The sequence below is a fragment of the Erythrolamprus reginae genome, chromosome 2 (assembly GCF_031021105.1).
Source record: "Erythrolamprus reginae isolate rEryReg1 chromosome 2, rEryReg1.hap1, whole genome shotgun sequence".
In the NCBI taxonomy this organism is placed as follows: domain Eukaryota; kingdom Metazoa; phylum Chordata; class Lepidosauria; order Squamata; family Dipsadidae; genus Erythrolamprus; species Erythrolamprus reginae.
The window spans coordinates 117,661,190-117,805,368 of NC_091951.1; the positions used below are offsets into that span (position 1 = coordinate 117,661,190).

General features: G+C 40.4%; 1 protein-coding gene across 8 annotated transcripts; it reads right to left on the reverse strand.

Annotated features, from left to right (window-relative positions):
* Positions 1-45,187: 45,187 nt before the first annotated feature.
* Positions 45,188-120,211, reverse strand: P4HA2 (prolyl 4-hydroxylase subunit alpha 2). Of its 8 annotated transcripts, none has more exons than XR_011558029.1 (16): positions 120,069-120,154; positions 119,412-119,451; positions 102,082-102,172; positions 93,952-94,048; positions 88,151-88,302; positions 76,410-76,547; positions 74,414-74,653; positions 72,030-72,232; positions 70,127-70,303; positions 60,281-60,351; positions 59,375-59,474; positions 56,379-56,432; positions 52,640-52,831; positions 48,594-48,662; positions 46,922-47,018; positions 45,188-45,589 (listed from the first exon to the last, which is right to left on the reverse strand). XR_011558029.1 is itself a non-coding variant. In XM_070739289.1 (16 exons), the coding sequence occupies exons 3-16, from the start codon at positions 102,152-102,154 to the stop codon at positions 45,519-45,521; spliced, it is 1,608 nt and encodes a 535-aa protein (XP_070595390.1). In that variant the 5' UTR covers positions 102,155-102,172; positions 119,412-119,451; positions 120,069-120,211; the 3' UTR covers positions 45,188-45,518. The 8 variants fall into 8 exon arrangements, 7 of the variants coding, with proteins under 7 accessions (XP_070595390.1, XP_070595394.1, XP_070595395.1 ...); XM_070739289.1 differs by having other exon boundaries at positions 52,640-52,705; positions 120,069-120,211; XM_070739293.1 differs by having other exon boundaries at positions 52,772-52,831; positions 120,069-120,211.
* Between the last annotated feature and the right edge of the window lie 23,968 nt (positions 120,212-144,179).

Sequence of the window (144,179 nt, forward strand, 5' to 3'; positions counted from 1 at the left end):
TTCAGTGATTCATAAAAGTACATCTATAGTATGCAGGTAATAAAGTTGAAAAAAGCTGAACAACATTTTTACAGATCTATAGATAACTTGAGGCTGGGTGTGGCAAGGAATGGCTGGAAGGGGAGGGGTCAAGCGAGGCACCCCTTGACATGAGTGAGAATGGGTTGGCCACACCTACCCAGTCACATGACCATGAAGCCACTCCCACCTGGTCACATGACCATCAAACCACATCACCTGGTCCATGACTGCCAAGCTACTCCCACCTGGTCACATGACTGTCAAGCCACTCCCACCCGGTCACATGACTGTCAAGCTACTTCCACAAAATTAAACAATGTGCAAAAAAATTAGCTATGCCCACAGAGTAGTAGTAAAAACATTTGGAACCCACCCCGTCCAGGTCCCTCCTTTTTCAGATTTTTGAATCCCAAGCTTTTTATAGCTTAAAACGTTACTACAGAAATAGGGCTAGAAACAAAAAGAACATGTATTGGCTTGTTGAATTTTTGTAACCTAGATATTGAGAGATCCGGGAGAAGTTTACAGAGTTCAGGTTGCAGCACGTCTAAAGGGGAATCAACCCTTTCTTCCCCAGTTAATCCTGAGGAAAATCCCACCTTTGAAGTTGATTATTTGCAGTTGAAGGAAGTGTTACAGTTGGTACCATTAAGGGACTTTCCACACAAAGCTTTTGTATTTACAAATGAGCAGACAAGAGGAAAAAAGAAAAAAAACCTGTTCACACCATTCTGTGCATATTAAATTTTAAGACGCATATAATGTTACATTGTTGTGATATGGAAGGAACTTTTAATCATATGTGATGGCCCTGTAAATCATTCAAAAGAACTAGAAATTCTTCTTTTCAAAAATTAAAAAGAAAACTTAAATTGAAATGTCAGTTTTTTTCAACTGTGAATCTTTCCAGAATAAATAAATTAAAATATTATCTGCTAAAATATATGCTGATAATTGGGAAGACATGTTTGACCCAATACTAGAAAAGTTCTATTTTATACCAAAGAATACCAAACGGGACTATGAAATGGCAAAATTAACAATACAGATTCAAAATAGAAGTTTGAATAAAATTAAGGAAGAATGATTTCTATATATATTACATGTCAGACAACAGGGAAAACTCAAATACTTAGGAATACAATTTTAATAGAAACATTTGATGTAAAGAAAATAACCAGAAGCAATTTTAATGGTTGTAAATAATTGGATGTAATCAACACTCAGACACAATGGGAAGGAATTTGGTACTTAATATTGTTTTTATTATTGCTGATCAAATTTCAAGATGGGAGCATCTGACAGTAGATTCAGAGGTAACCACAGAATCAAAATGCATGCACAAGAAGGGAACATATAGATCATTTAATCGAGTGTAAGAATTCACTAAATTATCATCATTTCCTGGCTATTCATCCCTGTTTGAAAACCACTAGCAAAGAGGATCTATTTCAAGCAGTCTGTTCTTCTATTTAACAGCTCTCACTAAATTCTTCCTAATGTTCAGGCTGAACTTCCTTTCTCTAACTACCGCTTGATTGTGAATATCTCAGAGTCCAGTTCTACAGAACTCAGATCTCCCTCCCCTTCGTGTTGGTTTTCTAAATTAAACCAATGGGACGGAAACATCCCATTTCTAGGGAAGGAGGCACACCTGTGTCAGTGAAGCAAAGGAAACAAATGATAATTTCCTTTCATAATTTTTCAAAGTGCCCTTTATTTTTATGATGCCTTTCTGCCTTTCCCACGGTGAATAACATATTTAGAAATAATATAAACTAAATGGGAACAAAATGCTCCTGTTGGGACTCCATGCTCAAACATGTCTTCAGAACCATCCCTTTTTCAGTGAACATGTCAGATCAAAAGGTCAACTTTGAATAATTACAGAAATAACTTTTTTTAACTTGGTTGAGAAATGCTCCCAAAATAACAACTACAATAATATAATACAACAACAGCAACAACAAAATTACAATAATGATGTAACAAAAAACAACAATAATTACAATAATGATGAAACCCTTGGTTTCTAGTGTGTTTAGTTTTTTTCAGATCATCTTCAAACATAATGTTTGTAACCTTCTTTAATATGTTTGTGAGTGACATAGGGGAAGGTTTGGTAGGGAAGGTTTGCCTATTTGCCGATGACTCTAAATTGTGCAATAGGGTTGATATTCCAGGAGGGGTCTGTAATATGGTAAATGATTTAGCTTTACTAGATAAATGGTCAAAGCAATGGAAACTTCAGTTTAATGTTTCCAAATGTAAAATAATGCACTTGGGGAAAAGGAATCCTCAATCTGAGTATTGCATTGGCAGTTCTGTGTTAGCAAAAACTTCAGAAGAGAAGGATTTAGGAGTAGTGATTTCTGACAGTCTCAAAAGGGGTGAGCAGTGTGGTCGGGCAGTAGGAAAAGCAAGTAGGATGCTTGCTGCATAGCTAGAGGGAGATTGTGATCCCCTTATATAGAGCGCTGGTGAAACCACATTTGGAATACTGTGTTCAGTTCTGGAGACCTCACCTACCAAAAGATATTGACAAAATTGAACGGGTCCAAAGACGGGCTACAAGAATGGTGGAAGGTCTTAAGCATAAAACGTATCAGGAAAGACTTCATGAACTCAATCTGTATAGTCTGGAGGACAGAAGGAAAAGGGGGGACATGATCGAAACATTTAAATATGTTAAAGGGTTAAATAAGATTCAGGAGGGAAGTGTTTTTAATACGAAAGTGAACACAAGAACAAGGGGACACAATCTGAAGTTAGTTGGGGGAAAGATCAAAAGCAACGTGAGGAAATATTATTTCACTGAAAGAGTAGTAGATCCTTGGAACAAACTTCCAGCAGACGTGGTTGGTAAATCCACAGTAACTGAATTTAAACATGCCTGGGATAAACATAATTTAAACATGCCTAAGATATGCCTAAAAAGAAACACAGGAAATAGTATAAGGGCAGACTAGATGGATCATGAGGTCTTTTTCTGCCGTCAGTCTTCTATGTTTCTATGTTTCTATAATACATTTTCCACCATAGTAAGAAAACATGGACTATGTGGGAAAAAATACATTTTTCTTTTGAGGGAATGAATGAACTAGGAGAAGGCAATATGTATACTTCAAAATATTTAAGTCCCTACTGAGATATTTGTAACCTTCTTGTAATAAACTTCTGTTGTTCCATAGTAGGCTCTCAGGATTGGACTGTAGAAATCAAGATTTCAGCAGGCATTCCTTTTCAGTTGAACCCTAGGTAAGATTGGAAGCTGCAAGAAAATTGCTTCGAGGCAGAGAACACCTGTAAAGAGCATCCCCTGATGCCAATAGAACTACTTCTCAGATCCCTTGGAGGCTCCTTCAAGCATCCTCTGAAATTCTTCAGATCCATCAGACAAATGGGAAAGACCATTCTAATAAATATCCCAGCGCTACAGAGCTCTTGGGTAGCAATTGCTCTTAACAGGACTAGGAAATGATCTGACCATGACAATAGGTGAGAAGTGATGCTATACATGTCCAGATCACATAGAACTGCTCTAAGGCATAGGCAAGAGCCAACATTCACGTGTTGAGCAAAGATTACCCCTAGCCACCATGAAAAGTGAATACTTCCAGAACATGGAGGCTGAGGATACTTCACATTGTGAAATGAGGGAATTCAATCCCAACCCAGAAACTCACTTAGAGAACCCAGAAAACAATTCAACTGGGTAGCAGTGTAGCCAGCAGTGTTCCCTCTAATTTTTTGGGGTGGGTGGGCGGAAAAGTATAGTGTCTGAGCGGCAGTCCCTTCGGGACTGGGCGGCACAGAAATAATAAACAAACAAACAAACAAACAAACAAACAAACAAACAAACAAATAAAAAACCCACCCTGTTTTGCCTCAGAGAATTTCAAAATAAAATACTGTACTGTGTGTCTATAACAGTGAGCTCATAATAGGGCAACTCTATCAATATCAAAATGCCACTTAAATAGTTGAGCTAGTTTCAAACTAGATTTTGATTTTCTTTCTCTCTTCCTTACTCCCATTCTTTTTCTTTCTCTTTTCCTTCCTCTCTTTTTTCTCTCTGTTTCTCTCTTCCTCTCTTCCTCTCTCTCTCCTTCCCTCTCACTCTTTCCCTCTTGGCTTCTGGGCAGGTTTGGAAAACTCTGAGTTGATGATGATTTTTAAGTGAGCGATTGCTCACTGCTCAGCTTAGAGGGAACTATGGTAGCCAGTAGAGGAACATTCCATTCCTATTGGTCTATTTTAAACAGAGCTTCACTCCTCATTGCTTTCAAAACAAATGTTTGGTCAAAAGTAAGATGCATCCTAAGGTAACCCCTGCCCCTGACTCTGATAGATCTCCCAAAGGACAATATCACTTCCCTTATCTAGACAGTTTTCACTAATATACAGTATACCAGGTTGTTACAACCAAATCTTGGGTGAAGGTGATCTAATTCCAGATAGGCTTGGTATTTACCAGCAGAAACCTGAGACCAAGATCACTAGCTGCCTGTAAAGCAAAGGAAACAGCTTTTCAATACTAGTCACTGAGACATTTTCTATTTTTTTAAAAAAAAAATCTTCTCTATCACCAATTGCCTTGTCCAGCTTTTTGGGCATTGTGGTAGATTGAGATCCATAATATCGTAAAATATTTATACTTGAATATATATATTTATCCTGCCCAATTGTGATGCTTTTGGTTTCCTCCTTATATTGGAATTTAGGATTTCAGGACAAAGTACAGCTTTTTCCATTATTTTCATCATTATTATTGCTTTTATCAGTTGGCCATATTAATAAATAAACATAAATATGCAAGTAAAGGGAATCATGTAAGCAATACATGTTGGTTCTATGGCACAACACTATAAACAATTATTTATTTAACCATGGCTGGATGAATAATAGAATTCTTTATTGGCCAAGTGTGATTGGATACACAAGGAATTTGTTTCTCATTCATAAGCTCTCAACATACATAGAAACAACAAGGGATTGGTCATGATCATAATCATAAAATATGATCATTATAAATCATGATATAATACTCCAAAAAGTAGATCTCATAACCCCACACCCACTGTGAAAGATTTGCAGAGAATTCAATGGTAAGTTGGGAAAAGAAAGAAGTGCTAAGTTATTTTTCTCAAATACTCTTCTGCCAATGTCTGCAATATGTCTTCCAAAATCAGATTAATGAAATATCAGTTCTCCAAATTACATAACTGAATTTATCCCAGAACTCCTACTACTTGGAATATTCAAAAACCAATACACTAAAAATATTAAATATTTGACCTTACATATCACTACAGCAGCAAGACTCGCATATGCACAATGTTGGAAGGACCCTAACTCACCTGCTGAAAGTTTAATGATTAAAAAAAATCTATGATTGCGCAGAAATGGATAAATTAACTAAGAGGACAAAAAGACTCAGATTATTATGAGATATGGAAAAATTACTATCAATGATTGATGATAGCAAACGAAACAAGGAAAATGAAACAAGGACATAGACTATTGTAAATACTGTAAATATTGTAATGTATTAATATGAAATTAATGTAAATTAATTAATGCTAAATACGATGGTGTAGAATTGCTCAAAGATTTACTGTGATTTTTTAAAAATTTGGAAAAATCAATAAAGTATTTATTAAAAAAAGAAAAAGAAGGAAAGATCAGTTCAGGTTGTAGAATACATCAGAATAGCAATCTTGCCATTTCTGGCACTAAATGCAATTCAGAAAAACCTGATTGTGGTTTCTTATATTGCTTGAATGAAAAAAAGAAGGCCATGAGTCATAGGATTCAGAAAATTACTTATATTTGGGGTTTAAAAAAACTTTTTGATGCTACCGATAGTTTTTAAAATTACTCTTTTTTTCAGCTTGAATGGAAGCAAGGTAGATTTCCCACTGCAAAAATGTTTATCCATATTCACAATCTGATTAATTCTTCCATTCTGTTACTCCTCAACTTTGAAATAAGGATTGGGGTTATAGCATTAGCACTTAGACTTGTATACCACTTCACTGTGCTTTTACAGCCCCCTCTAAGAGATTTACAGAGTCAGCATATTGCCCCAAACAATCTGGCCCCTCATTTTATCTACCTTGGAAGGATGGAAGGCTGAGTCAACCTTGGGCTGGTGAGATTTGAATTGCTGAACTGCAGGTAGCAATTGGCTGAAGTATCCTGTAGTGTTGTACTCTAACCATTGTACCACCTTGGCTCTATAGCAGGAAATAAAAGTGATTTGGGTAAATTTATCAGATGGAGGTCCAAACAAATTATTTCATTATTTGGATGGGAGAGGAATGCAGAACACATCAATGGAAAACAATTAGCATTGGTACAAATTGTTCTGTCACAACGATGAGCCCCTTAAGAAATAGATCCATACACATGGAGTTTCTCAGTTATTCTAATATTTTATAAAACAGAGAGGTTTTCAAAATGCAGCTACAAGCAAGTAATATATTTTCTGTGCCAGCTAATTATCGTCCAAGAACAGATATCAAGTTCATAGCTATTTCTCCTTTGATCACACAGCTACCATATTCACTGACTCACTTTGAGTTGGCAGGCAGCCCGGAGATAAGAAGGCCCTTCTTCTAGATAGGTAATTACTCCTAATAAACTCATTAGTTGCACACCCAACTCCGATCATCTATCATTCACATTATACAGTTGACTTCCACACTCACTCATCACAAGACTAACTCTTATATAGCTAGAAGGCATGGCTAATTGTTCCAAAGAGCTATTCACACATAGACCTCTCCCTGATCAGCCATTCATGTCTGCTAATATTTCTGCACACTCTTGCATCGAGAAGCGGCACTTCCTCTTCTCCTGAGTCATTCATGGGCACCTCTGGAGGTGCAACAAGCCCTGGTTGGCATTCAGCCTCTGACTCCATATCCTCTCCGATCTCCATGCTATCAGCTTCTGGTGTCAAGTATACTGGCCTAGGATAGCACAAAACACCCATCTCTTGATCCTCAGAATCCGTGATCAGCTGAGCGGGATGTGGATGGGCCACAACACAAATATCCATGCATACCAAAATAAACTTAGAAAGTAAGAGAGTACTCATTGGATCATTTCTCATTTGTATCTTCAAGATACAAATTGTCTGGCCTCAGCAATGCAAAACAAAAGCCCAGTTGTATATAAATTTCCTCCCTCCAATGAACTCTTACCTGAAAAAATTAGGAATGTGCAGAGGGCACCTGAAAATAGAATAGTTGAAAGGACTACAAGGTAAGAAAAGGATAAAAACAGACTTCCAACTGGAATTAAAAAAGGATGAATTAAGAGATGACTAAGCAAAAAGATCTCCAAGTTGAGAAAGAGAAGATAGGAAGAAGTGACATAGCAAACATTGTTCTATGTATTATTATAACATTATGGTATGGTATCATATGTCATATACATTATGTCATGTAACATCATACCCAGTGTGTGTCTATGTTTTTATGTCAAGTGAAAGAGAGATTAAGGGTTTATGGGCTAGAACAGTTCAACTCAATTTAGACTAGGAAAGGTCTAAGTCTCAAAATATCTATAGGATATTCCTCTGATTTTGTTTTCTCTTTAAATGGCCCCAATAATGGCTATGTTGGAGACTTTATAGGGACCTGTGTGAGTTTTGAGGCAGCTTGCATGAAGTCAGGAAGTTGAAGACATTACATCAATCGTTACCTTATTATCATGAGCTGCAGTGGTGCAGTGGTTAGAATACAGTATTGCATGCTACTTCCACTGCCTGCCGGCTGCCTGCAATTTAGTAGTTCAAATCTCACCAGGCTCAAGTCTGATTCAGCCTTCCATCCTTCCAAGGTGGGTAAAATGAGAACCCAAATTGTTAGGGACAATGTGCTGACTCTCTAAACCATTTAGAGAAGGCTGTAAAGCCCTGTAACTCAATATATACCAGTAAGTCTAAATGCTACTGCTATTGCTATTATTGCATTCCTGTGCCAACTATTTAGGTACAATTATAACTGAACTAACTATTACAATCTCCAGTTGGATGTTCTCTATTCTACATGAAAAATCGGGAGAAAACTTTATTTCTAGTATTCAGGCTTTGCAAATCTGCTCAAGCCAAGTGACAGTAGCCAATAGCCATAGGGCTGGCTATTCATATTTCAAAAACAATTCCATCCTAAGGGCCACAATTATTGACAAGCAAACCTGTAGGGGTGAATAAAAGAATGAATGAATGTACACACCAACACCCACTGAGAACTTTCTGGCTCTACAACTACACTGTTTCATCTAACTTCCCCCTCTCGTAGGGAATTCTTGTTTCCAGCTTGCTTTTAAAAAAATAATAATTCTGCAATATACTTTTCCATGGCAATATATTTCATGCATCACTTATATGTTCACTCTTTCTATGAATGTCTTCAGATTCTCAATTTCACCAACCACATCCTGCATAGATGAGAGATGATAACGATGATAATCTACTACATTTTTGTAGGTACAAAAGTATCACTTTTCAACCGAGTTCTTTCTTCTTTCTTATGGAAGAACATAATCACTTAGTAAAGAAAAGGACCTCTGACTACTTTTCAATCAGACTCCAGAATGTTTTCCCTACATTTTAATCCCTTTTCCCAAAATCAGGTTACAATAAGAACTGCATTGGTTTCTGGTTTGTTTCTAAGTGCAGTTTAAGATATTGGCAATTATTCAGTTTGGAACATGGATATCACTGAGACTTCTTGTCTCATTCTAAATTTGTCTATGCAAGGGATTTTAATGTCTTATAGCTGTGATGGCGAACCTATGGCACGGGTGCCACAGGTGGCACGTGGAGCCATATCTGAGGACACGTGAGGTGTTGCCCTATGTCAGCTCCAGCACATATGTTTGTACTGTCCAGCTGATTTTTGGCCTTCCGTAGGAGGGTAGGAAGTCATTTTCACCTTCTGTAAGTTTCAGAAAAGCCTCCTGAAGCCTATGGAAGGCGAAAAATGGTACAACGGGCCAAGAGCTCAATCAAATAAGAGACAGCATAGCCTGCAGCTGGATTATCTCAGGGACCGCCTTCTGCTGCACGAATCCCAGCAATCAGTTAGGTCACACAGAGTGGGCCTTCTCCAGGTCCCGTCAACTAAACAATGTCGTTTGGCAGGGCCCAGGGGAAGAGCCTTCTCTGTGGCGGCCCCGTCCCTCTGGAACCAACTCCCCCCGGAGATTAGAATTGCCCCCACCCTTCTTGCCTTTCGTAAGCTCCTTAAAACCCACCTCCGCCTTTACAATTTATGCATGGTATGTTTGTTTGTATGTATGATTGGTTTTAAAATAAAGGGTTTTTAGTTGTTTATTATTGGATTTACATGCTGTTTTTTATTATTGTGGTTAGCCACCCCAAGTCTACGGAGAGGGGCGGCATACAAATCCAATAAATAAGTAAGTAAGTAAGTCAGTCAGTCAGTCAATAAATAAATAAACAAATAAACAAACAAACAAACAAACAAACAAATAAATAGATAAACAAATAAATAAATAGCAGGCAGATCAAGGGTTCAGAAAGTAGCCTCCTTAGATTCTTGGGCTATAAAGAAGAAGAGGGTAGACCTGTACTTTCAGCATTTCAAGATTCTGTAGCTTTACAATAAAGAGAAATGAACTCATCTGGTTATGATTCCTATCTGGCTTACCTAGTGAGGCTGACAAAATGCAACAAGAAAGTCCCTGCTGAAGGTCATCTCTTATCAGGATGTTCTTCAAGGAGTATGAAAGTGACCCTTCTTTGTGAATTCATTTCTTCCAGAGGTGAGAGCTTCAAGGCCTTCTGAGGTAGGGTAAAGTACCAGGTGTTTTTGTGGTGTTTTTTTTAAAGACAAAATTTTTCTTTCTCAATTGGAAAGACTGACTTTTTGGCCACATGGGTCTACAACAGCATTCGCATTTCTGGCTCTTGGGTCCTGGAATCTATACACTTCCTACCACACAGCTTACCTCTGCTTGATTGTTTGAAACCTTCAATTGGTGAAACTGCATCATAAGACAATGTTTGAATCAACATACCTCAAAGGGGCTAACTTACAAAATGCATCCAAAATCTGGGATCCACGAGATCTTGAAAGGTGACCACTTCAATGCTGCCACACCGCTGCATTACTGCAATCGTGGCACCATCATTTATAAGATTCCCTGCCATCTTTGTACAAAGAGAATCAAGGGGGAAGTTGGGAGTCACTCTTGCTGCCCTGCTTTTTTTTTTTTTTTGCCCATTGGTGATCTTTCTGTTTCTTTGCTTAAGTACAGTAAGAAAATATCTCTGAAATGATGACCCAGTGGATCATGACCCAGTGAATGTAGGACCCAGATTCTAAAAATTCCTGGACTTCAACTTAATGCTAAGGTCCTTCTTATGGCCTTGCAGCCCTAGGAAATCCCAGGAACCAAACCACTAGAAGTCAAAAGAATTGACCTGCATCTATAACCTCAAAACATGTCAACCGGGAGCATTAGATGGCATAAGGCATTTAAGAGAAAATGTTGACTATTTAATTAACTTATTACTAGCATAAATACATTTATAATCTGATTCTTTTCTTAACATCCTGGCTCTCTGGAGATGCTATAATTAAGACGATATCCTTTTTTTAACCCAGATGGGGAAAAGGTCACAGGATGATTTCCTTAGAATAACGTTTATTTGGATCTAGATCCAGTTTGCTTTCACTTCTAGGGACTCTGTGGACCCCCCCTCCAAGAATGGATTAAAAAAGAATTATTTGTTTAGGATTGACACACACACAAGATACAATGGAATCTGTTCTTTCACTGTTCTCCCATAACTTAGCACTACCATTTAAGCAAAGGAAGCCTGTAGAAAATGATTTTTTTTATTAGCCTTTGTCTGACATACTGTATTCTCTAAAAGTGAAGACGAGGCAACAAATGATCTCTTCAACTTTCTGGGAAGAAATGACCAAAGTCCAGAAGATAGAATGCCGATGTGTCTACTTTAAGAAAGTCAGGAAGTGCAGTTCTCACCTTTATTTCAATTTATTTTATTTTATTTATTCATTTGTCCAATACACAAATACATAGGAAGAAAATAGACATGTGATAATCTAAAAGAGGGTGAAAGTGGGCTTAGAGGAGAGGATATATGAAAGGAAGAGAATATATAAGATAGGTGAAAGAAAGGGAAGACAATTGGACAGGGGACGAAAGGCACACCAGTGCACTTATGTACGCCCCTTACTGGCCTCTTAGGAATCTGGAGAGGTCAATCGTGGAGAGTCTAAGGGAGAAGTGTTGGGGGTTAGGGGTTGACACAATTGAATCCGGCAATGAGTTCCACGCTTCGATAACTCGATTGTTTAATGTTTAATTAATGCAGACACAGTACAAATACAAATAATATTTTGCTTTTTATATGAAATTCTGTTATATCAATAACCCAATGTATAAAATGTTGTATAAATCGCTTAGGTTTTGCAAAAAAATAATGTCCTTTTATTGTTGTCCTTCTAACATTGTGATGAGGGTCTTTCATCTTGTCCCCAGTTGAGATACTGACTGATTTTGGCTTAGTTTCATGAAATAGAATTAGGAATAAATAAATGTTCTGTCCTACACATTGGCAAAAAGAATCAAAACCCCAAATACAAGCTGAACAAACAAGACCTTAGCCCCACTCTGTGAAAGACCTTGGAATACTCATATCAAATGACCTAAGTGCCAAGCCCACTGCAACAACATCGCCAAAAAGGCTTCAAGAGTTGTTAATTTAATTCTACATAGCTTCTGCTCTGGTAATCTCACTCTACTAACTAGAGCATACAAAACTTTTGCCAGACTAATCCTCAAATACAGCTCATCTGTCTGGAACACACACCACATTTTGGACAAACACTCTAGAAAATGTCTAGAGATACTTTACTAGAAAAGTCCTTTGGTCCTCTACTCGCAACAGAATACATTACGCAACCAGGCTTGAAATCTTGGGCTTAGAAAGCTTAGAACTAGATTGCCTTCGGCACAACCTAAGCATAGTTCATAAAATTATCTGCTACAACATCCTTCCTGTCAACGAGTACTTCAGCTTCAATCACAACAACAAACAAGCACACAAAAGATACAAACTTAAAGTAAACCACTCTAAACTCAACTTGCAGGAAAAATGAGTTTAGTAACCGAGTAGTTGATGTAGTAGTAGTTGACTCACTACCTGACCCTGTAATATCATCACCTAGCCCCCCAAATTTTTCCCTTAGACTATCCACTGTTGACCTCTCCCGATTCCTAAGAGGTCAGTAAGGGGCGTGCAGAAGTGCACCAGCATGCTTTCCGTTCCCTGTCCTAATATTTCTCTCTTACTAGCATCACGTATATAAACATTGTTTTCTTTGTATACCACCAATATGTACTTAACAAAACAAATGAATAAATAAAATAATAAATAAATGAATGAATCTGTACTAAAATCACTGAGATGGCTCCCTGATTTATATTATCAGGCATCTTGCTGCTTTCTTAATCCTTTTTTTCATTTTTTCATTCTTTACAAGTGGTACATAAATCCTAGTTGTGTGTCCTGCTTTCTGTTGTCTGAGCCAACAAGGGACAGTCCTCTAATTAAAGTATCCTCTGTTTGAACTGTAGCTGAAGGACAATAATGTATGCTGCTGCTCCCCAGTGCCATCTACATCTTTGTCCAAGTTTCCATCCTATACTAGTGATGCCATTGGCAGCTAATCCGAGAGCATCGGTGGAGTGATCAATTAAAATAACTGGAGTGATTTTACCTACCGCACTATTCCCATATTCATTGGCATAACAGGAATTTTACTGCATTCTATAGCTTTGGATTCTGAAGTTTTAGATATCAGTCATGAAGTAAACCTTCTACGTACAAAGTCCACACGTGCCTTCTATAACTTTGTAAACAACCAACTCAAAGACTCAAGATCCATCCCCCCATTAAAGGACCGAATGGTAAAGACCATAATGATGAAACAGTTAAAGCCAAACTCTTTAACATATTCTTCAGTTCAGTCTTTGTAAACAGCAATGGGGCATGCCCAATATTTCCTAGTACCACAATCAACTTCTATGATCTAACACAAATTCATTTCACAGAAGATCATGTTGGAAAGGCATTACCCAACCTAAAACCATCTCTGTCTATTGGACCTGGTGGACTATGTGCATACTTCTTAAAAAAAAGCTCTCCACAAGACAGCTAAACCACTAAGCACATTTTTTTTAAAAAAAAAAACCCATCAGGATTAGCTCCTTACCCAACCTAGGGTCACTAGCCATAATCATCTATATCTTCAAAAAAGGAAATCCAAGTAATGTTGAAAATTACAGACCAATCTCTTTGGGTTGCATCACTTGCAAAGTCATGGAATCAATTATAAACCAATCCATTACACTCCACTTAGAAAATCATAAACCTACTCTCCAACAAACAATTTGCTCAATTTACTCAAGCACGTAATAGATTCAAACTAAATGTAAACCACTCCAAACATGACTGCAGGAAATATGGTTTCAACAATAGAGAGATCAATGCCTGGAATGCACTACCTGACTCTGTGGTTTCTTTCCCAAACCTCAACATCTTTAATCTTAGACCAGCAATGGCAACCCTTTTTTCGCTCAGGAGCCAAAAGCTTGTATGCGCGTGTTATCACACATGTGTTAGTACCCACACCCATGATTCAATGTCTGGGAAGGATGAAAATGTCTTCCCCGCATCCCCCCCCCACAAAAGCCCTCTGGAGGCCTAAAATGGCCCATCTCCTGACTTCCGGTGGGTCTTGTAGGCCTGTTTTTACTCTCCCAGGGCTCCAGAGGCTTCCTAGAGCCTGGAGAGAGTGAAAATGCCCCCCCCCCCGAAGTCCTCTGGAAGCCAAAAACATCTTCTCAGAGTCTCTGCACGAATCAAAAATCAGCTGGCCAGAATGCACATGCAGCTTGGAGCTAAGCTAGGGCAACAACTCGCGTGTTGGCAGTTATGGCACCGAGTGCTACTTGTGGCATGCGTGCCAAAGGTTTGCCATCACTGCCTTAGACTATCTATAGTCGACTTCTCCCCATTTCTAAGAGGTCTGTAAAGGGCCATGCATAAGCACACCACTGTGCCTACTGTCCCTGTTCTACTGTCCTATTGTCCTCTTTTATCATTATATTTTTTACTTATGTTAGGTTTATAGAAACTACTACTATCCTATACATATTTGACAAACAAACAAACAAACAAATAAATAAAAGATTTGAAACTTCATCTTTGCAATATGACTCAAGAAATCTGTTACCAGGAGGATTGAAGTTATTCTTAATGAACTAAACAGGTTCTACTGCTATTAAGAATGCCTCTTCCTTTAAAACATCAAAATCATTCCAGCTAATTCTAAAAAATTCTCTTTGCTTTTGTCGACTTCCAAACTACAGAATTGGAACTTGTCTGGGACGTTTCATTGTTCTTTATCTTTTCATTAAAAGCATCACCTCCCTAAATACTGATTCTCCCTAAAAAACCCAAGGCGGTAAAGACATAGCAGTGAAACAACATGACTGGTTTTTAACATTTCTGACATCTCAGTTGCCAATGTTTCTTTAAAACATAGTAATCTAATTACCAAAAGGCCAAAGGTATAATATAAAAATAACTTCAGGTTTATGGAATTATTTGGCTTTTTAGTAGAATATCAATTGAAGGGCATCATAGTGTAATAGAAAATAGTGCCCAGAACTAAGAAGCTGATTTCCAGGCTCAGAACTCATTTCACAATCCTTCAATAGGAAAAAGTATTTGTGCTTTCACTGCTCCAAGCTTGATCACAGCAGGCTATTTTAGAGATGTCCAAGACAGGGACATACATTCATGTACAAAGTCAAATCAACTGCTTCCAATCTGATGTTTCCATGGTACATTAGGAACTTTGTCAACTTGAAACAAAAGGAGGCCAGAAACTGAAACAATGATATGTACTGGAGGCAGCAGTGAGGTAGGAACTTAGGGAGGATGGAATATTAGATATGAACTGAAAAACCACCACTAAGGGGCACAGTGATAGAGACCTCCTCTGCTGCCATCTCATGGCCCTCTGGAGTCCAGGGACAGCCCAGATCCAGTGCTATACTTTGCTCTGAGTTTAGTGTTTTTTTGGAACTCATTTCATTACCCAACTAGGTAACATCATTATTCTGCTACCAGTAATATCTGCAAGCAATTTCCAAACTCAAAGAACATCAAGGATTCCACAGTTCAATCCTGAGCCAAAGATATTCTCTTCTATATGCTTATTCTTATTCTGTTGATAGATTTGCAATCCACTGAAAAGAGAATTTAGATGTGACGGTGCCTTTTTGGTGCTGCTAAACAAGTTAGATCTCTAGCTATTTTGAAAATATTTTACCTGTCTCTAGTTCCCAATCTACCTTTTGCCCACAGTTCAAATCTTCTGCCTCTGCAATGAATTTATTTTCAGAAAGTACTGCCTTTCACCTGTTTTATCTATTATTGGCCAAAGCCAATGTGTAGATGATATCAGCACTTAATTAATTTGAGTCAAAATTATACTAGCTTGAAGATGAAAAATAATCTTAAAAATCGTAACGTGTTAATATAAAAAGCAATCTATAGCAACACATCAGTTGTGGTTGACCAGCAAGATACAAAAACAAAGATACAGCCATCCTGATGAGAACTGTGGAAAATTTAGATAAGGATGCGGATGTGTCTCTTTATCTTGTCTTCCACCCAAGTAGTCCTAAGGAGTGAGTGGTTGGAAAAACTGGCTGGTAACTCATAGTTCCCCTTCCCGTTCTAGCCCTGACTACCTATTTCCTCCAAGTAGCTTATTCCAAATTCATCTTGGTAATTTCACAGAGGGAAGCCTTACCTGTATTGCAAAACTTAGGTTGTAATCCTGTACAGAGTCCTCGGAGAGGAGTGGCATAGAAATCCAATCAATCAACCAACCAACCAACCAACCAACCAACCAACCAACCAACCAACCAACCAACCAACCAACCAATAATGTTATCATTTTTAAAATCAATCCACACATTAAATGATTATATTTTATTCCAATCTCATTTTGAGTTGTATTTTATTCCAATTCTATTTTAAATTGTTTTTATCAGATTTTAGTAAAAAAATTGTGTTTGGAACTCTGCAAACACAGTGTTTGCCCATGGCCCATGGGCTAATCAATAAACTAAAATAAAATAAACAGTACAAAAACCATAATGGGCTCCTCTATACTGGGAATTGGGTAATATTATCAACTACATGTGGCAGATGACCTTTCTTTGAAGCCTTATTGATAGAATTTCAATAATCTTTCATCCAAATTGAACTGTTTCAATCTTTTGAGAATACCTTCTACAGTAAGACCTCACCTATCGCTGGTGTTACGTTCCAGACCCGGCCGCGATAGGTGAAATCCGTGATGGGGAATTTATCGACTGATAGTACTTATTTAAGTATTTATATTGTAATTGTTTGGTAAGTTTTCATTGTTTTAAGTGTTTATAAACCCTTCCCACACAGTATTTATTTTAGATACAGTATTTAGATACAGTATTTACAATTTTAGATATTTTTTTTTTGAAAAACCTGCCGATTGAGTTCCGCGGGCTGTTTAAATCTGCTGATCGACTTCCTCAGAAACCCGTGAACCAGCGAAGATCCGCGAATGATTTTTCTCATTAATATTTCTTGAAAACCCGCGATGAAGTGAAGCCGCTGTAGGTGAAGCGCGATATAGCGAGGGACTACTGTAGAGCAGTGGTTCTCAACCTGGGGGTTAGGACCCCTTTGGGGGTCGAACAATCATTTCACAGGGGTCGCCTAAGACTATGGGAAAATACAAATTTCACATGGTGTTAGGAACTGTAGCTTCTATTCTGGCGCCTTGGAACATATTTTTACAGGCATTTACAGTGGAGGTGCCCCTCTAACCTTCCTGCCAATCAGTTTAAAGCTCTGTTGGGAGAATTGGCTCTAGCCTTATGGTTGGAGATCACCAAAACATGAGGAACTGTATTAAGGGGTCATGGCATTAGAAAGTTTGAGAACCACTGTTCTAGAGCAAAATGTCCATGTGAACCTGGATAGCTGATTATAAGCATGTCAGGCCCAAGCCATCGTTTTGAGTTAGAGACTTTGGCCTGCCACAAGTAGAATAGTACTGTGTGAATTGGGGAGGGGAGGTTGCATGAGAGGGAAAAATACTAGCCACAAAAAAAAATCTTTCAAGAATATTCAAGGTCATCCTTCATTCAGCACCAGCTGGAAGTAGGATGGGAAGATTGTGGAGATTGAGGGAACCGGAGTGGTCCGTGTTATGAACTTGTGGGTATGGGGATGAGGGATGAACCTTAACCTGGATGGAGAACTGTATAGAAGTTAGCATTGGGATGACTACAGTCCGTAACCAACATGGTTCTGTTAATAAATTGGAACTTGGAAGAAGGCCAAGGTTTGGACTTTGATTTATTTCTTGGATGTTATTTGGAACACTGACAAAGGAAGGAGGTCCCACTCAGCCCACCTACTTATTTTGATACAATCAAACAGATATTTCTTGTTTTCTGGATTGTGCCCATGTTGGCATATGTGTATATATTTTGAAGTGACAATAATCATCATATCAAATTAGGTGTACCTCAGGGTGAGATAAGTGATTTGGAGATTCCATTATTCAAGGTAGTTTCCTACTCCCTCCACTCTGAACTTGTATGATATTAATCATTTCCTTTAGCATCATGTGTCTGTGTACATCTGCATATATATATATATATATCAAGATCAAACATTGCCAGAATCAGTACAAGAGAGTTTTCTGCTAATACTATAATGTTGTCTCACTGCTTGATTTTCCTCTGCATTGGAGTGTTTGTCGATTGCAAGCCTACAGTCGCACCCATCCTGGTGGAAGCAATAAAACTTTTAGCCAAAATAACGGAAGAGGTATGCTATAACTATTAAATGAAGCTGAATATTTTTGTCTAAATTCTGATATATATATATATATATATATATATATATATATATATATATATATATATATATATATATATATTGCATTTAAAAAAATGTCTATTTCAATTGTCAAACTTTATTGTGTCCTTTCCAGAGTAATGCAGTGATACCCAAGAATGAAAGCATGGTAAGATGATTATGTTTCACTTACTCAAGTTACATCCTCCTGAGTCCCTGAGCATTCAGTGGAATTTTTTTGATTTTGATTTATGAAATCTATATTTTATAACTTTGAATAAATGTATACAATGTTTATTAGTTTTTATCTTTTTGGAATCAATGTAGTATTGATTGGGAGAATGTATCTAAAAATTGTGGAAAATCAAATACATTATTCTCTTTAATGAACCGAAGTTCTGTCTAATCAATAATTAGTAATTACTAATAATAATTAGTAATTATTGATTAGACAGATTGAATAGTTCTACGTGAAAAGACAATAACTGATTACTATTACATTCTGACCTAAAAAGATAGGCTTTGAGAAATTGACAAGAACATTTAGGGAAATGAAGCTGACCGCAATCTCTCTCTCTCTCTCTCCCCCTCCCTCCCTCCCTCCCTCCCTCCCTCCCTTCCTTTCTTTTTTTCTTTCTTTCTACCCTGGAATATAATTTTATTATCTACATTTGTCAAAGATAATACTACATATCTTGCAGGCTATATATTATTATTATCCTTGGATCCCTTACTCTTTTTGTATTATCTAACCCTGTTTTGTTTTTGTTTTTTCATTTGTAGCAATCAGTGGAAATCCCAATCACATTAGAGGTAAGAAATAAAACAATCTATCCATGACTTCCCCACCCCAAAAAGTTAGACCATGGCAAGTTTGGAGCTGTTATGAGATTTATTTTTAATATCAAGAGTGATTAGTTGGAAAAATACTGTAAAAAACAGTGGGTGTAATGTCAAGGTATAACTAAAATAAGTAATACAACTTTAAGAATGTTGTTATTTTATTTAAAATGTAAGAGATATTCCTGGCAAAGTTAGGTACTCAGTTTAAAAACATTTTTGAGACCAAAATATCAAACTCATTATATTCATCCCAAAAGGTTTAACCTGAAATGTTGCAAATGACTTAGGGATGCAAATATCAGATATAATATCATGTATGGGAGGACCAAGCTCATGGTGTTCACAACAAATGGAAAACAAAAGTTTTGCTATTTTCATGGCATCTCTGAGGCGGCGGCCAGATGATGTCAAGATGATGGCTGGGAATCTATGATTGAAGCTCTGCTCACTGCTCAGGATCTATGTTAAAAGGGTGTGTGTGAGAGAGACTGTGATTGCAAAGTTAGGGGTGCCATCTTGAATTATGGCAAGGATGCTCCTGTTTATTTACAGAGCACAATATTCTTAAGAATGAGCTTATCCAAGCATGCTGAATTTGTGCTGTAGAGATAGAGCCAGTTTATGATTAAATAGTCCAAAATAAACTAAGTGTATTGTGTTGTCTTTTGCCCACCCATTCATAATTACTGAATGTTATTATTGCCCTCTGAAAGGCAGAAAAGAACAATTTTAAATGCAGTCTCATTAGAATGCATTCTTCATTAAAACTACACTTCACGTGTCACTTTAAACGTCACTTCAAAGACTTACACTTAATAGAAGTGTACACTAAAGAGAAACTTTAACTGAGATGTGAGTGATTATAGTGGCGAACCATTCACCACTTCCTAAGCTTTGTACTTGACAACTTTACCAGACTTATGGGATCTTTTTTTCAATCTGATATCTGCATTCCCATGTTGCTTCATTTTAGGATCCTCACCCTACAATTTTTTCCACAAAATAGGTGGAAAAGGTCAAGGATGAATTAATGAACATAGTGATCTCGCTGTACATGCAATATTTTTTCAATCGTTAATTTATGTGCACACAGCATAATGCTTTCAATATGTACTTAATATATGCATATTCATAGTAGAAATTCAAACCTGTGTGAGCAATAACACCAACCACATCCCTTTAATGTATATCGACAGGGTTCATGCCTCATGACAAACCATTGCCTGGTTTTATACAATACACTAAATCATAAGATCATATAATATGCTAAGCTGACATTAAGCAAACTGGGTTATGAAAAACATGTCAGGTGAATCCAATAAGAGATGTAAAGCCATGTAAACTGCTTTCTATGTAAAGCAACTAGCTGGAGAAATCGCTCTGTAGTGGTTTGCAAAACTTGACCTGGTTGATCTGTCAGTGGATGGAAGTCAATGCAAATATATAACTAAATTGATTGACATAAAAGCAAGCATCTCTTCAATGGGGATTTTAGACTCTGATGAAGTCAACAGGCACTGACAAAAGTTTAGTATATTAAAAAAAATTAAATGTTCCAGAGATGGTGATGTCTATCGTTTCTTCGTCTATAACTATACTTTGAACTCACATTTTAGGACAATTCATTATACAAAAAATATGTCACACACACACACACACACAGACAGTATGTGTGTATATATATACATACATACATACTCTGTGTGTGTGTGTGTGTGTGTAACATATTTTTGCTGATAATTGAAAAGAAAGGGAGACTAGTATAGATCTATTTCGAGCTTGTTATGCTCTCGCCAGCTAGACACACCCTTGCCGGGATTTGAACCAGTTGACTATATATATATAATACCTCACAAGGATACAGCACATGGCCTTGAAATGGAGAAGAGCATCATCCCCTAGAGTCAGCAATGACTAGTGGAATAGAATGCATAGGGATGCCTTTCTTTGCCTTTCTTTATTTATAAGGTGTAATTTTCTAGTCAATGCAAGAATACTGGGTGGTGCCATGTCTTAAAATACTGCAAATACATTTTATTGTACCATATTATTATAGCTTTTAATCTACATAGTTCACGGTGCTATACATTTACAGATGTGTTTTAACCTTTTTAAAATGTATGTTGTCATTGCAGAAAGAGTGTGCATCATACAATTTGGACAAATACATCCAGGCTCTGCATTTATTGACGATTAAAGAGAGTTTGGCTGATGTATATGCCAAATTGCACATTATTCTTAAGGAAATTGCTAAAACCAAGGATATCAAAAACTTAAAACCGAAAAATGTAAGTAGAGATGCTTTAATCTGTTTTTCTGAATAATAGCATAAACGCTTTTCAATATCCTTGCATGACTGTCACTGCTGTCAGCTTAAATTCTCTGGGGCAAAGGGATGTAAACTCAATTGCATCAGTTATGACTTTTTGCTGTGACAAAGCAGCAGTGGTGAAATCCATTTTTTTTTACTATCAGTTCTGTGGGCATTGCTTGGTGGGCATGGTGTGGCTTGGTGGGCATGGCTTGGTGGGCATGGCAGAGGAAGGATACTACAAAATACCCATTCCCTCCTCACTCTTGGGGGAAGGATATTGCAAAATTTCCACTCCTACCCCACTCTGGGCCCAGCCAGAGGTGGTAATTGCCCGTTCTTAAAACTATTCAAAATCTCCGATACCAGTTCTCCAGAACCTGTCAGAACCTGCAAAGCAGATGTTTGAGCAGCCACAATCTGTTCTGTGTCCTAAATATGGCAAATGAGTCAGTGCTAACTAATTCAGTTCTATTTATAAGGGAGCCTTGTTATTCTCTCTCTGACATCCCTTTTAGCAATAACCAGTCTTAACCTGCAGTTAATGTAGCAATGGAGACCTGGAGCCTTTCCAGAAACTGTCAGGAATCCCTGAAAATGCTACCAAATCACAATTCACATGCTATTCTGCAGTGAAAAAAGGAAGGGCATTCATGGGAGTAACTGAGCGGTGCTTACGTAGTATGTGCATGGAACTCATGCTTTTAATACTACTGCTGGACCAGGATGCAAAACTGCAGATGGATTTGGTCTTCAGTTTTGATCATTTTACAATTTAGATTCTAATCTTAGGGAATCTTAATCTTAATCTAATCTTAATCAAGGAAATTGAAAGCAGGAAAGCGTGATTAAAAAATAACCCTATAAATGTAAAAAATAATAAGGCTGTAATAATATTAGGTTGGTTATTATATCCACCCACTGACTGTTGAGGTTATTTGGTATGACATGAAGTTGGTTTGTATGTCAAATATACTCATACAAACTGGGTTTCCATATCACACTAATTCATGGTTGCTTAACTACAGTTGGGCATTTTGTACAATACACCAAGCCATAAATCATAATCTTCACCACAGATCAAAATATCCAAGTTTATACATTACATTGTACTAGTACAATAAGACAAACCAAATCAAATAAATAATTTTATTTGGTTCAGTCCAATAGAGTGAATCCAGTTTCACTGTAGGAATGTTTAAAAGCAAACCATGCAAGATACACAGCGGCTCCATAGCTAATAATTACAAAAGAAAATTATGGAGTGTGATATGACTCATAATGATTGACAAGCACTTTGCAAGATGCATCCCCAACCTCTTTTTTCATAGACTTTCGCTTAAGTATCATACACGCCATCAGCCTCAAAACTCCACAGTGAAAAGAACGCTGCTACATTCTTCCTTCTGAAAGGAAGGATACAGGAGACTGAAAATCATTTTTTAAAATCCAACTTTCTTTTTTTTATTAAAGGAAAATACGAATTGTGAAACACCAACTATAAGCATCAATGAATTCTTGGTGAGGCTTGCTGACTTCCTGGATGAACTGAACATTAGCTTTTGAGAAGCAAAAAAGGGACGCAGTAACCTAGACCATCCGGATCTCCACTTCCAAACTATTTCTGGATTATTGTGAATATAGCCAAGATGTTTGTGAATTTTCAGCGTAAAATATCTCAAAAAAGGAGGGAGGGGGAATCACATTCTTTGTAAATTCTGATATGAATTGAAGTGGCTTTAAATTCTGATATAAATGAAGTGGATTTAAAGAATATATGTAAGCAAAATTATGAAAACACATAGTGTACTTAGAAATAAGTCTTATGCAATTCTCTGAAATTTACTCCCAACTTAGTGTTTGGAGGAGTGAAGGATTAAAAGCTCAGTTACTACTGAATACTACTTAGGACATACTACTGACTAAAAGGGATTAACTACATGTTTTTCAAATATGTGCACAAATGAATATTTATCTATTTATTTATTTAAAGTAATATTTAATTATATATTTATATACCTTCTTAATTTTTATCTTTCCAACCAAATGAGTAAAGATGGCGCAGTGGTTAGGTGCAGCACTGCAGGCTACTTTAACTGCAGTGCGGCAGTTCAAACCTCATCGACTCAAGGTTGGATCAGCCTTCCATCCTTCCGAGATGGGTTAAATGAGTACCCAGATTGTTGGGGACAATATGCTTACTCTCTATAAACTGCTTAGAGAGGGCTGTAAAGCACTGTGAAGCTTTATATAAGTCTAAATGGTAGTGCTAGTGCTATTATCTGATTATTTTGAATAATAACATAAGTTTGAAAACTAATATTTGGCATAAAATCAGATGCTTGCAATATCTACATTGTAACCATGGAGAAACCTTGATATCATTTCTTCCAGTACTTCCTTTGGTTAAGAACCTTTTTTAAAAAAACTGCTTGTTATCTGCCATCCAAAGGAAGGAATTAGCCATATTTGTTAGGGACTTTGGAGTTCAAATACAACATATTTGGAAAAGATCATGTTGGAGACAATAAACTAAAGCAAAAAAAAAAAAGACTAAAGAATGGAAATACGGAGAGACAATTCATATGGAATAACATTGATTCATGTAGACATCTGGGATCCTATGTGTATGGGATACCTATCTAATATTTCATTTTCAAAATGAAAGTTATGAAGGAAAGTTAAGGAAACTTGAGGAAATATGGAAATTACGAGATGTACTTTCTCCTGAAAGACAGTTGTTACTACATCTCATTAAGGAAATAAAAGGCAACTGCCCCAGTTGCCAGCACTTTGGACAACTGAGTCCCATAGCATCACTGAATTGTACTAAAAATATTATTGTATTGGTGGATTGTGAAATGTGATTTAAGCAAATTTATTTATCTACTGAACTATATTTTTTGTGGGGAGGGGCTTTGTAATGGGAGTAAAACAGCTATTTTGTCCTTTTTAAAAAAAAAATTATATTTCAACTGTTGCCTCAGTTTGAGGATTATTTAAAACTGAACTTTAAAAAATGGTGTGATATTATTTATGTTGTATGCATTTATATACTTAATTATATTGTGATGTAAACAGAAGTTTAAACAGCAAATAAAGTTGCTTGGAAGTGTTGTATGTAACTAATGGAATGCAACTAGATTTAAATAAATTATTTTGTACACAGATGGAGCTTTATGTTTGGTTGGGAGACTTTGTTTTATAATACAAACACTGATATTTACTCTTTTCCATATTTTGTTCCTTAAAGCATTTTTGTATGGTATATACCTTAGGTAAGTAAAGAATAGTTTGAATTCAGGATATCTTGTAATGCATTAACCAGGACTAGATGAATGCAGATCTCCTAATTATTATGATTTTGTAAAATGTGAAAATTTTCCCAATCAGTTCTGTGGGCATGAGTTATTTAGTGGGTGTCGGTTGGTGGTCAGGTGACCGGGTGGGCATGGCCAAATGGCAACTCACTGAACAATGCTCTTACTTAGCAACCAAAATTTTGGACTCAATTGTATCACTCTCTATCTCTTTCTTCCTTCCTTCTTTTCTCTCTCTCTCTCTCTTTCTTCCTTGCTTTCCTTCTTTCTTTCTTGTTTCTCTCCTTTCTTTCTTTCTTTCTTTCTCTCTCTCTCTCTCTCCCTCCCTCCGTCCTTCCTTCCTTCCTTCTTTTCTTTCTTTCTCTCTCTCTCTTTCTTCCTTGCTTTCCTTCTTTCTTTCTTGTTTCTCTCTCCTTTCTTTCTTTCTTTCTTTCACTCTCTCTCTCTCCCTCCCTCCGTCTTCCTTCCTTCCTTCCTTCCTTCTTTTCTTTCTCTCTCTCTCTTTCTTCCTTGCTTTCCTTCTTTCTTTCTTGTTTCTCTCTCCTTCCTTTCTTTCTTTCTTTCTTTCTTTCTTCTCTCTCTCTCCTCCTCCCTCCCTCCTTCCTTCATTCCTATTGGCATCAAGAGAATGAAGAAAGTGCTCTGGGAAGTTTGGTGGATGGGCCCGGTAGCTGCCCGTATGTCCCCTGTCATGGGTTGGGTGAAGGGAGCGGGATCCGAGGCAGAGAGCAGCTTCCATCAGACCTGGTCTGGTGGAAAGAGCAGTCCCTTTTGGCACCTTCAGGGACACGAGGGAGCCTTTGCTGTCCATGGTGAAGACACACCAATGCTTCCTCCGCACTCACCAATCACAGGCATCCAAAAAGGAGGATGAGGAGACATTCAGCCACCATTTGGCAGTTTCTCAGACTTCAGTTCCCATCTGAGTGAAACTGGTGATGGATGTCCAATCAGCGAGTGTGGCGCAGGGCACCTGATGCCCCTCTCCTTCCCATCACCACAGCCACATCTAATGTCAGGCGGGAGATCCCCACAACCAACCCTCTACATGGCCCAGCATCCTCTTTCTTTCTCTCGGTAACAGGAGAAGGAAGAAAGTTCTCTGGTTGGTGCTTAGCTTACTTTCCTGGCAAGACTCAGAGACTGCCTGGCATGCCCATCCACTGGCTCTCCAGGCCCACACCAGCCTGCAGAACCCTGGTGCCAGTGGAGCTCCATAAGTGCATGCCCTGGTGCTTCCTGGCCTGTGAAGGTACCAGAGTTGGGAAGGTAAGAGAGGCAATGGTGGTGACAACCACACTCCAGTCCGGCAGCAATGCATCCCTTGTCATGTGCCTGTAGCTGCCTGGAGAGCCAGCAGATGACTGTGCCGAGTGGTCTCAGAGCCTCACCAGGAAGGAAAACCAAGCACCGGCTAGGCCCAAGTGCTCCTGCCCTCCCCTCGCTTTGGGAGACTCCCAGGAAGTTTGTGAGAAGTGGCAGTGGGTGGAGCTGGGCAAGGTGGAACTGCTGGTGAAGCAGCACCCGCCAAGCAAGGCTGGATGGGAAGATGTACCCAATTGTCTTGTTAATGGGGTGGATGGACTGGAAGAAGCCTTCTCTTGCCCCACTCTCCATCCTGGACAGCCACACATTCCCCTGAAAATTGTCCATACAAACTGCTCACCCCATTTCTGCAAAGGCAAAGCCTTTCACCCATGCCAGCTCTGCAGAACTTGGAGCTCTGAAGCAGCTCTCTGGCTTTCAACCCGGTGCTGTGGGTTGAGTTCCCAAAATAGCACCGGTGGTCAGCCAGGACGATCTATAAGGACAGCAGGCAGGTGGTCAGGTGAGAAGCCAGTGGGCTGTTTTGGAGCCCCAAGAGCTACGGAACTGGCAAGGGTGGAAGGTGGTCTTTTCTGTAGCATCCCCCTCCCCTCTTTGGATCGCCCTGCAAGAGGGGCTCTGCCTTTGAAAAAATGGGTGAGTGCATGTGCAGCAGACCCCAGACATCTGCTTGCCTTTCCACCACCCTCTCAACATTTGCATTTCCACCAATGGTTGCCCGCCCACCCACCCACTGGCTGGGCTGGGCTGGACACCAACCTTGGAAGGCACATGGGCATGGAGGACTACCAGGAAGGCCACATGGAAGACCCTCAAGCATGGCAAAACTGCAGGGAAGGGAGTAGGCTGCTACCTCCTTTCTCCACTGTCCCGACATGTTTTCTTGCTTTCCGTGTGGCCTTCTGCTTGCCTGCAGGTCATGGGAACACTGGGAAGGCCCCATGGAAGGCAGGAAAGCATATTGGGGCTACAGGCTGCAAGGAATGGAGTAGGAAAGCAGGCTGGGATGGTTGGGGGACAGAGGCAGCTAGGTAGACTGCAACTTCACTGGCTTATCGGGCAGGTAGATCAGGGCTGTGGTGCTGCAGGCAGGCAAGCTGCAGAGCAGAGATTGTGCAGAGCAGGGTGAATGAGTGAGTGGAGACCAGGGACTCAGGAAGCAGCATCAGGCCCACTAACAATCCCCAAAGGATGCAAAAACTAAGCAAGCTTGGGAATGGGGGAGGAGCCATGCTAGGCTGCAACTGGCAAAGTTTACCCTTATGAGTGAGCAGCTGTCGGCAAGGTATCTGGTTAAGGCAAGGTTTAAGCAAAACAAGTACCTGCGCCCATGTGGCAAATAGGAACAATTTAGGCCAGGGGTATGATGGGTGGGCTGGAAGTGTCGAGCTAAGTGTCAGGAAAAGGAAGTGAGAATGAAGGAAACACCAAGCCGAATGGCGGTAAGAGCAGCCATTAAAACAAGGAAAAGCAGCGAGCAGGCAAGTGGGTGATTGGGTGGACATGGGCAGTATGGGCATGGAGACCAGATTGGTTCAGGGGTGTGGCCAGCCAGCGCTACTGATAAAGCGGACCACCAGAACCAGCCCCTACTGGTATGCCTGAACTGGTCCAAACTGGGAACATTTCTCCCCTGGTTTTAATTCCTTATTAGGAGGCAGTAAACACAGGATACTTCCACAATTGGACTTGGTGGCAATTCAATGGGATAGATGAAAAACTAATAAAGAAAACGTATAGTTATCTATTAAGTATTTAAATGTAAGATGAACAACTAAAGGAGACAATGATAATATGGGCTAAAAACTTTAGATATACAATAGATTTAGATAAGTGACAGAAATTATGGGATAGGTATTATAAATTAATGATGTCAACTGCATATAAAGAAAACTGATATAAAATACTTTATCAATGGAACTTCTCACCCTCAAGGTTGGCAAAATAATTTAAGAATATGTCAGTTAAATCCAGGAAATGCCAGCAGACACCTGGTTCATACTATCACATGTGGTGGACATGCCCAAAAGCAAAAAAAATATTGGACAAAAATACATACATGGTTGAAAAAATGATAATGCAACATATTGATTTAAAACCAGAAATATTTTTGTTGGATATTCTTCCATATAACTATAAGCAGGGAATACATATTTGATCCTATATGTATTAAGTGCATCCAGAATTGTATTTACACAACAATGGAGAAGTGAAGAGATCCCTACAGATGAAAATGTGATTTAAAAAATATTAGAATGTGCAGAAATGAATAGATGAACACCTGCAATTAAGGAAAAGGAACAAACAGAATATTTTATGATATGGAATTTATTTTATCAATGGTTAGGTAACAAAAACAGAAGTTAAAAACATGGAAATATTTAAAAAGATTAATGAAACAAGGGAGATCTGCTAAAACAGAGATAAATATTATGATGATTTTTTATTATTATAGAATTAATATCAATGTAATGAATATTGTTGTAAACATTATGTCACTATCTTTGAAACTATACACAGACAACAACATTATTTGATTGAAAATGGAACGTTAATATGTTAAAAAAATTAAAAAATATATTTTAAAAAAAGAAAAAGAAAAAAAAAGAGAGCAACTCTGGATCCATGCATCTGATTTTACAATTTCAACTGCTTTGGGAAACAAACAAGCTGACAGCAGATGGAATTTTATTTTTATACTGGAGCATTTCCTTTTGTACGCCCCCTCCCTCTTCAGTTTAAAACTGGGAAACTTGTAGATTTTGGGGGGCAGAATTGTGTGGGAGAAAGCAAGCACAAGATAAGCATGAAGTCTAATTTATGCATATGGAAAAAGAGAGGTGTAACAAAATCTTTTATTATACATATCTATTATACATATTTCCTAGTGGGTATACTGGAAAATATGGCATAGTACAGTCCTTAAAGACCCACTTAACACATGCAACCACTTGTGTGGGTGCTGAAACGACAGTACTTGCAATGAAACCACAGGCTTCTTTATTTAATAAAATGTGTGTGCAGAGCAGCTCAATCACCTGCAGAAGGAACACAATAAACTCTCTATTTTAGGGGAAGACAGGTGTGGCAATCAGAGGTCTGGAATGACCTGCACAGCCCAGCCTCCTCTGTGAAAAGCTTTCCTTTTAGATTAAAGTCTGTCCAGGGTGTCCCTGAAAACAAAGTTGCATTGGGATCCTTGCAAGAATTAAACAGTGCTTTATTAAGAATTTTGCAAGGCAAAGGTTTTAAAAGGTTGTGCCTTCAATCTGAGATGGCCACATCCTTCCTCATTTTCAGAACATTTTCAGAAGCAGAGCAATATTATATTTATTTATTCATTGTATCCTGCCTTTTATTATTTTTACAAACAACTCAAAGTGGCGAACATACCTATCTTGATACGCCTTCCTCTTCCTATTTTCCCGACCACATCAGTGGGTGAGGTGAGTTGGACTGAGAGACAGTAACTGGCTCCAAACCACCAGCTAGCTTTGATGCCTAAGGTGTAACTCATAGTTTCCTGCTTTCTAGCTTGCACTTTAAATTACTAAACTGGCTCTAAATATAGTATCAACAATATAGACTTAAGGAAACTCATTAAATATTTTTCGAAAACACTACCATAGTATTATTTTCATGCATGAAGCTGCAATATACAGAGCATTTTATTTATTTTATTTATTGATTTTGTCCATTGCACAATGAGAGTTGTATTGGGTATACATATAGTAAATATATAATGAAGGTTATAGAGGATATACTCATAGTAAAATATATCTAAGAAAGAATAGAAGAGAAGAAATAGGAATAAAATATATCAGTGAAAGAATAGAATAAATATAGGAAAGAAGAATGGTATAGGAGATATAGGAGAGCAATAGGACAGGGGACGGAAGGCACTCTAGTGCACTTATGCACACCCTTTACTGACCTCTTAGGAATCTGGAGCGGTCAACCGTGGATAGTCAAAGGGTAAAGTGTTGGGGGTTTGGGGATGGCATTGATAGTCTTCACATAACATCATTATCTATGATTTACTTAATCATGGATACTTTACTCATGGCTTATTCATATATCTGAATGTTCTAGCCTAACACAGCATCCCGAACCACAAGCCACATGGTGGTTTATCGGTGGTTGAAAATTAATTTGTAGTTCTATGAATCTTGCAAAGTGTCAGCATTAACGTTGCCAGGACACTAACCTTAAAAGTAGTTGATCTTGTTGAGGTTTAGCCATTGTGGATTGTGGATTGTTGAATAAAGCATGGCTGAACAAGCACGGCTTATCTCAATTTGTAAACCCATTTCAGGTGAGATGTTTGTTTATGGTCCTACCAAGAGTTATTTACAGTCTTACCTGGCAGTAATGGGTTTATTTGAATCCAGGACGGTAATATGTTTATTTGTTTGAGTCCTGTTGAGCTCCTATTGCTTTCTACTATTCACTTGGATTGTCTCTACTACAAAACAGCTATGCAATGCTCTTGGAGTGCTTTGTAGTTTGTGAACAATCTTTCCACAATGTGCAAAAGCATCTATCAGGAAACAAGCTATTTTAGAAGAGGTATTTTTTTTCAGTGTGATTTTTATGCAGCTACTTTGTTTCATACCAGTGGTTTGATTTTATCTCAATATAAACATAGGAGCATAGAAGCAAAAAAGGAACAAGCTTGTTCAGAATGTTAGCAAATCTACACCTACTTGGACATAAGTTCCCACCCTAACTCCCATTCCAAAAAAGTCAGGAGGGACTAGCAGTCGTGGGATTCAATTTTTTTCATACTGGGTCTGTGGGCGTAGCTTGGTGGGCATGGCTTGGTGGGGGTCATGTGACTGAGTGGGCATGGCAAACTTAATGTCACTCAAGGTAGGTGGCACCAATCCACCCAGACATGCCGATAGAACCAACAGAAAAGTTCGGCCAATTCTTCTAGTGCAGTGGTCACCAACCAGTGATCTGTAATGGTCCATGAGAAAATTTTGGTGGTCCGCAGAAAAAATTATTTGCAGTTTTATATTGCACAATACTAATACCTTTTAAAAAACCTGATATTAGTGGTCCATGGGATTTAAAATTATGACTTTAGTGATCCTTGAGGTTCAAAAAATTGGTGACCTCTGTTCTAGCGTTCAACATGGCTACTTCTCGACTCCTTCTGGCAAATAATTTTTTCTCTCCAATCACAATACAATATAAAATACCAACAACATCAAATTGCTTCACAATAAATCAATTTTAAAATTATGGTATACAAATCCAATGCTACCTCCTTCACTTTTGACATCTGGATAAAAAATAGTTGCTCAGTTTTCTTATATTATACTAATACGCTGTTAGATAAAACATCTTTTAAGCTGTTCCAAATTTTAAACACCTCAAGTTAATTAGTCTGTAGTATTTCAAATATCTCCATATCCCTTCCTTATCAATTTTCATGTATATTTATTAACCTTTTTTTAAATAATAAATGTCCATTAAGAAGGAATCCCTAAAAAACATCCTATCGCCCCCACAATCTGGGTCCTCATTTTACCCACCTCGGAAGGATGGAAGGCTGAGTCAACCTTAAGCCAGTGATGAGATTTGAACTGCTGACCTACAGATCTAAAGTCAAGCGTCAGTGGCCTGCAGTACAGCACTCTACCTGCTGCGCCACCCCGGGTTTAAGATTTGTTTTTACCAGGTAGTCCTTGACTTACGACCGCAATTGTGTCTAAAATTTATGTTGCTAAGTGAGAAATTCAATAAGTAGTTTTGACCCATTTTACAGCTTTGCTTGCCACATTTGTTAAGTGATCACAGCAGTGAACCTGTTTTCTCCATTGACTTTGCTTGCCAAAAGGTTGCAAAAAGGGATCATATCACCCCGTGGCACTGACAACCGGCATAAATGTGAGTCAACTGCCAAGGATCTGAATTTTGATCATGTGACCATGGGGATGCTGCAATGGTCATAAATGTGAAAAAATGGTCATAAGCCACTTTTTTTCAATGTCATTGTAACTTTCAATGGTCACTAAATGAACTTTGTAATTTGAGGACCACCTGGATGTATCTGCAGACATATTAGAATATGATCTGGTGCCCACAAACATTGCATTTACATTTATTGATATGTGAACCTGCACTGTCACTTACTGGCAATGCAACCTCAAATACATGACCTTTGGTTATGAATAAGGAAGGAAATGGGAAGAGTGCAATAGATTTCCTGATACTTCAAAATACTTCTTATACAGTCACACATTTCCATGGTTTGAACAGACGAGTACTACACTGATATGTAACTGCTATCTTAGAAAATTCATTTCTGAAAATGAAATTTCCATCCATCAAAAATCCCCAAGCTCAACATCCAAATCTTCAACAAAACTTTCTCTTAAGCTATGATAAATATCTGTGGTTAACAACTTTGTTTCTCTAAACCCATACAACGTTCCTTTTTAGCTTTCACGCATCTTTAACCTTTAACCTAACTTTTACTCCTGCTTACCTACTAACCCAAAGTTATTGCTGCCCTGGTAGCTGGAATTACAATACCTACTTGCAAGAGATCTTAGTAACACTTGGTCACCTCAAATTCAGAAGGCCCAGGATTGCAGCAGAACGTTTTGATCTTGATAATTGTAAATTAGCCTTGGGAGGCCACATTCAGACGACCTAGACTTTGCTGAATACTGGAATCCAAATCTTAAATGATTGCCAACAGAGATCTTTAATTTAACAGATCCAGCAGGCAATGCAACATCTCAGGATAATTATTCCACTGCAAACATTTTGTTGGGATTTGCCTTCTTGTGAACTTATATTATATGAAATAAAGGATAGGAACATATAAATCTACAGAATCAATGTAGATGCCCATCCTTAATATGTCCACAGCTATGGCTTAAATGCACTCGTGCTTTATCATGTTCAATTATGATAAATTTAAAAAAAACATACCTGGCAATCATTTTTGAGATATCAGCTTCTTTAATGACTTCTTCTTGTGATAAACACGCTTTCTTGTATGACTGAGTTTATACTACTGTGTTAACCTGCAAAGACTTAATCTTTTAGCAAAATGAAAGTACCTGATGGTCAAAAACAGGTGACATAAAAGTAAAAACCAATCACTAAGTAAAGATCTGTCTGCTACAAATTGGAGATAAAACTGTAGCCTGAAATAGAAGTAACAGGAAAGAGAAAGATGTCAATAACAGTCATTATTACTCTTTGCTATTTCCTGCCCCCCTTTATTCTTAACAAATGAAGTTTGACCACTTTTGGGTTTCACTATTTTTACTCCATCTATCAGACAGATCAGACCTGATACTACTCCAACATTTCCCCAGACCAAAGGAAGATCTTCACATGTATCTATTTTACTCAAATGAAGAGGGGGAAAAGTTGGTTAGGACATGGCTGAAGAGAAAAAATGCAGAGGTTTTTTCCTGATTATATTAAGAAAGTCATCCGTTGTTGAACGAGATGTATGGTAAATAGTAATGATTATGTGGGGAAATAACAAAATAATTCATTTCAAAGATTTTCCTGTTTCTTATTAAAATATTCCTGTTTCAACTAGTTATGGAAGTGAAAGTGTCAATTTTCTGACAAGATTACTAGATTGTAATCAAAAGAATTGTAAACATTATGATACCAATTTTCAACCTGTATGAAAGTTTAAAATAGTTCCTTCAAATTACCGTTATTTGGATGCATTGGGCCTACCAATTCAGAATTTCCAACTATCTGGGCATTTGAGAGTTGTGCATAACTAAAAAGAGCATGTGATAAGGGAAGAAGAAGCCATCCAGACTTTTGGTTGAGCAGTAATTACTTGCCATAGCTCTGTTGTAACCTGGTTCAGAAGAGGAAGACTTGAAACCTGGACCATCCGATGGGGAGGATGTGGTCCTGTCCAAATGAGTAAGAGTCTAGGGACTGAGGATGAGGCAGTCACAGGGCTATATGACAGTGGGGAGGGGGGGATGAGCCAACTTGACGGAAAGTCACCTGCGGGAGCACAGCAGTTGCAGAGAGTCAGCAGAGCTGATAAGCTACAGACCATCTCTTGAGGAGGAATAGCTCCCTTCCCTACCCAATCTACAGATGAGGACAACAGAGTGGAGAGAGGCAGAGAGGAGTGTCAGAAATTAAAAATCCCTAGGTAATATCATAATGCAGAAAATAGGCCTCTGTTGAGAATGCTGAGTCATTTAGAGGCAATTGAGCTTGCAGCAACCTAGCAATTATGTGAAAAAGTATTTAACTAGGTAAGAGCTCCCTGCTCTTTCTCTCTGTTCACTGTTAACTGATTTCTGTTGCTGTTCGTGGAAGTATGCTTTGAAGAAGCTGTAACGCTGTAAAAGTTAGTTCCTGTGAGTTATTGAATTAAGATAGTTGTAGCAAGGTACTAGTAAGATACTAGTTTATTGTATGTATAGTATAGACAGTAGTAGTAGTAGTATAAAGAAGTAAATAAATTTTTCCACAACTTCCTACTGCTGCTGTGTTTCATTGAAGACTTCAGTTCCATTTCTACTGGTCTGTGGCTGGCTGGCTGCTTATGTTGGTGGGCTGGCTGGACTGGTTTGCTGCTTGGGCACAAACAGGCTAGCTTCCTCAAATGCAAGCTCTGATAAGGAGCTCCACATGAGGAGAGCGGAGAGGAGAGAGGCACAGAGGAAGTTGGCATAAGTCTAAAACGAATCTTCGGAGAGGGGCGGCATACAAATCTAATAAATTAATTATTAAATTATTATTATTAAGAAGTCAGCTGGGTGACTTCTTAATAATAAGTCATTCTTTCTCAGGTCAACCTACCTCACAGGATTCTTGTTATGGAGAAAATAGGAGGAGGAAAAAGTATCAGGTACTATGTTCACCACCTTGAGATATTTATAAAAAGAATAGAATAAAGGCAGGATAGAAATAAATGAAATAAACTTCTTTCATAGGCATAAGGAACTCTATTAAAACTCATCTTTTCTCAGGGGCAAACCATACTTAATCTTGCAATTTAGGATGGCAATCACAGCAATCTCCTGCCTATTATTGTAAGCAATGCATTTTCTTGATCACTGAGATTAAATGTACCATTTCTACATGTTAGAAGTTCAGTTACTTTTCAGTTCATATACTCTAATCTGATTTACACGACTCGTTTAGGAAGGACTGAGTCAACAGTTTTCTTTCACAGATCTTACACAGATAGAAGATCAGCTGAAAATGCTGAGAATCAAAATTGCTTGCAAAGAAAATTCCCTTTGCTTGATATTAGGAGGCAAAGACCACAGATATTAAACAACTTCCCCTTTGTAGCTGTTTTTCAAAAGGGAAAACTTTCAGAAGTTTTGTGAACTGTAATTTAGATATCCTATTGTTTATTCTGCAAATAAGAAAGTTCTCATAAAATATTTTTAGGATTCTGTCAGACTCTGAACTTGACATGGGCTATCCAATTTCTTCATAGAAAAATTGAAAGAATGGTCACACAACTATATTGGACAAAGGACAAAACAAATGTTTAAACAGTAATTTTTAAGGAAGGGGAGGGAGATAATTCTCCACTAGTATCTGTGTGACAAAATATATCATTGCTTGTTAAGTGAAGGAAAGTAAGTATAAATGATTGCTTTGCCTTTTTTCTCTACTAATTTCTGTCATTTCTGTATTTTATAGGTCTATTATATCTCAACTGCAAAAGTTAGACAACTGTTGGATGCAATAAAGAATCAGACTTTTCTTTTTGCTGCCATATTGTGGCTGTCTGTACTTTTTGTAAGCTAGTTATGGCAGCGCTTAGTATTGTAGGTAAAAAATCATAAAAAGAGTAACTTTATTTTTTCACATAATTGTATAAATATAAGGATTTTGAATAGAGTAACGGGAACCAGATGTCTGCTTAGTCTCAACTGTTCAAAAGCTTTATGCTATCTTGGTCCACATTTTTACCTCAATATAACTGGTCAATGTCTCTTTGGCAATTACTCAAGAGAAAAATAGAAGCAAACAATTTTTGTGTTTAAGAGCATAACCCAAGTGATTGCTGTTTCAGGCTCAGGAAGGCAGTGGGATTTCAGATTTTGCATTCTGAGCAGATGACTGATTGTTCAGGTGGATACACAAAGCTGCCATACACTGAATCAGAGTAGTGAGCCATGTAGCCTGGTTCTTATGGGCTTTTAATACTCTTCGAGTACAGGCTTTTTTCACAATTTTTCTTTCTTTCTTTCTTTCTTTCTTTCTTTCTTGTCTTTCTTTCTTGTCTTTCTTTCTTGTCTTTCTTTCTTTCTTTCTCTTTCTTTCCTTCTTCCTTCCTTCCTTTCTTTTCTAATCAGAATAGATATTATGTAGTAATTGTGGCTGGATGTTGGAGAATAGAATCGTATTTTCTACACGGTCTCCTGTCCCATTACCAAAGATTCAGTCTATCTTACTGAAGAGAGATAATATTTAATCTACTGTTTCAAATAGCAAAAAGTATTGGATTGCTCCTTTTGTCTACAGGTTCTCACAAATCTAGCCTATTTTTGCTTTTATTATAGCATGTACCAATAATTATATTTTCCTCCCAGATTTTCATCAGAGCATTGCACCTAAGCCCTTTATGATGTTGTTGCTAACAAGTAATTTAGTATGAGTTTCTCAAGCATGAGAATTTGTGTTTTCAAATTTTTTTTGGAAACTCTTATCAAGTATTGGGCATTAAAGATTTCCATTCTATAGTTCAATATGAAAAACCTTTGGTTAAAGACAAAAGGAGGGAGGTGGTGGTCTCTAATTCACTCCTAAATGGAAATGTACATTTTTCTAAGTAGGATAACCTGGACTTTATAGAATCCAAGTGTTGCACAAAAAGTTTGACTGTGCATCTCTGTGTAGAGTCCAAAACTTGCACATGTTTTCATCATTTATTTTGAGAATGTGTCTCATTTTCTGATTTAAAATTTATCCTTATGTGTTCCAATGCAATAACTGATTCTCTAAACACATACTACTGCTATTAAACACCCAAGAAAACATCAACCAACCATGAAAAAGTTGGATTTGCCAGGGATTAAAAAAAAAAACATATTGAGAATAAGGAAAAAGTTTCAGGTCAGGTCAGATTTAATCATCTTGTGAAACAACAGTAATCTCTTCACAAGACAAGACCTTCTGGGAAGTGTAGTTTGATGTCTATCTGTTCTACTTTCTGACAGCTTACTTACTGTCAATATTAGAAAATTGAGGCTGGACATAATGGTCTTCAAGGAGACTCTGCATGCAGGTTCTGCAAATTCATAGTGAGTCCAGTCCCTCTGTCCTAAACTTTGCTTTTCTCCTTCAAGTTGTGTTTCACTCCTTTTTAGAGTCTAAAGGAGGAAAATATGTCCTTGCTCATTTTCTGAGCCTCCCCCCCCCATATTGTAACTCAGATCTAGCATTTCCTCAAGACAGTACAGTAGAACCTCAACATACGAGCTGCTCTACATGCGAGTATTCCGAGATACGAGCCGCGATGAGAGCGAAATTTCTGTTCGACACTTGAGCTCAAATTCGGGATACGAGCCGAACTTCTGCTCTAGTTGGCTTCTGGTTTTCTCGGCGGGAAAAAAAGTCTCCTCTCGGTGGTGGTGTTTAGAGCGAGTACTGTATAGAGTTTTGTGCATGGCTCCGAAAAAAGTGTCCGGTAGTGCAAAGGCCGCTGAGAAGAAGAAGAAGTTGATGATCTCCATAGAAGTGAAGCAGGAGATAATTAATTTGCACGATAAAGGGACTCGTGTTATTGAACTTGCGAGGATGTTCAAACGCAGTACGTCCACCATTTGTACAATCCTGAAGCAGAAGGACATCCTTAAAGGTGTTAAAGCAGCAAAAGGTGCGACGATAGTTTCCCAACTTAGGACGTCTGTTCATGAAGAGATGGAGAGGTTATTGTAAATTTGGATAAAAGAAAAGGAGCTGGCCGGAGATACAATAACAGAGGCGATCATCAGCAAGAAGGCTCGTGCGATATTCTCTGACCTAAAGAAAAATGAACCATCCTCGTTGGGAGATCCAGATGAGTTCAAGGCAAGTCATGGGTGGTTTGACAGGTTCAGAAAAAGAAGTGGCATTCACTCAGTAGTTAGGCATGGGGAGGCAGCGAGTGCAGACATCAAGGCAGCGGAGGAGTTTGTTATGCGTTTTGCTAGCCTGGTTGAAAAAGAAGGCTATGTCTCTCAACAGATATTTAACTGTGATGAGACTGGGCTGTTTTGGAAGAAAATGCCCCGTAGGACTTTCATTACTGCCGAGGAAAAGCGCATGCCAGGACATAAGCCCATGAAGGACTGTCTAACCCTTGCATTGTGTGCAAACGCGTCGGGTGACTGTAAAGCCACTTCTCGTGTACCATTCTGAGAATCCTCGCGCGTTCAAGACGCACAAAATCCTAAAGGAAAAACTCCATGTCATGTGGCGCTCCAATGCAAGGGCATGGGTAACGAGGCAGTTCTTTGTGGACTGGGTAAATCTTGTTTTTGGTCCTACGGTGAAGAAATATCTTTTGACTAATAAACTCCCCCTACATGCCTTACTGCTGCTCGACAATGCTCCAGGCCACCCATCTGCTCTTCAAGAGGACATCCTTCAAGAATTTCAGTTTGTAAATGTTCTGTCTGGGTTCCCCCAGACCTCAACACCAACTGGAAAAAACAGCCAGACACTCTGGTAAAAGCCAAAAGTATTTTATAACTGGAAAAAATAAGCACAGAGGAAAACCTGTTCTTCCCAACAGACAGGATATAATACAATACAGCAGGGTCCTGATGTCCAGACAATACAGCAAGCTTCTTGCTGGCACACACCCCCAAGGTTTCAATAGTCAAAGGCACAAACCAGGATTCCAAGACGCCAAAGTTCACAGTCAGGTCCCACGACTCTCAAAGATAAAACTCCACAAGCCAGGAAGGGTGGGTCTGCCTTTTAGCCTTTCCCAAGAGCACCACACCCAAACCCAGCTGTTGCCACTTTAATGCTGAAAGTATTTAGCCAATTGATTCTGTCTCTGAGTAGCTCTTCGTTGTCGCAGATCAATTATGGCTTGTGCACTTTCCTCTAAGGAATCCAGGCTGCTTGCTGGGGAGAGCTCCCCCTGGTGGGACTCTGGCTGTCCTCCCTCTTCTTCAGCCTGGGATTCCTCCTCCTCGTCTGTCTGCACCTCCTGTTCCTCAGCCTCTCCCTCTGAGCTGGAAACCGACAGCAGGTCAGCCGTTCCCGGAGGGGCCTCAGACGGAACCACAACAGTAAAGGTTTTCTTTCTCCCACCCAACACGACTTCAATCCTGCAACCAATGGATCAGCAGGTCATAGCTAACTTCAAGAGGCTGTACACGGAGCATCTGTTCCGCCGATGTTTCGACGTAACAGAGAACACCAACTTGACACTGCGTGAGTTTTGGAAGGATCATTTTAACATCGTTTCTTGCCTTAACATCATTGACCTTGCCTGGCAAGAAGTGTTAAGGCGAAACTTGAACTCGGCATGGAAGAAGTTGTGGCCTGCTGCTGTTGCACCAAGGGACTCTGCTGAGCCCGAGGGCGAGACCGAGGACGTCACCGAGACTGACACCCCGTTGGAGGAGATTGTGTCACTCGGTAAGTGTATGGGTCTGGAGGTAGACGAGGGTGACATCAATGAGCTTGTCGAAGAGCATGAAGAACCGCTCTCTACAGAGGACCTGAAGGCGCTCCATGAGATGCAACAGACGGAGATGACCCAAGAGATGAGCAGCAGTGAGGAAGAGGTACAGGAACCACAGGAAGTCATTCCTACCAGTGAAATAAAAGCGATGCTAGCGCAGTGGGAGAACGTTGTTAGTTTCATCAAAAAAAATCACCCAGAGAAAGTAGCCACGAGTCGTTCAGCAGCACTTTTCAATGACACCTCATTGACTCACTTTCGCAACATTTTGAAAAGCAGGCAAAAGCAGATGTCATTGGATAAATTTCTTATGAAAAGAGCTGCTCCAAGTGAAAGTGCAGCCAAAAAGGCAAAAACAGATGATTAGGCTACTGTGTACATATGTAAATTTAAAAGTTTAAGAAAGTTTACAAGTTAAGTGAAAGAAACTTCATTATTCATTTATATGTACATGTATATTTCTTCATTAAAAACATGTGTTTTTTCATAATTTAGACTAACTTTGTGAGTTTTTTGAGGGCTGGAACCAATTAAAATTATTTACATTAATTCCTATGGGGAAAAGTTGTTCGAGATACGAGTTGATCGACTTAAGAGCCCAGGTCCGGAACGAATTAAACTCATATGTCGAGGTACTACTGTACACTTAACCCATGTTCAAATGAATTCTATCTCTATGTAACAAGCTCATTATTTCTGTCACCCAGCATTCAAATAATATTTGAAGCAAGGCAACACATGCACTCACTCTCTCTTGATCATATTTTCTTGCAACATTATTTTTATCTAGTAATCAGGTCCCTTTCGGTAAAGGATGTGAAAAACAACATGAATAACAGCTCGAGTTATAGATATTAACACATCTGCCCTCAAACAAGAGCTTTATGAATCAGCCACATCAAAACAACGGTTTTGAAGTGGGATACAAGAATACTACAATCAAACAAGTTAAAGCATATAAGCTTACTATGTTGTCATTCTGGGTTTTTGTTGTTGATGAAGTCAGAATTTTTATCGTAGCACAAGTGTTCATGATGTCCTTAGGAACAACTCATTGGTGTTGGAATGGTTGAATGCAGGCTTCAGGCCTTTCAGTAGTAGCTCCCAGTGCTACCCATGAAGATCTAGCAAATGATGGAGGCTTTCTTGTCTAGCATCAACTTTCCCTTTTCCAAGGTTGACTTCATGCTGTGTCCTGGCACTGAGCTGACATCTCCAGTGCTGCATCTCCTATACTTCATGTACAGGGAAGGGCTACCAAAATTTTTACTACGACACTGTGGGTGTGGCTTATGCAGGATGCCTTGCATTTCCGCCCACATCTTTCAGCGCAAATTGGGTGCTCGGGGGTGGAGCTCCATTTTCGTTACCCCACTGCGTTCCCCCCATCTGGGCAGTAGCCCATCCCTGTTCACGCATGAGCACAACATTCCCTAGGACTGTTGCCAGGGCCGACGATAGACGGGTATTACTGGGAGGGGCGTACCGGGCCCCGGGAAATTGAATAATGGGGGGGGGGGCCCCGGCGCTTCTCCTGCTGAGCCCAGCTGCTGCGGCTGGAGGCGCGCCCGCTCTAGCGTTCCTTTCGGCCGGCCGCCGCCTGTGCAAAGTTTGGCTGCGAACTCAGAAGCGCCATCCCGCCGGCTGGCTGGCTAGCTGCTGCCTGGCCCCCTCCCTCCCGGAGGGTCTCCCTCCGTACCACCAGCGGCGCTCCCCCCGCCAGCCAGCCAAGCCCCGCGCCTGCCGGAGCCGGCTCCTCGCTCTCCCCCCGCCGCCCGCCGCGTTTGCAGGAGGTGGGGAGGATCGGGCGGCCCGCCAAGCCAGGAGGGACGCCGCTGCCCCCCTTCCCTCTCTCCGCCCGCTGCTGTGCCTCCTTGACGCCGAGAGGAAATGCCCCGGGCGGGGGAGGCTGGGGGGGCTCAGACCGGCCACGGAGCCAGGCCCCCTCCGCCCGAAAAGCCGCCGCGGAAGACCGTGGAGAAGGCAGGCTAACTGAGGAGGGGGCTGGGGCGGGGGCACCTCGGTGCAGCAACATGAGCAGGCAAGAGGGAGCGGAAAGTAGGGGCTGGGCGGGGGTCTGACCCGTGGGCGCTTTGTTTCTTTTTCTTTCTTTCTCTATTTCTCTCTTGCTCTTTCATTCTTTTTTCTTTCTCTTGCTTTCTTTCTTTCTCTTGCTTTCTCTCCTTCCTTCCCTCTTTCCATTTCTTTCATTCCCCATCTCTTTTTATTTCTCTTTCATTCTCTTTCTTTCCTCTTTCTTTCTTTCGTTTCTTTTTCTTTCTTTCTCTCTTTCTCTCTTGCTCTTTCATTCTTTCTTTCTTTCTCTTGCTTTCTTTCTTCCTCTTTCTTTCTCTCCTTCTTTCCCTCCTTCCATTTCTTTCATTCCCCCTCTCTCTTTTTATTTCTTTCTTTCATTCTCTTTCTTTCTTTCTCTTTCTTGCTCTTTTTCTTTCTCTCTTTTACCTTCTCTTCCTCTATTTCTTCTTTTCTTTCTCCTTCCTACCTTCTTCCCTCCCTCCCTTCCTTCAGTCCTTCCTCTCTTACTCTCCCCTTTCATAAGTTTCCTTGCTTCCTTCCTCTGTTCCTGTCCCTTCCCTCTTTCCTTCCTTCCTTCCCACCCTCCATCCATTCATTCACCCATTCCTCTCTTGATCGCCCCTTTTACCATTCCTTCCTTCCTTCCTTCCTTCCTTCCTTCCTTCCTTCCTTCCTTCCTTCCTAGCTCGCCCTCGCCTTTCTTCCCTTCCTTCCAAATGGGAGTGTCCCCTCAAGACACCCGCCTGACTGCTGGTACCCTGCTTTTTCTCTCTCCTCGTCCTTTCCAGCTCCTCTCCGGTGGCTGCTGGGTGTGGGATCCCCCTCCCCTCTCCCCTCGCTAGAAAGCACATGGTTTTGTCAACAAGAAGGGAGAAGTGCCAAGGAGCCGTAAATAAGCCTCGCTCCGCCTGACCGATGCCAGGATCTTTCTTTCCCTTGTCACTCCCGCTTCTTTCTTTCTCCTGGACGAGTCCACACAATCGGCTTAACCCAGTTCCTGAAATAGCCTATGGCAGTGCTTCCCAACCTTGACAACTTGAAGATATCTGGACTTCAACTCCCAGAATTCCCAACTCCCAGAATTCCCCAGCCAGCCAACTTTTGTAGTCTCTTTTCTCATGTGCTCCAAGTATTTTCTAAGAATTAAGCAGTTACAGCATAATGGAATCACCAGCTGATCATTATTTTTAGCAATAATTCGAACTAATTCGATTATCTAGGTCCTCAGCAGTCAGGATTCAGGCCCGGCTACAGCACGGAAACTGCTTTGGTTGCGCTGATGGATGATCTCTGGCGGGCCCGGGACAGGGGTTTATCCTCTGTCCTGGTGCTTCTTGACCTCTCAGCGGCTTTTGATACCATCGACCATGGTATCCTTCTGCGCCGGCTGGAGGGGTTGGGAGTGGGAGGCACTGTCCTTCAGTGGTTCTCTTCCTACCTCTCTGGTCGGTCGTAGTCGGTGTTAGTGGGGGGTCAGAGATCGACCTCTAGGTTACTCCCTTGTGGGGTGCCTCAGGGGTCGGTCCTCTCCCCCCTACTATTTAATATCTACATGAAACCGCTGGGTGAGATCATCCAGGGGCATGGGGTGAGGGATCATCAGTATGCAGATGATACCCAGCTTTACATCTCCACCCCTTGTCCAGTCGGCGAAGCAGTGGAAGTGATGTGCCGGTGCCTGGAGGCTGTTGGGGTCTGGATGGGTGTCAACAGACTCAAGCTCAACCCGGATAATACGGAGTGGCTGTGGGTTTTGCCTCCCAAGGACAATTCCATCTGTCCATCCATCACCCTGGGGGGGAGTCACTAACCCCCTCAGAGAGGGTTCGCAACTTGGGCGTCCTCCTCGATCCACAGCTCACATTAGAGAAACATCTTTCAGCTGTGGCGAGGGGGGCGTTTGCCCAGGTTCGCCTGGTGCACCAGTTGCGGCCCTATTTGCTCACAGTCACTCATGCCCTCATCACCTCGAGGCTCGACTACTGTAATGCTCTCTACATGGGGGCTACCTTTGAAAAGTGTTCGGAAACTTCAGATCGTGCAGAATGCAGCTGCGAGAGCTATCATGGGCTTTCCTAAATTTGCCCATGTCACACCAACACTCCGCAGTCTGCATTGGTTGCCGATCAGTTTCCGGTCACAATTCAAAGTGTTGGTTATGACCTATAAAGCCCTTCATGGCACTGGACCAGAATATCTCCGGGACCGCCTTCTGCCGCACGAATCCCAGCGACCAGTTAGGTCCCACAGAGTTGGCCTTCTCTGGGTCCCGTCAACTAAACAATGTCGTTTGGCGGGACCCAGGGGAAGAGCCTTCTCTGTGGCGGCCCCGACCCTTTGGAACCAACTCCCCCCAGATATCAGAGTTGCCCCCACCCTCCTAGCCTTTTGTAAGCTCCTTAAAACTCACCTCTGTCGTCAGGCAGGTGGGAATTGACATGTTCTCTCCCCCTAGGCTTATAAAATTTATGCATGGTACGCTAGTGTGTATGATTGGTTTTAATTTGTGGTGTTTTTTAAAATTAATTTAAATATTGGATTTGTCTTACATTGTATTGCTATTGCTGTGAGCCGCCCCGAGTCTGAAGAGAGGGGCGGCATACAAATCTGATTAAACTTAAACTTAAACTATTGTACACTTTAGATGTTCTCATTTTCCCCATGAGGGCATTTTCAAAAGTCCGTAACTTGAACATCTGGTATGGATCCAAAGCAACTTTTATAGTTTTTGTGTTTGCCTTCAGCTTCACGCCCATTGCACTCACAGCAAATACATTATTTCATATACTTTTGCTTTTTTTAAAAACAACTATAGCACAATGGAATTCTGTAGGCAGCTAGATACCACAAACTTAGTTGACTAATTCCACACTTTTTGAGCAAATGAGAGTTCTTTACAGAAAATTCATTTCCTATTGTATAAAATGTCTCCATGACTAAAGAAAACGGTTGCGTTTTGTGATTCATGACCATATAAGCATTTTTTCCATTCACTGAGGCATTTTTTAATATTTACACTTGGATTACGGAAGTGATACCATCATGACATCAGTCAAGTGAGTGGGATCAGTATTGTTCTGGATGCTTAAAGTGTCCGTGTTTTGGTTCTATTTTGCACTTAGTAGGAGAAAGACTGAAAGTCACCTAGTGATTCATGGATCGCAAGTGGCTTCTTTCCACCCCTCTCGGAAGGAAACCTCTGCCCTAAGCATGGCCTGAAGCTCCTCCCCTTTCTGGCCTTTCCTTCAGAGAACAGTGTTTTAGCTGTTTAGCGGGAATAAGAAACTGTTCATTACTCTCTTCCTTGCCTGGTTGCATTATACCCCTGCCCCAATGAAATAAAGTTCTCGGGGCTGAATTTTTATATATAATTTTAGTTTAGCCACAGAGGAAAAACCAACCAATATACATATTTGTGACATAACTGTGATATTTGATATATTTCCCAAAGCATTATTCAAAGCTTGCTGACATGAAGCCTGCACATATATCTGAAGCCCCAATTTTCATATTCTTCACCAACAGGAGATTTCTTCTTTTCAATTCTGCAGCAAATGATATCTGTAGCTGTTATGAAGCCCAAGTCACCATGGCTTCCTCTTCCCCAATTCATAGCTAGTGACATGGGAATGATCAAATGGAAAAAAAATCTCACATGTGGCTTCTTTTTAAAAAGGTTTAATGGAAGTGGCACTTCCTAGAAAATACAGTGACATTTTCAAAATATACATTTTGAAAAAATGTTCCATGACCAATGTGTAAAGTTTTACCTTACTGGATGTTGCAGAAACTGAAAGGAGAAGAGAAATGACAGGGTCCATATATAAGCACATAGCACCAACTGTCCAAAGAACTTTCTTGTTTTCTTGTAAGATGCTGCCTTTCTTCAATAAATAATGCTGTCATTTTCATAGTAGACGTCATTTCTTAGAAATGAACTGAACAATGTTGTTCAGGCTGACAGCAGAAGAGGAAAATATGGTTGGGCTAGTTTCAGTCCACTTCTGTTGTACCACATGGTCTTAAAAATTCATTTCCTCTCTCATGAAACCATTTGTTTGATACTGTTAAAAAAAGAAGGTTGTTATATTTAATCATTTGTATAAAATCATTTGCCATTTGTCATACTAAGTATCTTCAGCCATTTGTACAACTCTAAACATACACAAATACTTTAAATTATATAAAATGATAAATGCAATGGACTTAGTGATAAAAGCAGCAGAACCACCTGCGACTCTCCTGTATCACATTTTAGAGAATACAGTTTTATTTGATGACATGCCAATGTATAATTCATATATAACATTGATAATAGTGTTTCAGTGTGTTCTAAATCTAGTTTTTGAATGTATATTCATATAAATGGACATCTAATTTTTGGCCACTATATTCACATGATGTACTTATGCATATGAATCCTTGGAAGATAGTTTGTTATACTACCTATCTACCTCTTCATGTTAAATCCTTGAGTAGTTGTGCACAAGTGATTTGTAGTGAAGAGCTTCATTTGACTTATTTTGTCCATTTTCTCCAGCTCCCAAAATGCAGAAGTTATGAATAGTAAGGAAAGTTTCCAAAGGAGTTGTCAATGGGCTACATGTGCCCAAAGAACAGTTTTCACCAACTTTGATAACTACAGATGTGTGAATTTCCAGAATTCTCAGCAACTGTACATCTGAAAACATGCAACTCAAGGAAAACTCCCCTACAGCTGATGCAAATGAGAGTGTTTAATATCTAATATTACATCCCATGAGCAGAAAGGGAGATGCATCATGATACTCCTGTAGAACCTGAGTTTTAGAATCATTGTTAGTTCACTCTGGCATGATTATATACAAGCCTTCCTGGCGTCCCTCTCCCTTCGCCACCATTAATTTATGATGATTGCTGCCTGATAGGGAGTTTATGTCCCAACAGCATGCATAAAGGTTTTTTTCCTGCCAATAGTTGCACTGAACACAATATGCCCACTGAGAACAATGCCATTGGAGAAACTTCAATGGGCCTCGATGGGTGGGAATTAATAGGAGTATTCATAGAGGGAGTATTCCCTGTTAAATGATATGTGATTCATGTTAATGACAACTAGATGGAACTCTGAATGTTCAAATTTTTGCTGCTATTGAAATGCTATGTTCTTCCTAGCTAGTACTCACATGTTGTCAGTAGTAGAACAGATAGCATTTTCTATTTTTCTTATCCTATAAAATGAACATCAAAGTGGTAGACATAAGCTAATAGCAAAGGAATCTTAATGTGGAAGCACATTGTCCAAGAATGTGTCATAGCAAGAGAAAAATCCTATACCAAAAATAATCCACTGTTCCTTAGCTGTTAAGGAAACCTTAAATCTTGCTTCCCAAAACAAATATATGATTTTTACTTACCCCATTTACAACCTACTAATACTGGGCATGCTGCATGTCTCGTTCGATAATCACCTTCTCCACTTCGTAAGAGGTTATACCAGAAAACTGCAGTCCCCTGAAAACAACAACAAACTTTGCTTCTTTAAATAAATTCAGTGTTGAGTACATTTTCATCTAACTTAAAACTGCTGTAAGAATAGGACATTCATACCTAGTTATTGTTTTTAATGTTAGAATGTATCTACAATATTTCCCATTTCCACTTTTAATGTTTTTGAATAGAGAAGGAAAGGTGGGAAAAATGGAAATATGTGCTTTCAAGATAGCTTTAACTCCCGGTGACTACTTTCAGAAGTGGTTTGCCATTATATCCCTACCAGGACTGAGAGAGTGACTGATCCCAAATCACCTAGACCAAAGTCTAATGGGGCGGTAGAACTAACATGGTACTAATTTATGCTCTCTAGAAATGAAGAAATATATAACCAATCATAAGAAAAATATTATTTGGCATGAACATACACAGATCTTGCAGATTCTTTTATTAATTAGAATCAAGATTGCAGTTACTTTGTAAATATTATATTTTTAGCTGTAAAAATTTAGATATACAGTAATGTAAATCACTGCTCATGTGATCTATTAACTACCAATTAAGAACCAAATTGTTGGTTATTCTAAGTTATTTTAGCAGCAGGATTAAGACAAAAAGCTCTCCATTCCAGAAATTATGTTGAAACATGGTGCTGACAATTGCAAAATTAAAAACAGGCTTTCTTTATAGAAAATTAATTAGACCCTTTAAACCAACATAATATTAATATTCATATGAACTGGGACTAAGAAACAATACTGCTCTTCACTGAAGAGAAATGTATTTATAGCAAATAATAAATAAATATTTATTGGATGCAGGCTGCACTGATTTCAGTGTGACACAAAAGGATCCCCTTAAATTTTTAAGAAAAAGAATGCCAAATTGGCTGAATGTACTTATTGCGCTAAGCTGTGGACTATTATGAAAGTCCCAGTGCAAATATTAATTAATTTGATTCATAAACTTCTAATCTGCTTGAGGAATGGAGCGGGGCAGAGGTTAGAGTTGGCATACAGCAAAGAGAAGAAGGAATTCTATTTTGTTAAATTATATAGAGCTATAATGCTCCTTCAAGCACATGTTGTAAAACTCTTTCCGGCAAAGACAGATTTAAAATTATGTTCAATACAAGGGAAGGCTGTCTGAGTAAAAATCAGCCTAAAATTTAATAACTGATGCTATCCCACTGGAATGTTCTCACTTAGGGATAGCAACCACAAGTATCTCATTGCAACAATCCTGTGATCCTAAATGATTAACTGAATAGAAATTTTGTAGATTATAGAGAAATAGGCTCTAAATAAGTAGAGCTAGAAACCAGATGTAATGATTAGGGGACTAGAGGCTAAAACATATGAAGAATGGGTGCAGGAACTGTGTATGTCTAGTTTAAAGAAAAGAAGGACTATGGGAGACATGATAGCAGTGTTCCAGTATCTCAGGTTGTCACAAAGAAGAGGGGGTCAAACTATTTTCCAACTATTTTTCACCTTTCCAGTGGAAAAGTATGCATGTATGTATTTATTTATTTTTATTATTTTATTTATTTATTGGATTTATTTGCTGCTCCTCTCCAAGGATGCGATTTGTTACCTTTTGGGGCCAAATTGCAGCTCCAAAATCTGGGAAAACTGTTGCACCTCCTGCTTCAACATCACTCATCTGTGAAAGTAGAATGAGACACCCATTAGATCTTCCACTGAGTCCACATCAACTCTTTTTTTAAACTCAACAACAGTTGGCATCCTAATGCAGGGTGAAGGCCACATCCTAAGAAGTGGATGGGGCCAGGATAAAACCAACATTTGACTTAATTTACACAAAAAAGTGAATTGAATTAAGTACAGATAATATGACTACTAGATTCCTCATATATTTCATAATAAATTTCTTTTCTGTCACATTAGAAATTTGTGCAGCAACCTCTCGAAAGGTTCTAGAAGCCATATTCAAAGTTTTGAAGGAATGTCCATGATATCTTTTAATATGGAGAGAGAAAGCCCATGGATGCAGGTTTTTAGGAATAAAAAACGCAACAGGAACATTAAGCCTTAAAAATAGTTATTTTAAAAAAATATAATCAAGAAATAAACTTAATTTTATTCGGCATAAAAACAGTTACTGTGTTTGATCACAATTCGGACTAATAGCAAAAAACTTATCTGTCCTTAATATACTGTAGGTAGTCCTCGAATTATGAATGTAATGGAACCTGCCAATTACATTCGTAACCTGAGGATTTGTTGGGGTGAATCATGTAAAACAAATATGATCTCTCCCTGCTTTCACCCACACATTCACTAATCGAATGTGCAAGTCGGTAAGTGCATGAGGTATCTCAGGGTGGAGGCGGCCATGGGGGGCATAGCATTAGAAAAGGCCACCTGCTTCAGACTACCCAAGACCTCCCCTGACCCACTGAGATATTGCATGGTCTCTCCCCTGGGGTCCCCACAATTGCTCCCCTGCCCCCATCTTGCTGCGCACTGTATAACTTACCTTGTGAAGATCTAGCGAGCCATCTCCTTTCCAACCTCTCTGCCTCGGGGTCTTTGCCTGCTTGCAGTCTAAGCTCAAAAAGCATTTGTAAGTCATCGAGACAAAATTCTGTTGCTTCAAGCCTCCCATCAGCTTGCAAATGCTTTTTGTACCATTCCAGACAGAGGGAAGGCCTCTCCGTTTGCAAAGCCTTTTGCTGCAGATCTCTTGCAGGCCTCGGTTCTCAGAGAAAAGAGGCCTAAAGTACTGCAGTGCAAGATCAGTAGCGTGAGACCTTGCGTGACCTGGTACTACTTTAGGCCTCTGTTCTGTGCGAATGCACCAAAGCAGGGGAAGGAACTGATGGCTCAGTAGATTGTCACAAAGTGAGTTTCCACAAGTCCAGTGCCTATGTTGACTGGGCAGCAGGTGTGTGTGTGTGTGTGTGTGTGGGAGGCAGAGGCAAATGTTGCTCAGCCATCACTTGTAAGTGTAAATGATTGTGTTGGTGCTGCAACATTTGTAACTTCAGGATTGTGTCTTAAACACTTGGGAGAGGGCTGTTGTAACTTTGAAAGATTGCTAAGTGAACCGTCGTAACTAGAGGATTACCTGAAGCCTTCATCTCTTACAGATTTTGGAGAAATTACATTACTAATCAGTGAATAAAGACTACAGTCTTCTGGTCAATGCATTTGTTTAGTAAATTGAAATATTTCCTTAGCTCTAATGATATTGCTTAATTCTATGCTTCACTGAGCAATCTGCTTATGAATTTGAAACACTGCAATGAAACTAACAGAGTTTATTTTGGCTTAGCCACAGATGCCACAGAACACAAGCCTTGTATCTTATACAGTGATCCCCCGCTCGTTGCGAGGGTTCCGTTCCAGGACCCCCCGCAACGAGCGGGTTTTCGCGAAGTAGCGCTGCGGAAGTAAAAACACCATCTGCGCATGTGCAGATGGTGTTTTTAACTTCCGCAGCGCTAGCGAGGAGCCGAAGATTGGGGGCGGCGCGGCTGTTTTAAAACGTCGCCGCCGACATGGGGGGCTCGCTAGCACCCCCCCCCGAACCCCCAACCTGGGTTTGGGGGGGTGCTAGCAAGCCCCCCATGTCGGCGGCGACGTTTTAAAACACCCGCGCGGCTTTCCAATGAGTCCCGAAGACAAACGCGGAAGTTTGACGTTTGTCTTCGGGACTCATTGGAAAGCTCCGATCGTTTTAAAGCAGGCGCGCCGTTCTCCGCTGACTCCTGGCGAACTTCCCGGGCGAAAGGCGGGCGAGCGGGTGCTGGGGGGGGGCTTCGCCCTCCCGCCAGCAAGAGGGGGAAGACCCAGGGAAGCCGCCCAGCAGCTGATCTGCCCGGCGCCATCTACGCATGCGTGCCCATAGAAAAAAGGGCATGCATGCGCAGATGGTGTTTTGACTTCCGGGTTCAAAAATCGCAAATTACCCTGTTCGCAATGGTCGGGGACGCAATAACCGGGGGATCACTGTATAGTGTCTTTACTTTAAACAAGTGTTTCTCAATTATCCCCCCCCCCAGGAAGAAGTAAACATTTTGCACCCCCTCAACTCTTCACCAGGACAATTATTTGCAATATTTAGCACGTTTTCACTGGAAAAACTCAAGCAGCTTATCAGCATGATTGGGGTGTAATGTGTTTAATTGACACCTTAATTTATTTGGCTTCATGCTGTCTACTGCCAACATTTTTAGACACAGTAAACCTACTGGTCTTTCCTTGTCTTTCACAGTAATCATAGGGAAGCCAAGTGGGATATATGCTTCATCATATTTCCCCCATCATATTTCTCCATCTTAGCTTTCGGGAGACTTACGTTTGTCTCATTATCTCTGTCTCTCTCCTTTCTTTTCATCCCTGTTAAATATTTTTCCATGGGATCTCTTAAGGGTTTGTTATCTGTACTTCATATTTCCTGCTCTGTGCTGTATGCTATTGTTTGGTGCAAAAAACCCCTACTCCTTGTGGCAAAAAAACTCACGTTCCCCGGGGTCACGCGCCCCCCTGGCATTGTTCCATGCCCCCCCCAGAGGGCCCCCGCCCCACTATTTGAGAAACATGCTTTAAACTAAGATGAGGAGTTACCACTTTAGTGTAATGGTTCTGAATCTAAATTGTGGAGTAGCAACTTCCTCCTTGACTTGTAGTTATACATAATTTAAATAACTATGTTTCTATTACTAGTATTAATCTCAAAGTGATACAGGCAGTTGTAGCAGAAAGAGAGGGGCAATCAAATCCCAGCCTGTAACTTGGATGTTATTCAACTGATGGAACATATATTTGGATTCAAACTACCATGTTTTAATTTAGGGATAATGAGGTACTTCTAAAGAGATGCAATCATCATACAGGACATGGAATTTAGTAAATTTTAGGAAGAAACTGAAACCCTGACATGGTAACTGAACGTGAAATACCCTAATTCTTTGTGGTTCCATGCTAGTTTGGAGATTCTACTGAATTGCCTTATCATTGTTATCTTTAAGCACATATACAGTATCTTCCAGTTAAAATGGCAAAATATGACTAGAGCTTGATGTTGGCAGCAGAAAGCTATCAGCAGTTCTTTCTCTGGATTAATGATTTTAGAAGGCTAAGCCTGAATGAATGTCCAGTAGGTTTAATAAATGTTCCATAATTTCTAGACTGCAGATTAAAAGTGATATTATAATGAACTAGTAACAATAATAATAAGTGCCCCGGAGGCACATATCTGGAAAAAACTAATGTTGTTTATTAGTAATTTTCTAATAAATTTGTTTAAAAACTGAGATCCTGATGTTAAAAGCTGCAATATTTAACACTTTCATGTCATGGGTAGTAAAAAGAGAACAGATCCTGTGGCTGTACAAATAATAATGATTGAATGGGTTCCCAAATCAGTTCCCACAAAAGCTCCACTGTTAACAATATATTTTAGTCACTAATTTCCTTTGCACAATTAAGTCAAACTTCATAGTATACATGAAACAAGAATGTGGGAAACTAAATCTCCACAGATGTTTATGACTTCATTTAACACTAGATCAACAATCTCTAAAAATATCATGCAATTAATTCCATTTAAGATGGTAGCATGAAAAAAACAACATGTTCTTACTCTACTTGTCCAAGACTTTTCATACTTACATAGTTCAAAAAAGTGGCCAAACGATTCCCAGTCCCTAACTGCTTGAAAACATCAGGTTCCTCTTTCTACAAAATTAAATAAAAATAAACTGCAAATTTCAAGCACAAGGACAAGTATACAAAGATACTTACATAGTTAAGAAATGTTGCTAGCCTATTTCCTTCCGTTTTGAGTGTGGAGTCAAAGGGTCGCTGAAACAAACAACAACTTTAACCCAATTTCCAAATTGATTGCCGGTTTGTTGCTTTGGAAACAGGACGTGGAGATTGCCTACAAATCTTAGTAGAATCAAGGCACACCCAATTGTTCCAGGTGTGTATGAATAGGGTTGGAGGTTTAAGTCAAATTCTCAGATACAATAACATATTAATTAAAATATATTCAAAAACATGTCTGCAAACGTACAGTTGTTTTAGTTCACACTCTGTGCTAATCCATAGTTTATTTGCAAGATTGGCGAATATCTTTCGCTCAGGTGTAGGATGAGAGATGAAGGTTCGTTCTCTGACTTATTAGTCATTTTCTAAGAAATTTCCTAAAAAAACTGAAATCCTGATTGAAAGACCTGCAATATTTAACATTTTCACATCATGGGTGCCAGCAATAGCAATAGTACTTATACCTATATACCACTTTGGAGTGCTTTATAGCCCTCTCTAAGTGATTTACAGTCAGCATATTGCCACAACAATCTGGGTCCTCATTTTATCAAACCAGGATGGAAGGTTGAGTCAACCTTGAGCCTGGTGAGATTCGAAGTGCCAAACTGTAGTCAGCAGAAGTAGCCTGCAATACTGTACTCTAACCACTGTGCCACCAAGATTCAAAGCTTGAAGAACAAACTTTCATCCTCATATTTTATTTAACCATGGCTTTCTCAATGTCACAATTGAGATTATATGCTGAGATTGTATGTCAAAGTATGGGTGGCTTCACGCAACATTTAGGTGAGCTAAGGTGGCGCAGTGGGTAGAGTGCAGTACTGTAGGCCACTAAAGCTGACTGCTAGATCTTTAGGTCAGCGGCTCAAGGTTGACTCAGCCTTCCATCCTTCCAAGGTGGGTATGAGGACCCGAATTGTGGGGGCAATATGCTGGCTCTGTTAAAAAGTGCTATTGTTAACCTGTTGTAAGCCGCCCTGAGTCTAAGGAGAAGGGCGGCATTAAAAAAATCGAATAAATAATATATTTTTTAAAAAATAAACATACAAAACACATTTTGGTTTAGCACAATGAGATCTCTGTGAATGACAAGAGTTGTAATACATCAGATATGCTGGTAGTTTCCGTTTTCTGTTATTGGATTAGTATATTTGATAAACCTGTGGCTAAATGATGATTCCTTGCACTATAAAAAGTGAAAGGGCACTTTTCAGCTACTAGTAATAGAAATCAAAAGTGCCATTTCCCCATCATGATCAGCAGACCAGAATGGAAAAGGTCTGATAGGAACCTGCTGTGTTACTAAATCCCAACTAGCCATAGAGCAACTCCCCTTATCTTTGTATTTGGGAGTGGGGTTGGGAGATATAAGAATAATAAACACTTTTCTATTAAAAGCAATGTTCTTTCAGGCTTTTATGTTATGATGGATAACCAAAGCAGCAATGCTTTCAGCTAGGCAAATGCTATTTTTCTGGAACTACAACAAAGAATTGTTCCTGTAAAATATAGTTAGCATCAATATGTGTGTGATAACGTTAATCTGACAGGAATCCCCAAACATTCTGATCTGACTATTATACTTGAAACTTTGAGACCATGTTACAGTAGTAGCTTGGAGGGGAGCCAATACGATAGAGTAAAAAACCCATTTAAATTTATAAATAAAACGACATGTTAAAAACAGCACAACAGCTCTTAAATAAATGAAAACTGGTCTTTGGAATGATTTATGATTAGTACCAAAACAATTTTTATAAGTGTAAGAAAATCTATAAACAAATAAGCAAAGCTCTGACTGCCTGTGAATGACTGGTTGGTGTGTAATAAATAAATAAACAGTTTAATTGTGGATGAAAGAGCAACCTGGCATGGATATTCTGGGTGGAGCTGGAGGAGGAGGTCCATCTCTTGGAAATATGCCCATCTGGGTTTCAGGTTTGGCACCAGCCACACCTGAAGGAGTGTAGGGTAGCTCTGGACATCTGCAACTTATTGAGGGCTCTTAGAAGCTCTGCCTAGTAGATGTGTTGATGTGACACATCTCTGGCTTAAGCTCAGCTTTCAGGAACAAAGTTGCATTGGTTGCCAGTTGGCTACCAACTGCAATTTAAGATGCTGTTTAATATCTATAAAGCTCTATATGACATAGGGCTTAGATACCTGTGAGATTCCTGTAATAGGAACTGGGGATAAGTGAGACCACTTATCTCCAATTGTTTCTGTTGAGCCAATGCATTCCAACAAAATGGTGTCCTACAGTCCCTTCCATTAAATATTACCTTCTTGTGGGACGGATCAAGTATGCTCTCTCTATTGTGGGTCCCATCCTCCGCCACAGCTTCTCCTGTGATATAAGGATGGCACCCTGCCTCCTGGGATTCTGGAAAACTTTGAAAACTTGCCTCTGGGCCCAGGTTTGAAGTTGATGTATTTTAATCTAGGCTGCCTGTTGGCTTAATATTTCTCACTATTTTTATGTTTTTTAGTTTTGCATGCTGCCCAGAGGTGACTGAAATGGGACAGCTAGTAAATTTCAATCAATAAATCAATAAAAAATTATACAAGTGCTTTGGAAGCTTTAATGATCATAAAACAACAGCAAATGGATTCAAGTAATAACCTGTGCTGTATACAGAGCCTGGAGGACCAGTCCAAATCCCTAAGAAATCCAGCTGCTAACTTTCCTCAAACTTGGCTGTTGACAACTAAATTCCAAGAATTATATATCATCCAAGAATGAATATCTTGTTGATTGTTTCATTGCCTCCCTTACACAGATCAGTTTTAGTGAAGAAGCTGTGAGTGTCCACTGATTTGTAATAACAGATTTGTCCTGACAGACATGCAATCAGACAATAGCTTGTTTTATCATGTCTTTATATACTAAGACATGCTCTTTTTTTAGGGAGGGGAGTGGAGTTTTTTGACATTACATCCAATGTTGGACTAATCACCATTTGGCTTATAACTAAAAGTACTTTATGGGAGGAAATCATCTTTTTTCTAATTGAGAGAAAGTAATATAGAAAAAATACAGAAGAACATATAGTACTCCCCCTTGCTCTCCACTTGTTTTTTTCCAAATATAAATGCTTAAATATAATCCAAGACTAACAAACATAGTTTCATACTTTGTAAGAAAAAACTATCTCCAGGAATATAATCCTAGTACTTGCTCATAATCACTCTATGAGCCAAATACAAGATGTCATGGATCCTCTAAAATATTTTTATTTACTAAAACCAGCAGCTTTAGAGGGAGGTTGAATAAATTAGTTATGACAGTGGGAAGAGAAGGTTAACCCCGCATCCAATGCCGTTTCAATGAACTTTTTTTCTTGCTAATACTTTTCTGAGAGATGGAGCAATTTAAGTCAGGGTGCTAGAAAGGGACAAATAGTTTCTTTAACTCAATGGTCTAATCATGAACCAAATCAGTCCCACCCTATTCTTGCTTGCACAAAGAAATATATTCATATGTTAAAACTAACTAGGAATTTCCCTCACCTCTAGTTTAGCCATTAAGGTATACTTAGCAATAATTGGGAAAAATACCTAAAATATGAAATCTTACCCTTGAGAAGTCAAAATGTGGCTCATATTGTCCTCCCATGCCATAATTAGCCACCTAAAGTATACAAAAGGATAATATATTAGCAAAATTAAAACAAAACCTTCTTTTAAACGTCAAAATAATGTTGCATGCTGAATGTGTGTCAGTACAGTGCACGCTTCTCTGAACTGGGAGATGTGGGCAACATTAGGTTAATTTGCAAGGAAGATTATCACTTAGAGATCTTATCTTGATAAAATAGTGTGAATGTGCACTAAGTTTTGTTGCATTAGTTACATACTGGTCAATTTCCTAAAACTGTTCTTACCCAGGGCAAGGAATTCTCCATGTGGCATCTGTATATACTATATTTATTTATGTATGCATGTATGCAATACAATATTCATATGTCTAGTGCTTTAATTACCCCACAAGGATTGGCTTTATCCATTTATAATTTAACATAGAATAAAGCAAGGAAAAGAAAATAGTTTTGAAAAGGTAGTGACTTGTCCACAGGGAATGAGACATGAGATAGGAAAAGTAATAAAGTTCTGAATAGAGAAACTGACGTTTTATTTTTGTATTGTTTCACATTCGGGACCGTCTTCTGCCGCGCGAATCCCAGTGACCGATAAGGTCCTACAGAGTTGGCCTTCTCCGGGCTCTGTCGACTAAACAATGTCATCTGGCGGGCCCCAGGGGAAGAGCCTTCTCTGTGGCGGCCCCGGCCCTCTGGAATCAACTCCCCCTGGAGATTAGAACCGCCCCCACCCTCCTTGCCTTTTGTAAGTTACTAAAGACCCACTTTTGTTGCCAGGCATGGGGGAACTGAGATATCCCCCAGGCTTATACAGTTTACGCATGGTATGATTGTGTTGTATGGTTCCAATGTTGGGTTTTAGAATGTTTTTAATATTAGATTTGTTACACTGTCACTATTTTGTTGTGAGCCGCCCCGAGTCTACGGAGAGGGGCAGCATACAAATCTAATCAATAATAATAATAATAATAATAATAATAATAATAATAATAATAAGTAACTGCAACTGCAACAAGTAGAGCAATTGCTACGAATGGTGTAACTGGGTGCTTTAAAGGTGAAACCCATGAAATGGTGAGCAAACAGGAAAGAAAGTGGCCAAAACCCAATGGCCGCAGGCTAGTGCAGAGAAGCAGTGGGCACAAACAAAAAGACATTTACCCAGGGCAAAAAGTCACTCACTGAGGCAAACAATAATATACATAACAGAACGGAATGGAATGAAACGGAGTGGAGTGTGTTAGTACTATGTACAAACAGCTGGGTTTGCAATATATAAACAAGCTAACAATGAATGTTTATATGTATTGAAGTACTATAGCTTTAAGAGGTAGTGTTGTAAATTGCCATAAGAGGGAGCCAGAAAGCATGATTTTGTTTCTCTGTTCTTTCTGCTGATTCACTGTGACTGATGTAGTAAGCTCTGTGTGTTCAATGATAGTTTGATGTATTTGTAAGCTGTAATGTATGTCTGACATGTAAGACAAAGATAGGTTTGTAATAATATTATTGTATTGATAGATATGGACTGATTTGAATGTGTATGATTGGACTGTTTAACTTGACCGTGTTATTTCTAAAGTAAACTGTAATTTATACACTTTAATGTATCTGTCTTGTATGACTGAATAATTACTCATATCTCCTGGCTATCTGCTGGAATCCCATGTTTTCCTCTGTGCGTGTCCTTGATAACTCAAGGGTTCTACACACTCTTTAACACTCCACTCTTTGGAGTGGAGTGGAACGGAACAGAACATAATTCTTTATTGGCCAAGTGTGATTGGATACTCAAGGAATTTGTCTTTGGGCCTGATACTTTCAGTGTACAGAAAAGAAAAGATACATTTGACAAGAATTATGAGCTACAAGTCTTAATGATTGTCATAGGGTACAAATAAGCAATCAGGAAACGATCAATATTAATATAAAACATAAGGATACAAATGACAAGTTACAGTCATACAATCATAGGTGAGAGGAGATGGGGGATAGGAACGATGAGAAGACTAATCATAATAGTAATGCAACCTCAGTGAATAATTTGACAGTGGTGAGGGAATTATTTGTTTAGCAGAGTGATAATGTTAGAGAAAAAAACTGTTCTTGTGTCTATAGTGCAATGCTCTATAGTGTCGTTTTGAAGTTGAAACACTTTATGTCCAGGATGCAAGGGGTCCGTAAATATTTTCACGGCCCTCTTTTTGACTCGTGCAGTATACAGGTCCTCAATGAAAGGAAGGTTGGTAGCATTATTTTTTTCTGCAGTTCTAATTATCCTCTGAAGTCTGTGTCAGTCTAGTTGGCTTGCAGAACGAAATCAGATAATTATAGAGGTGCCATTGAAAACTCAATAATTCCTGTGTAGAATTATATCAGCAGCTCCTTTGCCTTCATGAATTGGCACAGAAAGAACGAGTTTGTTCTGCTTTTTTGATGACGTTTTTGATGTTAGGTGACCATTTTAGGTCTTGAGATATGATAGAACCTCATTTGAGTGATGAATCTCATCACTCATTTGAAATTATGATAATGGCATCCTAGGTTCCCGGGAATAACTCAATGAGAATGAAAATCACCACCAGCTAAGAAATTGGCAGCTGTGATTTCATTGTCATGTATAATAAATACTACTGGATTTGAAAGTGTAGACTTATTTTGCTGTTCTAATTTTTTAAAAGCAGCTACCAGATTTTAAAAATGGGGCATTGATGGTCAGGTATACTGCACATATAGTTGAAACTTGCTGTTAAATGTTATTGGCAGCCATTATTATTTGTAGAATTTTCAATTATAAAAATCTCGATCATAATTTGAAAAGGATCTCTCTCTTTTTGGAGGGTGGGTGGGATGGTGGGGCTGTTTTTTATTTCATAATATTTATGGCATTACACATTCAACACATTTCATACTGTCGTGCTTCAGGACAGAAGGCAGAGCTTTGCATAAAGGAGGTAAACAGTAACAAGCTTACCTGCAACAATTCAGCTGTTTTGGTAGTTAATCCTGTAATCATCTCCATTCGATGATTTACTTTGGCAACAACCAGATTGTCTTCTTCCTCCAGCCAGGAACTTGCAGAAAAAGAAATAATATGCAGGAATTTATAAGTCTGAACTCATGAAATTTAAAGGCAGGCATACAGATTCATTTCCTTTCAAATATTCACTTAACTTTGCAGATGAGTCAACATTTACAGCACTTCTTTCAAAAATCTTTTAGTTTTTAATCGTTAATCAATAGTTTATATAAGAACATATTGCAACTTGAAATTGTAGGTTTTATAATTTTATAATAATAATAATAATAATAATAATAATAATAATAATAATAATGACGACGACAGGAGGAGGAGGGGAAAAATCATGAAATATTGCACCTTGCCATTGAAACTATTTGATTATGGATGAAACGTATAACAGTTATACCCATTGTCATTGGGGCACTTGGTACCATGTCCAATAATTTTATAAAATACATCAATGAATTGCAGCTTCCTACAATAATACCAGAGGAACTGTAAAAGCTGCACTGCTCGGAACATCGTATATCTTAAGAAGGTACTTGATTGGCACTAGTCATGCATTGTGATGCATTTTTGAATATTTGAATGTTCACTTGACCAAGTTTCATATTTAATGAATAAAGTTTTTAACAGCAGCAGCAGCAACAATAATAATACATAAAATCTATGCCATAGAGTAGAATAGTAAGAATAGCAAAAATACTCAACTTTTTCATTTTTCTTTGTTCTTTAGGGTTTTAATTATTGGTCAAATTTTGAATGATGTGCATTTCAAGATTTTAATTTATTACCAATATGTTTTAAAATTATTTTATTTTTAAAAAAGAGGATGAAATTCATTCTTACACAATTTACCTTTTGGAAACCCGGTAGCTGGCTACTGTTAGTACACCTGTTTTAGGGTCCCGGACTGTAGCTCTTGCCAACTGTATCAAAAGATATGCAAGATTTACTAATTTCAATATATATATATATAAAAACCATGCCAAATTCATCTTGCATTTTTATTCCCAAGCATTCCATAAGATTCTCGTAAGAAGTATTTTGTGCAGTAGTGCAGGTGAAATTTATTTTATTTATTTGTTTGTTTGGACTTCTATGCCGCCCTTCTCCATAGTCTCAGGGCAGCTTACAAAAATAGGAATAAAATACAAAATACAGCTGAGGGGAAACCAAAATATAAAACAAACAATAAAACCCCAATTTATTTAAAACCAGACATTCATATTCATTCTAACGACAATCCTACATTCATATCATCAGTCGGAGCAAGATGCTAGTCCTCAACGGCCCCAGACCTGCTGGAAAAGGTGAGTGTTTAGAGCAGGGGTCCTCAAACTTGGCAACTTTAAGACTTGTGGACTTCAACTCCCAGAATTCTCCAGCCATGTTTGAGGACCCCTGGTTTAGAACCTTGTGAAAGGCCAGGAGGGTGGGGGCAGTGCGAATTTACGGAGGGAGTTGATTCTAGAGGGCCGGGAAATAGTACTATATTAGGAGATAGGCTTAAATTTATCTTTAACAAAGAATCGTTGAACTTACCTGAACGGTCTTCTCCATGTCCTGGAAGGAGAGTCCAGCATGGGATTTAGCTCAAGTCTTATTGGTAGGGACTGAGTTTTAAATTAATATAATTAACATATTAAGTAGGTACCACCCCCTTGCTGCCCCAGTACTTCAGTTTTAAAAAACAAATTCAAATGGTAAACAGAATTTATTAAACAACTAACACAACCATTAACTGAAACGCAACAACTGTCCATGTTTCAATGGGAGGGTTTGGACTCTCCTTCCAGGACATGGAGAAGACCGTTCAGGTAAGTTCAACGGTTCTTCTCCCATGCCTCTGGAAGGAGAGTCCAGCATGGGATATACCCAAGTTCCAGTGTTCAAGGGAGGGATATCATTGAATCATGATCCTGTAGTGTCACACACTCGTTGCAATACTCTCCTCCCGAAGGCCGCCTCGGCCGAAGCAAACGTGTCCAGTTTATAATGCCGTATAAAGGTGGTAGGAGTGGCCCACGTGGCCGCCCTACAGATGTCCTCTATCGATGCCTGTGTGGCCCATGCCGCTGAAGTAGCGGCACTACGAGTCGAATGAGCCGTGATTCCACTAGGCAATGTCTGGGAACCTGCTTTGTACGCTTCTGCTATACAAAGCTTCAACCATTGACTAATGGTCTGTGAGGACACTTTGAGACCCAGTTGATGTTGGCCAAAGGAGACAAACAAGGCCTCGGTCCTGCGGAAAGGAGCCGTGCGCCTGATATAGAGTTTCAGAGCTCTGCGCACGTTCACCTTATGCCACTTAAGTTCCAACGGATGTGATCCATGCATGCAGAAATCCGGCAAGACAAGTTCCTGTGTCCGGTGAAAGTGGGTGTTGACTTTAGGTATGAACGTTGGGTCCAAACGGAGGATCACCCTATTAGGTTGAAATGTACAAAGGTCAGGCCTTACTGACAAGGCCGACAGCTCCGACACCTGCCGTGCCGATGTAATGGCCACTAAGAACGCTGTTTTAAGGGATAACATCCTCAAAGGCACAGTTCTCAGCGGCTCGAACGGAGGAGCTGTGAGCGCTTGCAATACCACGGTAAGATCCCAAGTAGGGAAACGTCGTATCGGTGGAGGATGCCTATTGGTAGCCCCTTTCAGAAAGTCTTTAATCAACGAATGGTGGGACAATGACCCACCATCTTCAGATCGAATAATCGTTGCCAAAGCCGCTACCTGTCTTCTTAAGGTGTTGGGAGCCAATCCCTTCTCCAGACCGGATTGTAAAAACTCCAACACCAAGACTAAACTAGCATCCTGTCTGACCTTGCAAAAAGCGGTGAATGCGGCCCAAGTAGCCTGGTAGATCCTAGTCGTTGAAGGCCTCCTGGCCGACTGGATCGTAACGATGACATTCTCAGGAATGTTCCAGGTTCTCAATCTGTCCCCCTCAAGCGCCAAGCGGTCAGGTGGAACCACTGCGGCTCCGGATGGAATATCGCTCCCTGAGTGAGGGTGATTTGGTCATCTGGAATCCTCCAGGGCTGGACAACTGAGAGCCCCATCAGGTCTGCGAACCAAGCCCGCCGCGGCCAGTGCGGTGCTATCAGGATGACCTCCGCCTGTTCCACTAGGATCTTCTCGATGACCCTTGGAATAAGTGGTGTTGGTGGAAAGGCGTATAGCAATTCCTTGGGCCACGGAAGGTACAGGGCATTGGTCCCCTCGGCTCCCGGTGTGGGAAATCTGGAATAAAACCTCGGGAGCTGGGCATTGTGCTGAGTCGCGAATAAGTCTACCATCGGGTTGCCAAACCTTTTGGTCACTTGCTGGAACAATTGTGGGGTCACTCCGCTGGATCCACTGCTTGCCGACTGAGCCAATCCGCTTGAGTATTGGCCTCCCCCGCAATGTGCTCTGCGTGGAGAGATGCAAGATGGACCTCTGCCCAGTTGAAGAGGAGTTGTGTTTCCTCCATCAACCTGAGAGATCTGGTCCCCCCTTGGTGGTTGAGATGCGCCCTGGTCGCAACATTGTCCGTACGAACCAACACATGCTTTCCCTGGAGAAGTGGTGTAAAGGTTAGCAGGGCAAGGCGCACCGCTTTCAGCTCCAGGAAGTTGATATTCACTGGAGTTAAGTCCTGAGGAAGCCACAACCCCTGAGTTACATGATGGTCCACATGGGCTCCCCAACCCAGGAGGCTGGCATCCGTAGTCACAATGACGTGTTGTAGGTGGCCAAAGGGGGACCCTTGATGTATTGCCCGGGACTTCCACCATTTTAGGGAGTCTCGCAGGCCCCGTCGTACCATAATTAATCTGTGTGTGTGACTCACACGTCGCTTTTGGTATGGAAGCAATGTCCATTGTAGCGTGCGGAAATGATACCGTGCTCAGGGGAAGATGTCCACGCACGATACTAGAGTCCCCAGGACCTTGGATAAGAGGGCCAGCGGTACCATCCTCTGATGTTGTAATTTGGTGATTAAGTCCTGAACGTTGCGTCTCCGGAGATAGGTAAACTCTCATGGCGATGGTGTCTATAACCGAGCCGAGATGGGTGATAGTGGTAGTGGGCGAAAAATGACTTTTTGCTCCGTTTATCGTAAAGCCATGTTCCTGCAACAGCGCTACCGTGTCCCGTAGATCCTGCCGCGCAGTCGCCAGATCCCTGGACAGTAAGAGGATGTCGTCCAAGTAAGCTAAAAGTCTTATTGATCGGGACCGTAAGGAGGCGATTAGCGAATCCAGGAGCTTGGTGAAGGTACGTGGTGTGGAAGAGAGGCCAAAAGGCATCGCCCGGTACTGATAGTGATTCCCCTGGACATAAAAGCAGAGGTATCTCCGGTGCTCCGGATGAATGGGAACGTGTAAATACGCCTCCTTCAGGTCGATGGATGACATGAGATCTCGGGGCCGGATTGATGCCAGGATAGTGCGAAGGGAGGCCATCTTGAATCTGCGGTATACACGTACCTGTTTAGGTGCTTCAGAATCAAAATGAGCCTGCAACCTCCCGATGTCTTGGGTACTATGAAGACCCTGGAGTAGAACCCCATGCCCTCCATCTGGGCTGGCACCCTCTCGATGGCTTGGATCTCTAGGAGATGCGCAATCTCTTGTTCTAGCAATGTCTGTTTAGTAACGTCTCTGGGCACTGGACATGACACAAAATGGGTAGGCGGAATACAAAGGAATTCCAGGCGTAGGCCCCGGGTCACTGTGTCTAAGACCCAAGCGTCGGAGGATGTGGTCCTCCAGGCGGTACAAAACCTTTGGAGTTTCCCCCCCAAAGGGACCTGCCCTATGGAGTCACTTGGCTCCACGGAAACCTCGTTGATTGGAACCTCGAAAGGGGCGTCTCGCCTGCTGATACCCTCTGCCCCGGCCTTGGAAGTATGTCCTATCACCCCGGTACGAATAGGACTGATCATATAGACCTTGGGAATAAGGTCTGGAGGCCTGGGTGGTTCCGGAGGCTGGGTCCCATCGAAAGGGCTGCTGGCGTCGGTACGGGTTGTTATTGCGATCCTGACGTCTAGAGGATCTGGGGAGGATCTTCCTCTTGTCCTTGTCCTCCACAAGGACGAATTCCAACACCTCCCCGAACAATTTCGTGCCCTGGAAAGGGGCAGATGACAGGCGCCATTTCGACTTGGCATCCGCCTGCCAATGTCGAAGCCAAAGGAGGCGCCGAGAAGAAATAGTGGAGGCCATACCCCTTGCGGAAAACTTCGCCGCGTGCAAGGTGGCATCTGCGGAGAATTCGGCCGCCGCCAGGAGCTTGTTTAGATCCTGTTTTAGACGAGAATCTTCAGGTCCCATCCTAGCTTGTACCTCCTGGATCCACATGATGGATGCCCTATTGAAGATGGATGCAGTAGATGCAGCCCGTAGGGCCCATGCTGCCATTTGATGGGCCTTTTTCAGGAGTGTCTCAGCCCGTCTTTCATCCGGCTTGAGACTGTCCGCAGTCTCCGAAGGGACGACGGCATTGGATACCAGTGTGGCCACTGGCTTATCCACTGGCGGAAATTGTAGCAGGTTCTCCATCTCGTCATCGAACATATAGAAGCGACGCTCCACATTGGAGGGACCCTGTGCCGCTGCTGGGTGCTGCCAGGTGCGTTTAATATTTTCTACGAATATCTCCATTGCAGGCACGTTGTCGGATTCCTTAGGTTGCTCCTTACACAGAGAAGCAGAAGTCCTAAGTACATCCCCTGCATCTGTAGGTGCATTCGCCCCTGGCACATCTAAGGCTTGCTTCACCTTATGCAACAGCACCCTAAACAACGTGGGCTTAAACAGTCCTGCGGGAGTTGGCTGTTCTGGGCAGGCATAATCATCATCAGATAGTTCATTGTGCCCATGCTCACTGTCTTCTTCCAGAAACCCAGTGTCTCCCGCCAATGAGTCCAGCCCAGGAGGGGGCGGTGGTGCTGACCAAAGATCCCTGGGCTGGTATGGTTTTGGTAATGGAGGTGTTACTCGCTGGGCTCCAACCGCCATTCCCTGCGCATAAACATTGGCAATCATGTCCTGCAGGGATGGCGGGAAGGCCTGCCAGACATCAGCTTGGGATCTAAGTCCTGCAGCCGTTGGCGTGAACGTTGCTGTTGGGGCACACGCCTGTGTCCCTGCAGAAAACCCATAGGTAGGATGGCTGGCTGAAGCAGGCCTATCTGGCCTAGCGAGAGGCGAAAGTGGAGGTGGGCCTGATAAGGCCTGTCGGTCAGGAGACCAGTCCCTCTCACTTGTAGTGCCCATGGCCCCCAAAGCCAATTCAGGTGATGCTGTTCTCGACGGGGGGAGTGGCTGAAAGGGGGGTATAGTCAGGACCCGTGCAGCAGGAGAAGCTAAGGCTGCCTCTAGCCTTTGTTCCAAGGCTTTAATCTTCCTTTCAGCCTCTTTAATGGAGGAGGAAGACTGGGAGGATTTTGATTTGGCCTTGCCCGAACCCTTCTCCTTATTTTTATGACTCACTGGAGTCAATTGGGGCTGTTCCTCCCCACGATTTCCCAGCTGTTCAGCCATCCTTAAATTGTAGATAAGGGGCAGCGTTTTACTCACAACTATTTCCCTCGAACTGTCAACTAACAAGCAGAGATCACAGCAGTCTCCTGTCACAACAAGTGGCTATGGAGGCTGTCACAGCTTCAGAGCTGTCTCTTCATAGTGATCCCGCATCACATGACCCAGCCATCACCAATTAGGGACAGTCTCCAGGCAGATTAGTCTCCAAGGACTGCTGGCAGCCAGCCAAGCCGCCGCCTATTGCTTGCCGTTTGTAACGGCTTTCCGCGCCCTTTTGGCAGCAAAAATGGTGGGCGCGCCTCTCCTCAGCGGCCCCAGGCTCGGAGAGACCTTCTCCAGTTGGCGGGGCGGCTGCAAGGTCTTTGCGATCGCTCAGTTGGCGACGCTGCGGCCCGAGTGAATCCTCGGCCGTTTTGACAGTTCCGCGGCTTCCCGACAATCAGCTGATAGGCGCGGCGGTCAGATTCGCGGCTGTCAGATCCGCGCCTGTCATGCGGAACGCCGCGCTGCCCCCGTCAATGGGGGGGGCGGACCCCCCCACCTGGGGTGTAGGGCTAGGTCTGACCACGGAGGACAGTGACCTATAGCCCAGCCTCTCCTCTTCAGGGCAGTACTCGCGGGGAGAAGAGGCCCCATGAGGAGTATGGTGGGGGTGCTACCCGTGGAGGGTAGACACCCCAAGCCTTCTGATACCTGTAGAAGATAAAAACAACAACATTAATACAGAATTTAACAATTAAAACAATTAATACTTAATTATACACAATTTTATTAACACTCCTGTCAGGAGACAAAAACTCAGAGTCCCTATTCTAGACTGAGTTTTTTAAAACTGAGGTACTGGGGCAGCAAGGGGGCGGTACCTACTTAATATGTTAATTATATTAATTTAAAACTCAGTCCCTACCAATAAGACTTGAGCTAAATCCCATGCTGGACTCTCCTTCCAGAGGCATGGGAGAAAGTAGGTATCCTTCCCTGATCTCAGCTTGTGGCAGTCCCCAAGGGTCCTCTTGGCATCTTATCCCTCTCTAAGTGGTTTATTGGGGACAAATCTCTTGAAAGTACAGATGTCAAGAAACTGGCACTGTGAAACAGCTTCTCTTGAGCACAAAAACAGATACTGATACACTGGAAGACAAGAACCTACTGAGAGCTTGTCCCTTGCCAGAACTCCCTGATGTTTCTAATATAGTCTTACAAAAGACTGCATCATAAAGAAGTGATTAATTTTTACTTAAAATCATTGAGAAGCAGCAGCATATAATGAGCAGAAAGTTAGAGTTTTGAAGTCTAACATCTTACCGCCTGAGGCTAGCCCAGAAACAGATTATTAAAGGAAGTGGGAATGATTAGAAAAAACTTTGCTAAGAGTTTAATTGGTTGAATCAATCAGGATCTGGTCCGCGTGACCACAAGTATGCCTGTAATCATGGCAGTATAACTGCAACTTAATTGTGACACAAATATTTATTTAAAACAATGCCACTTCACTAATATATGTTCTATGTATTCTAGGAGACACCACTCATAATTATTCTCTTTGTCAGAATTTTTCTTCCCCAAGCCTAATTCATTTTTTCCATATTACAGTATTTGGTCTTTTAATATCCCTATTAATTATCTTGTCTTGACATGTAGCTTTTGGCACAATGAAATGCCAGATTTCTGACTCATATGCTGTTGTAATAAACTCTTGCTCCAGAAGTCAGGATCAGAAACTCAGTTTAAAGTATTGCTTGAAGTGATTTAATTCTGAATTTCTAATATATGTAATAATGTGGCTACATTTGTCACCGTCGTTAAAAAAAAGCAAGAAATCAAAATAAAACATCCATGCTAAATAGCAGCAAGTTATTGTTGCTCTTTTCAGTTTGGAATTGGAACCATAAAAATTATTACTGCTAAAGCTAAGGTTAAAAAATAATGAATTATTCATGTAAATTACAATTTCATGACTATTTACGGGACCGTCTCCTGCCACATACCTCCCAGAGGCCTACTAGATTGCAGAGAATCGGCCTCCTGCAGGTCCCGTCGACTAAACAATGTAGGTTGGCGGAACTACAGGGGAGGGACTTTTCTGTTGCCGCCCCGTCTCTATGGAACCAAGTCCCCTTCCCTCAATGTTCGCACTGCTCCCACTCTACTGGCTTTTTGAAAAGCTATTAAAACCTGGCTTTGTCAACAGGCCTGGGGGCTGTGAAGTTTAACATCAGACATGCCCAAATTATGTTTGTCTGGTATATATGTTTGTTAGATTGGTTTTGGGGTTTATAATGAGTTGTTAGGGCCACAGGGTTTTATTTACTGTTGTTGTTTGACTTCTTTTTTATTATTGTCCCTTCATACCAACACCAAGAACTGATCTGAAAAACTCTTATATCCGCTAGGCAACTCAGGGATAAATATTTGTTGTCTACGACAGTATTATTTCAAACTTTTTAACATCGCAATATGGATGACTTTTGATTGCTGATTAATTGCTATATCACCACAACTTTAGCCTATCCTGGAACTTAGTGTGCATTTGAATCAGTTATTAAAAATGAATAGCAACTAATACTTCCCATAAAACTATGTGTCTGTATTTTAAAGGGAAATGGTTTATGCAGTCGCTGCAATTAATACTGCTAAATTATATGTTCCAATTTATCTGATTATTTTCATGTATAAATACTATAAAACAGCTTCATTTCATGATAGTCCAAGATTGTAATTAGCAAAACATTACAGCAACTTTTATTTATCTATCATCTAAAGAATCTGGGCTTCAAATAAGCAGATATCTATTTACAGCTGTTTTCTTTTTAGACATCCTGCACTGAAATGAAATAATCATGCTTTCAGTTCAGTCCAAGAGTCTAAGAAGTAGAGAAAGTAAATCATCAGAAAAATGTCTTTGTTTATAGAGATGAAAATCATGAAGAACATTAAATGGGGTGAACTAATGGATGTACAAGAATTATGACTTCAGAAACATTTAAAATGTATCCATGTTCTTAAAAAATCCTTACTCAACTTCTTAACTTCATTCATTAATTAACGTTATTTTATTTTTTTCAATTTCTCACCATTAACTTACCCTAGTTACTAATTAGAGGAGGTAAAGGAAATAATTACTAAGGTACAAGTAATTGGAAGCTTTCTACTATTTAACGCACATGACAAAATCATAGCTTATTAGAAAAATCCAGTTTCCTGGGCTCAGTTCCTGCTATATTTTTTAAAATAGTTTTCAGATAAGATAAAATACTCTGATCAGTATAATCAGGGTAAATTAGCTTTCTCCAGAGTGCTCATTACACATTTAATCATTCACAGTCAGTATTAGAGATTGGGCAAGTGAGCCACCATTCCTCTTGAAACAACCACAGTAAATACAGTGATCCCTCGATTTTCGCGATCTCGCTCTTCGCGAAACGCTATATCGCGATTTTTCCCACCCGATGATGTCACTCTCTTCCTTCCTTTCTCATCTTTCTTTCTCTCTCTCTTTCTCTATCTTGCTTCTTCCTCTCTCATACTCTCTTCCTCCCTCTCTCATCTCTTTCTTTCCTTCTCTCTCTTTCTCTATCTCTCCCCCTCTTGCTGGCGGGTGGCGGGCGGGTGGGCGGGCGCAGCGAGGAGCCGAATCGGGGTTTCCCCTTTGCGTGGGCGGCGGGGAAACCCCGATCTTCGTCTGCTCGCTGCTGCTGCGCTGCCGAGCAGATCAGCTGCTGGGTGGCCGAAGGAAACTTCCCTGGGTCTTCCCCGCCGCCCACGCAAACTTCACCATCTGCGCATGCGCGGCCATGAAAAAAAGGGCGCGCATGCGCAGATGGTGTTTTTACTTCCGCAACCCTACATCGCGAAAAATCGATTATCGCAAGGGGTCTTGGAACGGAACCCTCGCGATAATCGAGGGATCACTGTATACTGGTTTAGAATTATGAATAAACCTTACAGAGATACTGTATTCTGCTTTCTTCTTTTCCATGAGAATGTTAAAAGCTTTCATTTCCTGCAATTTACCTTTGTGTTAAATCAGACAATAATTACACATGTATTGTTTATGGAAACAGACAATCCCAATTCATTGAATTTCACCTTTTTTATTAGCTTATATTAATTAATTGAAATGCTGATATAAATTCAGCCACTAAATAAAATGAACTCTTACTTTTGGTTTAGCCAACTCCTTAATCTTCTCTATTTCTTCATCAGATAGGACCTCATAATATCTGACAATATGTGGGCTGTCCCATTCATCTTCTTCTTTAAAAGGTGCTATAATTAAATAAGGATTTCGATTTCCATTGTGGTATCTGCAAAACAATCTCTTCTGCCTTCGAGGCGTCTAGGAATATACCCAGATAAATACAGTATTTTAGATTTGGAATTATTGGTCATCACAATACAAAAAAGAGCTGAGAAAGAGTGCAGAGAAGAGCAACAAAACATGATAAAGGGTCTAGAGACTAAACTCTATGAAGAACAGCTAAAGGAATTAAGTAGGTTTAGCTTAACTAAAAGAAGACTGAGTGGAGACAGAGACATAACAGCAGTCTTCCAATACCTGAAGGGTTCCCACAGGAAAGAGGGCATCAATTTAGAAGTAATGGGTGAAAGCTCATCAGAGGAAGATCCAATCTGGAATGGAGGAATTTTCTGACAGTGAGAACTATTAAGCACTGGAAGAGCTTGTCTCCCAGTGGATGTTCCATCACTAGAGTTTTTCAACTAAAGATTGGACACCAATTTGTTTGAGATAGTTTTAGAATTCCTGCCTTGAGCAGGAGGTAGTTTAGAAGACCTTCAAAGTCCTGACAGTTTCTTGACAGAACTATTAGTGGAATGGCTTACCTTCAGAAGTTGTGAGTGCCCCAACACTGGAAGTTTTTAAGGACAACAGTTTGAAATGGTATAGGGCAGTAATGGTGAATTTTTGTTTCCTCGGGGTGCCAAAAGTGTGCACACGTACGCTATTGCGCGCATGTGTACACACACACAAATTCAATGCCCCCAAATGTGTCCTGCCTCTCTATGCTATTCTGCTCCCCCGTGCATAGGTGCATGCCCCCCTCTTTGCCTCCATGGAGGCCCTCCAAAGGCCTGAAACGGTCCATTTCCCAACTTCTGGTGGGCCCATTTTTCGCCCTCCCCTGGCTCCAGAGGCTTTTGTGGAACTTGGAGAGAGCAAAAATGCCCTCCCCTGCCCCCTCGGGCCGAAAATGCCCTCCCAAAGCCTCCAAGTGAGCAAAAATCAGCTGGCCGGTGCTGGAGCTCAGCTAGGGCAACGACTCACATGCCAATTGATATGGCTTCGTGTACCACTTGTAGCATGTGTGCCATAGGTTCGCTACCCTGGGTAAAGAGTTTCCTGCCTGAGCAGGGAGTTGAAGTCGAAGGCCTCTAAGATCCCTTCCGATTCTGTTATTTTGTTATTCTGTCCCTTCCAACCCTATGAGTGTATAAGCAAGGGCAAGTTGAAATATAACACCTTGTCATAATATTACGCATTTTCTGAGCTCACTGTTATCAAGCAGAATAATCTTGAAAGTTACAGGAGAACAACTACATGCAATTCAAAGGAAGAACTATTAATTATTCATCTGAAATGTCAACTGTTTTTAACTTTCTGAAATAGTATGTTTGTTCTCACTGTTTTGTAATTGAAGGTATAGTTTCTTGAGGTAAAAATTAAGTTATCTTGCCATGTGAATTACCTATCGACTTTTTCTCCCTTTTAGCAAGTTAAAAGCAAAGATGAACATCTGATAAAATGTAGTCTTAAAGGAAACACTAACAATGTAAGAATTTAGCCGCAATGTGGTTAAAGTGCAGTCCTGCAGGCCACTTTTGCTGACTGCCGGCTGCCTGAAATTTAGCAGTTCAAGTATCACCAGGCTCAAGGCTGACCTGGCCTTCCTATCCTTCTGAGATGGATAAAATGAAGACCCAGATTGTTGGGGGCAATGTGCTGACTCTGTAAACCGCTTAGAGAAGGCTGTAAAGCACTGTGAAATGGTATATAAGTGCTATTGCTATTTAAGCTACTAATCTTTGGCACTTTTTTTACTTACCAGTTTCACACCTTCCCCTCTGCAAAGGGCTTCATAGGTCTCACGCTCTGGCAGGTAGTCCCGAGGCCTTTCATAAATGCCATTGTACGTTTTCGGCTCGCTGGGGTTCGCTGACAATGTATTGATTTGGTTTCTTTCTTCTTCGCTCTCCAGCAGCTTCTCAAAGTACTGCATGTTGTTGCCTGCTCTCTCATGATTTGGATCTTTGGAAAGAATTGTAAGACAATTAACACAAAACTTTGAAGTCTACAGCAGCCCACCTGTTACATTATGCAGGTCAAAAGCCAGCCTCCCCCATTTCCAATTAGGTTCTCTGTGAATTAAAGATAGGATCTTTATTGGGCTTGAAATGTACAAAGGTAATAAAGGAAAAGTGTGATGCATTGTCTCAAAAATGACATGAGACTCTATTTGCTGACAAATGGCTTTTCTCTACATTAAAAAGAGCACAATTACAGATTTTTTAAAAAGCTTGTCCATTTTTATTGAAATTGCCCCAACAGACTAGCCTAACCAATAGAAGAACAAGTAATTTCGGGTGAATAAGCAATGGTTCATAGTGGAAATGCCTGAAAACCTAAAGATTCTGGATATTTTAGGGCAAAAACCTGAATTGGGTCAGCAATTAAAGAGAGAATAGTCTTAAATCAACATTCAGCTCTTTCCGATACAATTTCAAGTTTAACACAGCATCATTCTTATACAAATTAACATCTTATTTATTTATTTATTTATTTATTTGATTTGATTTGTATGCCGCCCCTTTCTGTAGACTCAGAGCGAATACATCTCAACCTGAGGCTTAGGTGTACAAATAAGCTCCTGATGACTTTGCAATCATGTCCATACTCAGTTACAGTATGTTTGATGCTGTTTTCTTTCAAAGAATGTTCAGACTTTCCAGGCCAATCTACAAGTACTTTTCAGTTAACAACCAGTCAGTTAATGTCTGCTCTAAGTTACAATGTACCTCCCAAATGTTAGTTATGACCCCATTCTGGAGTTCTGACACTGCACATACACACACACCCCTTTGTGGCCACATGACTCATCTTTACAACTTTCAGGTGCAATCTTGTATTATTTAATACAAGACTACACCTGGGATATTACTGTGGAAACTTGTTAGTAGCAACAAAAGGAATGAAGGCAAGAAATTGGAGGGGGAAAAGTCAACATTCTACAGCAAGGGAATGATTTTGGCAACAAAGAAAATGGATAAACAAACTAGTAGAAAAGGGAGCGCTGATCAGCACTTATATATTTAAAATATATTCGGAGGAATAAGATGGAAAATTACTCATTAAAAATAAAAAATAAAAACATTCAGGATGTTACTGTAGATCTCAAGGCAATCCTGACAAAAATAGATTGGATTATTATTTTGCCTTGGATAAACTGCACTATAATCTCAGCAAATAACAGCACTAAGTAGTAGCAGATGTCCCTGGTTTCTAGAACTTATATCAATCACCTTTATAGTTAAGACAGAGGGAAACACAGTAAATAATCTCACTGAAGAAAAGTTAATGAGATGTTATGGTCTGCTGAGAATTTGGAAATCTGGATTAAAAGATCTAAAAGTCAGCATTGGTTTTACTTTGTCTCAGCAGAATTCAGGATAATTTAGCACTGTCTTCTTTCAAAAGTACAGGAGAAGCAGTGAAGTGGGATCCTACACTGTCAAGGGACAGGGATTCTTATCTCCAAACTGTGGTGATCACAGAACCGTCACTTTCATACTTTGGGGGCACCAATGGAAATACTTCATCTGGAACTTTTCTAGGCAGGCCAGAGAGGCTTCCCAGATCAGAAATTCCATAAGCCTCTAAAGAAAAATGCATTGCTTGGGATGTGCAGCTGTTTGGATCACAGGCAAAAAAATGCAGGAAATGGGGACATATCTGCTGGATTTGTTGGTGCCTCCTTAAAGAAGCATGGAGCCAGAGGTGGGCTACTGCCCGGACGGAGCGGGGGGGGGGACGGACGCAGTGGGGTAGCGAAAATGGAGCTCCACCCCAGAGCACCCAATTGGTACTGAAATATGTTGAAAGAAAATGCAGGGCGTCCTACATAAGCCACACCTATAGTGTGGTAGTAAAACTTTTGGTAGCCCTTCACTGCCTGGAGCCATGTGCTCCCAAGAAAAAATGTTTGAATTAAAGATCCAATAAAGGGGCATAGATCTGATACAAACTCCTACTCTCTGGGCATCTCCTTATTTCAGGCACTTATCTTCCAGGACTACACAATTGCTTTATGGGACTAAGAAAAAGGTGAAGCTTCTTTCAGGAGATGCCAACGAAGGCAGTAAGGTGCCCACATTCTGTTTAAAGCATCTTTTCTGATATGGATGAGGGTAAGTTCCTATTGCTACTTCTTACCTAGGATGACCAACCGTCTTGTAAGCTCTAGGGCTCTGTGTAAATCCCCGAGCTGAAAAACAGCATAGCTGAGGTAATCCAAGATGTCAGCTTTACTGATGGTTGTCTGTTCACCGTTATCATGCTGTTTTAGGGCTTGCTGCATCCACAGCACTGTGTGATAATAATCTCCATCGTTGTAAGCTGTTTTCCCCATACCAAAACAGTCATCCACTGTCAAGGTAGATCGGTACTTTGTGCCTGAAATAAGTAAAGCACACATTAAGTATGTCTGACAAACCTGCCTATGAAGGCATGTGAGGGGGGGGAGAAATTGATTCAGTTTTATTATTCCCTTTGTTTTTAGATGAATGCTGTTCTTGTGGACATGGTAATAAAAGTCCCTGAGATACACAGGAAAAGAATAGATTTTTCTAATTCCCTCTTGCCTATTCATAGATCTTCCAGGTACAAATAATCAGACTTCCTGCTGCTTTGAATATTACATTCCTAGATACCACCCCATCAAGAATTGGATTATTGATATTCCTTCATCTTGCTTTCCTGTCTTTAATCTAGAATCCTACCAGGGTATCAGGAGATTCAGGATCAGATGACAGATTTAATTCAGTACCTGACCTTTGAGTTCATTCCCCCTTCTCTCACCAAGAATTTTTAAATTGCTAGGGGAAAAATACAACCAAACCCAAACCATAATGAGAGTGGGAATAGCCCTGTTTTTCCCCAAATGCCATTTTTTTTCTTAAAACTTAAAAATAGCTTGAGAACAAAAAGCAGAAAATGTCAATCCTAATTTCTCATTGGTATAGGTATGAATAGTGGAATTGTAAGATGGAGTGAGTTGAGAGACTAAGTTCTACTCTCTTTCCCTCGAACCTCAAGGAAAGCCATATCTATTTTTCAGTTAAATGGAAGGAGAACTGGAATCAAAGATCAAATATTCTAAAGTATTTCTTTCTAAGTCTGCTATCTCCTTTATCGCACCTCCCCAATATCCTTGATAATTCAGGACGAGGTGGGAATTGCCTTTTCAAAATTTAAGACTGTCAACTTTCACTCAAACTCATTGTCTTCCCCATTCAGTGGAAAAATTTTCTGTGGTTAAAAGGAACACAGAATTAAGCAGATGCATAGCATAACCTGGTTTCTATGAAGCCTCAATTTATATGCAAAAACCACTGAGAACGGTTTAATTCTATTCTATTACTCAACATCCATGCTCAATTGTGTATTTGATTTACCCCAACAGAGTCATCCAGATTCTGGGACAATAGAATATATTGAAATATACCTTTAACTCCAGATGTTCATCAGGTCTAGTTGCCAAATAAACTGATCCATGTGAAAAACTGGAATGAATCCCAGGTTAGCATGAGTCAGAGCCAAATACTAGGTTTTATTACTGGTTTATTCTATTTAAGTTTGTTATTCAAATATTTTTTTATGTTTCCGAGGATTTTATTAGTAAACGTGGCTTAATTAACTAAATATTACACAAAAATATTTCTAGTCACAAGAAGCCTGTAAATTACTTACCTTGTTATTAAAAATATTTTTGAGGCCCAAAGATAACTGTGAAACTAATACAACTAAATAATTCGATAATTTTTGTTCTGCCTGAAATATATAGTGATCTTAAACTACTTTATAGACTGGCAGACTGATCTCAATCAACCAGAATCATTCTGACAGTGCTCTGCATTAGCATAGAATTCAACCCAAACTGTGTTTATTTGAAATGGAAATCAATCTAGACCAGAACACTACATTTCCAAGCTATTTCTACACCCTTACAATAATACTCAGTATGCTTCTCTGAAATCTAGTGAACCATCCATCACTAAACATAATTTTGGAAAAAACAAAACAAAAACTGGCACAGAGCCACATAGACACAGGATAAGGCATAGTATACAAATGTATGGTTTCATAACTTATTCACTGTTTTAGACACACATACACTTCACAGAAAAATTGTGTAGATTTCAATCATCACCTGGAAATTCTCCTTTTGATATTGTTTCAGAATCCAGTTTGTATGTGTCCTGCAAACGCATTAATGCCTTGGCAGCTCCAGTCTCATCTTCTTCATCTGGGAAAAACTGTCGCTGAACCGTCAGATTTGTAATAAAGCCTTTATTTAAACAAGACAGAAATGGTTAACCCAGGCGCCTCAGAAGGCTATAATCAATAGCAGATTGATCTTCAATGAAAAACATCTCTCCTGTTCCAGAGAATATGGCATATTGGATCCAAGAGTTGAAATTGAAACAGAAATAAACAATGTTCTCATTAGACTCTTTCAAATTGCAAAGAATATATTGCTATTTACTATTTGGCATAAAGATTAAAATCTCATAAACAAAAAAATGAATAAAATGGATCTGATCTAAGTCAGCTAATGAAAATAAATGTGAGAAGTGAGAAAATAAAGGCTTTTACTCTTATTGGTATGATGAGACTCTAGAAAGAGTGCAGAGAAGAGCAAAAAAGATGACTGGAGGCCAAAATATATGAAGAACAGTTGCAAGAACTGGGCATGGCTAGTTTAATGAAAAGAAGTATCAGGGGAGACATGATAGCAGTGTTCCAATATCTCAGGGGTTGCCACAAAGAAGAGGGAGTCAAATTATTCTCTAAAGCAGCGTTTCCCAACCGGTGTGCCGCGGCACAGTAGTGTGCCGCGAGACATGGCCAGGTGTGCCGCGAGAAGCTCAAGCTGGGCGGGGCGCTGCCGGCGCCCCTGCCTGAGTGTCGTCCTGTGGGTGGTCTTGGGCTTCACAGTCGCTTCCTGGTTCCCTCTCCTCCCACCGCCTGTGTCTCCCGCCGTCGCCTCCCACCAAGCCGTTGCCCGTTGCCGTGGGTTCCTCGAGTGGGAGATGCCGCTTCCCTCCGTCCAGCTCAGCCACGCTGCCGTAGAAAGCACAGAGGTTATTGCCACCGCTTCTGCCTCCACTCAGGGAGCCACCGTGGTCACTGCGCCTTTTCCTCTCCCTCAGCTCAACCACGGTGGCTCCCTGAGTGGAGGCAGAGGCGGCGGCAATAACCTCTGCACTTTCTACGGCAGCGTGGCTGGACTGCCTGGAAGGAAGCGGCAGCTCCGAGGAATGAGGCGCTGGCGGTAGACACAGGCGGAGGGAGGAGAGGGAACCAGGAAGCCACCGTAAAGCCCAAGACCAGCCACAGGACAACCTTCAGCCAGGGGCAGCGGAACCGCGCGCAGCCATGGTGGGAGCAGCATGAGGTAGCAACGAGGCGCGAGGACAAGCAGGCAGCTTGGCGGAGGGAAAGCGCTGAGGGGCTCTCCTCCTTCCCCACCCCCGCGCTTCTCTCCCGCCCTGGCTTTCGCTTCGCCCCATGATTTCCCCGCAATTTCATCCAGGCCACCTCTTGCCTCCTTTTGAACTGCGGGGAAATCTGCGGGCAAAGCAAAAGCCAGGGCGGGAGAGAAGCGCGGGGGTGGGGAAGGAGGAGAGCCCCTCAGCGCTTCCCCTCCGCCAAGCTTCCTGCTTGTCCTCGCGCCTTGTTGCTACCTCCTGCCTTTTTCCAGGGGCCTTTGGAAGGCACCCAGGGAAGGGGGGGGATTGGGGGTGGCTGCAGCGGCTTCTCGTCCTCCTCATCCGGCTGCTAATGCCCGCCCGGTCCCTCTTGCAGTCCCTTCACGGAGCGCTTTTGTCCCAGGCTGTCAGCAAAAGGGCTGCAGGACAGGCGGGGCAGGCATTCTTCTCACAGCTGAGGCAGAATTTGGAATGTCGGGGGGGGGGTGCGTGCGGGCTCCGCATCCCCCTGCCACCCGGAACATTTAAAATAAGAAAAACCTTCGCCGGCCTCCGCAGAGAAGAAAGGAAGAGAGAGAAAGAGAGACAGAGCAAGAGAAACATAGCAAGAGAGGCAGAGAGAGAGAGAGAGAGAGCAAGAGAGACATAGCAAGAGAGGCAGAGAGAGAGAGAGAGACAGAGAAAGAGAGAGAAAGAGAGCTAGCAAGAGAGAGAGAAAGAGAGACAGAGAAAGAGAGACAGAGAGAGAGAGAAAGAGAGAAAGAAAGAAAGAAAGAGAGAGAATGAAAGAGAGACAGCAAGAGAGGCAGAGAGAGCAAGGGGGAGAGAAAGACATATAGGGAGGGAAGGAGGGAGAGAGAAAGAGAGCAAAAAAGAGAGGAAGAAAGAAAGAGGGATGGAGAGAGAGAAAGAAGGGAAGGAAGAGAGAGAAAGAGTGAGGGAGAAATAGAGCGAAATGGAGGAAGATTTTTTTTTGTCAAAACTTTTCTTTAGCCACCCCCCCACCCCCCCGTTCAGTGTTCCCCAGGATTTTGAAAATATGAATAATGTGCCGCGGCTCAAAAAAGGTTGGGAAACACTGCTCTAAAGCACCTGAGGGTAGAACAAGATGCAATGGATGGAAACTAAAAAAGGAGAGAAGCAACTTAGAACTATGGAGAAATTTCTTGACAGCTAGAACAATTAATCAGTGGAACAGCTTGCCTCCAGAAATTGTGAATGCTCCAACACTGGAAGTTTTTAAAATGTTGGATAGCCATTTGTCTGAAGTAGTATAGGGTTTCCTGCCTAAGCAGTTGGACTAGAAGACCTCCAAGGTCTCTTCCAAATCTGTTGTTGTTGTTATTGTTATTGTTGTTGTTATTGTCATGGTTATTATTATTATTATTATTTATAGGGACTTAGTCTAAAGAAGCAGCAACATTGATTGGTCATCATATTTCATGTTTACATTGAACCAATTTAATTGTAAAAAACCCCCAGATTGATGAGTTGCACTGAACTTCATATTTGGACATTCCCTCTCACCACCAACCTCCAATTTCATAGTGTTGCTGCAATGCTCCAATCCACTCCTTCTCTTTCTGCTTTGAAGAAACCACCTTCCCGTTATATCTGAGCAGCCTATAATTAGCTCCTTAAAAACAATTTGAAATCTACTTCAAATCATCATTTCTAATTCTGGTTTCAAGATATGCTGTAATTTAAGTAACTCGTTGTCTGCCCTTTGGAATACAGAAAAGAAACACTGGAGAAGGGAGAAAAAAGCATGAAATTGAGGCTTAGTTCTGGTGGCCAGCTCACAGCTTTATTGCTATACCTTAACAAGGACAGCGAGGCAACGAATTTACCATGGGTTTTTTAATGTATAAATTCTAATGAAGCGATCTGATAGTATGAGAAAATTATTGAATCCATTTTAAATATGTATTTAACCAGGCATTTCTTTAAAGTCTCCGAGTCTACGGAGAGGGGCGGCATACAAATCTAATAAATAAATAAAATAAATAGACTGTTTGAAGTGCAAATGACACTTAAAAACCCCCCACAAGATGTACAAAAATTAAACCCTGGCCATTCTGTGTGTAACAAACAAACAAACGTGTACTCAATGTATTGTATTTAGTAGATCGTACCATATTTATTAATACGTATAACATTCGTGACACTATAAAAGAATGGTTTAGCCATGTTGCATATGGTTATCAGAACAAGTGTCTTCAAAAACCAGTAAGCACAATTTAACAAAAACACCAGAAATAATTGAAATCAGAAAAAGCATGAAAACTTAGGTGCATCTTATAAACTGAATGTAGCTTTGCCAAGCTACCCCCACCCTTTGGCTTCTGCCTCTCAGCAATTTACCTCCTTGCAGCAAACAGCGCAGATCCTGATTAGCACAAGCAACTGATTATCAGACTCCTGACCCACAGCTGATTCAGGCTTCAGGCAGACAGCAATAGGCTATGGCAATCCCTGCAGCCTGAAACTCTTAGCTTCTTGTACTAAAACTGAAACTAAAACTGCAAGGAAGCAAATTGCTAGGAGATAGAGGCAGAAGCAGATTTTTATTTTCTTGTGCTAATCAGACTGTGCTGAAACTGGCTGTTGTTTGCTTCAAGGAGGTAAGTCAATAATTATAAATACCTATAGAATGTTCAAATTATTACTTATTTTTAAAGACCTTTATTATTATTCTAGACAACTTAACAAAATGAAGACACTTTTTAAAATAAATGCTTGATCTGAAGAGGCCCAGGGCTATTGTACCTTCTTTTAAATAGCAGAGAATAACTATAATTCCAGAAAGCCACATCAATTTTAATAGCATCTGTACAAATATAGTTTGAAATGTAACAGTGTCCTGTTGTAGTATTAAGATATGGCAGCTGAGTTAGACCCTGACTTAGTCAAGTTTGGAGTAAATTTATTTAGATAATTGGGAGGAGCTACTGTGATTACATTTAAGAAAACTTTCTGACATTAATATACAGTGATCCCTCGATCATCGCGAGGGTTCCGTTCCAGGACCCCACGCGATGATCGATTTTTAGCGAAGTAGCGGTGCGGAAGTAAAAACACCATCTGCGCATGCGCAGATGGTGTTTTTACTTCCACTGCCGCCCGCCCTTCGCCCGCCCACCCCGTTGCTCGCGCCTGGGGTGCGCGCGCGCTTGGGGACACCCCAGCTCCGCTTCCCAGCTGGGAAGCAGAGGTGGGGTGTCCCCAAGCTCGCGCGCGCCGCCCGCCCACGCTGTTGCCAGCTCCACTTCCCAGCTGGGAAGCGGCCCCAGCAACGCGCGCGCGGGTGGGGACACCCTAGCTCCGCTTCCCAGCTGGGAAGCGGAGGTGGGGTGTCTCCAAGCGCGCGCGCTTTCCCCAGCAACGCGCGCGCGGTGGGGACACCCTAGCTCTGCTTCCCAGCTGGGAAGCGGAGGTGGGGTGTCCCCAAGCTCGCGCGCGCTGCCCGCCCGCCCACGCTGTTGCCGGCTCCGCTTCCCAGCTGGGAAGCGGAGCTGGGGTTTCCCGCGCGCGTGCCGCCCGCCAGCCCACGCCGTTGCTCGCGCCGCCGCTGGGGTCTTACCGGGGCAAGAGGGGGAAGACCCAGGGAAGCCTCTGCCCGGCAGGGAAACTCCACCATCTACGCATACGTGGAAGGGCACGCATGCGCAGATGGTGGAGTTTACTTCCGGGTTGAAAACTCGCGATATAGCCCTTTCGCGATGCTCGAGGACGCGAAACTCGAGGGATCACTGTACTGCCATAATGTATATTTCTCCAATTCTATTTCTAGGGGTCAGACACACATGCACAGAAATACACAGCAAACAATGTATATCTTTGGACTGTTTGCTGGGAGGCAAATTGCTGGGAGGCAGAAGTCTTTTTTCCTTGTTTTCCTTCCCCCAAACGAAGATGCATCTTATACTCAGGTGTGTCTTATACTCTGAAAAATACAGTAAATAACAAAGTGGGGAATGGGTCTCACCAATAAGGAAGTTTACAGAGTGATTAACAGAGTTGGAAGGAATCTTGTAGGTCATCGAGTCCAACCCTAACACACACACACCCGCCCAAGCAGGAGACCCTAGATCATTTCTGACAGATGGCAGTCCAGTCTCTTCTTGAAAGCCTCCAGTGGAATTCCTGACATCCTCAAATGCAAGGTAATTATGCAGATCTAATAAAACAATAGAACTACAGGGGATGCTACAAAGAGTATTTAACAAAGTAACTAAATGTTCTTGGGATTTAAATGATTTGATTAAAAAGGTCATGTTGCATGGTTTTCAGCTATTTTAGCTAAAGTTCAGAAATAAATGGCCAAGAACAAAACTATGGTACACTTTCCTGTCCCCCTTTTATAAATAAACAGTTCTAAGTTTTGTTGTTTCCAAAATCCTGGTAATTGTGATGCAACAAACGATGTATTCAAACATATAGCTTTTAATCACTGAAGGAACCTCTAATCTAACCAGCCCTACATCCAACAGTGAGAGAGATGTGGTTCCACTTCCAGTACTCACTCACATATGGCCAACGTATTATAAACAATGCAGACAGAAAATATAAACAGAAAAGTGATTGTGTTCCCTGAACCCTTTTATAGTATGTATACCCGTCCTTTGCCAGTGAAGAAGAGTCCTCTTTTTCTACTCTCACAAAGCTTCAAAAGATAAGGTCTCGTGATGTACTGTTAAAACATGAGCTGCACGCCTTGGCTGAAACAGCATACTTCACATCCTCTATGCTTTTAGCATAAAGCATAAACACAGTGTTGCCCTAAACCAGATGTGGTTGATTTCTGAGAAAACGTTTCCTTTTTAATGCTACTAGAGCATTCAGAAACAAGCTTTTCCTGTCAAAAATAGTTTTACAAAAAAAGGAGGAGAAATAGCTGTAAAGGCTAACATCTAGATTTACATATAGAAAACATTTTAAAAGAAAGCTAATGAAATAAATTAAAACAAGATTACAAATCATTATTCTACGGAGGTTAAAAAAAATCTTTAATTCGTGTTCAGATAGCCAAAATTAAGCATGTGATTTAATGTGGTCAATAACTAAAAACTTCAAAGGCTATTGGTTCTTAAAGAAAGGAAAAGTGATTTATGCAGTTTATCACATCTGAATAGCAGGCTCCATACTGCAATACCAGATGTGGAAAGAAAGAGAAATTTCATCTTAGTAAAAAAACCCCTATGTTTAGCATCACAACAGTAGAGAAAAAAACAAATCTATAGTTTATTGACATAATTCTTATTTAGTCTAACCTATATATAAAAATTTCTGATTTTCTAGAGAAGTGATTCCCATTCTCTTAATTCTGACTAGTTTGCAAATTATGAGTTCTAAGAACAACTCAAAATGGATACCACTTCCAAATAAAGCAATATATTTTTGCCGCCTAATGACCCATTTAGGAAGAAAATAGTTCTTCCTTTAAATGTTGTCCATTTATTTTATTTATGTCTGGAGTACAGTGCTCTCATCTCATCCCAACTTTAAGAAGCCAAAGACAATTCAGTTTTCAAGATAAAGTTTTTATCTTCCAAGAAGCACAAGAAATTCAGAAATAGGAAATGAGGTCTTATATCTTGCCCAAGGACTGGCATGATGCATTGGTTAAACTACTGGACTAGGTGTGTAGAGACAGGTTCAAGTCTTCCCTAAGCACAGAATTCCTCTCTGTGACCTTGTGACAGCCCTCCCTATCTTAGCCTAATGCTCTGTGACAAGCTCTTCCATTGCCTTGTGCATTGAAAAGGTTTCCTGGAAGTAGAGTGGAAAACAAGCAGATAGAGCAACTGAATGCTAAGGATGGATGCTAAGAAGAAAAACAACCCTTAGAACCTGCATGGTGAAATAGCAAAACTATTTCAGGTACAACCACTGTTCCCTGTAGAGTGCGCGCGTGAGCGCACACGCACCCCAAAATACCACCCCGTGCACCCTTTTCCATGGGCGTGCAGTCCCCATCCCCCTGCCACCCCGCGGGGGGGCGGGGGCGGGGAGGCGCCGGCAGCAGAAGGGAAGGGAACCGCGGCCGCCTCTGCCTCCCCACGGTGCCTCCGGCCCCCTTGGCCTTTCGTCACTGCCCCCGCCCGATCCGCCCCCTCTGCTCCTCCGCCGCCTCCTGCCTTTGGCCGCGGCTCCTCCCGCACCCGGAACGCACGCCCTGCCTGTCTCACAGTCCCTTTGCCGAGAGCACTTTCATCCTGGGCTCTCAGCAAAGGGGGTTGCAGGAGAGACGGGGCAGGCGTTCTCTTAGCGGAGGCCGGCGAAGGTGATATTCAATGTCGGGGGCGCGCGCGGGGTTGCGCAAGCTCCCTATCTCCATACCAGCCCACTCGGAACATTCAAAATAAGAAAAACTTTCGCCAGAGAAGGCTTTTCTTATTTTGAATGTTCCGAGTGGGCTGGTATGGAGATAGGGAGCGTGCGCAACCGCCCGCGCGCCCCCAACATTGAATATCACCTTCGCCAGCCTCTGCTGAGAAGAACGGAGAGAGAACGAGAGTGAGTGAGAGCAACAGACAGCAAGATAGAGAGAAAGTGAGAAAAAGAGAGAGAGAGAAAGGGGGGAGAGAAAGAGATAGCAAAAGAGAACAAGAGAGAGAAAGAGTGTGAGAAAGAAAACAAGAAAGAGTGAGAGAGAGAGAGAAAGCAAGAGAGAGAGAAAGAAAACAAGAGAGAGAAAGTGAGAAAAAGAGAGAGAGCAAGAGGGGGAAAGAGAGAACGAGAGAACGAGAAAGAAAGAGAGAGATGAGAGAGGAAGGAAGAGAGTGTGAGAGAGGAAGAAAGCAAGAGAAAGAGACAGAGAAAGGAAGAGAGAGAGAGAAGAGATAGAGAGAAATGATAGAAAAAAGGGGAGAAAAGAGAAATGAGAAAATGATTGAGGCAGAGAATGACAGGAAAGAGAGAGAAACAGAGATGTGACTTGATTTAAAGCATATGGTAAAAGCACTTAAATAATAACAGAGAAAAACCCCCCAGCCCTCACCTGTTTTTATTAATAGTTATGTTTTTGGTTTTGCTGGTTGATTTAGTTTTAATAGTAATGGATTTTGGTTTTTTAAATTATTAATTTCTTTTAATAAAAAAGGGATTTTTTTCTTATTTATTTATTTATTTATTTATTTATTTATTTATTTATTTATTTATTTATTCTATTCCACCCAGTCCCAAAGGGACTGTCGCTCAGACACTATACTTTTCCGCCCACACCGAAAAAAAATTAGAGGGTACATTGGGTGCAACTATTCAGGTGTAGCTATTTCAGGAGAAAACAGATTCTGGTCTGCAGACAGATTTGAAAATGTGCAGAGGGTTGATAGAGTCTTTCCCCCCACATATTGCATTGCAGTGAGCATATCACTGCCTATTAATTAACTGTGCCTCCAGACACTGTTACCTCTAAGCTGCACGGGCGCATGCCCGTGCAGCCATCAGGTCCCCCCTGCGCACTAACTCGTTGACGGCGCGCAAAGCCACGCCATCCCAGATCGTGGGGAGGGGAGCTCTTCCCCAGCCAGGCGACAGCGAGGACCTCCCGATGCTCGCCCTCCACCCAGGCCCCACGCTGGATTGTGCTGGGGGCTGCCCCTTGGAGCCGGGGGTGACGGACCTAGCCTCAGCTTACTTGGCCCCGGTGCGGCCGAAGCGTGGGGCGAAGTAGGCAGCTGCTGCTGCTCTGGGCCCACCCCCGAGCTGAGCTTCCTTCAGCTTCCTTGGAGGCAATGTTGCCTCCGGCCCCCTCACGCCCCTGGCCTCTCGCCGCTGCCCCCGCCCGCCCAATCCGCCCCTCTCTCCGATTTTCTCCTCCTCCGCCTGCCATCTTGGGGTGTGGCTCCTCCCACACCAGTGGCGTTGGCTGCGGCTGCTCCTCCTCCTCATCTGTGCACCCAGTGAGGGGGCTGCGAGAGCGCTTTCTTGGAGCGCTTCGGGAACGCCCCCCCCCTGCAGCCCCTTCGCTGGGAGCACTTTCGTCCCGGGCTGTCAGCGAAGAGGCTGCAGGAGAGGCTGGGCGCTCTGAAACGCTCTGAGAAAGCGCTCTCACAGCCACTTCGCTGACAGACAAAGAGAGAGAGCAACAGACAGAGCGAGATAGAAAGGAAGAGAGGGAGAGAGAAAGTGAGAAAAAGAGAGAGAGAAAGAGGGGGAGAGAGAAAAAGAGAGAGAACAAGAGAGATAACAAGAGAGAGAGAACAAGAGAGGGAAAGAAAGCAAGAGAGAGAAAGAAAACAAGAGAAAGAGTGAGAGAGAAAGAAAAAGAGTGAGAGAGAAAGAAAGAGAGGAAAGAGAGGAAGGGAGAGAGAGAAAGAAAGCAAGAGGGAGAGAGAGAAAGAGAGAAAGAAAGAAAGAAAGAAAGAAAGAGAGAGAAGAGAGGAAGGGAGAGAGAGAGGAAGAAAGCAAGAGAGAGAGAAGAGAGGAAGGAAGAGAAAGAGAGAAATGATAGAAAAAAGGGGAGAAAAAAAAGAAATGTTTAGTTTTAATAGTAATAGATTTTGGTTTTGTTTTATTATTAATTTATTTTAATAAAAGAAGGGATTTTTCTATTTGTTTGTTTGTTTGTTTATTTATTTATTTATACTTCTATGCTACCCAGTCCCGAAGGGACTGCCACTCAGACACTATGCTTTTCCGCCCACACCGAAAAAAAATTAGAGGGAACACTGCCTCCAGAGTACATCCCCAAGTCCTTTTCAGCTCCCACAGTACATGCAGGAAACCACAGTGCTGCTTATCTACTTAGCTTAAATACCCAACATCCAAAAGTTAAGGGGGGGAAAAGAGAACACTCTCTCCATCACTTTCTCTGATGACATCAATATATCCTTGTCATGGTCTTTAGTAGGCCAAGGAAAAAGTAGTGCAGCTCCAATCACAAAAATATGACTCACTCCTTTAGTAAGGCCGAGACGTAACTGGCTGTTCTCTAATCCACATTTCTCAGTGTCACCAACCATTCAGGGCTGACTAAAAGATTTCTGAAAGGTTAATTATAGGTTGCAGGCAAAAATAAATTTTAGAGTTTAGATGAGTCAAGATTTCCTGTAGAAAAGCAGCTCCAGGAATGAACCTTTTTTTTGCTTCAAATAACAATGATTCAAAAGCACACTGAAATAACTGTAACTTATATTTGAAGAAATGATCCTAATGAGAGGAATCATGTTGGGGCATGAGGAAAAAATTAGGCAGGGACTTTTATTCCTCTCTTTTCTTTTCTATAGAAAGAAAAAAAGCAGCGTGAAGAGTTGAATACTGGCTGTTTTTGAAAGGAGGAGTTAAATGTGCTAAAGAGAAGATACGACATAGCAAAAAAAGAAGCACCACCAATCCATTTAACCAATACAGTGGTACCTCAAGATACGAACCCCTCGTCTTACGAACAACTCGTGATACGAACCCGGGGTTCAGAAAAATTTTGCCTCTTCTTACGAACTTTTTCCGAGTTACGAACCGGCGTTCGGAGACTGCTGGGAAGCCGCGCGGCTGTTTTAAAAGGTGACAGCCGGGCGGCGGGGCTTCCCAGAAGCCTCCCGAACGCCGGTTCGTAACTCGAACAAAGTTCGTAAGAAGAGGCAAAATTTTTCTGAACCCCGGGTTCGGTTCGGGAGGTTGCTGGAAAGCCCCCCAGCCCGGCTGTCACCTTTTAAAATAGCCGCGCCGCTTCCCAGCTGTCTCCCGAAGCCAAACGCGGAAGTTCGGTTTTGGCGTTCGGCTTCAGGAGACAGCTGGGAAGTGGCGCGGCTGTTTTAAAAGGTCGCAGCCGGCCTGGGGGGCTTCCCAGCACCCCCCCGAACCCGGGTTCGGGGTTCGGGGGGGTGCTGGGAAGCCCCCCAGGCCGGCTGTCACCTTTTAAAACAGCCGCGCGGCTTCCCAGCAGTCGCCGAAAGCCGTTTTTTTGCGGGGGGGTTTTGGTTGCACGGATTAATTGACTTTACATTGTTTCCTATGGGAAACAATGTTTCGTCTTACGAACCTTTCGTCATACGAACCTCCTCCTTGCACCAATTAAGTTCGTATCATGAGGTATTACTGTATCCTCATGTAGTCACAACTACTGAAAACAGGTCACACTGTTTCTTTCACATCCTGTAAGAGTTGCTAATGTTTAGGCCCAAATTCCTTCTGTGATTTATACCATCAGCGTGTTGGCCTACAGTTACATCCGATCAATGGAATTTTACAAACACTTTCCTGGAGATATTTGGCACTTTACTGCACAATTCAGGGAAGTGCAAAAACCAAGAGATAGTTGCATCCCACATTCTCACATTAGTTCAGGGAGTATGTGAATTAGCTAGATGATTATAATTATGGACAAAGAGAGAATGGCGTCACCGATTAAAAAAATAACAGAATAATATTACCGATGAAGGAAATTGGTTGATAAAAACCTCGATAACAATCCATATGGATTGAATTACATTTGTGATTCTCCAGAAACTCTCACCTTTGGTCATGTCCTCGAGAACCAGATTCTCCAGCTCCAGCCATTCTTTGTTGAGGCGCTTTACTAATTTATAAGCATTGACAGGATGAGCAAGATAACTTTCTGGATCGGAGGAGGATTTGACTGTTAAGGATTCCATTGTCTCAGCCCAGCTGGGAAACAAAAGCATATTGAATATCATTTCAGCTTACGTGCCCTGAATAGATAAGAATATGACAACATTTTATTCTCAACCCATCCTCTTAGAATTACCTATGTCCCTTTATCTTGGAAAATGAAGTAAATATTGCCATTATTTCCTATCATCTTGCATTTGATTACTTACAGAATACCCTTAAACTGCAAATGTTTATATGACCAATTCCTTTAAAAATGTTTTATTATTTCTTTGTTTCAGGCTGATATTTAAACCATCAGGGTAAAGGAACAATTAATAAAGTTGTATACTAAAGCAGTAATGGGGCTACCTTTGAAGAGTGTTCAGAAACTTCAGATCATGCAGAATGCAGCGGCGAGAGCAATCATGGGCTTCCCAAGGTATGCCCATGTTTCACCAACAGTCCGCAGTCTGCATTGGTTGCCGATCAGTTTCCGGTCACAATTCAAAGTGTTGGTTATGACCTATAAAGCCCTTCATGGCCAGAATATCTTCAGGACCGCCTTCTGCTGCACAAATCCCAGCAACCAGTTAGGTTCTACAGAGTTGGCCTTCTCCGGGTCCCATCGATTAAACAATGTCGGCTGGCGGGACCTAGGGGAAAAGCCTTCTCAGAGGCGGCCCCCACCCTCTGGAACCAGCTCCACTCGGAGATTAGGATTGCTCCCACCCTCCTTGCCTTTCGTAAACTCCTTAAAACCCACCTCTGCCATCAGGCATGGGGGAACTGAGACATCTCTCCCAGGCCTATATAATTTATGCATGGTATGCTGTGTGTATGCTTTTTTATATTATGGGTTTTTAGATATTTTTAAGTATTAGATTTGTACTGTACATTGTTCTTTATTATTGTTGTGAGCCACCCCGTGTCTGCGGAGAGGGGTGGCATACAAATCTAATAAATAATAATAATAATAATAATAATAATAATAATAATAATCATCATCATCATCATCATCATTATCTATATCAAGGAAAATGTCTATTAAAATACTGTGGTATATCCAAGCAAGCATTTTAAAGATAAGAAATTCCTCAGCAGGTGGCAGCACATAACCTATCTTGGCTGTTCTCAGAAGCTAAGCAGGATTGGCCTTGGTTAATATTTGAAGGGGAAACTGAAACAGGCAACCCAGCTCTGTATCACAGCCAGCAGAACTACATGAACAGAGTCAGCAAGAACTGAGTTCAATTTTAAAATGTCTTTCCTTTCTTAGACATGCAGAAGTTTCTGATTCCAGCTACGTAATAATAACAGAAATAGATCCCTATCACAACCAAACCCGAATTAGAAACAATTGCACAGGAGGAAGTAAAACATTTATACATGAAAGGATTCAGAAACTTGATTTGGAGATTCGGAGAATGCACATAAATTCCAGACTCAGCCTAAGCTCAGATTCAACCTCTTCCCCAGTTCTCTTTGTATGTTCACCTACTAAAAGATAATCTCTGACTTTGACTGGGCATTCATGTTACCCTGCTGTAAACATGAGAGAGAAATTACTAAAGTTTGAGGTCACATAATACAAAATAATTCAATCCAATGACTAACCTAAGAACTACTTATCACATTGGGTTGCATTCATAGAAACATAGAAGACTGACGGCAGAAAAAGACCCCAAGGTCCATCTAGTCTGCCCTTTTACTATTTCCTGTATTTTATCTTACAATGGATATATGTTTATCCCAGGCATGTTTAAATTCGGTTACTGTGGATTTACCAACCACGTCTGCTGGAAGTTTGTTCCAAGGATCTACTACTCTTTCAGTAAAATAATATTTTCTCATGTTGCCTTTGATCTTTCCCCCAACTAACTTCAGATTGTGTCCCCTTGTTCTTGTGTTCACTTTCCTGTTAAAAACACTTCCCTCCTGAACCCTATTTAACCCTTTAAAATATTTAAATGTTTCGATCATGTCCCCCCTTTTCCTTCTGTCCTCCAGACTATACAGATTGAGTTCATTAAGTCTTTCCTGATACGTTTTATACTTAAGACCTTCCACCATTCTTGTAGCCCGTCTTTGGACCCGTTCAATTTTGTCAATATCTTTTTGTAGGTGAGGTCTCCAGAACTGAACACAGTACTCCAAATGTGGTCTCACCAGCGCTCTATATAAGGGGATCACAATCTCCCTCTTCCTGCTTGTTATACCTCTAGCTATGCAGCCAAGCATCCTGCTTGCCTTTCCTACCGCCCGACCACACTGCTCACCCATTTTAAGACTGTCAGAAATCACTACCCCTAAATCCTTCTCTTCTGAAGTTTTTGCTATCACAGAACTGCCAATGCAATACTCAGATTTAGGATTCCTTTTCCCCAAGTGCATTATTTTACATTTGGAAACATTAAACTGCAGTTTCCATTGCTTTGACCATTTATCTAGTAACGCTAAATCATTTACCATATTACAGACCCCTCCAGGAATATCAACCCTATTGCACACTTTAGAGTCATCAGCAAATAGGCAAACCTTCCCTACCAAACCTTCTCCTATGTCACTCACAAACATATTAAAAAGAATAGGACCCAGAACAGACTCTTGTGGCACACCGCTTGTAACCTGTCTCTGCTCAGAATACTCGCCATTAACAATAACTCTCTGATGTCTATGCTTCAGCCAGCTTGAAATCCACTGAACTATCCAGGGATTAATTCCAATCTTCACTAATTTATCTATCAGTTCTTTATGTGGAACCGTATCAAAGGCTTTGCTGAAGTCCAGATAGGCAATATCCACGGCACCACCTTGATCCAACACCTTTGTGACATAGTCAAAGAACTCAATGAGATTAGTCTGACACGATTTGCCTTCAGTAAAGCCATGCTGATTTGGGTCCAATAAGTTATTGTTTTTTAGATGCTGATTTATCCTCTTTTTGAGTAGCGTCTCCATCATTTTAACTACAATTGATGTCAAGCTAACTGGCCTGTAGTAACCAGCTTCTTCTCTACTGCCCTTCTTGTGGATAGGCACAACACTGGCCATTCTCCAATCCTCAGGAACATCTCCTGTTAACAGGGATTGGTTAAACAAATCAGTCAGGGGGGTAGCAATGACAGATCTGAGTTCTTTAAGAACTCTGGGGTGGATGCCATCTGGACCCATTGCCTTATTTATCTTTAATCTTTCAAGTTCTTCTAAGACATCGGCTTCTAAGATCACTGGAGCTGAATCCGTACAGCTGGAAGCAATGCTATATCCCTCTATAGTATTATTTTGTAAGGTGTCTTTTGAGAAAACTGAACAGAAGTAGCTATTGAAATGGTCAGCGATCTCCTTATTTCCATCAATGCATGTATTATTCCCGGTACTAAGCTTTGTGATGCTGCAGTTTTTCTTCTTCCTATCACTAATATATCTGAAGAAGGTTTTATCCCCCTTCTTTACAGATTTTGCTATTTCTTCCTCTTTTGAGGCTTTAGCAGCATATATTATCTGTTTTGCCTCCTTCTGTCTCATTTCATACACCTCTCTATCAGCTATACTTCCAGACTCTTTATACCTCCTATAGGCAGCCTTTTTTTCATTGACTATAGCCCTTACATCATTGCTAAACCATAGCGGTTTCTTCTTCCTTTTACCTTTAGTTACTTGCTTTACATAAAGTCTTGTGGCTTTTAAGATGGCCTTTTTTAATACAGTCCACTGGGTGCTCGCTCCTGCCATTTTATCCCTCCCCTTTAATTCATTATTTAAATATTCCCCCATTGCATTAAAATTTGTTTTTCTGAAATCCAATACTTTGGTTGCAGTATAGGATTGCTCACAATCAGTTTTTACATCAAACCACAAACATAGATGGTCACTGCAACCTAAATTTTCTCCCACCTTGACCTCTGAAACCCGATTCCCATTTGTAAAAACTAAATCTAGAATATTCTCCCCTCTAGTTGGTGTCTTAACTAGCTGTGCCATAGCTGCTCCTGTAAAGGCCTCTACTATATTCTTACTTTTGCATGTAAGGGCACTGGGGATATTCCAGTCAACATCAGACATGTTGAAATCACCCATAACCACAATATCTCCCTTTACTGCCATTAGGGTAATCTCATCCACCATCTTGTTGTCATGTTCCTCAGATTGCCCTGGAGGCCTATAGATCACCCCAATTCTAATGACAGAACCGTCTTTATTTTGCATGCAAATCCAGAGGGTCTCCAGATCTTTACATGTATTTTGAATTAGTATTGTTTTTAGACTTTCTTTAACATAAATGGCTACTCCACCTCCCCTTCTCTCTATTCTATCCTTCCTATACAGTGTATATCCTGGTATGGATATTTCCCATTCATTAGAATCCTTAAACCATGTCTCAGTTATGGCAACCAGATCCAAATTATCTCTAGATATTATGGCCATTAACTCACAGAGCTTGTTGCTCAAGCTTCGAGCATTCGTGTACATTACCCGAAGAACATTATTTTCATTATTAGTTTGCCCCTTATCATCATCAACTACATCTATTTTATTTACAGCTCCCTTTTCATAAGCTTCCGGAAACTGATGTATCCTCATTGGTCGGGGACAGAAATCCTCCACATCTGGTACATCTCTGTCCCCTTTACCTAGTTTAAATGCCTGTCCAAAAAAGTTCTGAATTCCTCACCGAGCACCTGGGTTCCTCTGTATGATGGATGCAAACCATCCCTCTTAAACAACTCCCTATTAGACCACCTACTGACATCATGACTTACATAACCAAAACCTTCAGCTTTACACCACTGCCTTAACCACACATTAAACTCTCTGATACAACTTGTTTTACCCTCCTGGCCACAAACCGGTAACACCTCTGAGAAAGTCACTGAATCGGTTATTTTACCCAGCTCCACACTTAGACTTTGAAAATCTCTTTTTACTACATTAATATTTCTCTGGGACAAATCGTTTGTGCCAAGATGCACCACCACATCAACTTTATTACCTTTACTCACAGCCCTGACAATGTTTGTAATCCGCCTCCTGTCCCTGTGGGCAGTGGCTCCTGGAAGACACCTCATCACCTTCACCACATCCTTCCTCTGTCCCAAATCAACACCTCTGACAATCGAGTCACCCACAAGAACATGTGTCCTCTCTTTATTTCTACTAACTGGACTTGGTTTGGTGACACTATGCTCCACATTTACAACAACTTCTCCTTTGAACATCCCCTCATTCTCCGCCTGAGGGGCCTTGCTAATATCTACAACATCCTTACTATTTAAATCCGCAAGAACATTATAGGAGTTGGATACAGAGAGACCAAATTCAAATTTGTCAGTCCACTGACAAATGTTTGGGGGGAGAGGTGGGAGATAAACTCTTGCTTTTCTAATGTAGAATATTATATTATATTATGCTAAGTTATGGTCAACTCTTGGCGACTGTGGTTACATTCTAGATAGAATATAAAATGAGGGTAATTTCTACTGAAATATTTTATCGCTAACAGCAAATACTTTACTGAATTTAATGGGATTTACATTTAGATAAAATTGCAAGTATTTTCACCCTTTTCTCTCTGCTCAAATATAAAAAAAATAACAGTGTAACAATGTCCAACTGCCAGGAAAAGTAAACTATATTAAAATAAATATACCTACCTACCTACCTACCTATATACATACATAGTACATAAATAGTCTCTTTCATTACCTTTTTATTTTAGAAAGTTTGGTTTCTTCCTCTTGAATATATGCTTTTAATGACTGCACCAGATCTTTTTCCGCATGAATCAAGTCTGTCATCTGGCCTTAAAAGGAAGAAAGTCAAACATCATTACTTTAACTGGATGATAGCAGAGCACTATGAATCAGACAGGGAGACAAAAGCTAAAGGACTTGGCCAGGTTGGATACTGAATTCAGCTTGCATCACAGAAATTGCCCGAATATGAATCAGAGGAGATACGGGTTCAGTTGAATCAACTGATCCAGAACTGAACTAGCCCAGATCATGAGCCTAGCCATACACAACAAATTTAAGAAAAGGAGAACAGAGAAAGACCATCCCTCTAGTTGAAAGCGAGATGTGTAAGGAAATATTCAACTGAGACAAGAACTACAGAAGTGAAACTACAGCTTGGCTGGTCCTTATGGCAATGATCCTCTCCAGTACTACCATCTTGCCTGCAATTCTCTCTGTGTGCTTATCTTTGGTTCATCCAACAGAACTTTGCTCTTCGAACTGACCGCTCCAGGATCATTTCTGAATGAGTGTTTTGTCTTTCTCTGGACTGTTTGAAAATTAAGCTCCATTCTCTAAACAGAAAGTCTACCGTTGGAATCATGGTGATGTTACTAAAGTTAAGGGTTGCACTTGAGGTTGCATGTGTGTAACTGGCAGCATAGAACATAAGTTAGCTGCCCCGAGTTTTCAGAGAAGAGCGTCATACAAATCTAATTAATAATAATAATAATAAATCAATAATAATAATAATAATAATAATAATATATAGGCTGATCCAGTTTAATGTCTGCAACTATCATAAAGTCCACAGAATAATTAATTAAAACCTAGAAAATTAAATATGTCAATATTATTACTGGAGCTGCTTTTCTATATTTTCAGTATACAGGAATATAATAGTTTCATTTCTTTATTAGAATCCTCTGTGAGAATATTTCTGAAAAAAAAATAGGGCAAATAGACTTATTCTCTATATACAAAATGAGGGAATATGACTTTTCAGAAGTATCATATTCATTAGATAGTTCAAGAAAACGTATTTACTTTATAGAATAGAATTTTATTGGCCAAGAGTGATTGGACACACAAGGAATTTGTCTTGGTGCATATGCTCTCAGTGTATTGCCATTAACATGATCCCATACAGTGAAAATAAATATCTTTTGTCACCTTTCATATCCAGTATGTATTTCCAAATATTTGGAAGAAATCAATTTTTCATGAGCTCAGCTCAAATGGCTTATTTCTTAAATGGAAATATCAGCATTGTCAAGCTGACTATAATACATAGACTTCTAAGTAACTGTCTGCGAATGAAATTGCTTCAATTTTATTTAAAAAAATATGTGTATATTCAACTGTTAACTACATCATAGTATTGGGAGCTGAATACAAGAAATAATTACAAGGTCATCTTGCCACCCTCCTTACCTGGATTCTCTTTCACACACACCATTTTTAGTCAACCTTTCATTCTTGAGATAGTAATGAAATTCAAACAAATTTAAGAGGCACCTTGGGTAAGCCATGACATATTGTCTCTAAAGTATAATTACTGAAATATTTCATTTCTATATGTCTTCTGTTTAGATTCTTTTCTTTTGCCTACTGGCCTGTTTTAAAACAATGATACTTTCTCACCCTATTTAAAACTTTGTTTCCTTTTACTTAAACAAGATCAGCTTCAGTTCCAGCTTTCTAATTTTTGCTGGAAAAAAGTAGTTGATATTTGCTGCTTTGCCAAACCTTGTTCAGAAAGCAGCCAAGTTCTCTGTGTTATGGCAAAAAGCCTTATGTAACCAATACTTCTTAGTTATATATCTCTTATTTATGAAATGAAAATAGTTGGCAATATACTGTATAAAATAATACACAGGATTTGCGGGGGGAAAACCATCTTCTGACTGTATTGTTCCTAATAAATGTTAACTCTTGATAAAAGTGTATTCAAACTTTCTTTGTAACGTTCTACTGGAGTCTTCCAATTTAGCATCAGATTTAATTGCCAGATTAAAACTGTTGTTGGAATTACAAAAAATGTTCTTTTGGGAAGAGATTTGGAAAAATAATTCTTTACTCTTTAATGCTTTAATAATGTTTACTTCTTTTTCACTAGAAATATTTTTTTCTAGGCCAAGATTGTTTCTAAAGCCATTTATTAAAATCATAACCATTTTTAAGCAGTTAACTCACTGGATACGGAGAAAATACAATTGAATCAGACAAGGTATTTAAATTAAATTTTAATAGAAAACTGAATTGTACTTATCTGGTATTAATCAGTTTTAATACAGATCAGGAGGTATATGTATAGATTATTATGATGGTTGGTCATGTAGTCAGCCAGATGTTTAGACTGGATATGCCATTTTTATCCAACCTATCAAATTCTTCCCAAGGCCCTGGGACAGATAGATGCTGTTGTTTGAGGGTGTTAAAAGCATCATTTCAGGATGTAAGCTGTTTCAGAAAAGCTGCCTTTTGCAATTGATTGAAGGGGATTCTGTTAATGGCAATGGTGTTCAAATGGTGCTCCAGATATCTTGATATTGCATCCAAGATGCCTATTACTAGCTTTGTTTTCTTTTGCTACAGTTATTCTATTTCTTCTTGCTGGCAACCCTGTGGCAAACTCACGAAACAGTGGATGGATCACATCAAGGAAGACATGAAACGCATGGCTGTTACCCCTGAAGAGGCCCTGAATCAGAAACAGCTTTGTCAACAAGCAGACCTTGCCATAGTGTGGGAATAACACTAGAAAGATGATGATGATTCTACTTCTTCTTGTAGCAGCTATTATTATTACTAGTATGTATTAGAAAAATGAGCCAGTCTCACCATCGACAGAGGGGAAATGAAAACTGAAAGACTCATGTCCTACGAAAATAACATCAAGAGTCTAGATAAATAGGAATCTACAAATATCTGGGCATTCTTTAAACGGATTGAGGAAAAATTCAGAAAAAAAAAATAGCAGGACTTGCAGATTGGAAGTTGAATACTTACAGGAGAAAAAAAAATCTGATGTTATATCAGTGTGAGGTGTCTTGTGGAGGACAGCTCCTCCATGTCGTTCTCAGAGGCCTCAAGGGAGAATGAGATCATTTCTGGCATGTCAGGGTATTGCTAACCCTGAAATGCCAGCAGAACATGCCTTGGGTGGAGAGAGCTCGCAGGCCAATGAGGCGGAGATCTGCTAGATTGATGGGGAAAAGGCCCCATCCGCTCTTTATGGGCTGCACTGGGAGGGGATATTTAGCAAGGCAGACAGAGGGAGGCGCTGCTGTAAGCAACATGTATAGGTCATGACCAGATGGTTATTACCAGGACTCTGCAGGTCGTGGATTTAATTCAGATGTGGCCAATGTTTATGTTCTTGTTTGGAGCATCCAGTTATCTGTCTGGTGGACTAATTGGCCATTGCCTGGAAGGTTAGTCCGGAGCTTGTTTGTGGCTGGCTTCACTGAAAACGATTCCCTGAATACCTGGCTTGGACTATTCCTGTAACTTCTTAATGGAATTACAATCATTGGCAGAAAAGAAGTGGGTGAAACTTGAAAGGGAGATTAACAATGTTTAAAATAAAGAGATTCTATTTTAAAAATGGAGTAAAATATAAATCAATAGATTAGCCGATCCTTTGAAAGCAGCTCTAGATATTTGGTCAAAATGGCAAGGGAAATTAGTAAATAGGAATTCAAAATTATCAACGTTGCATGTTTTGAACATAAATAATGACGTTAATTTAGGTAGAGTTATAAAGGAATTAAATGATAAGGGTATAATGAGAATAGAACAATTATATGAGACAGATGGAAGAGTTAACAGAACTCGCCTCGAATGGTGGTTGGGCCAACAAAAATGGTTGCAGATTAATGCAATATGCAAATATTTGAATAAAACTGAGATTAAAGAAGCATTTTTGAGAGAAGAAAACTGTCTAGAGAAAATACTGAAATAAAAGATTAATGATTCAAAAGGACAGGCTAGTAAGATTTATAGTATGTTACTACAAGTGGAAGAGGAAGTGATTGAAGGCGTAACAAGATACTGGCAAAATGAATTACAGATCAATGAAAACGAGATGGAAGAAGTAGTAGAAAATATATATAAGATAAAGAACACAAGAATTAGAGAGATGAGAAGGAAAATTTTACATAAATGGTACTTTATGCCAGTAAAACTAGCACACTTCCAGAGGAAAGGAAAAGGAAACTGCTGGCATGGTTGCCAAATAAAAGGAGTTTTTATGCATATGCTCTGGGAATGTGTTGAAGTTCAAAAATTTTGGAAGGAAATACAGAATGAAATTAACAATATGCTAAACATTAATTGGATAATCACGAAAGAATCAGCAACACTAGTTAAACATGGGGAATTACGAGAATTTAAAGAAATCAAAACAGCAGCTTTGGAAAGCGCTCAAGCAGTAGTGGTATTAGGGTGGAAGGACAGCAATAAATGGACAATCCAGAATTGGTACTGGTACATGGTGGACCACATCCACTTCAAAATTATGGAAATAAGATTAAATAACTTTGATGAAAATAAATTGGAGAAGCTGATGGCACGATGGAATAAGGTGAAAGATTATATCTTAAGTAGAATATATGACGACAATGTGAAAAATAAACCCCAATCACTCTTTGTATGTAAAGAAATGTAAACCGGAGCCAAGGAAGAAATTGAAATTTACTGTAAATAATTTAACCCCCTAAATGGTGGAGGGGTTATTGGTGTTGGGCACTTTTTCTTTAAGATTTTTTTGTTTGTTTGTTGTGATAAAAATTTAATTAAAAAAAATATTTTTTTTAAAAAAACTTCTCCTTGTAAGCCCTCAAACGTGGACCACCGGACTTGTTGACAGACCTCTATGGAGGCCTCTAACCTTGGAGGGGATTTTGGCTGTTTGTTTCTGGAGCCTATCCAGGCAAAACCTTTATTTCCAAGACTGTTTCTAGTTTGGCTGTAAGTTTGTTTTGCTTTTGGTTATCTACTTGGTCGCGAGTCAATTACTGTGCTAAGCTTGCAGCTAAGGGTTAGTTGAAAACCTGAAATGGAAGTGTTGGGTGAGCAGATTGAATAAAGCTCTCTATACTAACCCCGACATGTGAGTGAGTGGGGACAGCAGAACCAATCATGTTTGGAGTTGTTGAAGCAATATCTAAAGCAGGGATCTCCAACATCCGGGCCATGGACCTAGGGACCAGGCTATGCAAGTGGCAGATTAGCATGTGAAACTTCATTTGCTCATATGTGGAATTAGATTATATGCACAAAACCATCCCCTCCTTCCCCGCCACTGCCGGTTGTGGATCCAGAAAGGTGGGGAACATTAGCCTAAACACAAAAAAATATCCTGCTTGGAACTGCCTATATTGTTAGATACTATCTTAATAATTCTTAGGGCCTTGATCAAGACATGATTTATTGACGTTTTCACCAGTATTTGATTGTGAATCTAACTCAGATAATAATTGCTATTCTAAAATTTATTTAACCAATATTAGCATAATATAGAAACACATGTTAAATAAAAAAGGTCACATGTCAGACTGAGAGCCTGAGGGAAACTGCATGGAAATGTATAAATTCAAGTGAAGGAAATGCCGTCCAATTTAAGTTCTTATTAAAGACAGTCATTCATAAGAGTAGGTTATTTTCCCCTTAAATATGTTTTGAGGATTATTAAGCCCATAAAATTATACTGATGTTGCCAAATTCTATAGAAGGATATGTCATCCTTTCCATTTTGTACAAAAAACTTTCATCAAACGCTACATGCTGAGTTGCAGTTCTTGGAAAGGAATAATGTAAAAAAATGCCAATAAGTTAGAGTTGAGACAGAATCTAATTTAGGGATGCAAATGTCCACTAGATAGTGATATGCTCTATTCCTCCTCCCTCCTACAATGCTCTGCTCCTACCAATGTTCTTCTCAAAGTCCTTCAACAAGCCAAAGCAGGTTGATTGCAAAAGACTACGAAGTAAAGGAAGAAAACCATCCTTGATTTCACTAGTGGAATGTATTTCATGAGCAGGAATCCAATTGATAAATTTATTTAAGTTGCTTTGAATTTCCTATGGGGATATAATTTTTTATATCATTGTCAGTTACAACTTATTTGTTCTGTGGTAAAATACATGAGCGTGTCAGAGATTCATACCCTTCAGTCAATAGCGTACAGGCAGAAGAATTAGAAATGAAGTTCAAGCCAGTAATATCATTTCAATTTTAATGCCAAAATAACCAAAACGCAAACTTGATGACTTGGAAAATGTTTAATCATTTTAAAATTTAAAAAATGCATCAGACATCCAAAATATAGTTGAAACAAAATTCTGAAAAACAATATGGTTATAGAGAAGAAATTACATTTTTTCTTTTGTCTGTTGTAAAGCATGCAAAACATGCCCCCTGGAATTTTTCCAATTTTTTTACCAGGCTTGACCATCTTTATTTTCTTCTGTGTAATTACATGAATGTGCTTTATTTTTATGTTTCAATTTTCCATCTGCATTGCACCCAGGTACATTTTTGTCTAGGTATATACTAGGAAGTACATCCCATCGGCTGGTCAGGGTCCTCAGAGTCGGCCTTCTTCAGATCCCGTTAGCCAGACAATGTCATCTGGCGGGGCCTAGGGGAAGAGCCTTTTCTGTGGCTGCCCCAGCCCTTTGGAACGAGCTCCCCCCCACCGAGATTTGTACTACTCTCACTCTCCCTAGCTTCTGCAAAGCTTTAAAGACCCATCTCTGCCAGCAGGCTTGGGGTAATTGAAACTTGACATCTTGCCCCGCCCATTGAATGAATGTTGGATGTATGAACCTGTTTGTATAGTTTTAACTGTGGGTTTTTTTAGAATACAGTTTATGCGGATTTCTAATATGTTGTAAGCTGCCCTGAGTCTCAGGAGAAGGGTGGCATGGAAATCGGATGAGTGAATGAGTGAATGAATGAATGAATGAATGAATAAATAAAGTATGGTATGGGCTCCATTTATTCCACTCTGGGTCATGTGACCATCAGGGGGGAATGGAGAGAGCTTAGAACAGAGCAGGTAGCAATATTCTGAGCCACTGCTCACATTGAGCTGCATTGGGGAATTGTTTCTCTTGGAATTTAACCGCCCCCAAGTCCTCAGAGAGGGGCGGCGTAAAAGTCCAATTAATAAATAAAATAAACAAATAAATTTATTTTGCTACAGCCCCTGACAGTTTTTCAAATTCGGTTTTCCTTCTGGTGACTTCTCTGCCACTATCATGTTGGTCCTGTTCAGTTAACCTGATGTCCAAGTATCCTTAACACAAGTTATATCCAATGCAAATAATGTAATGTAATGTAATGTAATGTAATGTAATGTAATGTAATGTAATGTAATGTAATGTAATGTAATGTAATGTAATGTAATGTAATGTAATGTAATGTAATGTAATGTAATGTAACATACTTGTAACGCAATGTAACCTAACCTAAGCAGTTACCCATTTCACATAAGTGACTCTGGGTGGTTCACACAATTAAAATAGAAAAACCAGAAATAGTTAAAAACAATACAAACAAAACAGGAGAATGCAATAAAGTCTTACATATAATACAGCTATTTCACAAGTTCCACATTTCTATTGGATCTCCAGGCCCAGTGGCAAAACCAAGTTTTTGAGGCCCTCTGGAATCCAATAAGATCAGGGTCAATCTTACCTCAAAGAGAATTATGTTCCACATGGCAGATGCTACTGCAGAAAAAAAGTCTTCAGATAAAACTCCTTGGTAGACAACACCTGTAATATGCTTCTTGTGCGTCACCAGATGGGACAGGTGGGTGTAATGGGGAGAAGTGATTCCTCAAATAACTTGGCTCCATAAGCAGTACCCTAAATTGAACCAGGAAGCAAAATGGCAACTAATGCAGCCTACAGAAGAGAGGTGTAAAATATGCTATTTCTAGGGATATATACACAAATGCCTGTGTGGCCCATTTGAGTTTGAAAGAATGAAAAGAACTAGAGGGTGGAATCTATTCCCATTCATAAAAAAACACTGTTATAAGAATAGCTTTCATGATTTTACTATTTTGTTTAAAATTATCCATACCTATAGAAGTGAAAAATTCTCCTTTTATGTATCCCAGACAGATCAACAGTAATAGCACAATCCATTGTACCATCTTCAATCAATAGAGTATCTGCAGGAAAAATAAAGAGAAAAATAAACTTGAGAATATTTGAAAGAACTAACCGCCAACATCCATAATAGTATTGCTCAATATTATCAGATTGGAAAAATCCGTTGTACTGGAATAAAAATTACCTTGTACAATACATCTGCAGTACAGCATTAAATAGGAATGCATCATATGCTATGAATAATTATTGTTTTACAGAAACTCTAATCTAAGTAAACATTATACTGCATTCCATTCATGGTAATTATGGATTGCTTTAGTTCTCATCTTAAAATATTCAGAAATGCTGGCATATATTTTCATATGCTACAGCTGTTCAAATTCTTTTGGCCATAGATATGCCAAGCAAATGGGAGGAGCAAGGCTAGCGGCCCGTGTTCCGGAATGTCACAAGACCCTTTAAATCTTCCTAATTACACGTTCATAAACAAGTCTGCCACTGAGAATGAAAGGTATGATCGTAACATTGTTCAACTGTTTATAATCAAACTGTTCGTTATATTTGTGCAACAGCTTGTTTGCACTCCATGCATTCAATTCCAATGTGATGCTATTGTTATTTCAGCTTGAGAACACCAAAAATGCAATTCTATACATGTATATCAATAATAAAGACCACAGAATACAACAGAGCGTCTTCCCATATATGCATCATTGAAGTTTACATGTCTTAAAAAAGATTTTCTGCTGCCTCATCTCCAGCTACATCTTTAACATGCAAACAGTCCAGGCAGACTGACTAAGAATGAGACACATCGAAAAAAACTGGTGGGTGGGTGGGTGAAAAAAATATGTATTTAGACAAAGCAATTTGTTTATGTTTAGACATCCTTTGTTTTCTGTCCTTCTGAGATACAGTATTTGTTTTCTCTTATGGGTAACAAAGCTAAAAACAAACATGTCTGAGAAAACCTATAATGAAGAATAGGTTTAGTCAAAGATGAATGTAATTTCTTAGTTCCCAATGATGCTTTTCCTGAGTGAATGCTACAGGTACCATCAGCACAAATGTCATTTAAACTATTTTTTCTGCTCTCAATTAGCCATATTTATTAATAATTTTGTACTCCAATGCTTTTTTTCTTATATAGTTGAATATGTATATTTTCTGGTTTTTACTTTTCATTATTTTTAGTCTTGCAGATTAGTTTACACATTAGTTTTATATAGACAATCATGTTTTGTTTCTGCCTGTTCAGCTTTACAAATAATGCGCATCAATTTAGCTAAAGATATATTTATTTTAAGGGACATACTCAGATGCATTTATCCAGGCTGTTTATGGCCTTTCTTTTTATAAGTATAAATCCACTGTTTAACTAAGGAGTGTGGTCTATTACTGAGCTTAGCATATTTCCTTTCCCAGTTTGGAGATCCATAGGCCTTCTTTTCTATCATTCTCAAAGACGTTTGGTAATAAATTAAAAGGTCTAAATTTTTATCTAAATCAATGGTCTCAAAGTGTGCTCTTAGGGGCCACTGAGAGTCCCTGGGAGCCTCTCATGGAATCTATGAAATAAATGTCATCAGTTTTTCTAGTACAGTAAATATTGATAGATACAATCCAAGTAAATCTAAGCTCTTTGGGCTCCTCAACCATTTTTAAGAATGTAAAGGACAAAAATGTTTGGGAAGGACTGGTCTAAATGAGGTGGCCTTATTTGCTCAGTCCTCCTACTCTGAGCTTATTTAGTGAGAAATAGGACCAATAAAACAAATAATCCATGTCCTAAAGTAATTCACAAGTAACTTGAGAACCTTCTACAAGCGAGTGGCAAGTGCCATGAATGGGGCCTGCCAAGAGTAAAACCACAGCAAACGATAAAACAGAACAATGGAGCAAGCCAAAAGAACTCCAGGAGTGTGTATATTTGGACAGACTACTAAGCTATGACAGTCCCTCTGAAGTGCTTGTTCTTGTTTCCTGGAGACATCTACACACAGCTTGGCTAAGTGATTATGAAGAAAATTTCCATTTAAAAGAGCAACAGTCAGCTCATCATATCCCTTCTTTCGGGATATCTGCCAAGGCAAAGAACATTGTTTATTTCGTTCACCAGTATTATTTTATTATTTTGCCACTTTTGCCTTCACACTCTCTCGGCTATAAGACAAAACCTTTTAATAAGCACAGAAGATAGCTTTCATGTGGAGAGAGAAGACACTCGGCCATGAAATTTTTAGTTGGCTTGTTTATTCTTCAACAACACAAAATGACAAGTGTTTACAGCTTCTTCCATTCTGAAGCTTACTTGCAACAAATGTGAGCAGAAAAAATGAGAAACATTTCTACTCACTCCACTGCTTTCTTCCTATACAGGCCAAACCGCTGAAATAAGATCATACTCTAGTTTATAAGAACATGCAGGATCTTTACATAAGGCCCAGCTGTGGAATATGCTATAACATTATTATAATAGTTAGTCTTCAGGGAAAAGAAGAGGTTTTCCTCTTCAGACTTTCTGACTTAACACAAAGACAGTGATGGTGAACCTTTTTTCCCATGGGTACCGAAAGTGTTCAAGCGCGCCATCGCACATGCATTCAATGCCCACGGAGGGTGAAAATGGCCTCCCTCTCCCCCTGGAGGCCAGAAATGGCCGATTTCCCAACTTCTGGTGGGCCTTGTTTTTCACCTTCCCCAGCTTCTAGAGGCTTTCCTGGAGCCTGGAGAGGGCAAAAATGCCCTCCTCCATTCCTCCGGAGGCCTTCTGTAAGCTGAAAATGCCCTCCCATAGCCTCCATGTGAACTGAAAAATGAAATGGCCAGCATGCACATTGGAGCTGAGCTAGGGCAGTGGCTTGTGTGCCAGCAGATATGGCTCCGCATGCCACCTGTGGCACTCATGCCATAGGTTCGCTATCAGTGCCCTAAAATGTCTCTTTGTGGTGCAGAATAGAAGACAGTTCACCTAGTGTTTTCTTTTCCATTTGCTATGCCAGTATTAAACACATGAAAGGTTTAAGCTAGAATCACCAAAGGCCAGTCACTCTGTGAGACTAATTACGGATAGTATTGTTTTTAAGGGTTAATAAAAGTTCTGCATCTTTTTGATATAATGTAAATTCTTGCCTATTGTTTATGCCTCTCTCTAGCTCTCCAAGATACACAGACAAATACTTTTGCCTGCCTCTTATCCTTTTTTCTTTTTGGCTAGTCTTTCATTGTTACCCTCTGATAAGAATGTTTTTCAAGCCGTAAGTCTTTGCAGGATTTTTTTCATTGCTCTAACTTGCTCCCAATAAGTTTCTTTCCAGCCCTAACCAGGTGCTAACGATCTTTCCAGTACTAACCAGGTGCTAAAATGTTCCCAGTCCTTACTGGCTTGCAAGCTCTTTCATTGTTGCTCTCTCTGAATAAGTTTTCTTTTAAAGCCCTAACCAGGGGATAAAATAATGTGCTGAAGCTGACCAGACTAAGGACACTAGACAGATGAATATCTGGTAAGCAGATTCTTTCCCCTGTTTTCCTCCCCCCAAACTAAGGTGTGTCTTATACCCCAGTGCCTCGTATATGTCGAAAATTGTGATAATCTGGAAATTACCTCTAGTAATCTTCTAATAATAATAACATCAATCGAATGAGAAAATGCCAAGTTTCAATTTCACTGATACATAACAATAAAAATACTTTTATCTAAGCAGCATGAATGAAGTTTGATCAACAGGCTTGGGACAAAATGAAAATACATATCTAGAGATACTTTCAAATCTAGCAGGATTTAAAAAGAAATATGCTAAGTGAGTAAATGCCTAGAGTTTTCTGTGAGTGGCTATAAAACTAATCTATTTAATCAGTCAGTAAATTTAAAAAATGTACAGCAGACAAAAATTCCCCACATCCCTCCAAGTTCAAGGCACTGTTTAGCACAGGAAATATTATACACAGGTTGACCAGATAACTGAAATAAACATCATATTCTAAAAAGCTGCATAAGATCATTTGATCCTATCTGATGTTTTATTTCTGTTGTTATACTTTTAATAGTTTAAAGTCACCTACTTTTTTCAGTTTTACAGAAATGCAAGAGAATCATACATCAGTGGAAGGCTATGCAGTATGCACTAAAGACTCAATTGCTCTTCACTTTGCAATGCTTGATATTTTAGTCAACCTCTAGAAATAAGTTATTTAACACAAACCAATACTGTCTTGCTTGCTCAGACTCAGGTTTGTTCACAAATTAGCCCTTCACACAGCATTATCCAAATCCGAGAAAGTATTTTTGTATTTCTCCCCTAAAATACTGACAGTTACACAAGAAAATTCTGCCAATGATTTTATTATGAGATATGAGTAATTTACAGCTCGCCTGCCTTATATTTCAGCCCCATTCCCAGCAAAACTGCTTTAAACTCAACAGAAGAGACAAAAAAGAGTATAATCATCATTATCATCAATAACAAGAAAAAAAAGTGAGCTGTTGGTTATGACTCACTAATGAAAAACTGAAGGAGACAGAAGGTCTGATTCTTGCAGCCCAGGAGCAAGCAATCAGAGCAAATGCAATTAAGGCCAGAATTGAAAAATCAGCTGATGACTCAAAATGCAGACTTTGTAAGGAAGCTGATAAAAGAATTCAGTGGCTGCAAGAAAATCACACAGATGGACTACAAAGAGAAGCACAATTACGTGACCCAGATGCTTCATTGGAACCTGTGCCACAACTACCACTTACCAGTGGTAAAGAACTGGTGGGATCATAAACTTGAGTAGGTAGTTGAAAACAAACATGCCAAAATACTTTGGGACTTTCAAATTCAAACCGACAGGGTTTTTACACTGGACTTCACGATTGTGGAAAAGAAAGTGTGGATCATTGATGTTGCCATACCAGGTAACAGCCGAATTGATGGGGAAAAAAACCTTAGCCAATATCAGGATCTTAAAATCGAACTACAACGATTCTGGCATAAACCAGTACAGGTGGACCCAGAGGTAATTGGCACACTGTATGCTGTGCCAAAAGACCTCAGCCAGCATTTGAAAACAATAAACATTGACAAAATCATGATCTGTCATTTGCAAAAGGCTACTGTACTTGGATCTGTGCACATCATACGAAAATACATCACACAGTCCTAGACGCTTGGGAAGTGTTTGACTTGTGATATTGTGATACAAAATCTACCATATAAATGTTATTTGATGTGTATTACTGATTTTTTGTGAAAATCATCATCGTCATCATAAAAAAAAAAATGTACGTGTTATGCCACCCACTTGGGGAGGTGATTCTGTGCTAGTTGACAGAACCTCTGATTCCTTGTTGTTTATGATATGATGGTTGTTTTCTGCTGAATAAGCAGATGCTACTGTAGAATCTGTATATAGAATATAAGTATGGCTGGCTAATGCTTTGAATTTGCTCGAAAAAAACACACCAGTCACCTGTCTACTATGCATTAAAACAGAGACATATTTTCCCACGTGACTAATTCTGAAATCATAGAGGCAAGTTACTTTAATGAATAAAGACACATGTTGTGTTTATATTCCATATGTTCTGAAATAGCCTTTTCCTGTCAAAAGCAAAGTTCTGTAAAGCTTCCAATTACGAGTGCATATAAACTTGAGTGATGGACTTCAGGCAGAGTTTAAGGAGAAAGTTTCTAGTAAATGTTCACTCTAACTAGGCAGTATATAGCGGGATAACTACTAGGAAGCCCAAAGGAATAGAAGATTTTCAACATTAAAAAATATAAGTAAAGCTAAATTTACAGGAATCCCCATTTCTGATTTACAATATTTTTAGCCTTTTTATATTTTTGCAAAAAGAAACTTAACATATATTTGCAATAAATGCAACTGTGTGGTGGGGACTGAAGAAAAAGTCAAAGAGCCGGAACAAGTCATCATATTGTAACTCATAAGGAAGTGAAGATTTATCAGACCGAAAAAATTAATCAGTAAGCCTTTAGTTGGAGCTGGTAGAGGAAAACAATCTCCATTAGCCATCAAACTAAGCCATCAAACAAAGGAATACACTTAGCAGAGTTGAATATGCAGCATTTTTTTTGGAATTCCCAATGTAAGTGCACATGTGTGCAGTCCCACAAAGAGCCTTAGAAGTACGCAAACCAAGTTTTCCGAAAATAAAATTGTTTTAACACCAATGAGCCTTGTGGTACATTCTTTGAATGCTTCACAGAACCCTAGTCTCTGATCGTGTCTGATGCCCTGTGCAAAACACTGATTCAGAATAAGCATCTGAAAGATAACCTTGGTTTAAGGATTGTGCATCAGAAAAATAGAGTTTTAACTTCCAGATGGATTTCAGATAGACTATGGAATCTAAAGAAAGAACTAACAGCCTCATATGTGTTTCTTCCCATTATTGTTATTCTGCATGCATTCCTTGCAGTTAATATTCTGATCTGAAACAATAACAGTCCCTGCCAAATATGGAGTTATCTTAATTTCAGTTAACCAATGACTTTTGTAGCCTGTTTTATTTCTTAAAGTCTGCTTAGGAGGAGGCTAGGAAAACCTCTGAAACAATAGAGGAAACACTGAAAAGGAAATACAAGAAAATGACAGTACTTCCTTTTTTCGCAGGGTAGGCCCTGAGTTTGATAATACTGCTGTCCTTTGATTTGAAGAAATCTAGTTAGGATACAAACATATTAATTTAGATTTTATTGATCAATTGACTGTACAAATTTATACCCTGCCCTTATCACTATCTAAATGACAGAGTGCTTTATAATACAAAAGGCCATAAAATATTTTTAAAAACTATGTTAAAAAAACAAACAGAGCACTCAAGCTAGCAACCCAGGATGGTATATCACTATTGAATGCTATGCTAGTTGATAGAACTAGGCCTTAGCACTCTCCTGGAAGGCCAGAATAGTGGGGGCCAGCCTCACCTTAGAGGGCAAGATGTTCCATGAGGTGGGGGCAATGAGAGAGAAGGCTCTTCTCCTAGACCAGTGACGGTGAACCTATGGCACAGGTGGCACACAGAACATTATCAGAGGGTATGCGAGGTATTGCCCTATGTCATCTCTAGTATCCATGGCGCACTAGTCAGTTGATTTTCGGGCCTTCTTTTCAGCCGTTTCCAGGCTTCAGGAAAGCCTCCTGAACCCTGGGGATGGCAAAAAAAGGGCCACGGGCCTACCAGAAGTCCAGAGCTTCAGTGCATCCTGTATGCATGCGTGGGGAACCATGTGGGGGGTTGAGCGCATGCAAGGGGCAGTGGGGGATTGTGTGTATATGCATGGGGGAGGGCATTGCATTATGGGTGTGGGCATGCACACACACGCTATCGCACCTGTGCACACCCAAGCCGAAAAAGATTCGCCATCACTGTTCTAGACCCTCCCTTCCAGTCAAAACTATTTCACGGACAGGGTCCCATAACGTGCCCTTTCTGCCTAACTGGACAAGACAGGTGAATGTAATAAGGATGTGACAGCTCATTAGGTAACCTGGGCTTATGCCATGGAGGGTTTTGAAGATCATAAGCAACGTTTTGAATTGCACCTGGAAGCAAACCAGCACCTAAGGCAGCTCATGCAGCAAAGGTATTACGTGTATATATCCCTAGGACTGAATGGACAATTACATTTTGTGCCAGCAGCTACTTCTGGATATTTTTCAAGGATAGCTCCACGTAAAGAACATTGCAGTAGTTCATATCGGAGATGACTGGGGCATACTGTATGTAATTGAAAGAAGGACTTCCCAATCCAGGAAAGGGCACAACTAGTACAAGTTGAGCAGCCCTCCTACTCATGATTGCCACCTGCTCCTCAGACAGGAGGTGTGAGTCTACCCTCAGCCACTACATGTTACCTGTAAATTAAAGTGGAAGCAAATGCATTCCCTCTTTCTCAAGCTAGTTGCACAGATGGAATACAGGTATCCTTCCAGAAACTGCTGAAGAATAATTCAGCACTGGCCACTACTACGGTAACTACAAACACTGAGAGTTGGAAATATATCAGGGCTGTCAATCTCGCGGCCCATATGCCGGATGTGTCACACGCTGGCCACACCCACATCTGGTTTAGCAATGGGGGGAAAAGTCGCAATGCATCATGTGATGCCACCATGATGATGCGAGTTTGGCATCCAAGATACACAGAGACCCATTGGTTCCTCTTTTCTGATACAACACTTCGCTTAGCCCAAATGAAAAACTGCCTCTAAATTCATATTGACAAAGGGAAAAGATCAGAATCACAACTCTATGCCTGCTACATGAAAAGAATTTAATATTTTGAACATTCTGATTATGTTGCACAGAAGGAAAGTATCATACACTATTAGTTAGAAACTAATAATTACACTACCGGTATTAGCTAGAAACTAATGCCATTTCTTGATGGCAGTTTCTCAAAAGAAGAAGCTGTACAGTTTCTCAGATCTTAGGGGTGGAAACGTAAATATCCTGAAAGTTCATATGCTTTCCATATGTTGTTTCTGTTTATTCAAGTTCATCTGTGACTTGAGATTCAAGGACAAAGTGCATATAAAAACACTGAAACTTTCGAATACATTTAATCCACAAATACACAACTTTTCCAAAATTGAGGGAAAATACTATAAAAATACTTTAAAACTATATTTTAAATTTTTAACTGCGGATCATACTCCCAAAAGTAGAGATAGGCAAAGCAAAAAAACACAGAGAGAAAGAGAGGGAGGGAGGGAGGGAGAGAGAGAGAGAGGGGGGGGGATCTAATGTAATTAAAATTACTGGCAGTTAATGTGCTTCATCCTTTTTAACACTTTCCCTTTTTTGACTTATTAAAAATTACCATTTTTTCCACTGAATTCATACCAAACACATTACAGAGACAACTTGCAAGTTTGATCTGCAACATGTGTATCCCAATTCAATTCTTCTCCCAAAAAGAAACGAAACATAGTCTTTGTCTATTAATGGCATTTTATAGATCTAGCACAATTGAAGTACTTCAAGAAATAAACAGAATTCGAACCAAATGAGTCAGATTTTACAATTAGTTGCTAAAAGTTTAATTTCAAATTCAGGGTGAATGGCATAGAACCTGAGCCTTGACTTTTATAAAAAATATAAAAAGCAGTCTTAAAATAATATCTGGATAGACTTCCTGAGATCTGCCCTTGTTATTCTCTAATAAGAAACAGGTAAGCGATAGTACTGAAACCTGAACTCTGTAACTCACTCTAGATTACACGATGTTAAACTCATCCTGTTCAATGGTGGCCTAACACTTCATATATTACATTTAAGAGCTACTTTGACTATGGGATATTAAAGCATGTTGGAGTGGGAATTCAAGGAACCCACACCACACCACTCTAATGATGGGTGACACCTGAGTATTAAGGATGAGGATGTGTTTAAGGAATGTTCATTGCAATTCCATTCTCCAAAGCACCTGAGGGTAGAACAAGAAGCAATGGATAGAAACAAGGAGAGAAGCAACTTAGAACTAGAACATTTCCTGACAGAACAATTAATCAGTGGAAGAGCTTGCCTCCAGAGGTTGTGAATGCTCCAACATTGGAAATTTTAAAGAAGAGATTGGACAACTATTTGTCTGAAATTATATAGGGTAGGGGTAGGCAAGGTTTGGAGAGACCCAGGGGAAGAGCCTTCTCTGTGGCGGCCCCGACCCTTTGGAACCAACTCCCCCCAGATATCAGAGTTGCCCCCACCCTCCTAGCCTTTCGTAAGCTCCTTAAAACCCACCTCTGTCGTCAGGCATGGGGGAATTGACATTTTCCCTCCCCCTAGGCTTATAAAATTTATGCATGGTATGCCAGTATGTATGATTGGTTTCTAAATTGGGGTTTTTTAAATTAACTTAAATATTACATTTGTTTACATTGTATTATTATTGCTGTGAGCCGCCCCGAGTCTGCGGAGAGGGGCGGCATACAAATCTGATTAATAAATAAATAAATAAATAAATAAATAAATAAAGTTGGCTTTTGTAAGAGTTGTGAACTTCAACTCCCAGAATTCCTGAAACAATCATGCTAGCTCAGGAATTCTGGGAGTTGAAGTCCACATGTCATAGAAAGCCAACTTTGCCGACCCCTGGTACAGGGTTTCCTGCCTAAGCAGGGGTTTGGACTAGAAGAACCTCCAAGACCCCTTCTAACTCTGTTATTATGTTCCATCCTGTCCTTTCTCACAATAAATTTGTGGCAAATTGTTTCATTGTCTGTCAAACAAATACAGAGAAATTATTTTGTCAGGTTACTGTTGATGGAAGGAATACAGAAGAAAATTGAAATAATAAAAATCACACTCAAAGGCTTCCCTAACCACATCCATTGCCCTTCTAAAAGAAAAGAGTGCAATCTAACTACCACACTTTCAGATGCTGTTTTTAGCAGTCAAGAATGACACATTCATTCTCTATGCCATTCAGTGATAACGCCTGAAGAAAGTTACTATTTTAAGAACAGCACACAATGTTCACTTAGACATGGATTCAGAAAAAAATTGATTGGATAAAAAGATCCTTTACAAAGAGTAGCAATATTTTCCTTATTTATTTATTTATTTATTATTTGGATTTGTATGCCGCCCCTCTCCGAAGACTCGGGGCGGCTACTTTATTTTATTTTATTGCATTAATGTCCAAATAACAATCCAAACCTTGAAAAGATTTGAGTACAGTAATTACAGTATGATTAAAATCTTACTTTTGCCATTACTGTGTTGTCAATAGAGAAAGAAAAAGACCCAGATAGAGGGAGCACAGCTGGAAAGCAGCAGAAAAATATGTGTTTCTCTTGTGTTTTCCATCAAATGGGAAAAAAAACCCCTGGGTAAGAATTCTACATAAAACCCAGAATATAGATGTAAAATTGCCAAGTATTCTGGAACAACAGAAAAAACATTTTCTTGTTCCTTTTTTCCAAGGAAAGTAAGAAAGTGGGCAGGAGGAGAGACAATAAAATTTAAGTATTTAATTTATAACATCATTGACAGATATACTTTGTTATGAACTTACTTTAAATAGTTTTGAAATAGTAACTCAAGCTGCAGAATTTTTTCTTGTGTCTATTATGTTACTTTTGTCTGCTTATAAGAAGCAACAAGTAAAAAAAAGATAACAATAAAAAATTGCCATCACCATTGTACCAAAGCAAAGAAATGTATTTACTTTCAATTTGCGTCTAAAGAGGAAGCTCTAATTCAAAAGCGGTGAAGGAATATATAGTATATTTGGCCACATGAAGTGAATAAAGCAACTTTTTTTTGCATTTGAAGTACTGTAACTACTTGTAAACCAACCATTTCTACTTGTAAAATCAATTTTGTTATCTTTTTATAGATTTCTGGAAACTAATTTGTGGTTCTTTGCCTCTTCACATTCTAACCTTGTTCATGATTTAATGAATTTCACATCTTCATTTTGCAATTGCTCTAATGACTTTCTTAAGGGTCAACAGAAGACTGATTTAAATGTATACTTTTTAAACCATGTACACTTTTTACAAACTTCAAACTTGACATTTTTAAGACTTGAGGACTTCAACTCTCAGAATTCCTCCTCCACTCATGCTAGATGGGGTAATTAGAGGGCAAAATTAGCCCTGTTTTTGTGAAAAATGAGCTGTTTTTGCATGTTTTTTGCAAAAAAATGGGGTGGGCAAAGGGTCTGGGAAGCCTGCAGGGAGCTCCTGGGTGCTGGGGGATGGCAAAAATAGCCCAATTTTTGTGAAAAATTGGCTGTTTTTAACCCCTTTTTTCACAAAAATTGGGTGGGCAAAGTGTCTGGAAAGGGTCTCCTGGGGAGGCAAAGGGTCAGCACAGAGCTCCTGGGGACAGGCAAAAATGCCTCCATTTTTGTGAGGAAATGGGCAAAAAAACAACCAGTTTTTCACACAAATGGGGCCGTTTTTGCCATTCCCCGTCCCCCAGCTTTCTGAAGGCGTTCCTGACCCTCTGTCCAAAAATGGGGCACCAACATTTCCATAAGATGTATCTTATACTCCAGAAAATATGGTATTCTAAATATATGATCAGTATTATTTAAATTATAACTATCCGCCTTAAGTTCTCAATATAATTATTTCCAGTTACTCAAGCCCATTAAATCTGAGGACTATTTTCTCCTCATTCAGCAAATGAAGCTCTGGGAAAAAATATTGAGGTTGATCTATAGATTTAACCTATTTTATTTAACTGACATTTCTATTCTGATATTTAAAATCTAATCTAAAACAAAATGTTTTCCACTGCCCTTAAATATACAACTACTCATAACCAGTAAAATAATCCCTATTAAATTATTGAATGCCAGGCCCAAAATCACAGATGAACATAATACTGTACTGGTTTCAGGGGTATAGTCAAAATTGATTCTGTGAAGAAGTGCTTGCTACACGTACAACAATTTCAGATTATTGAGTCTAGAGGCCTTGCTCTAAGCTTCCACAGTTTTTTTTAAATGGAAGCAGCAAGTAGAAACAACTTTATTCAGAAACTACACTATGGTTCAAGAATTCTTTATTTTATTCTTCCATTTATACCCACCTTTTGTTTCTACAAAATCCCAAACCATAAAATAAAAAACATGGATGCTATGAGTTTGTGTAGCTCCAGTGGAAAATAATCTTGATTGGAAGGAAATTCTGCTGAATTCAGTTAAAATTTACTCCTATATAAATTACACACAGAATTGCAAACTAAAAGACATTTTTTTTAAACTAACTTCAGGACCGCATTTGAATCTATTGCTCAGCACTGAATATTATATCAACTGCACAAAGAAGTTAACAAAGTTTGCTAAAACTGAAACTACAGTTTCTAATAAAGATGCAATCTTAAAGTTAGGATCATAGTAAATTCATGTTCAAACAAATCCAGAATATCACATTCTTTCAGATTTGTTCATTGAGGGGAATGGTATTGATCCAGTGCTAACTATATGTAATCGTAAGAGTATAGAACATTTTGACACCACCACTTCCATCCCTTTAAAAATAATCTACAGCTGACCTACAGTAATTTCTACTACAGCTTCAGCAGACCAGTAGAATAATATCAAAGATATCATTAAAGAACGTTTAATCCTCTACCCACAATCTTAGTTATGTATATTTAACTGGTGACTAAAAAAACAAAACAAATCCAAGTTGGTTTTATGAGAGGGGGTGCCTTTGTTGTAGTCTTCAAAGGGAAAGAATAACATTCTGACTTGATGCTACAGCAGTCAAACACTCAGGATTAGGAAATAGACAATGCAAGAGCCTGTAGCTTGTTAAAAAGGGTCCTCTTGGTGCAATTTTAGATGCACAGCTGGCAAGCAAAAAAAGAAATCAGCTTAAAAACCAAAAGCAACTAACATTGTGAGACCATACATATTTTCATCTTTCTTTCTTTCTTTCTCCCTTCCTTTCTTTCTTTCGTTCTTTCCTTCCTTTCTTTTTTCTCTCCTTCCTTCCTTCTTTCCTTCTCTTCCCTTTCCTTTCTCCCCCTCTTCATCCATCCATCATAAGAAAGCACAGGCCCTTCCCAAAGTCTTTAGAATTCACAAGTTCTTTAGCAGAATACCCACAATTCTTACTAAAACCAAATATCTATGCTAATCTCTTAAACCCAACAGCCTTACAAAATGTTTCTTTCCCAAAAAAGATAACTGTCTTCCAGCTGGCGTCTTGCTCCAGAGTTGAACATTGCATCTGTAAAACACTCCACTCATCCCTTCCACATGCCTGCATCACCATCTCCCATGCCAAAAGTTTAATGCACATCTGAAAACAATTAAACAACTAAATGTTAAACATTTAATCCTTTTGTGGTTTTTAAAATAAAAATATTAGGGTCTGTGGTATCTCAAATAATTTTTTGAATACTGCGGAACCATATACCAATAATCTTATGAGCTTATATTAATAAAGTTAGTAACCTTGTGACTTCTTGGCCCTGCAGCTTTAAAAATACTAATACTGGATTAGTTCTGAAAGACATTTTAAAGCAGCAATAAGTTTTTGTTCTGATGACTTTAAATTTGGTTATTCTTTCTCCTTTCCCAAGAGAAAAACTCCAAGGCAAATATATGAAGAGATCTGGTCGATTCAAACTGCAAGCATAAAAAGGAAGTTAGTCGTGTTCTGCATCTAGAGCTAGCCAAAATTTTGGAGAAGTAGATATGTAATTGCACTTGTTGGTCACAGTCCAGTGTTAATATGCAATATTCTATCAGATATGTCTATAAATAACTTTGGAATATTGAAAGATTTTCAAGTAAATCATATTGAAAATCATTCTATAAAATCCCAGCTGTAAAAACTTTGGAAAGAAGTCTTAGCTGAAATGTCTGCTTTGAATATTTTCCTGAACATGAAACCCACTAGGTTACTAATGGTAAACAAGCTAAAACAGAGGAGACTGGTAGAATGACTCAAAAAAGAAATAATTTCCATTTTAATTTCTATGCATTAATATCAAATACAAAAATGGAATTCTTGTCATGCAAAGAAGAATGTCATAATTACGTAGGAGATTAAACAGTCTTGACAATAACAATCAAAATTGGCTTCAGCTTCCAACATTATGCTAAGCATAAACCATGGTTTCAAATCCTAGTGACTAAGCTCACATTAGTACCAAAACATTTTAAAAATATGTAACATCTTTAGCTGTTCTTTAACTGGCCGTAGAAGTCTAAAATATGGCATACCTCAAGGGTCTTATTTATCTGTAGCTTCTACTCTTACAACTTTCTGATACTTTAAATCCAATTTTAACCAAACACAGTAAGGTGGTAGAAACATTTATTCTGTATGTTTATAATACCAATTAACCCAGGATTGTGCATTCTGCATCTGAACTGCAAAAATATATGGTCAACAGGAAAAATAAATGGCATGAAAAACTACAGTTGGATTTTTGCAGTAGACATATATTATATTCAGTAAGAAGTAACAGATTTGATGAATTGATAAAAGGGAAACAGATTGAAATCAGAAATTGTAAACAAAATAAAGAGGAAGAAATATGCTTTGGATATTTGCATATTTGCTTACTCATTAGAATCTTAGAATAGAATAGAGCTGGAAGGGACCTTGGATGTCTTCCAGTCCAGCCCCCTGCTCAAGCAAGAGAACTCCATACCATTTCAGAAAAGTGACTGTTCAGTCTCTTCTTAAAAACCTCCAGTGAAGAAGCACCCACAAATTCTGAATACAAGCTGTTCCACTGATTAATTGTCCTCAGTTAGGAAGTTTCTCCTTAACTCTAGGGTGCTTCTCTCCTTGATTAGTTTCCAACTAGTTTAGTTAAAGCAGAACCTCTATGTCAAAGTTTAAATCTTTCTGTAATGTAAACTTACTTTACACTTCAACAAAATATTGTCAATCTATCAAATCTTATTTTACTAAACAAATTTCATTTAAAAAAACATTCTAGTCATGCCTTAGGCATAAAGCCAGCTGGGTAATTTTTGCCAGTCAATCTCTCCCAGTCCTGGGAAGAGACAACAACAATTTTTGGAAAACTATACCAAGAAAATTGCAGTAACTATTACATGCAGTCACCAGGAATCTAACACTGAATTACAGGCCTATGCAAGCATACACAGACTCTTTGAATTCTACCCCTTGACGGAAGTTCCATAAACAAATAATGTTTTTCTTAATAAATGATTTTGGTTTGCCTTCGAGCTGACACTGTTGATTTTTAATCCTGACTTCACATGCTTTTGGAATGTAGAAGTCCTGGAGGAAAGGCAAAAGATAAATCTGAAAGTGAAATATACCATCTGGATGATATTCTAATTCACGGAACTCAAAAAGAAGTCATAAAAGGGATACAGAATGTGGTATCTTGTAGCACAGTGAAACTGTCTCTCCTCTAAATATCATTAAAGCCATTAACTTGTATAAAGATCTTCATATTCAACATTTAATTCCTAGAAATGTATTTAGCTTAGTGTCAATATCAACATGCAATACCAGTTTGTAAATTGTTTATATGGAATTATACAATGTAATAAAGTCCAAAAAAGGACCTCAAATCTCCATGTTCATAAACCAAAACTATGCTGCAAAGAGCAATTGTTAAACCATGGTTATGTATCCATGGTTCACTGAATAAACCATAGCTGGATGCAGAATCATATCCTATTTGGGAAATCCTAATGCAACAAGACACCTACTCGGAAGCACTTCAGAACTAGAAAGTGGAAAGCGGAAAAACACACACCTCACTGTGATTGTAAGGATTTCTGGCTTTCCATTCCCTCTCTAACTTCACTTCTGAAATTACCCACAAGAACTCCAGAGACATAATGTATATACTTAGAATAACCGTCACCTCTGCTCCTATTAATCATAATGAATAAATTAAAACCATGGAAGGAAAAAACCTTTATATAACTACCGCACCAGGGTTTCTCTCTAGTGTCCTCCTTTATCTGACAGAAGAAAACCACAATTAAACAGGAAAATATTGTCCTGAAAGTCCCAAAGGTAGGGTGGGGTTTTTTTGGAAGAGACAACTGGATTTCCCGGTTTTGTTTGAAGATGTTTCACTTCTCATGCAAGGAGCTTCTTCAGCTCTGAACTGAAGAAGCTTCTTGCATGAGAAGCGAAACATCTGCGAAGTCCAGTTGCCTCTTTAAAAAGAAAACAAAATACCTTTGGGACAACCACGACCTGTATGACTGAGACGCTCCACATACGTTGCCCTGAATTCCCCTCTCTTTTCCAAGGCGCAGCTGAAAAAAAATCTGTGCCTTTACCGTTTGCTTAAATTAGAACTTGCTTGCTGCAAGGGCAAGACCCATTTGGCTGCCTGCCTGCTGGAAGTTGCTTCACAAATTGGGAGATTAAATAGGAGCCACTTTCCTCTCTCCTTCCTAGATTACCATTTGGTGCTTGGCCTCCAATCTCCAGGCCCTCCCGAAACTTGGTTCTCTCTCCTCCCCCCCCCCCCATCCCCATCACCTTCTGTGATGTAAGCAAATCGAAAACCTCAGCCTACGTGCTGATACACACGACTACCCTCTGGCAAGAAAACCTTCTGAAGCTCAACCTGGGTCATGGGCGGGTTGTCAATTCCCTCAGAGTGGTTGTTTTTCCCACTCAGGAAAGCCGAGGGACGACCTTCCCTTAGGCCGAGGCCCTTGAGGGCGGCAGGACTTAGCTTGCCCCCCACTCCCGCCCACCAACATTCCCCGGTCGGGACTTTCCCAGAAATAGCTTTCTTGCCGCCGACGCCTTTTCTTTCCTCCCTCCCCGACGTCGTCCCGGGGCAACGTTTCCAATCGTTACCTGTTACGTGCTCTCTCCTCGTCCGCTCTCCGACCTTTACCTGAAAAAATTAAGTTAAGCAGGAGTTGCATTATTTTTTTTATATTACTATTATTATTACTATTACTATTATTATTATTAATGGCGCGGAAAACATTGAAAGGCTGCCGCCTGCTCGGCGAATAGAATAAAATCATTCCCTCAACCCGTTTCTCCGCTGCGCCTAACCAAGCTACATTAAAACCGTCGCCGGCAGCTCGGGGATGTTTAGCCGGCACGTACAGCCATGCAGGGGTTTCTATAGCCATGCAGCAGCTCCTATAGCCATGCAGGGGGTGATGGCCGTGGAGGCGATCCTCTCAACACACTCGCCCGGGCGCAAGTGCCGGCGCTTCGCTCGGGGAGGGTGGGTGGAGAAGAGAGGGTGGAGGGTGTCTTATCGTTTTACGGGCACGTACAGGATCGCGCGGCAAGGCGCTCTCCACGCGCAAGGGCAAGGGAGGGGGTGGTGAGGAAGGGGGCGCCTGTCATGTTTCGCCGGGAGACGGGTGACTTAGGAGCCGGGAGATCCTTGCGGGCAAAGCAGCAAAAGCAGGGGGAGCGTGGGAGCAGCAACAGCTCCGGGGGATGGCGGAGGGTTAAGGCGCTGAGCCTGGAGATACAACGGTCGCAACGTACAAGGAATCCCACAGGTTGAACTCTTGAGCCTGCCTGTCTCTCGCGCCCGGGGGAAGAAGCGGCGTCCGCGCCTAAGAACAAGAAACGCGACTCCGCGCTTTCTAGAACAACCCTGGCACTTCTGGTCCCGCCCTCCCTTTGCTGATGCGCTTGGCGTTCGGCGCTCCGATTGAGCGGTTGCCACGTCGGAAACCCCGCCTTCTCTCCCGCCCACCCGCGCTCCTGGCACGAAACCTAGGAAAAGGCTCAGGCGATACCGTAATGCTTCCAAGAGCTGCACCGTTAACTTTCCAAACAGCTGAGTCGGCTGGGAACATGGTCCCACCATCTCGCCTGGGTCTTGCTGTTGATCTAAAGCAGTGTATCCCAACCTTGGCAATTTGAAGATATTTGGACTTCAACTCCCAGAATGCCCCAGCCAGCGAATGCTGGCTGGGGCATTCTGGGAGTTGAAGTCCAGATATCTTCAAGTTGCCAAGGTTGGGAAACACTGATCTAAAGGACCTTTGCTTTACAACATGATGGTGTTCCCCAAGGATAATCCCAATGACTGCATCTCAAACGATCCATCTATTAAACTACTGAAGTTTGCAGATGATACAACAGTGATCGGTCTCATTTGGGACAATGATGAATCTGCATACAGGCGGGAGGTTGGACAACTAGCCTTGTGGTGCGACTGGAACAATCTAGAACTGAACACACTCAAAAACGTAGAAATAGGAGTAGACTTTAGGAGAATCCCTCCCATCCTACCACCTCTTACAATACCAGACAATACAGCATCAACAGAAGAAGTATTCCCATTTCTAGGGTCTATCATATCTAAAGGCCTAAAATGGTCACCTAACATCAGAACCATCATCAAAAAAAGCACAACAAAGAATGTTCTTTCTGCGCCAACTCAGGAAGCTCAAACAGTCCAAGGAGCTGCTGATACAGTTCTACAGAGGAATCATTGAGTCTGTCATCTGCACCTCTATAACTGTCTGGTTTGGTTCTACAACCCAACAAGACCGACACAGGCTTCAGAGGACAATCAGAACTGCAGAAAAAACAATTGCTGCCAACCTGCCTTCCATTGAGGACCTTTATACTGCAATTGAGGACCTGTATGCTGTGAAAATATTTACCAACCCCTCGCATCCTGGACATAAATTGTTTCAACTCCTACCCTCAAAACGAGGCTAAGAACACTGCACACCAAGACAAGTAGATACAAGAACATTTTTTCCCTGAATGCCATCATTCTGCTAAGCAAATAATTCCCTCAACTCTGTCAAACACTTCACTAAGGCTGCATTACTATTACTCTTCTTATTGTTCCTATCACCCATTTCCTCCCACTTATGACTGTAAGTTTGTTGCTTGTAGCTTTATGATACACAAGGAAAAGATATGCTGCAACATCCTGCATATGCTGCAACGTCCTGCCTGTTGGTGACTACTGCAGCTTCAGCCACAACAACACAAGAGCACACAACTATTTAAACTTAATATTAACCGTTCCAAACTTGACTGTAAAAAATATGACTTCAGTAACCGAGTTGTCGAAGCATGGAACTCATTACCGGACTCCATAGTGTCATCCCCAAACCCCCAACAATTTATCCTTAGATTATCTATGGTTGACCTATCCAGATTCCTAAGAGGTCAGTAAGGGGCGAGTACAAGTGCACTAGAGTGCCTTCCGTCTCCTGTCCTATTGCTCTCCTATATCTCCTATACCTTTCTTCTATTCCTATATCTCTTCTCCTATTCTTTCATTGATATGTTCTATTACTGTATCTTTTTTTCTATTCTTTCTTAGACATATTTTACTATGAGTATCTCCTCTATAACCTTCATCATGTATTTTACTATGTGTATATAGATATATACCCACTAAAACCCTCATTGTGTATTGGACAAAATAAATAAATAAATAAATAAATAAAATAAAATTCTTCTTCTTGATATATTGGGTAAATATCAATAGATTATTATTGCTTTGAAAAATGTCATGGTATTTTTATTCTTTGTGTCTTACCTGAATAAAAAATAAGGCACATACAAATGGTTTTTTGCCCCAGTCCAGATATCCCCTGTATGCCTGCAGCAATTATATATGATATTTGTTTTCCCCCATAGCTTAATGGGTATTAACTTTTGTCCCTTCATTTTAAGTTGGATCTGTACAATTGTTTGTTGCTATAATTAACATTTCTGCCCTGAGAAACTCTGAGTCTCTAAGTCTAGGGTGGAAGTCAGACAAAAAACAAAACATGTATTATCTCATGACTCAAAAATCCACAATTGGAGACTCGGTCAGGTACAGGATGCAAGCATATAAGGCACAGTACATATCACAGCATCACATGTGGGCTGGATGACTGTGGTGTGTTCTGTGGGCCATCCCAAAGTTGCCTCAGCTGGGAATACTTTGGACAGCACTGGGAAAGAAATCTGAGAAGATTCTCCTGGCTGGCTTGAAGCAATTTGATGCCACCCAAATGACTTTCTGACAGTGAATTGAAGGCTCACTTGGCTTTAGCAAAATGAATCCTGTTGCCTGCATGACCCTGAGTGTAGCACTGAAATCTATTCACTTTGCAGAGGCTTAGTGAGCTGAACGTGAAGATCTGGAGACCAGAGACCAGAGTAATTAATTAATCTCTTCTAACTCCATCAGTTTTTGTAGCCATTATGGGAATCGAGGTGACTTTCCATTTTTGTGCGTGGAGTAGTTTATCCATTAAACCCAAAAGAAAAGTCTCTGGTTTTCTTTCTATATTCACTTTAAGAATTTTCTGTATTAAGATATGAATCCTACTCCAATATTTCTTTCCTTTATGACACGTCCACCATAGATGATAGAAAGCCCCTTCTTTTTGTTTATATTTCCAACATTCATTTGAGGTACCTTTATACGTTCCTAACAATTTATCTGGAGTTAAATACTAATGATACATCATCATAAAAAAATTTCTTTTAAATTATAGTCTAATGTAAACTTTAAACTTTTATTTCACATATTCTCCCACTGTTCAAGCATTACATAATATCCAAAATTCCTTCCCACTGAATCATACAATGCTTTTCTTGTTAATTTTCCAAATTTAAATTCAATAACACTTTATAGACTTTAGCAACAATATGTTCATCACTACCACACAGTAGAATATCCTGTTCACTTTTAACAAAGTTAAACCCATTATTCTTTTAAATCTAATTTAAATCTTTCTTTCAGTTGTAAATATGTAAACCAAGGACAAGCATGACCTTCTGATTCTAGTCCTCCTTAGATTTGAGAATAGGGTCCCCTAAGTTAAAAGATACCATTTTACTGTAAGTCCACCAGTTCAGCTTTGTCAACATTTCTTTTATTAAAAAAAGTTTCTTGTGGGGAAACCCAGAGGCATCTTCGTGGAAAACCGTGTTTTATATTTATTCCAAACTCTCAAAATAGCACGTCTGACAAAATGATTTCTGAAGAGAACATTTACTTTAACTTTATCATACATAGGTAACTGTGCAAACCAAATCTTAATTCATGGCCTTCTAAGTCCAGTAGCCTGTTATTCTGAAGGTTTATCCCTTAACATTCCTGAAAGAGTTTAGTCGTCTTGGATTGCAGCCATGCCCAATTTTGGAGTGTGAGCCTAGGTATGCTACGCACAACCCAGTCCTCCAGCCATTGGAATGTACTCCTCCCTGAGTTGTAATATACAACAGTTTTGCTGTACTTGCATAATTGTATATTCCAGGAAATATAGGATTCTGTTGGCAGAGTTTTGGAAGCGATTTGCCATCACCTTTTTTACAGACCTTGTTTCAATATCCAAGACTAGCCTAAAGGCCTGATAATCCAAAACCAGCCATAATCAGACAAGTGGTGCTACTTTCCTGGAATCAAATTAAATTTACAATTCTAATATACTGTATCAGTCACTAAGCACAAAGACAGATTTTTTTTTCAGCAGGAAAAAATTGCCTGCAGGACTATAATTAGCATGCTTTGATTTCTGGCTTTTCTTCCTGATTATTTCCACAGATGCATGTTCATTCATGAGAAATATAAAAGAAAATCTCAAATTTCCACTCAAATTACAAAATAGAGTTTATTCAAGCTATACAACAGCCTGCTTAGTTAGTGAAATGGTACTGGAGTTGATGGGATTGTTCATATTCCTCCCAATATACTCTCAGGCATCAATTCAATGACATAAGTGAAAATAAAGGTGTGTTTCTATATACCAGTAACTATTCTAAATTAGATAGATAGATAGATAGACAGACAGACAGACAGACAGACAGACAGACAGACAGACAGACAGACAGACATGGATGGACAGATAAAAATCTGGAAGATTGCAAGACTGGCATCAGAAGCCCGTACTCTTTTTGTACTTTTATGAAATTTCTGTTTTACATGCCTGAAATTCCAAGGCATTTTTATCTTGGGAGAATCCTTTGGTGCTTGATTGCTTAATACTTGATTTACTGACTGTTTTTATTTTGCAATGTTTCAATTAATTGCATTATACTTTTTTTTCATGAGCAACTAAGAAGTAAAGGAAAGATAGGACATATTTCACATTTATTTATTTATTTATTTATTTATTTATTTATTTTTTGGATTTGTATGCCGCCCCTCTCTGAAGACTCGGGGCGGCTCACAACAAGTGAAACAATCATAATAATCCAAATAATTAAAATATTTAAAGATTTAAGAAAAACCCCATATACTAACAAACACACACACAAGCATACCATGTATAAATTAAACGTGCCCAGGGGAGATGTTTAATTTCCCCATGCCTGATGGCAAAGGTGGGTCTTAAGGAGTTTACGGAAGGCAGGAAGAGTAGGGGCAGTTCTAATCTCCGGGGGGAGTTGGTTCCAGAGAGCCGGTGCCGCCACAGAGAAGGCTCTTCCCCTGGGACCCGCCAACTGACATTGTTTAGTTGACGGGACCCGGAGAAGGCCCACTCTGTGGGACCTAATCGGTCGCTGGGATTCGTGCGGCAGGAGGCGGTCTCGGAGATATTCTGGTCCGATGCCATGAAGGGCTTTAAAGGTCATAACCAACACTTTGAATTGTGACCGGAAATTGATCGGCAGCCAATGCAGACTGCGGAGTGATGGTGAAACATGGGCATACCTAGGTAGGCCCATGACTGCTCTCGCAGCTGCATTCTGCACGATCTGAAGTTTCCGAACACTTTTCAAAGGTAGCCCCATGTAGAGAGCATTACAGTAGTCGAACCTTGAGGTGATGAGGGCATGAGTGACTGTGAGCAATGAGTCCCGGTCCAGATAGGGCCGCAACTGGTGCACCAGGCGAACCTGGGCAAACGCCCCCCTCGCCACAGCTGAGAGATGGTTTTCTAATGTGAGCTGTGGATCGAGGAGGACGCCCAAGTTGCGGACCCTCTCTGAGGGGGTCAATAATTCCCCCCCCCCAGGGTAATGGACGGAAAGATGGGATTGTCCTTGGGAGGCAGAACCCACAGCCACTCCGTCTTATCCGGGTTGAGTTTGAGTCTGTTGACACCCATCCAGGCCCCAACAGCCTCCAGGCACCGGCACATCACTTCCACCGCTTCGTTGACTGGGCATGGGGTGGAGATGTAAAGCTGGGTATCATCGGCATATTGATGATACCTCACCCCATGTCCTACAGTACATTTATATTGTAAATGTGGAATAAAATAAAAATTATACAAAATGGTTCCAAGATGTTTATTTATTTGCCTGTTTAATTTTGTGTCACACAACTTAAATCCAACTCTGGATGGTGGCTAAGCAATGTTGTTTGGCAGGACCCAGGAGAAGAGCCTTCCCTGTGGCGGCCCTGACCCTCTGGAACCAGCTCCCCCCAGATATCAGAGTTGCCCCCACCCTTCTTGCCTTTCGCAAGCTCCTTAAAACCCACCTCTATCGTCAGGCATGGGGGAATTGAAATTTCTCTTCCCCCTAGGCTTATAGAATTTATAAATGGTATGCTTGTATGTATGAGTGGCTTTTTAAATTGGGGTTTTTAAGATTGTTTTTAATATTAGATTTGTTTACATTGTCTTTTTATATTGTTGTTAGCTGCCCCGAGTCTTCAGAGAGGGGCGGCATACAAATCTAATTAATAATAATAATAATAATAATAATAATAATAATAATAATAATAATGGCTCCAAATGTAAATAAAACAAGATTTTAAAAAAACACTAAATTAATAAAATGGGGAATCTAGATATACAACAGTAAAATATATGGAAAACATGCAAAAACGTCAAGCAAAGGGCTCCATGCACTCTAACCCAAAGCCTAGGACAGTGATGGTGAACCTTTTTTCCTCTGGTGCCAAAAGAGCATGGGCGTGTGCTATTGTGCATGCGTGAGTGCCCACACCCATAATTCAATGCCTGGGAAGGGCAAAAACAGCTTCCCCCGCCAGTGTTCCCTCTAATTTTCTTTTGGGGTGGGCGGAAAAGTATAGTGTCTGAGCGGCAGTCCCTTTGGGACTGGGCGGCACAGAAATATTAAATAAATAAATAAATAAACAAACAAACAAACAAATAAAAAACCACCCTGTTTTGCCTCAGAAAATTTCAAAATAAAATACTGTACTGTGTGTCTATAACAGTGAGCTCATAATAGGGCAACTCTATCAATATCAAAATGCCACTTAAATAGTTGAGCTAGTTTCAAACTAGATTTTGATTTTCTTTCTCTCTTCCTTACTCCCATTCTTTTTCTTTCTCTTTTCCTTCCTCTCTTTTTTCTATCTGTTTCTCTCTCTTCCTCTCTTCCTCTCTCTCTCCTTCCCTCTCACTCTTTCCCTCTCGGCTTCTGGGCAGGTTTGGAAAACTCTGAGTTGATTATGATTTTTAAGTGAGCGATTGCTCACTGCTCAGCTTAGAGGGAACTATGTCCCCCGCCCCCCGGAGGCCCTCTGGAAGCCAGAAACAGCCTGTTTTCCAACTTCCGGTGGGCCCAGTAGGCTCATGTTTCACTCTCCCCAGGCTACAAAAGCTTCCCTGGAGCCGGAGGAGGGTAAAAACGCCCCCTCCCCCCCGAGGCTCTCTAAGAAGCCAAAAACATCCTCCCAGAGCCTCTGTGCGAGCCAAAAATCAGCTGGCTGGCACACATATGTACATTGGAGCTGAGTAGGGCAACAGCTCATGTGCCAGCAGATATGGCTCCATGTGCCACCTGTGGCACCCGTATCATAGGTTCGCCATCACTGGCCTAGGAAAACAATCAGGTATTTAAGACTTTCTAGGACCACCATCACTGTGGCAGCCACCCAGAACTCAGAGGTGGAGAAAGCAGATGCTATGAAAGAAAATGCATAGTTGCAAATAAAAGCTTCTGATAGAGCAGTGTTTCCCAACCTTGGCTACTTGAAGATATTTGGACTTCAACTCCCAGAATTCCCCAGTCAGCGAATGCTGGCTGAGGAATTCTGGGAATTGAAGTCCAGATATCTTCAAGTGGCCAAGGTTGGGAAACACTGTGATAGAGGATACAGATTCATTAATAATAATAATAATAATAATAATAATAATAATAATAATAATAATAATAATAATAATAATTATTATTATTATTATTATTATTATTATTATTATTATTATTTATTAGATTTGTATGCCATCCCTCTCCGAAGGCTCGGGGCGGCTCACAACAATAATAATAACAGTATACAATGTAACAAATCTAATATTAAAAATTATTTAAAACCCATCATTTAAAAAACATACAACACAAACATACCATACATAAACTATATAAGCCCAGGGGAGATGTCTCAATCCCCGCATGCCTGGCGATATAGGTGGGTCTTGAGCAATTTACGAAAGGCAAGGAGGGTGGGGGCAGTTCTGATCTCTGGGGGGGAGTTGGTTCCAGAGGGCCGGGGCCGCCACAGAGAAGGCTCTTCCCCTCGGTCCTGCCAGACAACATTATTTATATGAATGGTGGAGAGAAGAAGCAGCTGCTGATCACATGGAGTCTTGTTCTCCAGTGACTTGTTTTCTCTTAGCCTCTGCTCTTGCTGGCAGAGTGAGAGCATCTTTTGCAGCATAGCACTTTGGGTCCTGTAAGTGTAAGTCCCATCCAGAAAGCCAGGCAGCCAGGTTGAATCCTGTCTCTGGTGCAGTGCTTTCTGGGCTTACCAGGACCCAAAGGGCTGTACCATGAAAGATGTCGGCTGGTGGGGCCTAGGGGAAGAGCCTTCTCTATGGCGGCCCCAGCCCTTTGAAACGAACTCCCGCTGGAGATACATATCGCCCCCTCCCTCTTTGTCTTTCATAAAGCTCTGAAGACCCAACTCTGCTGGCGGGCATGATGAGATCGTCTCCGGACGATATTATGAATGATTGAATTGGGTGAATGCGCATGACTGTACATGGGGGTTTTCTAGAATTTTTAGTAATTTTGTATAATTCTTTTAAAAATAATTAGATTTTTTTTTACGCATATTGTTTGCATTTATAATGTTGTATGCTGCCCTGAGTTGCCTCAAGAAGGGCAGCATAGATATTTAAAAAAATAAAAAAATAAAAAAATAATAAAATAAAATAAAATAAAATAAAATGATAAAATAAAATAAAATAAAATAAAATAAAATAAAATAAAATAAAATAAAATAAAATAAAATAAAATAAAATAAAATAAAATAAAATAAAATAAAATAAAATAAAATAAAATAAAATAAAATAAAATAAAATAAAATAAAATAAAATAAAATAAAATAAAATAAAATAAAATAAAATAAAATAAAATAAAATAAAATAAAATAAAATAAAATAAAATAAAATAAAATAAAATAAAATAAAATAAAATAAAATAAAATAAAATAAAATAAAATAAAATAAAATAAAAAAGAAGCATTGCCTTTGTCATGGTCAGACCATTTTCTACTGCGGCTCAACTTCCTGGCTCCAATCCTCCCCCGCAGGGGCGGAACCGATTAGGAGGTTCCGCCCCAGACGCCTGATGGACCCTGAGGGCTTTCAGAAGGCACTTGGGGTTTTACCAGATTCGCTCGTCCACAGCTCGGCAGAGTCTCTTGCTGAGGCCTGGAACAAGGCTGCAGCGGAGGCTCTTGACCGAATTGCGCCACTGCGACCTCTCTGTGGCACTAGACCCCGTAGAGCTCCATGGTTCAACGAGGAGCTCCGGGAGTTGAAACACCAGAAGAGACGTCTAGAGAAGCGATGGAGGAAGAATAAGTCCGAATCCGACCGAACACTTGTAAGAGATTTTATTAAGACTTACAAAGTGGCGCTCAAGGCGGCAAGATGCGCGTACCATGCCACCTTGATTGCATCAGCGGAATCCCACCCGGCTGCTCTGTTTAGGATGACCCACTCCCTTCTAAATCAGGGGGGAGTTGGGGAACCCTTGCCGGGCAGTGCTGAGGAATTTAACTCATTTTTTGCTGATAAAGTCGCTCGAATCCGAGCGGAACTCGACTCCAATTGCATAGCAGTATCGGCTGACAATGAGTCAGTCGAGGTGACTGGGGCTAAACGTCTTTGTCCATCTGTCTGGGAGGAGTTTGACTTGGTGACACCTGATGAAGTGGACAAGGCCATTGGAGCTGTGAGTTCTGCCACCTGCTTACTGGATTCGTATCCCTCTTGGTTGGTTTCGGCCAGTCGAGAGGTGACACGGAGCTGGGTCCAGGAGATTGTCACCGCCTCCTTGGGGAGGGGGTCCTTCCCGGCTCCTTATAAGGAGGCACTTGTGCGCCCCCTCCTCAAGAAGCCTTCCCTGGACCCAGCCGTGCTTAATAACTACCGTCCAGTCTCCAACCTTCCCTTTATGGGGAAGGTTGTTGAGAAGGTGGTGGCGCTCCAACTCCAGCAGTCCTTGGAAGAAGCCGATTATCTAGGGCCTCAACAGTCGGGTTTCAGACCCGGTTACAGCACGGAAACTGCTTTGGTCGCGTTGATGGATGATCTCTGGCGGGCCCGGGACAGGGGCTTGTCCTCTGTCCTGGTGCTTCTTGACCTCTCAGCGGCTTTCGATACCATCGACCATGGTATCCTTCTGCGCCGACTGGAGGGGTTGGGAGTGGGAGGCACTGTTCTCCAGTGGTTCTCCTCCTACCTCTCTGGTCGGTCGCAGTCGGTGTTAGTGGGGGGTCATAGGTCGACCTCTAGGTTTCTCCCTTGTGGGGTACCTCAGGGGTCGGTCCTCTCCCCCCTGCTATTTAATATCTACATGAAACCACTGGGTGAGATCATCCAAGGGCATGGGGTGAGGTATCATCAATATGCGGATGATACCCAGTTGTACATCTCCACCCCATGTCCAGTCAGCGAAGCAGTGGAAGTGATGTGCCGGTGCCTGGAGGCTGTTGGGGACTGGATGGGTGTCAACAAACTCAAACTCAATCCAGACAAGACGGAGTGGCTGTGGGTGTTGCCTCCCAAGGACAATTCCATCTGTCCGTCCATTACCCTGGGGGGGGGGAACTACTGACCCCCTCAGAGAGGGTGCGCAACTTGGGCGTCCTCCTCGACCCACAACTGACATTGGAACATCATCTTTCGGCTGTGGCAAGGAGGGCGTTTGCCCAGGTTCGCCTGGTGCACCAGTTGCGGCCCTATTTGGACAGGGAGTCATTGCTCACAGTCACTCATGCCCTTATCACCTCGAGGTTCGATTACTGCAACGCTCTCTACATGGGGCTACCTCTGAAAAGTGTTCGGAAACTTCAGATCGTGCAGAATGCAGCCGCGAGAGCCATTGTGGGGCTTCCCAGATTCGCCCATGTTTCTACAACACTCCGTGGCCTGCATTGGCTGCCGATCAGTTTCCGGTCACAATTCAAAGTGTTGGTCATGACCTTTAAAGCCCTACATGGCATTGGACCAGAATACCTCCGGAACCGCCTACTACCGCACGAATCCCAGCGGCCGATAAGGTGCCACAGAGTTGGCCTTCTCCGGGTCCCGTCGACTAAACAATGTTGTCTGGCGTGCCCCAGGGGAAGAGCCTTCTCTGTGGCAGCCCCGGCCCTCTGGAATCAACTCCCCCCGGAGATTAGAACTGCTCCCACCCTCCTTGTCTTCCGTAAACTACTTAAGACCCATCTATACCGCCAGGCATGGGGGATTTGGGACACCTTTCCCCCAGGCTTATTATAATTTATGTTTGGTATGTATGTGCTGTTTGGTTTTTTAAATTGATAGGGTTTTTATTTTTTTTTAATATTAGATTTTTGCCTGTACAATATTGTTTTATCGCTTGTTGTGAGCCGCCCCAAGTCTTCGGAGAGGGGCGGCATACAAATCTAATAAATTATTATTAAATTATTTATTATTATTAAAATAAAATAAAAAAATAAAATAAAATAAAAAAAATAAATAAATAAATACTCTTGCTCTCCCAGTGTGGTGGAGAGAAAAAAAGTCACTGGAAAACACATGAAGCGGTTCCATATGCTTCTGGGTCAGCGGCTTCTGCTTCTCTTGCTGGGAGAGCTAAAGCGTCTTTCCCAGCACAGCGTTTTGGGTCCTGTAACTCAGCATTTCCCAAACTTGGCAACTTGAAGATATTTGGACTTCAACTTCCAGAATTCCCCAGCCAGCATTTGCTGCCTGGGGAATTCTGGGAGTTGAAGTCCAAATATCTTCAAGTTGCCAAGGTTGGGAAACACCGCTCTAACTAAATCCAGAAAGCCAGACAGAGAGAAACTTTCTGGTCTTACAGAATGCCGGCTGAGAAGCCGATGTGCTGGCTGGGAGGATGCAGGTGAGATGTCTCTCCCTCCCTCTCTTCACGTCATAATGGGCTCCAGGAGGAGGGGATACCTTTTCCCCTGACGCACTAGGTTTAAGTGCTGCACAGGAGGCACTGCAGGATGAGGAGGGGATGCCATCTCGCTAAGTTTAGGTGCTGCACACAAGGTGCTGCAGCAGGAGGAGAATGGGATGCCGTCTCCCCCTCATGCTCTAAGTTAAAGTACTGCCTGCAAGGCGCTGTAGAAGGAGGAGGGGATGCCATTTTGCTAAGTATAAGTGTTGTGCGTGAGGCACTGCAGGAAGAGCCAGGGTGGCGCAGCAGGTAGAGTGCAGAACTACAGGCCACTAAAGCTGACTGCTAGACTGTCAGCAGTTCAAATCTCATTACCAGTTCAAGGTTGACTCAGCCTTCCATCCTTCCGAGGTGGGTAAAATGAGGATCCGGATTGTGGGGGCAATATGCTGGCTCTGTTAAAAAGTGCTATTGCTAACATGTTGTAAGCCGCCCTGAGTCTAAGGAGAAGGGCGGCATAAAAACCAATCAACCAATCAACCAATCAACCAATCAACCAATCAACCAATCAACCAATCAACCAATCAACCAATCAACCAATCAACCAATCAACCAATCAACCAATCAACCAATCAACCAATCAACCAATCAACCAATCAACCAATCAACCAATCAACCAATCAACCAATCAACCAATCAACCAATCAACCAATCAACCAATCAACCAATCAACCAATCAACCAATCAACCAATCAACCAATCAACCAATCAACCAATCAACCAATCAACCAATCAACCAATCAACCAATCAACCAATCAACCAATCAACCAATCAACCAATCAACCAATCAACCAACCAACCAACCAACCAAACAAACAAACAAACAAACAAACAAATAAATAAATAAATAAAGGAGGGGATGCATTCTCCGCCATATGCACTAAATTTAAGTGAGGAGCTGCAAGAGGAGGAGGGGATGCAGTCTCAGTGCACACGAGGTGTTGCAGGAGAAGGAAAAGGCAACACTGTACACACTAAGTTAAAGTGCTGTTTGTGAGACACTGCAGGAGGAGAAGGAGGATGGGATGCCATCTCCCCTCCTTGAGCACTAAACGTAAATATGATTGGCGAAGAAAGAGCGAGCGGCATGTAGGAGGAGGTGTTTGAGAGATTAGGCCACACCTGCGCAGAAAATAGGTAGAAAGAAAGGCTGCAATAGCAGGTAAGTTCAAAAAAATTTTCCTATCAGGATCTGTGGGTGGGGTTTGGTGTGGGGTCATGTGACTGAATGGCCATAGCCATGTGGTGCTGTCAAATTGGCCACGCCCACTCAGTCACATGACCCCCACTGCCACCAAACCATGCCCACATGCTTGATAGGGGAAAAAATGAATACCACCATTGGACTGGCCCAAGATCACTCAGCTGGCTTTCATGAGGGAGGACTAGAACTCATTATTTGATTAAAAAATTATCTTTAAGCCTCAAATGCATATTTTTCCATTTGTCCATTTGTAACATTTTTAGCCTATTTTATAATAAATTCTTTTATGTATTTCTTTTGTGTCTCATATTTCAGCAAAAGTTTATACATTTTAGCAATAACATGTTCATGATTACCGTATAATTCTATTTCACATTTAATCTTACTTTGTTAAAAAACATAACTTATTTTATTTGCTTTAAACTTTTTTGCTGATTGTATATAAGGAATCCATTGACAAGAATATCCTTCTGTTACCATATCTTCTCCTGATTTCATTTCACAATCCCCTTGAGAAAATACTGCTACATCTCAGAAGGTATTCCACTGTGCATCTGTTCAATTTGTGTTAATCCATTTGAGCAGGGGATTAACACATACAATCCAACTGCCCTTTCCAATTAACAGTATGTTCACAATGTAATATTGGAATTAAATTTCCATTATAAATACAAATAAATGTCAGGGGAATGCCTGATTACAAGAGAGATGCATTTATAAGGTCTAACAATTAAAATAAAACAGGTGGGAAAACAGGTGCTTTATTCATGACTCAAAACACAGGTTTGGTTGATGGAAGGAAAGGGTGAAATGTAAGAAAATGATGTTAGTGAATTAGCTTGTACAAAATCTTGATATTATTCGAAACTATTTTCTCCTTTGGCTTACATGTATTTACTTTCTGAAAACTAAGCCACAACAGACCCCTTCATAGCTCTCCTGCCTCACATGTAGTCCAGAATAATTTAATGCAATGTGATTAGTGATGAGCGAACCCAACGCAAAATTCAGCCGAACCCAAACCCGAACTCTGAACACTCCGTGACGTCAAAGCTCCGCCCCCAGAATCCCATCGTTTTTTTATTTTTACGGATTTTTTATTTTTATTTATTTTTATTTTTACGAAAAAGGACGCCGCAGTGGCGCCGCAAGCAAAGGGAGGTCCTTTCACGTAAAAAAAAAATAAAAAAAATTCTACGTTAAAGGACACCCCAGCCACGCCACAAACAAAAGGAGCTGTGGAATCCCACGAAGGAATTCTAGGGGCGGAGCTTTGACATCACTTTCTGGATTCCATCCTCCCTCCATTATTCTAGTGCCGCCCCCGGAATCCAGGAAGTCATCACCTTGGCGTGCTTAGCAACCTGCCATTATACGTGATGTCAAAGCTCCGCCCCCGGAATCCTTTCGTGGGATTCCCCAACTCCTTTTGTGCCTCCTTCCCAACCTCCCGACCGGCCGACAGTTCCCCGGTGTTCCCCTTCCTCCTCCGCCACCAGCGCCCGGCTCCTCCTTCTCTTCTCAGCAGATGACAGCCGGGCGGCAGCGCTTCGCAGTGCTTGGCACAAATGCCGAACTGGAACATGGATTTTAAAAATTTGGGTTCGTGGTCGGCATGCCAAACACCGCAAAGTTCGGTTCGCCCAACACTAAATGTGATTACTTTCCTTGGAAATTCAAAAGTACTCCTGTATTATTTATATATATCAGATATATTAGACATGCAAAAATGTTTCATTTTAAATCACATAAAACTTCATGAAATGCTTGATTTCAGTGAGAAGGATCAGTTCTAAACAGTTTGACAGTATTTCAGAGTTAAAATAGAGCCATTCAGAGTCTGAATTATTTTCAACTTGCTGGAAACAATCTGTATTGCACTGGAGTTGAGATGTTTCATAGGGTTTCATGTTCAAAATGGTTGAAATGAAACATATGATAACACACACAGACACTGGCATTCTGTAACACACACACACACACACACACACACACGTGTGTATGTTCATGCATCTATACAGACACATGCATGTACCAATTAGTGATTTACGTTAAAGCCATAGAAAATTCTGAATTTAGTTGTTTAATAAAATTATAGCCCTGATTGACCCAAATTAGATGGTTGAATAACATCCCAATAATTTTGGGATGAACAGGAATAGGTTTAAATGTGTTCAAATTGAAAACAGGAATTCTGAAAAACTGCAGTTATGAATCTGGTTTTACTTTAGGCAATATCAGGCAGAAAGATCCTTTATCTTATATATTTAAAACACCCACACAGAGATAATTCCCACTGTGTTGGAGGGATTTCTTTTTAAATATCTATTTTTAGATCTAGGCCCTAATTGATACGCTTCTAGGCCCTAATTGATATTCTTCTAGATCCCAGTAAGCCACAGGGAAGATCCCACAATCTTGAGGTATATCCACATTTATCATTTATGACAGGAAAGGCTTTCTTTACGATAATGCACCCTTTGCACTACTCCTTAACCTAAGAAAATAAAAACTGGCTGCATGAAAATTGTTGGCTCGTATTTCTGCTTCTTATGGTAATTATGGTAAAACGAATTATAATCTGATGGCCTCCAAGCCATACATTCTTGCTAGTTCACAAAGGCACGGAAATGTTTTTGAAGCCAGAAAGATCCTGCAATCGGCAGTCATTAGTATTATTTTAGCCTTCACCATATGACCAAAATTCAGTCATATATAGTACATACAAAGAAAGAAAGAGCTCTCCCCTCTTATGTTATCTAAATACGGTATAGTGTGCCTTTATAGTAATTATTTGTAGCTATAGTAATTATGTATAACTATTCAACTCACTACAAATGTATGGTATCATTTAATAATAATAATAATTTATTAGATTTGCATGCCGTCCCTCTCCGGGGACTCGGGGCGGTTCGGGGCGGCTCATTGTTAGATTGTATTCCATAACTTGGCTATCTACATACATTTTTATATTGGGATGGGATGGGATTCTTCCTTGCCATATAATTACTTCAAAAAGAAACGCTTTAAAAAAAAGATTTCATGTGTTTAAGGCCATATTTTCTCATTTTCAGAAAAAAATTAAAGTACAATTATTGTTTAAAGTAGGCAGTCACTTCATTATCTGCTCAATTCTCAATTCTGCTCAAAATGGGACATTTTGGAATTTCCATTGATGGCTGCTTTTTATTCATTGTGTTGGCGCCAGGAGTGAAATGCTCTCAGTTTGCTTGTGTCTATCGGTAGTAGGAGAGCTGGTCATGAAGGGAGCGCGAGGCTCCACCCACGCACCCAGATGCTACCATTTCAGCTGTTATACCCTCTGTGGATGCGCAAAGTGTTCTGTGCATGCGCAGAGGGTAAAAGAACCCAAATGGTGGCGTCCAGGTGGGTGGGTGGAGCTTCACGCTCCCTTCGTGACCTGCTCTCTAATGACTGATAGGCAGAGGTGGGTTACTGCCTGGACAGGAGGGGGGGAGGCAGTGGGGTAGCGAAAATGGAGCTCCATCCCAGAGCACCCAATTTACACTGAAAGGTGTTGAAAGAAAATGCATAAGCCACGCCCACAGTGTGGTAGTAAAAATTTTGGTAGCCCTTCACTGCTGATAGGCATGAGCGAATCAGGAATATTTCACCCCTGGATGGCACATTCATTTTTGGTAGACACTTGTAAAGTTAATGTAAATAACACAATCTCAGATACAAACATAATCATCTAATATATACACCGTGTTTAAATCTTACAGCAATTTTAAGAATCTTAACGAAAGAACATGAATGTTCTCAAATTCTCAAATGCTCTCAAATTTCCTGGGGAATTTTTCCGGGTTTGGGTTCTTAAGTAGAAAATGGTTCTTAAGAAGAGGCCAAAAATCTTGAATACTCGGTTCTTATCTAGAAAAGTTCTTAAGTAGTGGTATTCTTAAGTAGAGGTACCACTGTATATCTCAAAATTCAGAAGGCAAGCACACACATTTATTGAATTTTAACAGTATGGCATTCAACACATATCCAGAAGTTTTATACACAGAACATTCCATGATTTGGGATGTTAGATTGATTGGAATGTTTTTTATGCAGCGTTCAGTTTCCAGAGTCTAATTTCTGGCAGCTTTCCTAAAGTATCTTAAGATCTGACTAAATCATGGTTCCCTTTCCCACCCAAAAAAGCATTCCATATTTACGTAATATATATATAATGTTTATTGGAAGAAGTGGCATGCTTCTTTTCACTGAAAGTGATGTTCTTGAACTCAAAGCCCTTCTGCAACAATGTGAAAGAAGACTAAATTTCTGAAGAACTGATGTTATTTCACTTGTATGAGCCAGATGGCTCCCCTACAAGCTTTCTCATATAATTTTTTCATCTGAATTTTTTTTAAAAAAGGGGAGGTTTTTATTCATAGCAGAGGATGACCTGATTAAAAAGCTAAAGACGTAGGTTAATGTCATAGGTGCAAACTAGAGGACATTTCATAATTATAAGGAGAGAGAAAGAAAAGACATTTGTCTAGATTGAACATGAAAACTCTATTGCATATGATGCCAATCAGAATCCTGTCTCCATTTTCTTCCATGGAGAAATATGGATGATATTATCTAGTTGCTGTGAACAAATGCCCTCCAGATGTCTGTGAAAAATTTCAGATCTTTCTCTATAACCTCTATAATCCAATTTTATATAAATAACAACAACAAAAGATTGGTCATAAGAGGAGCGATTATTGAGAAAAGCAGACATTTTTTAAAGATCCCAACTTTCAGACAGCTGAAGGGATCAGCAGACATCCTAACTGAATATACAGATGTGGAAGAAAACCTGGTAAGTGATTTGATTGGATGATTACATTGCTAAAGTTGAGTGTGCCTTTGCATCACAATGGAAAATGTGGGGTGCAGGGTAGTTATATATTTATCCTAGAGCTGTGATGGCGAACCTATGACATGTGTGTCACAAGTAGCACACAGCCAGGGTTGGGCTGCTGCCCGGATGGGGTGGGGTGCGCACTGTGGTAGCACCCAATTTGTACTGAAAGATGTTGAAAGACTATGCAGGGCAGCCTGCATAAGCCACGACCACAGTGTGGTAGTAAAAAGTTTGGTAGCCCTTCACTGCTAGAAGGGACCAGCTGCACAGGTATCATCAGAGATAAGGGAGAGTACCTGTGGCTGAGGCAATTAGGCTAATGGGGTTGCTGATAAATTACCAGCATTGCAGAGAGCGCATGTGGGAGTTTATCCATTTGGAGAAGGATACGTCGTGCTTGCTTTGTTCCTGGACTTTCAGAGACTTTTTTGGGATAGTTCACAACTAAGTAAATCTTGTTCATTCACTCAAAGAGGTTGGCTGTGATGCTCTCACAGCTGTTCTTATCTGCTCTGTTTGTTTTTGTCTCTCACAGCTTTAAAGGACGGTTATTTGTGTGTGAGCTAATTTATTCAATTTAAAGTGCATGTGCACAGCTTTATTTTGGATAAACGGCTTTTCTGTTTACTTTACAACAGCCTGTGTGTTTGAATTTACATTTCTGACTTAATTGGGGCTCCTAACGTGAAGCCCGGCATAACAACTGTCTCCTTTGTTGAATGGCAAGAAAGCTTTACTGCTCAGATGGCTTTCCTTAGAGACACTGGGTTATGGATTAACAAATCCAGAAGAGCCTTCATTTCTTCATAAATAAAACCAAGCCATTTTAATTTAACCAGTGATTTTGGGTTTTTTGCCCAAATCAAGAAATGTGGTTGCGATCCAGTGATGTGCTGCTATTCACCGTCGCTCACAGTTTGCTCCGTGCTTGTGCTCGCATGAGATTCAGTTACAGTGTATGTGCAGCAACCAAAATCTCATGCGAATGTCCTCGTGCGTGTGAGATTTAGGCGATTTTTGCCTTTTTTTGCTGCCTTGCATGCGCAGAAGCCAAGAAATAGGTGAAAACCACCCAAATCTTGCTCGTGCGAGGATGTTCTCACATGCAAGATTTGATTGATTTTCACCTATTTCTTTGCTTCCGCACATGCATGGAAGCAAAAAAAAGGCAAAAATCACCGGTATCTCACCATTTGCGCATGTGCACAGCTGCCGACCTACCAGAGTCGCGCACCTGGGTGCACCAGCTGCTGCCCACCACTGTGCAGCAGCCAGCTTCAGAATAAACCAGGATATTAGTCCAACTTCAAACAATGGTTTCTGTTGTGTTCGTTTAAAGAAAATCGAAAAAATCACTGATTGGTTAAGACGCGGCTAAATGTAAGTTGCCGCCAAAATTAAACGATTGTCAGTTAGAAAGCCGGCGAATAAGAAAAGGTATAAATAGGGCAACGGGTTAGCCGTTACTTTCTAGGAGTACAGTTGCTTGTTGTGTGTTATGAATAAATATGTTATGAACGAACAGAAGTCTCCGGTGCAGTGATTTATCAGTTTCATGTTAGAATTTGTTTCAAAGCTGTCAATCCTCCTTTCTGGTTTAGTGGATAAAGAAGCTATAATCAGTTTCAACAGCCAGATATTTTCTCTCAGAATAGTAATCAAATGTAAATATTTTCTCTAGAATAGTTTTTGAAATATATGTTTGGGATTATTTTGCTAGCTATCATACAGCTATAAATGGCTCCCTTTTGGGGCAAGGTACTTGAGAGGGTGATGTTTATGCAGCTGCAGATATTTCGGGAGGATGCTGATTATCTCAGCCCTATGCAGACAGGATTTAGGCCTGGGTCTGGAGCCGAGTCACTCTGAGGCAAGGAGTTAAAGTATAGTTCTGTCCCTCCTGTTGAGATTTTTTTTTAAAAAAAATCGTATTTCAGTGTCATTGATAAATGGTAGAAGAGTCATGGTGGCACAGTGGTTGGAATGCAATATTGCAAGCAAACTCTGCCCACTGCCAGATGTTCGATCCTTACTGGCTCAAGGCTGACTCAGCTTTCCATCCTTCCGAAGTCAGTAAAACGAGGACCCAGATTGCTGGAGACCACATGATGACATTATAAAAGTTCGGAGAGTGCTGGAAAGCATTATGTAGTGGCCTATAAGTCTAAATGAGTTTGCTGTTGGTATTCGCCTCGGCAGTCTTAAGTTGAGTTGGAGGCTTGAGACTTTGTGTTACCATGATTCTCTTCCTACTTGACAGGAAGACCGCTGTGTCCATTACCAATTTTGATTGGCTTATCAACTGTGCCTTTTTCTAGATTCAGACAACCTAGCTACAATGGAATATTTCTTGATAACATTATGTTTTGATTTCTGCTAGACAACCCAACAACACAAGATCACGTAATAGATAAAAACTGAATGTAAATCGCTCCAAACTTGACTGCAGAAAATATGATTTCAGCAATAGAGTGGTCACTGCCTGGAACGCATTACCTGACTCTGTTGTTGCTCCCCCCAACCCCAAAATATTCAACCTTACATTATCTACAATTGACCTCTCCCCTTTTCTAAGAGGTCTGTAAGGGGCGTACATAAGTGCACTTTTGTGCCTACTGTCCCTGTCCTACTGTCTTATTATCCTTTCTATTACTACCTTCTACTTTTGTTATGTTAATATGTACTATAATACTATACTTGTTTGACAAATAAATAAATAAATAAATAAATAAATAAAATTAACATTTCAGACATATTTTCTATTTCTGGTTTTAGAGAAACCATATGACCACAGATGGGGGGGGGGGGAAGAGCAGTGGGAGCAGGAGTTACTTCCAACTCCTCCAGCTTCCCCACTACATTTACTCATGAGAAACTGGCAGGGAGTATTAGAAATCCTTCCTTCCTTCCTCCCTTCCCTCCCTCCCTCCATCTCTCCCTCCCTCCCCGCTGTCTGTCATGCAGGGTATGGGTTATTTATTTATTTATTTATTTTTTATTATTATTATTATTATTATTATTATTATTATTATTATTATTTATTGGATTTGTATGCTGCCCCTCTCCGTAGACTCGGGGCGGCTAACAACAATGATAAAAACAACATGTAACAATCCAATACTAAAACAACTAAAAAACCCTTATTATAAAACCAAACATACACGCAAACATACCATGCATAAATTGTAAGGCCTAGGGGAAGGAATATCTCAGTTCCCCCATGCCTGACAGCAGAGGTGGGTTTTAAGGAGCTTACGAAAGGCGAGGAGGGTGGGGGCAATTCTAATCTCCAGGGGGGAGCCAGTTCCAGAGGGCCGGGGCCGCCACAGAGAAGGCTCTTCCCCCTGGGTCCTGCCAAACGACATTGTTTAGTTGACGGGACTCGGAGAAGGTCCACTCTGTGGGACCTAACTGGTCGCTGGGATTCGTGCGGCAGAAGGCGGTCCTGGAGATAATCTGGTCCGGTGCCATGAAGGGCTTTATAGATCATAACCAACACTTTGAATTTATTTTATTTATTTATTTATTTATTTATTTATTTATTTATTTATTCATTCACTCACTCACTCACTCACTCACTCACTCACTCACTCACTCACTCATTCATTGGATTTGTATGCCGCCTCTTGGACTCGGGGTGGCAGATAAGTGGCTACTACTAGGTGTGGGAAGGAGCCAGGGATTGCAAGACAGACTGGGAAACTCTCACAAACATTAATGACTGTACCGGCATCCTATCAATAGAGCAGCAGCCAATAACACTGAAGCAGCAAATACTTTTCCTTGGGTCCAGATTTTGGACACATGCTATAAGCTAAACCAAGATACTGTGGTTCAAAATTGTTTTCAAAAATATTGTATTTCAAGATTGCCAACAGTCATTATTCACATCTACCATTTCAAAGCAGAAAACAGGAAAACCAAGGTGTACACACTAAAATCATCTAGATATAATTATTAAAAATACCTCCAAACCCAGTAAAAAAGAATATGTGTGCTTATGTGAAGCGCACGCACACACACACACAAACACACACACACAGACACACTCACATATGCACAACCTTTCCCATGTTGCACTCATAGTTTGCCTGCTGTAGCTTCATATGTTTCCTGCTGTTTAAAAGATTGATGCAGTTTTAATTATCATAAAGCCTTCACATAATCATATTTTAATATCTGTTTGGGAAAACAGTATGGGATATTGTGGATAAGAGCAGAATAGCAGTTGAATTGTGGAGGGTGTGTGTGTGTGGGAATGTCAACAAAGCAATGGAAGTGATGTGCCGGTGCCTGGAGGCTGTTGGGGTCTGGATGGGTGTCAACAGACTCAAACTCAACCTGGATAAAACGGAGTGGCTGTGGGTTCTGCCTCCCAAGGACAATCCCATCTGTCCGTCCATAACCCTGGGGGGGGATTATTGACCCCCTCAGAGAGGGTCTGTAACTTGGGCGTCCTCCTCGATCCATAGCTCACATTAGAGAAACATCTGTCAGCTGTGGCGAGGGGGACGTTTGCCCAGGTTTGCCTGGTGCACCAGTTGCGGCCCTATCTGGACCGGGATTCACTGCTCACAGTCACTCATGCCCTCATCACCTCGAGGTTCAACTACTGTAATGCTCTCTACATGGGGCTACCTTTGAAAAGTGTTCGGAAACTTCAGATAGTGCAGGATGCAGCTGCGAGAGCAGTCATGGGCTTCCCCAGGTATGCCCATGTAACACCAACACTCCACAGTCTGCATTGGTTGCCGATCAATTTCCATTCACAATTCAAAGTGTTGGTTATGACCTATAAAGCCCTTCATGGCATCGGACCAGAATATCTCTGGGACCGCCTTCTGCTGCACGAATCCCAGTGACCGGTTAGGTCCCACAGAGTTGGCCTTCTCCGGGTCCCGTCGACTAAACAATGTCGTTTGGCGGGTCCCAGGGGAAGAGCCTTCTCTGTGGTGACCCCGACTCTCTGGAACCAGCTCCCCCCGGAGATTAGAACTGCCGCCACCCTTCTTGCATTCCGTAAACTCCTTAAAACCCACCTTTGCCGCCAGGCATGGGGGAATTGAGATATTTCCCCCGGGCCTATACAATTTATGTATGGTATGTTTGTATGTATGTCTGATTAATAATGGGGGTTTTTAAAATGTTTTAAAATTATTAGATTTGTTATGAATTGTTCTATTGCTGTTGTGAGCCGCCCCGAGTCTACGGAGAGGGGCAGCATACAAATCAAATCAAATCAAATCAAATCAAATCAAATCAAATCAAATCAAATCAAATCAAATCAAATCAAATCAAATCAATGTCAGGAATGGGGAGGCAACCCTAATTTTGCACTTTGCAGTTCCTCTAGTCTTGCACTAGCCAATTGCACAGTATAATAATTTATTATAGTGTAATTGTGAAGTACTTGATGGTCTCTGACTTTGATTGTTTGGTTGTAGATATTTCATTTCCTGATTAAGTCACATCATTAGTAAATTGAGGTTGTTGCACTGATGATGTTACCACTGGTAATGTCTGAATAATGGCACTATCAAGCAGTTGATATGTTAAATTATATTCAAGTTTGGATTTATGCATCATAGGAAGATATATTATGATATCTCTGGTTGGTGGGCTTCTGAATTTCAAACCTGCACGTTCTATCAATTTGCACTGATGGAATTATTTCACTGAGAAATCAACTGTAATGATAAAACGTAACATTAGGGGGCGCCCTAACACAACGAATCTCCATATACTGGGCACAATACTGCACTAAAGAAAGGTCTGCAAAATGTACACTGCTCAAAAAAGTGAAAGTAACACTTAAACAACACAATATAACTCCAAGTGAATCAAACTTCTGTGAAATCAAACTGTCCACTTAGGAAGCAACACTGATTGGCAATCAATTTCACATGCTGTTGTGCACATTTAACTTTGTACAGAACAAAGTATTCAATGAGAATATTTCATTGATTCAGATCTAGGATGTGTTATTTGAGTGTTGCCTTTATTTATTTTTTTAGAGTATGCATTGTTTGTTGCTCTCTTTTTGTCTAAGAAGACTTTGTCTTAGAAGTCAGATGTTTTCCTGAAATGTGTTCCTGAAAAAGTAAATGCAGCCCCCCCCCCCCACACACACTTGTGGGTAATGTTCATCCTCTCAGAAGGTGATGACCCTTCTAAGATCCAGAAATGTCTCCTGAAATTGTGTGTAGACGGAGTATAAAAAACAACAAA

Excerpts from the sequence above, each read along its gene's own strand:
- P4HA2 (XM_070739289.1), bottom strand. The coding sequence starts at position 102,154 with ATGGTACAATGGATTGTGCTATTACTGTTGATCTGTCTGGGATACATA. Across the intron at positions 60,352-70,126 it reads AGGAGTTGGCTAAACCAAAA|TTGGCAAGAGCTACAGTCCG; the intron begins GTAAGAGTTCAT and ends CTTTTGATACAG. Across the intron at positions 45,590-46,921 it reads ATTAGTAGGTTGTAAATGGG|TATCAAACAAATGGTTTCAT; the intron begins GTAAGTAAAAAT and ends TTTTTTTAACAG.